Genomic DNA, 126,938 nt, shown 5'->3' on the forward strand with positions numbered 1-126,938 from the left:
GGGATCCTGTAGGACGGTTGGGTAGCCCTTATTGAGAGGTCTGGGGGTGACGGAGGGCAAGGAACCCAGGCTTCCAGCAATCACCTCCCCGAGGCTCCCCGCGCGACTCCGGGGCTGGAAGCAGCCGCCCGCGAGCCGTGGAGGGGCGGGGACAGGGAGATCCGCAGCCTGTGATTGGCCGCCGCTGTGCCGGCAGGTGACGCGCGGCGGGCGGGCCCCTTTGTGACGTCACAATCAGCTGTTTGAACGTTCCAATTTGTGCCGTGAGCCCCGCCGCAGCCGGCCGCACAGACTCGAGGCCCCGCGGGTGAGTGCAGCTGCTCCCGGGGTCCGTTCGCTTCGCCGCTGCCAGCCACCCGCCACGATGCGGGCGAGCCGGTGAGCAGCCGGCCACCCCGGACGCCCGGACGCACAACTACCTCACGCATCCCCGCCCGCCGCGGCGCTCCAGCCCCTAGGTGAGTCCTGACTACAGTGGGTCAGAAGGGCTCCCCGAGCCCCGGGACACGCCCTGCACCCCTCGCCGGCTCTCTGGCCTTTGTTTGTCTCCGCCGGCGGCCGCTGGGGCTGCTTTCGCGGCTTGCGATTGGTTGCTGCACGCCGGTAGGTCTGTGACGTTACCGTATTTGCATATGACATTGAGACGTCACCAAGGCCAGCACCGCCCCCTCCCCCCCCTCCGGGCTTGGGTTGCTTGTCCTCCGGTGACCCGGTGGGCGCTGTGTCGGGCTGGGCCAAGGGTGAGAGACGCAGAAAAGGCAAGCAGGGCCAGAGGCACTCGGCTGTTTCCCGGGTAATCGTGGGGCTGGGGGTTAAGCCTCTGACCTCCTACTTTCTCCTTGCGACCTAAGAGAGGGTCCCACGGTACAGTTGGGTCTAGGTGGGTGTGGGAGTGGGGGCAGGGGATTTCGTCAGGGGATGAAGACAGCCTGGAGATCCAAGTCCTTTGGACCGTGCCAGATGGTAGTGGAATCCCCTCTCCCGCTTAAGACTCCGCCCCAGAAGGACTAACATAATAATCTAATCCGGGACTTGTGTGCAGTGCCTCAGTTGATGTCACTCAGCTTCCAAACGAGATCTTTTCTCTTTTTCTTTTTTGGCAGCACTGGGGATTATCCCTAGAGTTTGGCGTTGTGTGTGTGTGTGTGTGTGTGTGTGTGTGTGTGTGTGTGTGAGAGAGAGAGAGAGAGAGAGAGAGAGAGAGAGAGAGAGAGAGAGAGAGAGAGAGAGAGAGAGAGAGAGAGAGAGAGAGAGAGACAGTTCATTTCATGGAAAGGGAAACTGAGGCCCAGCATTCATTAGTATTTCACTGGGGTCTCATAGCCAGTTAGAGTCATGCTCAGTAAGTGAGTGATGGATACATAGCCATGGACATATATATGATAGGAGATCAGGCAACACGTTACACATTACACATTCTTTTTTCACCGAGGGACTCTATTTTGGGCTCAGTACCTATCCTGATTTAGTAGGGCTCCTCTGCTCCTCAATCCCTGACCCTTTTCCAGGTCATCTCTGGAGATTGTGTTTCATTGGTGGCCCTTATTCCCTTTACCCTCACTATACTTTAGAGCCCAATAGAATTGTTCTCCAGCTGTTTTGACCAGAGAAAGGTGAGTCACTAGCTGTCTGCCTCTGGCTGTTTCCAGAGCTGATGTTAGTTAAGGGTAGAGAGTGAGGTGGGGTTCTCTCTATTGGCTCCTCTTTATTGCCCTAGCCTCCAAGTCTGTCATCTAGGAAGGGACTCAACCTTCCTTAATATTGGCAGTTGTAGAAGTTTAAGCTGTCCTACAGAGGGGTAGACTGGTTGGAGGAGAACTTCTGACCTTCCATAAGGATGGGCATAGAAGCTGTACCTGGAACTCTAGGCCCAAGCTGGGGTTTACTCAAGAATGGGCTAGATTAGAGGTGGCTTTGGATACAGATGTTGTAGTTATTAAAGGGAATAGTTCTTCTTGGAGCAGAGCTGGGAATCTGAGAAGCAGGAAGCTGACAGGCTGAGAAAGAAAATCCAAGAGGCATACCCTAGAGTGGTCAAGGGAGGGGACAAGCACTGGTTGGAGGGTGTGGTTGTCATTCTTGGCTATTACTGACTAGCTATTTGACCTCAGGGAGGGAGTATCTACTTTGAACCTCCCTTTCTTCCGTTGGTCTCTAACTGAAGAAGCTAAGTGCAGGCTCTGGTGCCCAGAGGGTAGTATGGGACGCCACATTTTATGGGGGTGGGCCTAGCAGAGGGGCTGTGGTTTATCAAGGACCTTGTCTCACTTCCCTGTCCTCTGGATCATTATATCCTTGGATGTTTTCTGTTGAGGCTTTCCTACCTGTATCTAATCTGGACTGGATGCACAAGGACTTGAGACTAGATCTGCCCCACTACTGCCTAGTTACATGTTTGGAACTGACTTGTGTTCTCTCAGATTGCAAAATCAGCTGGGGGCAGATTTATAGATACCACTTTGGCATCTTTCTTCCTCATCTTAGCCCAGGAAAGGATTGGCTAATGGCTTGGGTCCTGGACCAATCTTCAGTGTTTATCATTAGGGCAACTGGGGACCAGGCAGATCCTTTCTACCTAATCACCTCTCACTGACCTGCGGTCTTACTGGGGCCAGGCAATCTTCGTCCTGGCCAGGATACTGTCCTGGAGCAGGAACCTGGAAAAACAAAAGGTTAGGGGACGGAGGGACTGTGGGGAATAGGATCTTCATATCTCGTCTGACAGATAGGTATGAAGTTTGCCCCATCTCAGTTGTGAGATCCTAGCAGTTCTGTGGGGCTACTGCTAGTTAGCACTTTCCAAGCCACACAGGCTCCCACAGTGGTTTTCAGTCTCTGGGGTAAAAGACTAGGAAATCATGATGAAATCCAAAGTCTTTCATGTTCCCAGTCACCAAGTTCAGAATGCCTAATGTAGACACATAGCCAGCAAAAACACTGTACTACAGTGGTTGTGGATGCTGCCTCAGATAACACAGGTTCAAATCTCTCACCTTTGTCATTTTTTTTCCAGTCCTGGGGCTTGAACATAGAGCCTAGGCACTGTCCTGTCCTTAGCTTTTTTTGCTCAAGGCCAGCACCCTATCGCTAGAGCCACAGCACCACTTCTGGCTTTTTCCATGTATGTGGTACAGAGGAAATGAACCCAGGGCTTCATGCATACTAGGCAAGCGCTCTACCACTAAGCCACATTCCCAGCCCACCTTTGTCTTATTACCTATGTGACTTTGGGCAAATTATCTTCCTCCCTGAGCTTCCTCTGTTTTCTTCATCTGTAAAAGAGATAGAAGTTATTCCCACTTTCTATATTTATTGTGTGAGGTAATATATGTGAACTTGAGAATAAATATCCTCACATGGATATTTATATTTTTATGATGATAAGAAACAATCATAAGGGGAGGGGGCAGGAGTTTGGCCTAGTAGTAGAGTGCTTGCCAAGCATGCATGAAGACCCGGGTTCGATTCCTCAGTACCACATACATAGGAAAAACTGGAAGTGGTGCTACGACTGAAGTGGAAGAGCTCTCGTCTTGAGAAAGCTCAAGGACATTTGCTCAGGCTCTGAGTTCAAGCCCCAGTACTGGCAAAAAAAAAAAAATCACAAGGGGCCGGGAGTATGGGCTAGTGGTAGGACTTGCCTATCACGCAAGAAGCCCTGGGTTCGTTTCCTCTGTACCACATACACAGAAAAAGCAGAAGTGGTGCTGTGGTTGAAGTGTGGCAGAGCTCTAACCTTGAGCAAAAATGTGTCCAAGGACAGTGCCCAGGCCCTGAGTTCAAGCTCCAGGAGTGATTAAAAAAAAAAGAAAAAGAAAAAAGGAAACAATCACAATATGGACAATTCATTCCCCGCCTGGAGAATTTCTATTTTCAAAGTCCAATTTGAATGTTTCACCTTTTGGAGACTTTTCTGTGACTAGCCAGTCATATATCAAGCCTTCTAAATTCCTACAGAACCTTGTAATGATGTGTTTACTTGTTTATTGAGTGACCATTACACTCTCAGATACTGTTCTAAATAAGTCGTTGTTGTTGTCGTCTTCTTCTCTTTCTTCTTCTTCTTTTTTTTTTTTTTGTCAGTCCTGGGCCTTGAACTTAGAGCCTGAGCACTGTCCTTGGCCTTCTCAAGGCTAGAGCTCAGCATCCCTTCTGACTTTTTCTATGTATGTGGTACCAAGGAATTGAACCCTGGTCTTTGTGCATGCTAAGCAAGCATTCTACCACTAGGCCAAACTCCTGGCCCTAAGTTTTTGTTGTTGCTGTTTGCTAGTCTTGGGACTTGAACTCAGGGCCTAGACACCGTCCTTGAGCTGCTTTTGCTCAAGGCTAGCTCTCTACCACTTGATGCATAGCACCACTCTGGCTTTTTCTGTATATGTGGTACTGAGAAATGGAACCTGGAGTTTCATGCTTGCTAATGCAAGCACTCTGTCACTAAGCCATATTCCCAGCCCGTAGTTCATTTAATTCTTCTTCTTCTTCTTCTTTTTTTTTTTGTGCTAGTCTTAGGGCTTGAACTCAGAGTCTGGGAGCTGTCCCTCTCTCCCTCTTCCCCCCCCTCCTTTTTTTCCCCTTCCTTTTTCTTTCTCTTTTTTCTTTTCTTTCTTTCTCACCATCTGAGGCTTGAACTCAGGGTCTGTATATTTTCCCTGAGCCTCTTTGGGCTCAAAGTTAGTGCGCTACCACTTGAGCCGCATTACCACTTCTGACTTTTTTTAATTTATTAGAGATGAGTCTCACCAAGACTTTTCTGCAGGGGCTGGCTTTGAACCATGACCCTCAGAGCTCAGTCTTATGAGTAGCTAGGATTATGGAGGTGAGCTATGAATGCCTGGCTCATTGAATTCTTATTAGAACCCAGAGAAGGGTACTTATTATGAACACTACTATCATTTGACATGGAAAAAAAACCCCACACAGGTAAATAACTTCCTAAGTTCATACAGAAGAGCCTGGATCTATATGCAGAAAGACATCAAAAGCTTCCCCACACATCCCTGTTCTTTTCACTGCTGGGGGTTGCTGGGGGTGAACCAGTCATCCATGTGCTTTGCTAGGATTCCCAGGATTTTACACTACCCTCGGGCACCCCCTGGAGGCCGCTTGCCCCGCGACCATGTTCCAGCGCCTCACCAGCCTCTTCTTCAGTACTCCTTCGCCTCCTGAAGACTTGGACTGCCCTGGCGCCTTCGTCTCTGAGGAGGATGAAGTGGACGGCTGGCTCATCATTGACCTGCCGGGTGAGCCCTGAGGCCAGGGGCCGCAGCATTCTGACTCCCAGGCCTGTGAAGTGCTCCAAAGGGCACACGGCCATGGAAGGAAAGATTGCTACTTGGGGGTTGGAGTTCTCCAAGTCAATTGGGCAAGCTGAGGTCGAAGCCTCCGGTGACCCTGGGAGTGGGGTACTGTCACCTTCCCCTGCAAGGCTGGACTCCTGTGTACTGGCAGCACATGGTTGGGGCCCACCCCTGGGATCCCTTAGGACATCTGGGAAAGACTCCTGTGGGTGCTACCTGGGCACGACGGCGGGCAGGGCTGTGGGTCTGACTAACGATGCCCTTTCTCTTCCTGTCCCGTGTCCGGTATGTGTGTGTCCTCCCCCGCTCCCCCTCTTCCTCATGGCTCCCCCGCCCTGCACCCCATAGACAGCTACGCTGCTTCCCCCAGCCCCGGGGCCGCCCCCCTCCCCGCCGGCCGCCCCCCTCCCGCGCCCTCCTTGATGGACGAGAGCTGGTTTGTTACCCCTCCCGCCTGTTTTACTGCAGAGGGTCCCGGCCTCGGGCCCGCCCGCCTCCAGAGCAGCCCCCTGGAGGACCTCCTCATTGAGCACCCCAGCATGTCTGTTTACGTCACCGGCAGCACCATAGTGCTGGAGCCCGGGCCTCCTTCCCCGCACCCTGAGGCTGCCCTGCCCGAGGGCGAGCTCAGTGAGGGGTGAGTGGGAAGGAGAGGCGAGGGTGTGGGCAGGGTGTCTGAGGCCTGTTGGGAAAAATGCCTGGGAGAAGGCAAAGGGGGAGACAGATAGGGCCGGGGGCGGGGCTGTAGTGGCGTGGGCGTGGCCTCGAGGCAGGGGCGGGGCTTGGGGCCAGCCTGAGAGATCAGGCCTCAGGGCCTACAGGTTGGAGCTGCCTAAGCCTCCCCTCCCCTCCACTTCGTGGTCCACTTTACCTGTCCCAGGGACTAGAACCGAGGAGGCATTTCCAGTTTGTCTCGCGAGAAGGGTTGTACCCTTCAGTTGGATGTCAGGTGCCCCCTTGACCAGGAGAGAGAGTAGGAGATGCCAGCGCCCCATCCGCCTTCTCGACCCGACAGAGCTCCCGTCTATCCTTGCAGGGAGGTGGTGCCCGCCCGCCGCGAGCCTCGGGTCCTGCACCACGCGGCCGCGGCGGCTCCTCTGCCAGCGCGAGCTGTGCTGCTGGAGAAGGCCGGCCAGACGCGGCGGCTGCAGCGGGCCCGGCAGCGGGCAGAGCGCCAGGCGCTGAGCGCCAAGGTGGTGCAACGGCAGAACCGCGCCCGGGAGAGCCGCCCTCGCCGGCCTAAGCACCAGGGCAGCTTCATCTACCAGCCGTGCCAGCGCCAGTTCAACTACTGAGTGCCCCCACTGCGCCACGAATCCCTCGCAGTCTCCGCATCCTCTCGGTTCCCTCCGCAGCAGCCAGTGTGCTGCTCGAGGGACTGCTGGGGTGGACACCACACCTCCTTAAGTGTGTCAGGTGGGGTGGTGACCCTTCCTTCCTCAATTCCCTTGATTTTTCCCTTCTGAGATTTTTCTAATCCACCTCTGACTCCCCCCACTCCCAATCCCCCTTATCCTTCCCAAACTCAGCATCCAATCCTGCCTCCTCACCCTCTCCCCTGATACTTTCCTGACTCCCATCCTGTCTCTTTACCCTCTTTACCTTTGCCTTTTGGCTACCCTTCCCCCATCGCACCCCCACACTTTTCAGGAGCCTCTTTTGCCCTGATCTGGCTCAGACCCCATCTTCAACACTTACCTTACAGGATTCACTCTTTCCTATGTTTGGCATTACATTCACTCCTGTTCCCCTATTCATTCCTAGCAATCCCCTCAGAAATGGATGAGGAGAGGGGACTCTGAGCTTCACCCTGGTCAAGGACAACCTGCCATGCCTGGGCCATTCAGTCAAGGGTCAGGCTCAGGGTTTTGCTTCTAGTCTCCTCCCAGTTCTGAGGGCTGGGCTTCCAAGAGCTGCTTAGGCCTAGAAAGGTAAAGTATGTAGAAGAAGACAGTGAAATGTGAGTTTAGAGGGAGAAGGTGGAGCGGGGAACTGAGGGAAAGAGCAAGCCTATTGGAGATGCAGACATGACAGAGTGGTTAAGGAGCTGTAAGGGAGCAGGGCACAATGGAAGCTGGCACCATGTATATTCAGAGAAGGCAAGCCCTGCTCTCAGGCCAGAGCCCGGAGTCAGCCCAGACTTCCCTTTTCGATGAACACTTCCCAATATCCCCTTCCTCAGGTCCGAGTCTGAAGGGCTTCCTCACCTTGTCATCCCACCTTTAGATGTCACCCCAGGAGTAGAGGCTGGGTAAGGGCCTGCTATCCTGGCCATTTATTTGTTCACATGCCTAAGGTGCTAGAATTAGCTTAGGGGAGATGCAGAGGGCTTCTGGTCAGAGAAAGGGCACATACCCCCAAGGAAGATCGCAGAATGATGCTCAGAAGGACAAGCTGTGGGGTGAAGCTCTTGCCTCTGGTCTTAATTTTAACTAGTATGGCTGGCTAACACACACTTCTGGTAGGAGGCCAGAGCCCCACCCTCAGTCCCCAGAATTTCCCTGTCTAGGCTCAGGGCCTTCAGGGACCCTCTTTTTTTTCCTACAGGGATCTTCCTTTTCCAGGTTGCTGGGGGAGAATTGGTGCCCTATTATGGTCCCCTCCCCTCCCCTCCAGGTATCCAGAGAAAGGATCTGAACCCCTGGATGAGGCAAATGGGACAGGGGTAATCAGCTTTCCTACTTGTGCTGGGGCTGGATTTTGGACTTCGACACCAGCAACAGCCTCTTGAAATGCCCCGAGTTGTTTCTCATTCTCTTTCTAGTTGTCTTTTTCTAGTGTGTGCTCTTCTTTGAAAATTTTAAGATTTCCTATTATATACTAACATAGGTCTTTCCCTTCACCCCAATTCCAGGTTTTGAGTCTCCAACCCCAAACTTGGGGTTAGAGAAAACACTGCATTCCTGAGGGCAAAAGCAGCTGTCCTCCCTGTCTCTATACCCCTAGGCCTCATGCGGCATGTGGGGGAAGGAGAAAGGAGGAATCCCCATGGATGCTGGGGTAGGGACTGAAGCCCTCTTGTGGTCTTCTATCCCAAAGAAAAAGCCGAAATCATACTCTAGAGCAGATCAAAGCCCCCATACTAGCTACTAGGGTTTGATCAGATGACCTTCTTTCTCTCAAGTTCTTCAGTTACAACGTAGTATTTTTATTCTTCAAGTTACCCTTATGTCACGTCCCAGCCAGCTTAGGATCTTCAGCACTTGCAAGAGCTAGAATTCCCTCTAGCCCTTCTTGCCTACTTTTCACTGCCAGCTGGAGCCTAGGGTCAGTCTTGAGCAGTGCCCATGATCTTGCTTGGAGAGAGAAGAGTCTGAGTGATGGGGCATTTGACTCAATCTCAGAAGGCCTTGCCTCTTACCTGTATTTCTGGAGACTCCTGTAGTTCTAGAACTCTTCAATCTCTTTACCTGGCTGGTTGCAAAGCTCATTTTTTTTGTACTTTCCTATACATTCTGTACCATTGGAGTGTGGCAATATTTTAATTATGTAGAGATTTCTAAGAACCAACACTACTCAGTCTCCTGTTAGTCTGACTCCTGAAGCATCAGACCTTGTCATACTGTATTGACTGTGTATGTGCCTTTCACCTTGAGCATGCTTCAGGACTTTTTTTTGTAAACCACAGAACTTGAATACACAAGGGAACCAGAATTCACAAAGTCCTATGCAACCTTAGACAGGAGGGGGTGAGAGAGTCTGTCTTGACTGATTTCAGAGATCCTTGAGAAATTTATACCAGTTTGTATTAATGTCAGTACTACCAGCACTTTGCCAAAACTAAGGATGTCAGAGGGACCTGTTGCTAGAGTGAGTCCCAGTCACATCAAAGGGTGACTTCCAGCTTTCCCCAATAAGTCTAAGTGGTTCTCTTGAGCTGGATGTCACTTTCTAACCTTTGTCAGTCTGGCCCCAGCAGGCACCATGTGTGTATGAGTGCAGTTTGGTGCTGTTTTGGAGTCTGCCTGCTGCCCAGTCCCCCACCTGAAACCTTCCAATCAACTTGCTATGACCCCTAGTCTTAGGTGCAATGAGAACCCCACCTGGGCTCTTGGATGCCTCCCAGGATTCATAGCTTTATGTGAGGGGACTGAATGCAGACAAACCATAGCCTGCTTCTAATAACTTCCTCCCTACCCTGCCACCTAGTTCCAAATGGAACCAAGTTGCGTGCATCTCTGTTGGGTGTTTTGTGTTGAGACTGGCTGAAATGAAGAGACTTTGGTTGACCATGTTGTGATGTATCGACAGATATAAGGACACAACCACCTCAACCTGGTCATGTGGCATGCCTGTGTATGTGTGTAACAGGATTCTGATTGTTAGATTGCAATGCTATTATTCCTCTATGGGAGAAAAAATTAATATAAAGAAAAACAAATAAAAATCTATTTAAAGCATATTAAGTATTCTTCCTAAGTGGAGCTAAAATATGAGAAGTACTGTGTAATCTCAAGCATAAGGTATTATGATGTTGGGTTTGGCTCTGGTGTATGGGTGTGTCACAGGAGGGAAAGAAGGTAAATAAGATCAGAGAATAGAGTCAAAATGGGGCCTGACTCATAATAGCTATTTTTAGAGGATCCTTATAAGACATATATTAAGACAGCTGAAATAGAGATGGGAATAAGTACTGCCATCATTGACTCATTCTTTTGGTCTCGGGCACTGGGTTAGGTGGCAAGGGTGAGGAGCTACTGGAGAGGAGGTTAAGTATAAATCTAGCTCTAGGAAATACAGCAGAAGGCTAGAGCGGGACTGCCTCAAGCCCTGAAATTCTTTGAAAGCTGGAAGTAGGGTAGGGGTAGAAGCATCTGATCTTAAGAGATGACACTGATTTTGAAGAATTGAACTAGCAAAGAGAGACCTGGATAGGTCAATAACCCACTTCTGGGCCTCAAACAGATAAGAAATAGGGGAGTTGCAGATGGGGGAGTCACAGAGTAGGATATTATGAACATCTCTGAAGATTTGGGAGCTGCACATCTAGCCATAGAATTAGACTGAAGATGGAAACCTGACACAAACTGGGCTAAAACTCCGGGTCGCACACTCTTACTCAGCTGTTTTGCTCACACTGGCGCTCTACCACTTGAACTACATACACCTCCAGGGCCTTTTTGCTGATTAATTGAACATAATCTCACAGATCTTTCTGGGCTGGCTCTTAACTACACACTCAGATTTCAGCCTCCTGAGTTAGGATTCTGTGAGCTACCCATTCCTAGTTTAAAATGGATTACATTTCTGTTTTGTTTTGTTTTTTGGACAGTCCTGGGGCTTGAATTTAGGTGCTGTCTCTTTTGCTTAAGGCTACCAGTCTACCACTTGATTTCAGATGCAGTGTGTTTTGAGTCATTTATGGTCCAAAGGAAGAGTTTACTCTCCCAGTAAACCCCTACCAATAATATACCTTTATGTTCTATAACAATGACATTTATTTAACACATTTAGTATTTCACATTGTACAAACCCCTTAGATTCTCTTTATTCACTGGTCCATTTCTACAACAAATACATCCAAAACACTATATAATAAAATTATTTACAACATTTTCAAATGACAAGATTGTTTTTGCCCTGCTACTGCTATTCACACAGTACTTCCCACAGACATCATTAGAAGATCTAAAAACGCTCACCCTGTACTCTCGGCTGCTGAGGAAATGTAAAAACTATGAACATTTATGATGGCATTAGCTCCTCTCAATACATGGCGACATTTTAGAAACTTTGAATTTCATCTTGTAACACCAAAAGGGCCAAACAACCCTGCTTCCCCCATTGCACTTTAAAAAACAGGTGGCAGGGACTAGGAAAAGGGTCACATTATTAAAATGACTAACTGTACAGAAATAGATTTTAAAAAGTCACAGCTCAAAATTACTCTTTGTAAAATTCACACACATATACAAGTATCAAGTCACTGTCCAGCTCATTTACTTGGATTTTCTTCGCTTCGATTGCACCGCACTGGTTATATCTGTAGGGAAAAGGAAGGACACATTCAACTGAGGCAATTTGCTACACAGTCCATGAGGCCTGGACTGATGTGATTCGGGTGAACAGGCGGTGGGAAATCACATATCTGTCTAGAACAAGTGGCAGGGTAAGAGAGAGCCTCCCCACTTTTTGGTGGTACTAGAGTTTGAACTCATGGCCTCATGCTTGTTACCATGATGGTCTATCACCTGAACTATGTCCCCAGCCCTGCTTTTTGCTGGTTATTCTGAGATGGAGTCTCAAGATTTTTCTGCCTGGCTTTGAGTTGCAGTGCTCTAGATCTCAGCTTCCTAAGTAGCGACGAGGATTATTGGTTGGATCCATAGGACCCCCAGTATCCCCCCTTAAATTGGGCAATTAATCTGACAATTTTCATTAATTCCTTTCAATGAAGCATGGATAGGCTGGCAATGCTATTTGGAAAGAAAATGAGTGATGCTGCAGTGAACAAATTGTGTCAGAAAACTAGCCTTTGGGGATTGGGAGTTGAGCTAGTGGTAGAGTTCTTGCTTAGCATGCACAAAGACTTGGGTTCGATTCTTCGGTACCACATACAAGGAAAGCCAGAAGTGGTGGCTCAGTGGTAGGGTTCTAGCCTTGAGAAAACCGAAGGACATTGCTCAGGCCCTGAGTTCAAGCCCCAGGATTGGCAGAAAAAAAAATTACCTACCCTTTTAGCTGAGTGCTGTGGCTCACACCTGTAATCTTAGCTACTCAGGAGGCTGAAATCTGAGGATCACTATTTAAAGCCAGCGCAGGCACTAAAAGTCACTAAAGTCCCTGAGACTTTTATCTTCAACTACCAGAAAACGAAGTGGCCCTGTGTAGCCTTGAACTGAAGAGCTCAGGGACAGCACCCAGGCCCAGAGTCTAAGCCCCACTACCTACAAAAACAAAAAGAAAACTAGCCTTTGGTTCCTTTTTGGGAGCTAAGTCATTGTTTTATAGAAAGGAATTCTTAAGTCTCTAACATGACCACCAAACCCTGGTTACTAGGTATCTACTTTGTGAAAGATCATACAAACATGGAAGTAGTTCACAACAAGCGATGGTCAAGACTACATGGAAGAAATGGGAACTAAGTGATTTATACACAGTAACAGTGATATGAATGGGATGACTTTTCCTTTCTCTTAAATTCTTTGGAATCATCAGCCATGGTGACCCTCCTTCCCTTTTTGTCCCCCACCTCAACATGAGATGTATGAACGAAGGCTTTTAAAAAATCTCCCTGGGAGTGGGTTGAGGTGAAAGTGGCCAGGACTCCCCTATACACTGACTTGAGACCAGTTCAATAAAAGTGCACATCTTAAAAAACAAAAAAAGAGTACAGGCAAGCTGGCACTGGTGGCTGAAATCCTATTCACCTATAATCCTATTCAGGAGGCTGAAATCTGAAGATTAAGGGTCAAAGTCAGCCCAGGAAGAAATGTCTGTGTGACTCTTATCTCCAATAAACTTCTCAGAAAAAAAAAAGCTGGAAGTGGCACTGTAGCTTAAGTGTTAGAGCACTAGCCTTGCGCACATATATGCTCTAGGACAGTGCCCTGGCCCTGAGTTCAAGCCCCAGGACAAGCATTAAAAAAAAAAAAAAAAAAAAGAGGGCCAGCCAGGAGTTTGGTCTAGTGGTAGAGTGCTTGCCTAGCATGCACGAAGACTTGGGTTTGATTCCTCAGTACCACATATATAGGGGGAAAAAAGCCTGAAGAGGTGCTGTGGCTCAAGTGGTAGAGCTCTAGACTTGAGAAAGCCCAAGGACAGTCCTCAAGCCCTGAGTTCAAAGCCCCAGGACTGGCAAAAAAATAATGCAACAATAACAATAACAAAAGAGTGCAAGGAGCTGGGAGGCTGTACTGTACCCTAGCTGCTAAAGAAGCTGAGACCTGAGATCACGGTTTGAAGACTGGGCAGGAAAGTCTGTAAGACTTACCTTCAATTAACCATCCAAAATCTGGAAATAAAACTGGCTCAAGTGGTAGAGTTCTAGCCTTGAGCATAAAAAGCCCTAATTTCAAGTTCCAGGAATGGTACATACATATAAAATAAAGAGCTGGGAGTTTTGTCTAGTGGTAAGAGTGCTTGCCTAGCATGCATGAAAACCCAGGTTCAATTCCTCAGTACTATATACATAGAAAAAGTCAGAGTGGTGCTGTGGCTCAAGTGGTAGAGCTCTAACATTGAGAAAATCCAAGGACAATGTTCAGGCCCTGAGTTCAAGACCCAGGACTGGCAAAAAAAAAATAAAGAAAGAAAATAGAGTATAGAGATTAAATGTAATGATAAATGTCTGAAAACCTAGCACTTGGGAGGCGAAGGCAGGAGGATCAAGAACATAAGGCTAGTATGAATAACGTAACAAGGTCTGCCTTTTGTCTGTTTGTTTTGCCAGTCCTGGCTTGAACTCAGGGCCTGAGCACTGTTCTTGGGCTTTCTCAAGGCTAGAGCTCTACCACTTGAGCCTCAGCACCACTTCTAGCCTTTTCTATGTATGTGGTACCAAGGGCTTGAACCTGGGTCTTCATGCATGCTAGGCAAGTACTCTACCACTAGGCCAAGACTCTGGCTTTTAAAAAAAACAGAAGAAAAACAACAAAAAGAGAAAAAGAATAGATAGGAAAGAATCCTTTTCATAGAAAAAGAAAGATAGCTAAAACATATTCAGGATGTATTTGAAGTGGGTAATCACGAACTCAAACTGAGATCAAGCTGCCATGTTACTATGCTTTTCTTTTCTTTTCTTTTCTTTTTTTAGCAATATTCAGTCCCTTTCTGTACACACAAAGAAAACATGTAGTTAAGTGAACTGACAAATAACAACAAAAAAATAAATAAATAGCGAAGAATCGAGTGAACAGCCAAATTTAAGGAACAGAGACAAACATGAAGGACAAAGTCCTCTGCTGTGATCATGAAGACTCTGTTCTTCCACTTTACCTGTAAACAGCACCCATATTCTCATTGCTAACCTTTAGAGGAGCTGGAGGCTGAAGCAGGTCGAGAGGATCGTTTCCGATGTCCATTTTCCACATTTTCAGAAGCCGTGGTTGGCTCTTCAGTTCTGGAGTTTCTTCGGCTTGGGGTTTTGGATTTTTCAATTATCTCTTTTGGCTCACTGCTGAAAAAAGGAAACATAAAGTTTCTAAAGAGCCAAGGGAGGGGCCGGGAGTTTGGCCTAGTGGTTAAAGTGCTTGCCTAGCATGCATGAAGACCCGGGTTCAATTCCTCGGTACCACATACATAGAAAAAAGCCGGAAGTGGTGCTGAGGCTCAAGTGGTAGAGCTCTAGCCTTGAGAAAAAAGTCCAAGGACAGTGCTCAGGCCCTGAGCTCAAGCCCAGGACTGGCAAAAAAAAAAAAAAAAAAAAAAGAGCCAAGGGAATTTAGTCACATAAAAAAGTACTTTGAAGAGGCCAGAAGTTGGGCCTAGAAAACTGGAAGTGGTGCTGTAGCTCAAGAGGTAGCCTTGAGCTGAAGAGCTCAGGGACAGTGCCCAGGCCCAGAGTTCAAGCCTCAGGACAGACAAGAAACAAAACAAAACAAAACAACCCAACTGGTGCTGATGGCTCATGACTGTCATCCTAGCTACTCAGGAGGTTGAGATCTGAGAATCACAGTTCAAAGCCAGCCTGGGCAGGAAAGTCTATGAGGCTCTTATCTCCAATTAACCATACACACAATTAAACATACGCTCAAGTGGTAGAGCACTAGCCTTGAGCAAAAAAGCTCAGGGACAGTGCTTAGGTCTTAGAGAAACAGCACAGAGAAAAGAAAATGAAAAAGAAAAAAAAGCCAATGATACCTAAATTATAGGATATCCATGTTCAGCCATAAAACATAATGCTGTAGGGGAAATGTTATCAAAAAAATTTTTTGTATGTGTCAGTACTAGGGGTTTTAATTCAAGGTTTCTTACTTTTTCAGCTTTTTTTTTTTCATACCTCTTTTCTCTCTACCGCTTAAGTCATGTCTCCAGTTCTGGCTTTTAAAAATTAAATTAATAATAATAATAATAATAATAATTCTTTTTGCTGGTCCTAGAGCTTAAACTCAGGGTCTGGGCACTATCCTTGAGGTTTCTCAAGGCTAGCACTCTACTACTGAAGCCTCAGCACCACTTTAAGCTTTTTCTGTGTATGTGGTACCAAGGAATTGAACCCAGGGCTTTGTGCATGTTAGACAAGCACTCTACCACCAGGCCACACTGCTGGCCACTCTGGCTTTGTGTGTGTGTGTGTGTGTGACAGAGCTTGAACACTGCTGGCCACTCTGGCTTTGTGTGTGTGTGTGTGTGTGTGTGTGTGTGTGTGTGAGAGAGAGAGAGACAGAGACAGAGCTTGAACTTGGCCTGGGTGCTGTCCCTAAGCTCTTCAACTCAAGGCTACTGCCCTACCCCTGGGCCTGGGCATTGTCCCTGAGCTCTTTAGCTCAAGGCCACCATCCTACCCTTGAGCCAAGCCCCACTTACTGTTTTCTAGAGGTTAATTGGAAAGAAGACACTCAGGTCCTTTTGTGTCTGGGCTGGCTTTGAACCTCGATCCTTAGATCTCAGTCTCTTGAGTAGCTAGGATTACAGGCATGAGTGACTGTGCCTGGCTCTGGCTTCCCCCCTCCTGATTAAAATGAGTTTCACAGACTTCCCTGGCCAGGTTGGTTGTGAACTTGGATCCTCAAGATCACAGGAATACAGGTGTGAGCCATCAGTGCCTGGCTTAGAAAATTATTTCGTAATTTAAACTGTTCATGATCCAGTACTGAGAAAAAGTTATTAATATTATGAATAGTATAATCTAATTTTCACTATAATATATATAGCTATATATGTAGTCACCAAATCAAAAAGAATGTCACATTTGCCACAGTATCTCTATCTGTACGAATCTTCTAGGAAGAATACTGGAATGTAATAAACTAAAATATATTCAGTAAATATTGCTGAAATGTAAGAGAATATATTTATTTCTTTTTTTGTGTGTGTGGGTCATGGGGCCTTTTATTTGGCCTGGATGCTGTCCCTGAGCTCTTCAGCTCAAGGCTACCACCCTATCCTTGAGCCAAGCCCACTTCCTTTTTCTAGAGGTTAAGAGTCTCAGGTCCTTTTGTGCCAGGGTTGGCTTTGAACCTTGATCCTCAGATCTCAGCCTCCTGAGTAGCTAGGATTGCAGGTGTGAGCCACCATGCCCAGCAAGAGAATATATTTCTTTGATAAACATTGCTTTGATAAACCTTGTATTATTGCTGGGTGCAGTGAGAGGCTAGATCACAGCAGAATTACAAGTCAGGGTATTAGCATCTCCTTTTAGGGGCTGGCTCTTTTGGCTGGGATCCTAGACAATGATAAAAGATTCTGAGGAAGAAAGATTCCTAATGAAGGACCTCTTTTTTTTTTCCCCTTGGCAAAACAAAGCCACATGTGTATTCTGTCAATGTTCATATAGCTCTGGAAACAGGTATCTACATAGAAATTTTAGTTTGACAATCTTATTTCAATACATAAATACTTGATATTTATTTGAGAAGCAAATGAATTCCAACATCAGATCAATTCAAATAAAACCAGATAAGGCAGACTGTTATTGTAGGATTAGCAATGACTTTGGAATAAGATGATCAGGGGTCAAATCTGAATGTATATTTAATAGCAAAAAAATTAATTCTATACATTAAACTTATTAGTTACTATGGTGAGAACTGAACATGTTATCTTATTCAATTTTCAGAACCACAGACAGGATAAACTCAGCCATCAAGTTTATGAAGAGAAACTGCTACTGAAACTCTGACTGAGAGGTTGGAATATGAACAGTAAAACAGATTGGTGTAAGAAAAGGATGAGAAGAGAGATGAGATGAGTACATGAAAAGGAGAGGAGAGGTTTAAAAACTAAGAAAGCTGATGCCCCTCAAAGAAGCCTATGCCATGGTTAAGTGAAATGATCATCTTACCTTTGTCCAGACACTATGGCCACATTTGCCTCAAGTTCTGTAGGGAAAAAAAAATACAAAGGACAAAATGAGACGAGGAAGCTACTGGTGTATATGCCCACAGGAGAAACTGGGTGCCTATGAAAATCCTGAGTACCTCATTTAGGCTAATAGGTCTGTATGCCCAGAAGGATTTTCACCCTAGAAGGTATGGAGATAAAACTGGCATTGGCCCAACTTGGTTTGTTGGGGACATATTTATCTGGTCTATTTTTCTCCTTACTTCACTCTGTGAAATGATCCTGTTTAGAACAACAGAACTAAACACACTACCTGGTTTATATTTTATCCACCTACAACTAGGTTAGTAAAATAAGCCTCTTTGTTTCATGTAGAGAGATTGTTTTCATTCTGAAAATATCTCTACTCTTCTGTATTAAAACAAACAAACAACAATCTGTTTTCTTTTTTCTTTTGTACTAGGGCTTGAACTTAGAGCCTGGGAACTGTTACTTAGCTTTTTCACTCAAGGCTGACATTTTACCACTTGAGCTACAGATTCACTTCTAGTTTTTTGGTGGCTAATTTCTGCTTAGGGTGGCTTCGAACCAGGATTCTCATGTCTCTCAGCTTCCTGAGAAGCTAGTTACTATAGGTATGAAACACCAGTGTCTGGCTTAAAGGCAACAATCTTAAAACTTATATTAAACATCAATTTTTTTTCTTGGTCATGGCATTTGAACTCTGGGCCTGGGTGTTGTCCCTGAGCCTTCAGCTCAAGGCTAGTGATCCATCACTTCCAGTTTTCTAGTGATTAATTGGTGATTAGAGTCTCACAGACTTTTGTGCCCTGGCTGGCTTTAAACCAAGATCCTCAGATCTCAGCCTCCTGAGTATCTAGGATTACAGGCCTGAGCCACCAGTGCCTGGCTTAAATATCTATTAAGGATGCATTTTCCTCTCAACAACTGCACTGAGCTTTAGAAAACTGAGTGCCTTGCTTTGAGATATTGCACAGACATTGATATTGCCTTTATCCTCAATTTCTCAGCCATGTCCTATACTGTAGCATCTCAGGGATTTTTTTTTTTTGGCCAATCTTGGGGCTTGAACTCAGGGCCTGAGCACTGTCCTTGGGCTTTTCCTCAAGGCTAGCACTGTACCATTTGAGCCACAGCACCACTTCCAGCTTTTTTCTATGTATGTGATACTGAGGAATCGAACCCAGGTTTTTGGGTATGCTAGGCAAGCACTTTACCACTAGGCCAAACTCCCAGCTTCATTTTTAGAATTCTAACCCTACTGTTGGTAATTAATGTAAGTGGAGGAGCCTGAGGGCATTTTAAGATTCATTTAAGCTAAATTTTAAAAAGGAACAGAATTCTTTGGCCAATTACTCTGAGGAGAAAAAAATGATCATGGTAAAGATGATACAGTGATAAAGTAAGATAACAGATGAGAAAATGATACTAGTAAGGAGTACAGGAAATGGAATTTCCTATCCCATTCTAGTTGATCATTTTCTTACCAATGAAATTCAGAGTTTTAGGACCGGGAGTTTGGCCTAGTGGTTAAAGTGCTTGCCTAGCATGCATGAAGACCCGGGTTCGATTCCTCGGTACCACATACATAGAAAAAAGCCGGAAGTGGTGCTGAGGCTCAAGTGGTAGAGCTCTAGCCTTGAGAAAGTCCAAGGACAGTGCTCAGGCCCTGAGCTCAAGACCCAGGACTGGCAAAAAAAAAAAAAACAACAACAAAAAAAAAAGAAATTGAGAGTTTTATTATGAGACCACTTCCCAAATAATTTTCTCCATTCTTACGCTCTGGAAATGTCAGTTCTTATGGAGGCAAATGGTAGCAAGGAAAAGAGTCTGGGTGCCTGAAGTATTTTTTGTTCATTCCTTTCCCTCCTCCTTCCAGCCTTATTCTTCCCAGAGTATGCAATAAGAAATAAGTTCTATCCATTATGTAAGGTATAGTACCCTAAAGCAGGTTTTTAAGTCATAAATTACATCATCACTCACAAAATTAAACATGATTGTTACTTTTTTTCTTACAAACTTTGTCAACCTCCTTGTGGAAATCACTTATACTTTTTCTGGTACTCTTCAATGACCTTAGTGACAAAGAACCAGGCAAAACTAAACTGTAACATATCTAATCTGTGAAAGCAGAAAAAGTGCTGTTAACATGTGCTCAGAGCTGAATCAGTGTCCCACAGCAGATATCTGTCAGATTAATATAGACTCCTCCTTCTAGAAACACCGTCCTTGGTGCTATTTATGGTACCTTGGTCATGAGAGAAAACTCAGTATCTTTAGAGATAACTGAAATGGTTCTGCCTCTCTGGAGGAATGGCTATTTTGTAGCAGCAGATACTTGGAACAAACTTCCACTACTGTCATGATAATATAACCATTATCTTGGTGCTTCCTCAGGAAGTCACCATATGCCAACTAGTGAGCTATCAGCTATGGGTATCAGGGGCACGGATCAGGCCAAACTGTAGTGGAAACCATTCATGGCTAGTGCCAGACAGACACCATGGGTATAGAGATGCCCTTTTTGAGTTTCGTGACTGACACTACAAATGTGAAAAAGAACAATCACAAATTCTGCCACTATTCCATACATTTATTGATATGAGGATACCTGATGTTGAGGACAGCAAGCCCCTTAACTTGTAACTCACCCCACTTCAAACAGTTGTTCCAAAGTTGGCCTTACCTGGTCTGGCAACAGACCCTTGCAGTGCTGTAGCTGGAGTTTCCTTTGAGATTAAATTCTGTGAAGGGACTAAAATAAGAAAACACACACACACACACACACACACACACACACACACACACAATATTACAGGCCTTTTACTTCTTTTGCTAAATAAAACAGCATTAACTAAATCAAGAACTTTTTAAACTGCTGAAATACTGTATTATTATTTTTCATTTTTCTTTGTAGGTACTGGAGTTTGAACTCAGGGCCTCACAATTGCTAGGCAGGTGCTCTTTCACTTAAAAGGGCAGTAATTAAAGCTGGCTGCTGGCGGTTCATGCATGTAATCCTGCTACTTAGGAGGCTGAGGCTTGAATATTGTCCTTGAAAGCCAGTCCAGACAGAAAGACCCATGAGATCTATCTGCAAATAACTAAAAACTAAACAAAACAAACAACCAAAAAAAAAACCAAAAGTGGAGCTGTGGCTGAAAATGGAAGAGTACTAGCCTCGAGCAAAAACGTTCTGCCCAAGCCTTGAGTTCAAGCTCCAGGATTGGCACCATAAAAAGGGAAGGGGGAAGTAATTGTTGCCAACTTTGAAATTACATTTTAAAAATCAACTAATCGCACATAGCAGCAAAGGCTATTTTTTTATTTATGTAAAGATCAGGGAAGGAAATGGCTGAGAACAGCAATTTCATTTCCTTGTTTCTTAAGAGTCAATTTCTGATCACTACTCTTTTTTGAAACTGGGTCCCACTATGTAGCCAGGCTGACCTATAGCCAGCCTTGCAACCCTCTTACCTCAACTGTGGTTACTAGAATGTGCCATTACACCAAGCCTGACTACTATTTAAAAACTCCAAAACAAGTTGGGCACTAGTGGCCTACAACTGTAATCCTAGATAGTCAGGAGGCTGAGCTCTGAGCATCTCAGTTTGAAGCCAGCCCAGGCAGGAAAGTCTATGAGATGCTCATCTCCAATTAACCACCAAAAAGCTGGAATTAAAATGTTAGTCTTGAGCATAAAAGCTCAGGGGCAGCACCTACTCTGAGTCCAAGCCCCAAGACGACCCCCTCCACCCCCGCCTCAAATCCCAAACAACCAATAAACTGCAAAACATGAAACCCAAGACATTTTAAGAGGAATGATTGATTATATCATTAACATGGGCATTTTCAAAATCTGTGTTTACTCCTAAAACTATACTATATCAGAACCAAAAAGCATATAGTTTTGTACTTTTTCTATAGCATCTAGCAAGACTGATGGGTAGAAAAAAGATGTGTTCAACAACAGTGAACAAATACATGTTACTATTTACCTTAATAGTTACAAAACAAGACTTTGCACTATGCACTCTTAGAAAACAAATTCCATCCTCTTCTACATTAGAAACACCGCTTAATTTTTTTTTTGGTCATGGGGTTTAAACTTGGGGCCTAGGCACTGTCCCTGAGATCTCTTGCTCAAGGCTAGTGCCCTACCACTTTGAGCCACAGCATCACTTCCAGTTTTCTGGTGGTTAGAGTCTCACGGACTTTCCTGCCTGGACAGGCTTTAAACAGTGATCCTCATATCAGCCTCCTGAATAGCTAAGATCACAGATGTGAGCCACCAGTGTCACATTCAGCTTAATATTAAAGTTCAGATAAACATATGTGGCATGGCTTAGTTGGTAGAGTGCCAGCCAATGAGCAAGGCATCGGATACCAAGTTCAAGTCCTGGTCTCAAAAAAAAGGGGGGGGGGGCAGAAAAAACAAAGGATTAAGAAGATGTGGTATAGTGGAGTATACCAGTAATGTGACATGAAAGAAATCCAAATCTACAAAGTGCCATATGCGTCCCAATCAAAAGATATTAATTCTAGCCAAGTGGGTGGCTCACACCTGTAATCCTAGCTATTCAGGAGGTTGAGATTTGAGGGTTAAGGTTCAAAGCCAGACCAGGCACTAAAAAGTCTGTGAGGTTCTTATCTCCAAGTAATCACCAGAAAAGGAAGTAGCTCTGTGGCTCAAGGGTTAGGATGGTAGCCATGAGCTGAAGAGCTTGGGGACAATGCCCAGGCCCAGAGGTCAAGTCCCACAACTGGCAAAAAAAAAATTCTAGATTGAGAAATCTCATGGCATGATAAAAGGATAAACTTGAGAATTAGTCTTTGAAGGACAGAAAGAACTTAGGTCCTCAGGGAATGGAATAACAATGTGTTCTAATATAAAACCTTTCTGAATTATACCGTGAAAATTAAAGGCACAGACATGTCACACTGAAGGGTGCACTATCTTGAAGCTTCATTCTAAAATCCTCAGTAAACTCTATAACACTAAGTTTTACCCTCCTATAGAGTTTTGTAAATTTTTCTCTTTACTTAAAGGTAGTCAACACGTTTGTAGCAATAATTCACTTTGGATGCTTATGTGACAGAAGTTAAAACTATACCTTAACTTCTAATTTTGACTGTACACTGATTTTTCAAGGTAAAAGCAAAGATGTTCCTCGAAAACCAATAGAAACCATCAACGTGAGCAAGTAGGTGGCCTTAACTAAAGAAAACTTTTTCTGTTGGTTCATGTCCCCTAGTATTATATATGAGCTCAAATAATGAAACATTTTCTAGTATTGGAGGAAAAGTTCCTGAAAGGATACAGATATTTAGTATCAGAGACTATACTTAAGTCACAGTCACTGTAGTTACTTCTTAATTCTTTTGTTTTTCTTTTGTTTTTCTTTTTTTTAAATTTTGGTTGGTGGTGGGACTTGAACTCTGGGCTTGGGTGCTCTCCTTGAGCTTTTTAGCTGAAGGCTACCGCCCTACCCCTTGAGCCACAGCACCACTTCCAGTTTTCTGGTGGTTAACTGGAGGTAAGAGACTCATGGACTTTAGCACCTGGGCTGGCTTTGGACTTCAATCCTCAGATCTCAGCCTCCTGAGTATTGCTCGGCTACTTCTCTCATTTTTCCTTTCCTTTTTTTTTTTTTTTTTGGGTCAATCATGGGGCTGATCTCAGCCTGGGTGCTGTCCCTGAGCCCTAGAGGTCTACCCTTGAGCCAAGCCCCACTTCCTTTTTCTAGAGGTTAATTGGAGTCTCAGGTTCTTTTGTACCAGGGGCTGGCTTTGAACCTTGATCCTCAGATCTCAGCCTCCTGAGTAGCTAGGATTACAGGAGTGAGCCATCATGTTCGGCTAGCCTTATTAGAGCTAGGATGTGTGCCTGCTACCTGATGTTAAATACTCTCACTGATTTCCTGTGCAAATTCTGGAAAGTAGGAATTATAATCTCCATTTTACAGGTATAAGAACTGGTAACCACTGAAACTAAGATTTACTCTTATCATATCCTGAAGTCTATGTTCTCTCTTTTTTGGGGGGTGGGGGTAGGTGGGTGTCGGTATTAGGACTTGAACTCAAGAGTGTCACTCACTTTTGCTCAGCTTATTTATTTATTTTTGGTCAATCCTTATTTTTGGTCCTGCCTTGGCTGGCTTTGAACTGAGAGCTTCAGATCTCAGTAGTTAGGATGACAGATCTGAGCCTACCCAGTTTGCTCAGAGCTGATGCTCAATCACTTGAGTAGCATGCTACGACTGGCCTTTTTACTATTTGAAGTGGGGGTCTAGCAGAATTTTCTACTCAGAATGATTCTGAAATTTAATCCTCAGATGTCAGCCTCTAGAGTAGCCAGGATTACAGGTGTGAACTACCAATGCCCAGCTATCTTTTCTTCCTCTTGAGAATTTTAACTGTATCAGTAAGACAGGTCTGGAACAGTAAAAGAGCCTGACAGGCCTGACAGGCCTCTAGGGAAACGGAACTTCTGCATCGGTTAAACCCTGTAGGAGCAAGGAGGGAAGCATAGGCATGGGAAGGGAGCTAGCTGTAGGGTCACCTATGCTGCAGTCTCACCTTGACAGTGACTGGGTAGAAAATAATCTGAACTAGACATTCATGAATGGAATGGTTCAATTTAAAAAGTGACTACATAAAAAAGAAGCTGGTACTGGGAGTTTGGCTTAGTGGTGGCATGCTTGCCAAGCATGCAGGAAGACCCAGGTTTGATTCCTCGGTACCACATACATAGAAAAAGTCAGAATTAGTGCTATTGGCTCAAGTGGTATAACTCTAGCTTTGAGAAAGCCCAAGGGCAGTGCTTAAGCCCTGAATTCAAGCACAGGGACTGGTATAAAAGAAAAAAAAAGAAAAAGAAAAAAACACTAGTAATGACGTATTGACAAACTGCTGTATTCTAGGACCCTGTGCTAAGTATGTTTTACAACAAGAAATCTTGTCACTATTACCTTTCTCATTTTACAAAGGAAGAGACCAAATTTTGGTGTAGCCAAGCAACATTGCTGGTAAATGCTTTATCTAATCTAAGTAAGAATATTTATCTTGTATGGTATATGATCCCAAAGTCATATTTTGATGAACATTTTAGACCCAAAGTATTAATTATGAATGACATACAATACCAAACCTATCTGACTTTTCAACACTCTAATCCTTCCAGATCTATTTTTATAAAACCTGGTTTTCTGGAAAACTCTTCTCTAGTAATGGCTCAGCCAGAAAGGGAATGGTTCCTGAGAAATAAAGAACACCTAGAAAGAAGATAAGGGAATCTGCTCTGAGATAGCTGCAAGCAGGCCTTTATCATGGTAAGGGGCAATTAAAGAAGCTATTATTCATACTTGAGAGCTTGTTAGGATACAGGCTCACAGTGTAGCTAAATAAATACTGAACTTCTCACCCACAGGACAGGGGAAGACTGCCTATGGTTCATTTGGTTGACATAAAGATGATATGAGATAATGTATGTGGAAGTGCTTCTTTGTGGATCATCCACATGGCAGCTTTGCACTTGAAAGTAACAGCTTTGAGCTGGAATTGAACTGTCTTCCTCATGCTTACCAGAACATTAAGGAGCAGCGGCCAGTCCATGATGATAAATGAGTGGTGAGTAGAGAAAAGGGAATGGTTCCTGCTCAATGTTTCCTTTGTCCTTGAGCCACTCAGCCAACAGTAGGTAATCATTGTTGTCAAGAAACCAGCCCTACTTTGCTAGCCTAGTTCAGAGTTTGTTACATCTCTAGCTGTAAGTTGTTTTGTCTCATCATACCCACAGCAAGGACATTCTCTCTGTAATTACGAAATGTTCTTGTTTTCCATGAACTAAAAGACAATGTCTTTGATCATTAGTTTGTTAGTGTTAGATTGTTTTGACTGTGATGTTCTTAAACTTTTTTTGTTTCATAATATCAAAACAATTCATGTTAGAGACCCTTTCACATGAAAATTTGTAGTTGAAACATATATATCTTTCTGTTTATCATAAAAATAATCTATACAAAAGAAAAATGCTTCCTTGTGAACTGAGAAACTCTTACATATAAATGAAATGTGTCATCATTACTTCAGAAGTAGAGAATCATGTTAACGAATGTAAAATTAACATGGGACTTAAAAGCAAATTTTCTAATGTTTTATTTGGGTAATACTAGGGATTTAATCCAGGGCCTTTCACTTACTAGGTGGATGCTTTATCATTTGAGTAATGTCTCCAGTTCTCTAATTTTTTTTTTTGGTATGTGGAACTGAGGAATTGAACCTAGGGCTTCGTGCATGCTAGGTAAGCACTCTACCATTAGGCCAAGCTCCTGGCCCTTCTGGTTCTCTAATTCACTTTTTTTTTTTTTTGGCCAGGACTGGTGCTTGAGCTCTGGGCCTAAGAGCTGTCTCTGGGCTTTTTTCAAGGCTAGCACTTTACCACTTGAGCCACAGCTCTACTTCTAGCTTTCTGTGGGTGACTGGAAATAAAAGCCTCCTGGACTTTCCTGTCCAGGCTGGTTTTGAACCAAGATTCCTCAGGACCAGCCTCCTGAGTAGCTAGGATTACAGGTGTGAGCCATAAGTACTTGGCTTCTAATTTACTTTTAAGAAGTAGAAGTAATACTCTTGTCATTCCTTTCTCCAAGTAGAAATGAATCATGCTTTCTCTCTTGTGGGACAGGTCAGCAAAACACTCCAACATGAGCAGATGATGCCAAGACCAAGTACATACCTATGCTGGGTAGAAGCTCTGGATGGGATCCCACCTTCTCTTCCACTAGGCCACCTGCAAGGGGTTCAGATGCTATGCCACCATGATTGTTTTTTGTGGTCGGCACCGTGGAGATGAGCTCAGAGGGTACCAGAGTAGTTACTATTGAACGTACGTTGGTGGGAAGAGCACCGCCAGGTAAGACGGGTCCAGTTGGGGTGGAACCTGGGCCCATGGGACTAGAAGTCATTTTTAGCAGAGTGGCTGCTGGGGGTGTTGGGGCTTTACTGTCCAATTCTGTTGAGCACTGTTCAGATCCTAAGAGCGCAGGAGTTGTGGTTTCTAGTCCTTGGCCTTCAGTCTCTCCATCTGCACCATATTGCTCTTCTCCTTTCTCAAGAGAACCCGTAACTTTCTTACATGCTTTGGTCAGCAAAATCTGGCCAATTTTGTCCACTTTTCCCTTGCCCTTACTAGATGAGACTGGGCTTCGTCGGTTGACAGAAGAGCCTGGACTATTGGTCAAAAGAGGAGAAACCATTGTGGTTGGCTGTGAAGAAGGCAGAGTGCTCGGATCTGCTGAGGTGTTCACTTGAGGACTAGCCTCATCTGGATTTAACTCTTTCACTTGCTGGACAGGGGGATGAAGAGCAACAACAGGAGAGGATGTACAAGGTGGGGAAGGAAGCTGAACAGAAGTGGCTCGAGAGTTAAGGACCAAGGGTCGACTCGTCTGGATGTTTGAAGCAGGACTACTGGCGGGGACATTAGGTGGTACAGGAGCTGAAGAAAATTTTATGTTCTGAGGTATATGTAAAGGGCCAACAACTGTCACAGATGGAGGCATCAAGCCAGAGTTGGTAGTCAGTGGAGCTGCAGGAATTGTGCTTGGCTGTGATCCTTTCATAACCTGAATTATTGAAGATGAGTTGATAAAGACAGGTGTAATGAACTGAGGCCGGGCGTTAGACTGGGCAGCTGACTGTCCTTCAGAAACCATAACCTTGTTGCCCACATTGGGCATTGTGACAACCGTTGACATCAATGCAGACTGCAAATGCGTTGGCAAGGCTGCTGACGTGTTAGCTGAAGTGGTTATGGGATTGGAAGTGACAAATACAGTTATTTGATTTGGGGGCAAGGGAGTGGAGATGGAGGAAGAGCAAACAGGTCTTGACATTACTGGAGGGATGCTTGGTGCAACGTTAGAACTGACCTCATTCAATTCTGGATGCACAATGGTTGAACACGGCTCATGACTGTGAGGTAAATTCAGGGCACTAGAGGATTCCTTAGAAGATGGGTCCTGCAGCGTGGGAATGACAGATGCTTTCTTGAGGTCTTCCCCTGAAGTTCCTGGAGGTGTTACTTCCAAATCTGTAAGTCCCGGGGGTTTAATGGTCACATTAGGAGCTCCGGAGTTATCAAGAAGTTGACTTAATGATGTTGGTGCCTCCCTCATGGCAGGAGACATCAAAGTTTTGTTTTCTTCAACACTGGGAAGTTTGTTAGGATCTGAAGATTGCCCATCCTTTTTGGATTGATCTTCAGGGATGACCATTTTAAGTTCATGGGCCGGGGCTGTTTTTAGCTCGACATTTAGCTGCTCCTTTCTACCCTGATAATTCTGGCAATCACTATCCTGAGGTACAATCAAGCTCTCCTTGTTATCATCAAGAACAGCCCCTACTGCAGCTACGGGCATGGAGGGATTCTGAGGATTCAACCCATTGTTGTTAGGAAAACTCCCATGCATGGAAGGATTGCCCAGAGGAGTCGGGTTAACCAATACATTTCTTGGCAACTCCACATTCTGTATCAGGGCTGTGCTTGTTTGAGAGGCCAGAGAAAGTTTAGGGACTTTTGAATTTTGCCTCCCAGGACTTGGGGTAGTTTTCCTACTAGACCCAGGACTAGACCTCCGACTGCTACTGGGACTTGCTCGTTTTGTTGCTCCAGAATTAGCCTGCTTTCCAGAATTTACCACCACAGAATCTACTTTGTGAGTTTGTGGAGCAGTAAAATTGGAAGGATTATTTAAGGTGAGATTTGAAGGTGCTTGCCCAATGGCCTTTAGAGTTGTTGGATTTAGGCCCTGTTGATCAAAACCCCTGTTTAAATTTGGCCTAGGAGGTAAAGGAATATTTATCTGTGGAGGGAAGAGTCCTGCTATGGAGGCATTGAGTCTTTCAGGTGACAGACTGATTTCTGAAGGTTCTGTGCTAGGAGGGCGGTTGTTGGGTGTCTGGGGATAATAAGGTCTGGGGCTGGCTCTGTTTGGTGTTTTAGGCCTTGCTGTTTGGGTTGGAGCAGCCACATTTGGAAAATGGTGGCCATGGGAGCTGGGCAGGGAATTTACAGGGGGCTGTTGAGGAGTTGCACCTTGAGTTGCTGAAAGTGGGGAGGGGCCAGGTTTGGGCCCGGTCATCAGTAACTGATTCTGAGAAACTACTAAATGGGAAGACATGTTGTTTGGGCCTCCTGAGACAGATGGTACTTCACTGCTGCCTGCTTCAGGAAGTGAGGGCATTTCTCCCAATGGTGAACTAGAAGGATTTTGTGGGTTTTCTTGGTATACCATTTTCCTTGAATTACTTCCCAAAGGAGTATTCACAGGTATTGGCATCCTTTGTTTATCGGGTGATGGTGGCACAGAGGCAGGTCCTTGCAAACTGACCATGACAGGCACATTGCCACTCTGTTGCATGGGCATTCTCTGAGAGTCAGTGTTCAGAGGGCCCCTTGGGGGATGGACATTTTGAGAGACTGGAAGCCTAATGGATTTGGGATCTTGCTGCATCATAAGCATCATCATCATTTGTTGTTGCTGCTGCTGAGATTGTGGTTGACTAGGAGGTGGTGGTGGTGGTGGTGGTGGTGGCGGTGGTGGTGGTGGTGGCGGCGGCTGCTGCTGCTGCTGCTGTTGCTGCTGCTGCGACAGTTGTGGCTGTGGCTGCTGCTGTGGTTGCTGTGGTGGGGGTGCCACATGCTGCATGAGTTGAGGAGGCATCTGCTGAAGTGGCCTCTGTTCAACTGGTTGAGTAGGATAACCTAAAACAAGCCCCCAAAATCAAGCAAGTTAGATTTGCTCAAGAAAACTCTGCTACCTTTAGAGTATAGCTGAGTAATACTCATTTGGGCAGCAGATTGTGTACAAACAGCTCAGGTATGCACGCTCCTGGGACAGGTACCTCATTATTCGAAGTGAGCAAAGTGGCATGCTGTTTAAGGAACAAAAAGTAAAGCATTAAGAACCTGGAGTCTCTCAGGGTTCAGGGTCTGAATGGTGTAGTACTGTACCAAAATTTCTTATAGGTACTCTGTGCTATGTACAGCAAATGGTTGAGACTACTAGCCAAGCATGATTACCAAGTAGCTGGCCTCCAAGCATTCAGGTCTCATGTAGATATAATCAGCACTTCACTGTACATGTGAATGAAGTAAAGCATTTAAGTGCTTTTTTGGTAGCAAAGAATTAGTTTCTTTTAAGGCTTGGTTTTGTTGAAAACATCAGCACTGAAGATGGCCTTTTATTCTTTCAACAGAAGTAAAATATAACATTCTTGGATTCAGTTCCTTAAGAGGATTTTAAAATTACTCCAATCCGTTGACTCCATATACTATGCTGCAAGTTTTGGGTTCAATTCTTTAGAGTTGACTGTAAGAATTACACAGCCCCTCGGTTTGTATCAGTTTAATAAATAAAGGGATCAACAAGGGCTGACAATACGTTGAAAATGAAGGTATTCAAGGTTGTTTGTTTGCTTGGCCAGTCCTGGGGCTTGAACTCAGGGCCTGGGTACTGTCCCTGAGCCGCTCTGTGCTCACGGCTAGTGCTCTACCACTTTAGCCACAGCACCATTTCTGGCTTTTTCTGTGTATGTGGTACCAAGGTATTGAACCCAGGGCTTCGTGAATGCTAGGCAAGTACTCTATCACATTCCTGGCCTCAAGGTTTTGCTTTTTTTTTTTTTTTTTGCCAGTCTTGGGGGTTGAACTCAGGGCTTGAACACTGTCCTTGTGCTTTCTCAAGGATAGAGCTCTACTACTTGAGCCAAGCACCACTTCTGACTTTTTTCTATTTATGTGGTAGCAAGGAATCAAACCCAGGTCTTCAAGCATGTAAGACAAGCACTCTACCACTAGGCCAAACTTCAGGCCCTGTCCTCAAGTTTTTATACATATTAATTTCTATTCATCTTTTTACATGTAAAATTCTATTTGGAAAATATTCTCAATAAAGCCACACTTAGAAAATAAATAAGCTAGAAGCATAGCCCTCAGGAATAAACAATGATTTTGTGAAAAGGACTCTGAGGGGTAACGCTGGCCAGACATTTAGAGCAACATTTCAAATGATTTCCTCTTTGGTGAGAATTTTACATGACATTTTAGAACAAAAAGCTTTACACAGTCAGTAGAAAGGATAGGAAGATATTCAATGTAAACCAATTATGAAAATGATTCAATGGGGAAAAATGAGTAAATATCTGGAATCCAATTCCACAAATCTGATTATTCCATGGTTGCATGAAAAAATATATTCAGAAGGTTTTCAGAAGGTGCAGGAATATGAATGGCTGGCTCTGGCAGTTGGACTGTATTTTTAAAATTTTATTTATTTATTTTTTGCCAGTCCTGGGCTTTAGCTCAGGGCCTGAGCATGGGCCTTGGACTTTCTCAAGGCTAGAGCTCTACCACTTGAGCCTCAGCATCACTTCTGGCTTTTTTTTTTTGTATGTATGTGGTACCAAGGAATCGAACCCAGGTCTTCGTGCATGCTAGGCAAGCACTCTACCACTAGGCCAAACTCCCGGCCCCTGTATTTTTTTTGATATTGTTTTATTATTATTTTTTTATAGGCTTAAGATTTTTTTTCTGTAGACTATTAATTTTAATTATACATTAATGCTGTGGTGGTAACAACTTCCACATTATTTGTAGGACTAATTTTCTCAAGTCAAGAGGACAGTAACATTTACATTAAACAAATATGGAAACAGGACCGATTTGAGCTATTAAACAGAAAATATTTGAATATGGATGGACTCAGAACATATTTTTGTAGGCTTAAGATTTCTATAGAGCTGCTATCAAATGTTCTGGGTCAGATTCTGTACTCAGCAGCTAATGAATGTCTTCTATCCAATGATTTCCATGATATCAATGGTATAATGAGCAAAATCTGGTTTTGAAGATAGTTCTGAGAAACCTCTTTTATTTTAAGCTCAAATTAACTTACTTTTTTTTTTTGCCAGTCCTGGAGCTTGAACTCAGGGCCCAGGCACTATCCCTGAGCTTCTTTTGCTCAAGGCTAGTATTCTACCACTTGAGCCACAGTGCCACTTCTGGCCTTTTCTGTTTATGTGGTGCTGAGGAATTAAACCCAGGGCTTCATAAATGCTACACAAGCACTCTGCCACTAGGCCACATTCCCAGCCTTCAAAAGTTAATTTCTTTTTTTTTTTTTTTTTTGCCAGTCCTGGGCTTGCGCTCAGGGCCTGAACACTGTCCTTGGACTTTCTCAAGGCTAGAGCTCTACCACTTGGGCCTCAGCACCATTTCTGGCTTTTTTCTATGTATGTGGTACCGAGGAATTGAACCCGGGTCTTCATGCATGCTAGGCAAGCACTTTAACCACTAGGCCAAACTCCCGGCCCAAAAGTTAATTTCTTGACATGTATTTATTTTTATTTTTTTGTGGGTCATGGGGCCCCAACTATGGGCCCGGGTGCTATCCCTGAGCTCTTCAGCTCAAGGCTATCACCTTACCCCTGGGCCTGGGCATTGTCCCTGGGCTCTTCAGCTCAAGGCTATCGCCTTACTCTTGGGCTTGGGTCTCAGCCTCTTGAGTAGCTAGGATTACAATTTCTTGACATTTATAAAGCCAGTAATATATGGCATTTATACAGGTCAAATGCAGTGTGTTTTTATTTTGTAATCTACTCTGGGGTTCACACATTAAGAAAATCTAATTTCTGCAAAAGTTTGTTTATGTCAGGGTATAAAACTGATGACTTTAATCTCACCTATAAAACTAACTTACCAGATAGTATAGTAAATACCAAGAAGGTAGCACAGACAATATATTGGACACTCAAAACTAACAGCTAAACGTATGACTGTCACAATGAGTCCAGAAGCTAGAGGCCATTATACAAAGGGCAACAGTAATAATACATTAATGTGAGAGAAAGGTGAGAGGAAAAGCCAGGACACACATAGTGCCCATAACACAATAAAGAACCACATGTATTAGCAAAGGTTTAAATTTATAACATTTTAAGGCACCAGGCAAGTAGTAAATAAAATTAGGTTTGTATAGGCTAGCAGAAGTTATATGGACTCTTTCAAACTTGCATTTAAATTTACATCTTTGTTTAAGAAACTACATGGCAAATTCAAACCTATTTAGCCTGCAAAGCTCCTGCAGAAAACAGGCAATAAATGTGTATGAATTCATACAAGAGTTCAGATGTGTCTGAGGAAGGAGAGTACCTTCCTGCTTATAATACCTTCTGGACATATTTATCAAAGACTGGAGATGTCCCAGCCCCAATTGTGGGAAGTGTGCTATGTTAAGCGATTAGTAAAAAAATGACACTAAGTATTGACATCATGATGGATTTACTTCTCTTAAAATTTACTTTAAAAATGTATAAACTAAGGGTAGATTAAGGTTTGTTTATAGTCACAAAGGAGTTGGAACCCCTAGCGAGGAAGAAACAAAGCATAAGGAAGAACGTAGACACATAGTGGCCTAAATGTGAAGGGCTTTGATTATATCTTTAATTCATGAAGAAATAAGCCACTATCTAGGACAAGAATAACCAGGAATATAATAGGTGGGTTGAAATGAATTAGAAGCTTTTTCCTCTTTAAGATACTTCACCAACATTGAAAGGAAAATATTTTATAATTAGAGAAGTTATCAACAATACTTTTCTTTCTTTCTTTCTTTCTTTTTTTTTATGTGTGTGCCCATTGTGGGGCTTGAACTCTGGGCCTGGGTGCTATACCTGAGCTCGTCAGCTCAAAGATAGCACTCTACCACTGGAGACACAGCATTACGTCCAGTTTTCTGGTGGTTAATTGGAGATAAGAGTCTCATGGACTTTCCTGCCCGGGCTGGCTTTGAACCACAATCCTCAGCCTCGTGAGTAGCTAGGATTACAGGAGTGAGCTACTAGCACCTGACCGTCCTCAACAATACTGATATTTAACCTTGATAATAAATTATTAAGCTGGTAGTGGCTACATCTACTTGTCTTTTATTATTCTTTATAAATTGTTTACAGTTTAAGATTAATAAATTAAAAAAAAAGATCATCTTGACTTAAATCCCTGGTAGTTCTCTACTTTAAGAAAGTCCCAGGAGACAGACTGTAGGCAAGGCAGGTAAGCAGGATTAGACTGAAAACATCTTTCCATTTAATCCTATTTCGTTCTGATACAAATTAGAGCTTTAACATCAACAAGATCAGTTTCAGACTGATTTTTTCACATTTCAGCCTGACTTTTTATGAGGACTTAATGAATATAACTTGAGCAGAATGTATGTAAATGTATGTACAAGCATACACGTGTATATGCCTGTAGAAGTTAGCTTTGTAAATTACTTATATTCAAGATAAAACTTTCAAATAATGGGCATATTAAATCACTAAAGCAGACTAGTCAACAGACAAAATATTGTTTCTCACAGAGAAAGTAGCCTTGTAATGTTGCGTACCATAACAAATACAAAATTTTTAGCTAAAATTTTATTACCTGGTGGCCGGTTTGAAAATTCTGGCAGTTTAGGGCCTGTGTTGTCTAAATTAATTCCTTGTTCTCCAGGCAATGGTTGCTGATCAGCGTCTTCCAGACCAGCTGGGCGATTATCTGGGGTGCTAAAAAAATAAACAACAAATACGATAATAGGTTGTATAAGAAATACATGAAACTTGCTCAACCTTTTCCCTATTTCTGAAGAATTACAATGTGTGCTATATCATGCCTATCACTATATATCTTCAGTCTGTGTAATCACTCATATTAACATAAAACCTGGCAATTTCATTAAATGGTAAATTTTTCTTTATCAAATACAACTATATCTAATTGTACCCCAAATTCCTGCTGCAATGTTTACATATTTTTTGGTTGTTTTTTGTCATGGGCTTGAACTCTAGGCCTGGGTGCTGTCCATGAGCTCTTTTGCTCAAGGCTAGAGCTTTGAACTACACTTTGAACTATAGCTCCACTTCAGTTTTCCAGTGGTTAATTGGAGATAAGAGTCTTACAGACTTTCTTACTCGGGTTGACTTGGAACTGAGATCCTTAGACTGCAGCCTTCTAAGTAACTAGGATTACAGGTGTGAGCCACCAGTGCCCTGCTTGTAATGTTCAACCTAAAGATGTTTGGGGCTATCAAAGTTGTAAAGGACTATTCCTGTGAAATCACAATATAATTGGCAAAACAAATTCAACCAAAATCCAATAATTCATAATACCCTATAGCAGGCTGTAAATTGGCAGATGGAAATGGTATTCAGAAAACAAAGGGGAAGAACATTAAAACAAAGATAATCAATTCTGCTGCAGAATGAGTACTTATAGACATAACTGTTGGCTTTGGGATATCTTCATTTTTACATGTAGCTTACACTTAAGTGGGAAAGAAAAAAATGAAGAAACTTATCCACTGATATCCACATATATAAAGAACCAGCATGTTCATATCCTTTTGGTTTGTAATTTCACTCTTAGCTTCATCTTTACTATTCCACTAGTTTCCCTTTGCCCCAATTACAGTCAAGGGCACTTTTAGGCAGTCTCATACTCTGGATATGGTACCATAAGTGATTTTGTGTGTGTGTGTGTGTGCGTGTGTGTGTGTGTGTGTGTGTGTGTGTGTGTGTGTATGTACCAGTCTTGGGGATTGAACTCAAGACTTAGGTGCTATCCTTGAGGCTTTGTTTTGTTTTTGTTTTCCTTCAAAGTGAGCACTCTACTGCTTGAGCCACAGCTTCATTTCAGCATTTTGGTGGTTAAGTGGAGATGAGTCTCACAAGACTTTGCTATTCAGGCTGGCTTTGAACAAAGATCCTCAGATCTCGATCCCCTGAGTAGTTAGAATTACAAGCATGAGCTGTAAGTGTCCGGCCCCTAAGTGCATTGTAGAAGCATTAGTACCTGGGAATTCAGAAATCTGAAGCAAGTCCTTAGCAAATCCAGACACCTATACTAAGCTGTTCTTTATATTACTTCCCACTCATTTCAAATTACAGGCAATGCTTCTGTGTTTATCTTTTACTTATAAAAGACTATGGATGGGCTGGGAGTGTGGCCTAATGGAAGAGTGCTTGCCTAGCATGCACAAAGCCCTGGTTCAATTTCTCAGTACCACATACACAGAAAAAGCTGGAAATGGTGCTGTGGTTCAAGTGGTGGAGCACTAGCCTTGAGAAAGTGCTAGGACAGTCTCCAGGCCCTGAGTTTAAGCTCCAGGACTGGCAAAAAAAAAAAAAAAAACAAAAACAAAAAAACAAAAGCAAAAAAAAAAACAAGCTGGGTGCAGTAGCTCATACCTGTAATCCCTGTAATCCTAGCTACTCAGGAGGCCTGAGATCTGAAGATCATGGTTCAAAGCCAGCCCAGGGCACTAAAGATCAAGAGACTCTTATCTCCAATTAACCACTAAAAAACTGGAAGTGGTGCTGTGGCTCCAAGGGTACGGCAGTAGCCTCAAGCAGAAGAGCTCAGGGACAATGCCGAGGCCCAGGGTCCAAGAGTCCAAGCCCTATGACCGACAGGGGAATAAAAAAAGGACTATGGCTAAGCTGAGTACCAATGGCTTATATCTGTAATCCTTGCTACTCAAGGAAGCTAGGATTGAGGTTTGAAGCTAGCTCAGGCAGAAAAGTCCATGATACTTTTATCTCCAATATACTACTAAAAAAAAAAAAAGAAGTGGAACTATGGCTCAAGTGGTAGAGGGCTAGCCTTGAGTGCCCAGTCCCTGAATTCAAGCCCTAAGACTGGCACAAAAAACTAATTAAAGGACTGGGAGTTTGGCTTAGTGGTAGAATGCTTGCCTACAATGCATGAAGACCTGGGTTCGATTCCTTGGTACCATATACACAGAAAAAGCCGAAATGGTGGTGTGGCTCAAGTGGTAGAGTGCTAGCCTTGAGGAAAAAGCCCAAGAACAGTGCTCAGGCCCTGAGTTCAAGCCCCCGGGCTAGAAAAAATTAATGAAAAAACTCTATAGCTTAAAAAAATTTAGGTAGTTGCTAGAGTTCCATATATACATATATATATATGTATATGTATATGTTTCCTCATGATACAAAGGGAAACTAGAAGTATAGGAGAGAAAGATAAAGTCAAGAGTGAAATTACCAAAACCAAATGAAGGATATGAACATGCTGGTTCTTTGGATGTGTGGATATCAGTGGATATTTTTTAGTTTCCTCATGAGAAAACAAATGCCTTTTTGAGTATAAAATTCCACAGTACGCTAGGAACAGATCCTCAGATTAAACCTATTCCCTCCCTTTCCTAGAAACTTAATATTGGACAAGGTCTTTTTCATAATATATAGGTATAAAAGTAGGCAACCTCTCTCAGGACTAGTTAAGACAGCAGAGATGCATACCAGTTGCAACTGACTAGACTTATAATTTACTCTGAGATAACTGGAGAGAGTAACACAAATATTTTTACAACATGTTATTCCTAGGGCTGGGAATGTAGCTTAGTGGTAGAGTGCTTGTCTAGAATGCATGAAGCCCTGGCTCAATTCCTCAATACCACATAAACAGAAAAAGCTGGAAGTGGAGCTGTGGCTCAAGTGGTAGAGTGCTAGCCTTGAGCAAAAGAAGCTCAGGGACAGTACCCAGACCCAGAATTCAAGCCCCAGCAGGAGAAAAGAGAAAAAACAAAAAACAAAAACGTTATTCCTGTTATGTTGAAATCAGTAAAAGAAATTAACTGAGGGGGAAGGAAAATGGAGACAAAAACATGAGAAGGGGTGTCAATGTGTGAGAATTAATGTACCTACTATCTGGAGAATGTAAATGTAACCCCTCTATCTATACATTACAATAAAAAATAATTTAAAAAAGAAATTAACTGAGGAAGAACTACCAGAAAAAAAATTAGTTAAATAAAGCATGAATGAATTTAAATTCAGGAAAATACAGATTAATATAATAACACGACAGGCTATTGCATAAGACTTAAACAGAAAGTTCAAATGATTTAACAGATTATACCAAAAAGTGTTGTGAAGGCTGAATGAAAGTATCTGGTCTTTCTCTTGAACAACCAATTGAAAATAATAATAAAAAATAACACAATAATAAAAACCAGTAGCTGATTTTAGTTTGAAATTTGAAGATTATTTAAATAAAATTTCCCTGTTGTTTGGGGGCTTAACTCAGAGGCCTCATATTCGCTTAGCTTGTTTGCTCATGGTTGATGATCCACCATTTCAGCCATGCCTCCCGTCTGACTTTCTGCATTGAATGGAGAATCACATGGACTTTTCTGCCTGGGCTTGCTTTGACCATGATCCTCCAAGTCTCAGCCTCCTAGTAGCTGGGATTAGAGGAATGAGCCACCAGTGTCAGGGCCTCTATTTTTTTTTTAAATAGTTCTAGCAATTGTCTTCAATTAATGCTTCATATATGCTAGTTACTATTCCTGTTGATGTCTGAGATTATTTTATAATTAAAAGCTGAAAATTAAGTTCAATCAATATTTTTCTGGAAATATCAAAATCAGAAACCTCTTAAATTAATACTTAGGTTCAGAAAATATAAATTATTACTTGCTCTTGCTGTTGTGCACTAGCAAAAAAAGCTCACCTGGAGGAGCTTTACTGAAAGGATAACTGACTGTAAAAGATCCAATTATCTTAACATCTTGGGCTAGTAATTTAGCCTAGTGGTAGAGTGCTTGCCTAGCATGCACTGAGACCTGAATTACGACTCCCTGGCACCACATACATAGTAAAAAAAAAAAAAAAAAAAAGCTGGAAGTGGTGCTGTGGCTCAAGTGGTAGAGCTCTAGCCTTGATAAAGCCCAAGGACAGTGCTTAGGCCCTGAATTCAAGCCCTGGGACTGGCAAAAAAAAAAAAAAAAAAGTCCAATCATCTTAAGTTTCAAAGTATGATAAAAGGTCTTTAAAGAAAACGCACTTGTACAAAAGGCCATGTTTATTTGAGAGATAGAAGGGTGTCTCCATAGTTTGTTGAGCCCCTCTGGCTCAACAAGCCATGATAAACTGGAAGCTAATGCTTTGTTCAGTTGCCGTGTGCAGCACTGGTTTACATTTTAGGCTTTGAGTGCCACAAGATTAAGATAATCCCACTAAGACTCCAGAATTAAGTGACATCAATAAATTACAAGGTGACAATACTATTTGGATCCTTAGTTGAACAAATACATTGCAAGAAGAGAATAAGAAATTCAGAAATGTGAGCCATGTTTTGGACATATTAAACTCTTAAGGGATTAATTTTTTTCTTTTTTTTTGGTGCCAGTATTTTGGGGTTTGAACTCAGGATCTTGCTGCAATCTCTAGCTTTTTTTTGCTCAAGAATGGCACTCTACCACTTGAGCCACATTTCCATTTCTGTCTTTTTGCTGGAGAGAAAAGAGTCTCAAGGTTTTCTGCCTGGGCTGGTTTCAAACCACAATCCTCAGATCTTAGTCTCCTGTAGCAAGGTTTACAGGCATGAGGCACCAGAGAGTGGCAAGGGGCTAACAAATTTTGTAGGCATGCTAATGATATTGTGTGGTCATATGAAAGAACTATCCTTATCTTTTATAGGTAGCACTGAAGTACTTAACAGTAAATTTGCTTTAAAATAATCAACAATGTACTGGCAGAGAATATAGGTAATATGTGCAATGAACTGATATCTGTTGAAGTAGATCCTGTTATGCTCCTCTAATTTTATATAGGCTTAAAATTTTCCATCAACAAAAGTGTCCACATAAAAACAAATGAGTAAGATTTGAGGCAAAATGACCACAACCTACTTTAGGTCTTGCTGACTATTTTTCTTCTTCCGAGGGGGTTTCTTCTTCTTCGGTTTATTTGCATTGGTATTATTTTGTTTATTGTTTACCCCAAAATGGCCCGCAGAGATGTCACTCTGCAACAAGTTGACCAACAAGGGGCTCGTTAGTGTTACATCCTTATTGACTGGGAAGCCTGGATTCTGACCACAGGGCATTTGATTTCCATTCGGTGCTCCACTGAAAGGTGCATTGAAAGGCATCCCATGGCCTGAGAAGTGGTTTCCCGAGGTACTGTTTCCCTGCATGGCCTGCACATGGGGGGGGACCAAGTTGGTTTGTTGCATGCTAACATCAGGCATCATCTGAGACAAGCTGACATCATTATTTGCTGTAGTGGCAGGATCTCCATGCTGCTGAGCCATGTGTGGGCTAGGGCCTGGTGGCCTCAGGACCTGCCCTTGAATCCCCATAACCTGAGATGGACTGTTGTTCACAGGCCCTTGCTGGGGCAGCAGTTGTCCTGACATCTGTCCTGTAAACTGCACCATGTTTCCTTGCATGTTTGGAGTTGGTCCCCTCATTATCTGGGCTGGTCCCGGCATGACATTGGATTGGTTCTGAGTGTTAAACTGCTGCTTATTCCCCTGCATCTGATTGGTCATGATCTGATCTAGCATTGGGTTTTGTTGAAGCAAAACTTGTCCCTGGGGGCCCATCATCTGGTTATGTGGAGCCATCATTTGTGGGCCCTGCTGGGAAAGCATCTGCTTGGGTGGGGTCATCCTTTGGGGTGAGGGCCCAAGGTTTTGGTTCTGAGGGTTCACCATCATCTGGCCCTGTGGCATAAGCTGGGCCCTTGAAAGGATCATAGGGTTCTGAGGGTTCAAAGTTCCTTGTTGCTGGACCATTTGGCCCTGGGAGGGCACAATCTGCTGGTGCATGCCCATTAGTTGAGATGGTGGGCCCTGCTGAGGCTGGCCTTGCATGTTGCCCAGGTTCACCTGAGGAACCCCAGAACTACCAGCCTGCTGGTTGTTCATGTTGCCATGAATTCCCATGAGGCTCGGTTGCATCATATTTGGTGGCCCGTGAGACACCTGCATCTGGTTTTGAGGAGGACCAGCTCCTGGACCACCTTAAAAATAAAACAAAGACATAGTTTCAGAAAGAAATACTTCTTTTCAGAAATAAATATTATCTTATTAGACACTGACATCTGACTAACATATAGTGCATCTGGTATTTTTTGTGAGGATTTTTTTTTTTTATCATGGCATTTGAAGTCTGGGCCTGGGCGCTGTTCCTGAGCTCTTCAGCTCAAGGCTATTGCCCTATCCCTTGAGCCTCAGCATCACTTCCAGTTTTCCGGTGGTTAATTGGAGATAAAGAGTTTCACTGACTTTTTAGTGCCCAGGCTGGCTTTGAACCACGATCTTCAGATGTCAGCCTCCTGAGTAGCTAAGATTACAGGCATGAGCAACCATGCTCACCTTCTATGAGGTTTTTAAACTATACAGATCCATAAAGGATAATGTATATTTTGCATTACGATATACCAAAGGAGAAAGAATTTCTTTAGTTTTTTTGGTGACTTAAAGATAATATTTAAAAAATCAAGTTCAGCCAGGAGTTTGGCCTAGTAGTAGAGTGCTTACCTAGCATGCACAAAGACCCGGGTTCGATTCCTCAGTACCACATACATTGAAAAGCCAAAAGTGGTGCTGTGGCTCAAGTGGTAGAGTGCTAGCTTTGAGGAGAAGCCCAAGGATAGTGCTCAGGCCCAGAATTCAAGGCCCAGGACTGGCAAAAAAAAAAAAAAATCCATCAAGTTTACTTTCTTCCACATTAAACAAAGAGAAAAACTGTATGGTATTATTCTAATGTGACCGACCTAAAGCTATGTATTGTGAAAATTTAATGAAAGTATTGTAGGCTAGTGAAGTAAAACTCTGCATGAATGATCGGTCAAACAAAGAATTGTGCCAGTATCCTTGTAGAAAAACCTCATTAATTCTGCACATTTATTTTAAAATGCTTCTTTTTTTTGGTCAGCTGTGAGACTTGAATTCTGGGCCTGGGCGTTATCCCTGAGCTCTTCAGCTCAAGGCTACCACCCTACCCTTGAACCAAGCTCCATTTCCCGTTTTCTAGGGGTTAATTGGAGACAAGAGTCTCGGGTCCTTTTGTGCCGGGGCTGGCTTTGAACCTTGATCCTCAGATCTTAGCCTTCTGAGTAGCTAGGATTACAGGCTGAGTCACGGTGCCTAGCCACATTTTTTTTTTTTTTAAAAGACAAGTATTTTCTCAGGAAACAGTAAAAACAAGAGAAATAGCCTAAGAGTAAAATAAATGAGAAGAGAGCTACATTCGATAGGCTTAATTGTGCAAATCAAAACAATAGGTGGAAAATATATTTTAAAAAAAAACTGCTAGAAGTAGAGGAATTAAGAATTTCATCCAGAAAAAAAAAAAAAAGAATTGCATCCAGGAGTGTAGCCTAGTGGTAGAGTGCTTGCCTAGCATGCATGAAGTCCTGGGTTTCATTCCTTGGTATTACATTCAGAGAAAAAGCCAGAAGTGGCACTGTGGCTCAAGTGGAAGAGTGCTAGCCTTGAGCAAAATGTGTCCAAGGATAGTGCCAGTTCAAGCCCCAGGACTGGCATAAAAAAAAAAAATTTTCATCATTGTTTTATAACTTCCTATTTAAAAAACATCATTAATTCATGTAAGTCAGGAATGCAGTTTTGCAATAACAGATAGGAAAAGTCAAATAGTCTGCTCTATCCTTCTCTCCCCCATAAAGGTATTTTTAACTTGTATTTATTTATTATTTTGCTGGTCCTGGAGCTTGAACTCAGGGCCTGGGCACTGTCCCTAAGCTTCTTTTGCTCAAGTTTAGCACTCTACCACTCAAGCCATAACGCCGCTTCTGGCTTTTCCTGTGTATGTGGTACTGAGGAATCTAACCCAGGGCTTCATGTTTATTAGGCAAGCACTCTACCACTAAGCCACATTCTCCCAACCCTAACTTTACAAAGTCAGGATTTTTTTTTTTATTCTTCAGTGATTTATAATTAAAGCTGTAATGACATTACAAATTAACTTCAAGTGAGGATGTGAGTTCAGAAAATATTTGAGTTACCTTAGTTCAAACTGCTTAAATAAGAAAGGGTAAGAGGGGGCCAGGCGCCAGTGGCTCATGCCTGTAATGCTAGTAACTCAGGAGACTGAGACCTGAGGATCCAGGCTCAAAGCCAGCCTGGGCATAAAAGTCCATGAGACTCTTATCTCCAATTAAACATCAGAAAACCTCAAGTGGTGCTGTGGTTCAAGTGGCAGAGCACTAGCCTTAGCTGAAGAACTCAGGGACAGAGCCCAGGCCCAGAGTTCAAGCCCCAGGACTAACCAAAAAAGAAAAAAAGAGTAAGAGGATAAAGTCACATGGTCTCTAAACCACCATAAACTCAAAAGAATGAAGTCAGGGTCTTTATACTGGTGCTTTACTAATATTACCTTTTAGCCATCCTACTATATCTTATTTTCTCTCTAAAATTTCTTGTTCTTAGTCTCAGAGATTTTCCTGCCCAGGCTGGCTCTGAACTGAGATTCTCAGATCTTGACTTCCTAAGCTGCCAGGATTACAGGCATGAGCCATCAGAGTCCAGAAAGATTTTGAAAGTTCTCCAAACATGCCATATGTCTGTATGTCCATCTATTTATAATTTCCCCTCCAACAAATGCCTTTTTACTACTGAGTGAGCTCTAAGAGGTCTACTGCTGCTTTGCACATAAATATTTGGAACATTGCTGTTTTCAATAAGAAGAGCTGAATAGGCAGGGAGTTTGTGCCTAGCATGCACAAAGACCCAGGTTCAATTCCTTGGTACCACATACATAGAAAAAGCTGGAAGTAGTGCTGTGCCTCAGTGTAGAGCTCAAGCCTTGAGAAAGCCCAAGGACAGTGCTCAGGCCCTGAGTTCAAGCACTGGCACTGGCAAAAAAAAAAAAAAGAGCTGAATAGTTGCAACAAAGACAATACTAACTAAAAGATCTAGCCCTTTATAGAAAAAAAAAATTGCTGACTCTTGCTCTAACTGAAATTTCAACTCCCTTAAGTTTTTCCAGGTTTCTGGGACATTTTACCTATTTTTTCATGTATTGCTTACTATTCTGAAAGATTAGTTACATTTTGAAATTAGGGGGAAAGACAAGAACCTGTTAATCTGTATACCCTGATTGCCTATCAAGTATTGAATCATACAATAAATGCTTGCTAAACAAATCACAAAAAACAAACCTGCATGCTGGACGTTTTGATTTGCTTGCAGCTGAGGGGGTCCTGAATTCCCAGGGGTGGTTGCTGTGGTAGAAGGCACCTGACCTTGCATAAAGTTTGGATTGGCCTGTCCTGCTGAGAAGCCAGGTGGGAGGCGTTTAGGCATTCCTTAATAGAAAACAATGAGTAAGGCAGTTACCTAGCAAATTCATACTCTTGCTTAGATATGGAATGAATAAGGAAGGATGAGCTGCATGAAGTCTTCACTGGCTTAGCTCTCTCTGTCACACTGGTAGGATCTTTAATAATAAGGTTGGGAAAGATGGTTAAAAAAATCAACACAATTTCTTATATGAGCATTGTCAAGATGAAAACTACTAAAAAATTTACACTTAGAATATGCCAAGGAAAAATGGCAATCTGCTTCCTAAATATGATTTTTAGACTATGCCACCGCAAGGTTTGAGGGCTCACTTTTCTCTGTAATACAATGGACACCAAAAATTTACATACTTTATTTAACACAGATACCTTCTCATATTTAAACAAATTGATATGGGTCCTGATATTAAAGATAGATGATTTTTTATTTTTGCCTGAAGGGAAATGGATGACAGTCTCCTTTGCAGAGAATTTCCCTCAGTGTTGTGCTTGTCTCTTAGGAAGAGAGAGACAGGACATTAGAAAGAGTTCATAGGAGCTTCAAAGTGAGGATATATTAAACTTATCATTATGCCTTCCACTCATAAGGTTTGTTGTGATTCTGACAGCTACAGCACCAAAACCATGTTCTATTGGAATTTTGAATTCAAGCACTATTTTCTTTCAGGAAGGCCTAATTTCAGAAAATAAATTTGGAATGAGCATAAACTCATTGTTTATGATGCAGATCACATAGGTGAGCTGCCTATCATCTGCTGCATGAAAGCGTCAAGACCTAAATCTCACTTAAATTTTTTTTGTACTTGTCCATTTTTATAAGGGCCAAATTTCCAATGCCCTGACAAACTGTCCTTCCTTTAGTAATGACAAGTTCACATTCGCACGCTTCTATTGCAGAAAGGACTACCCAGGTTCCAATGATCCAGGGCTAGATGCCTGGAACTGAAATATTCTTGCATTTTCTAAAAAAAACTTCATAGGGTTTAAGTATTAGAGCCTGTATGTCAGCAAAATTAATTACAACAAAAGAAAAAGATTGATGAGCAACTGAAGTTCACCAGAAACCATGGGAACATGCCTTTGCTGTGTTGCACTAAAGATGCAAAGTTTTTTCTGGATAGGCAATGGGTGTCTTTTAGTGGAAGATATGCTTATCAGATGACAGCATTACTAATGTTCTCTATACCTTACTGTAAAGCTCCAAGCACATTCATGTGCAGTAGATCAATGATTAATAAGAATAAATAATAAACATGGAGATGGATAAGTTTTACTGTAATCGTTTTACCTCTCACACATTAAGCTCCATTGCTTTTTCTTCATACAAGAGGCACCTTACAAAATAAATAAATAAATCTCCTTTAGGTATAACTAGTGGAATTCCCTCTCTAAGGAGCAGGCATTGGCATTATAAAACTATAAAAGTCAATGATTTCTGTACTTATTCCCCTTTAAATGGTAATCATATTAAACAAATACCATGCTTATAATTTTACTAAGCAGGATCATCAAAACTGATAACTAGAAGGGCATTTCCCCCAACAAGACTTTATACTTATCTTTTTGTTCTATTGTATAATTTTAATTTTTCAACTGATGAGAAATTTGTTAATAAAATGCATGTTTCATCTGGAAATTTAGCTTTACTAGTAAAAGATCAAGCAAAAATAAAAAAACAAATCAACATCTCTATATAGAATTTTACCTGCATTTTTATCCAGACAGCTACCTTATAGTTAAACAGTAAAATATTGCATAATTTATCATGATAATAATGCATCCAGTTAACTAAGTTATATCAAGTGTAACTGCCATATCACAAAACCAAATAATTATGTCCTTATATCATCCCCTCTATTAACTCTATAAACTGACATTCTACTCAGTTCTATCTCCAGCACATTTAGCAACACAGTTTTAGTATTTCTCACCTCCTAGGCCTGGGTGTAAACTCTGTGGCCCCTGGTTTGGTGGCTGCTGCTGCATCACCATGAAGTTAGGTGGCACATTTCCCTGTTGAACCATAGGATTCCGACCTGGAGAGCTGACAGGCTGCTGAAATCCCTGGGGAAGTGGGTTATTTTGAGGTGGCCTTGGTCCCATCTGCTGTTGAGTTTGGTTAACTGTTGGGGAAGATGCAGGGGATCCCTGCTGGAAGGAGGAGGGTGAGGAAGCAGGAGACTTGTTGGTGAGGTGGGGCTGTTGCAGGGGGGTTGGGACCCTGGAGGGCCCTCCCTGCAAGTTTTTCATTTGAGGAGCTGTGAACTGGCCTGGGTTGCTCATCTGAGGAAAGTTTGTGTGGGCTTGTGAGGCTTGCTGGCTGCCAAAGGGATAAGGAGGGGGAGGGTGAGAAGGTGTCTGTACCGTGGCTAAGGATGGTCTTGCCTGGAGCTGCTGTTGCATTGGGCCAGGCAAAGGAGCCTTCTTCCACCCTTGGTTTGCAGTCATTGTGCCCAGAGAACCCTGGGCTGGAGGTGGCTGAAGAGCTCCTGAAGGCAGTTGGTTCCAGCCTGGAGGAACAGGCACCTGAGTTGGGGCAGTAAACTGGGGTCGAATCCCCTGTGGCTGTTGCTGCTGATGTTGCTGTGGGGGTCTTGTCTGCAACTGCTGTTGCTGCTGCTGCTGTTGCTGCTGCTGCTGTTGCTGCTGCTGCTGCTGCAGCTGGGGAAAATTAGCTGGGTTCATTTGTCTGTTCACAGGGACAGGCTGCATTGAATGGTGTGGAGGAGGTAAGGATCCTGAGGGATGACTCTGCTGCTGTACATGAAGTCCAGAGAGGAGTGGATCCATTGCATCTGTTTAAAGAAACAGACGGAAAATAATTAACTTAGATCCTAGAACAGTGGCCTAGAATTCAGGGACCACTCATGTTGCCATATTTGTGGGACCTTCCAGGGGGAAGATGATTCTTACCTTAAAGAGAATTTATGGTTTAACAGTGGATAAAGGGGCCAACATAAAATGCCCGAGTGTTTTCCAAATCATATTAATAACTGTTATAGGAAAACGAGGTAAGCAGGTTTTAGTGGCTCATGGCTAGAATCCTACTGAAGGAGGGTGAGACCTGGGAGACTAAGAAGCCAGCTTTGGCGGAAAGATCTAAGAGATTCCATCTCCAACCATCTCCAATTAAACAGCTAAACACTGGACTGGAGGTGTGGCTCAAGAGTTAGAGCGTCCATCATTAGCAAGCAAGACAAGTGAGTGCAAAAGACCAAGTTAAAGTCCAGGTGCAAGCAAAAAAAAAAAGTCAATCAATTTTGGGAAACACTGTGCCTAAAAACTTTTAAGCTTTCTCTTTAGTATGAGATGTTCAATGCCTCCGATTATTAATTTTTAATCTTGAAGAGGCAAAGTAAGGAATGATATATTTACTGCATGTAAATATATCATATAGAATTCTGTCATGAAGTACCTTGCAGAACTAAGTAATCCAAGGCATGCTTTTTTTTTTTTTAATTTTTTGCCAGTACTGGGGCTTGAACTTGGGGTCTGAGCACTGTCTTTCGCCTTTCTCAAGGCTAGAGCTCTACCACTTTCGCCACTGCACCATTCCCGGCTTTTTCTATGTATGTGGTATTAAGGAATCGAACCCAGGTCTTCGTGCATGCTAGGCAAACACTCTACCACTAGGCCAAACCCCCAGCCCCCAAAAAGTCTTTTATTGCTTTTGTTTTTCTTTTTCGGTTGTACTTGAACTCTGGGCCTGAGAGCTGTCACTGAGCTCTTCAGCGCAAAGCTACCACACTATCCCATGAGTCACAGTGCCAAAGCATGCTTTTTTTTTTTTTTTTTTTTTGCCAGTCCTGGGCTTGAGCTCAGGGCCTGAGCACTGTCCTTGGACTTTCTCAAGGCTAGAGCTCTATACCACTTGAGCCTCAGCACCACTTCCGACTTTTTTCTATGTATGTGGTACCAAGGAATCGAACCCGGGTCTTCATGCATGCTAGGCAAGCACGTTAACCACTAGGCCAAACTCCTGGCCCTCAAAGCATGCTTTTTAAGAATGTTGGGGCACTGGATGCCAGTGACTCATGCTTGTAATCCTAGCTACTCAGGAGGCTGAGATCTGAGGATTGTGGTTCAAAACCAGCCCCACACTGTGTGTGGTGTCTCACGCCTATAATCCTAACTACTCAGGAAGCTGAGGTCGGAGGATAGTGGTTCAGAGCCAGCCCAGGCATTAAAGTCTGTGAGACCCTCATCTTCAAGTAACCACTAGAAAACTGGAAATGACCCTATTGCTCAAGGGTAGGGTGATAACCTTGAGCTGAAGATCTCAGGGACAGTGCCCAAGCCCTGAGTTCATAGCCCCACGACCAGAAAAAAAAAAAAAAAAAAAGCCAGCCTGGCCACAAAAAACTGTGAAACTCTTATCTCCAATTAACCACCAGAAAACAGTAAGCGAGGAAGTGGTGACGCGGCTCAAAGTGGTAGAATGCTAACCTTGAGCTGAATAGCTTAGGGACAGCACCAAGGCCCAGAGTTCAAGCCCCACAAGCCACCATTAAAAAAAAACAAAACAAAATAGGGGCCAGGAGTTTGGCCTAGTGGTAGAGTGCTTGCCTAGCATGCACGAAGACCAGGGTTCGATTTTTTGGTACCATATATGTAGCACATATGTAGCAAAAAGCCAGAAGTGGTGCTGTGGCTCAAGCGGTAGAGCCCTAGCCTTGAGAAAATCCAGGGACAGTGCTCAGGCACTGAACCCAAGCCCAGGACTGGCAAAAATAAATAAATAAATAAATAAAATAATGTTGGGCATAATTGATAAATAGTGAAAAATTCTGAAGGAAATGATAATGACATTTAGCTTAATGAATTAAGTTTTTTTTAAGGTAGCATTCAAGTTGGGCAGTTAGGAGTTCAGCACCAGAGAGGTTAATTTCATAATAATCTCTATAGGAAACAATAGCTTCTGCAATTGCCAAAGATTGGAAGTCATTACCTGACTGAGAAGCAGGGCGAGGATTCCTGGGCTGCAGTTCTGGATTGGGGCCTGGTGCCATCATGGAAGATGACATGCTTCCACCCTGGGGCATCATAACAGGGGCAGGACTAGTCATCCTGATTAACCCTAGAAGAAAAGGTATGAAAATTTTCTATCTTTTGAAAATCTATTTTTTCACTGACTCAGATATACATGTAGCTGTATTAGAACTCTATTCCTTCTCAATGCCATTCCATTTTCTTCTTCTTGCTACATTAGTGTTGACCATTCTTAGATATTACCAAATTAAGTGTAGTTATACCAATTTATGCATCAAGTAGCAGTTTGCGAAATCCTCTTTTCCATATCTTAATGTCTTACACATACTTTTTAGAATGTAACATCTATGCTCATGATAATAGCTTCTCTTCTTTTTCTTTCCTTTGACTTGGGGAATTCAAGATTAAAATATAATTGAAGTAAGTTTGAAAGCATCTTTCTTCTTTTCTATGCTAAGGAAGAATATGTGTATCTGTTCTTTAGACATTTAATAAAATTTACCTATAAACTAGGTTTGGTGGTTTATGTTTGTAATCCTAGTTTCTTGAGAGGCAGAGTGGGAGAATTGTGATTCAAGGCCAGGCCAGACAAAGTTAGTGAGGGAGACTTCACCTCAAAAAACAAAGCTGTTGGGGCTGGGAGTTTGGCCTGGTGGCAGAGTGCTTGCCTAGCATGCACGAAGACCCGAGTTCGATTCCTCGGTACTACATACATAGAAAAAAGCCAGAAATGGTGCTGAGGCTCAAGTGGTAGAGCTCTAATCTTGAGAAAGTCCAAGGACAGTGCTTGGGCCCTGAGCTCAATCCCACCACTGGCACCGACGGTGGTTCACATCTGCAGTCCTAGATACACAATGGTGTAGATGGGAAACTCCTGGTCTGAGGTCAGCTTTGGGCAAAAACCTCACGATTGTATATGAAAAATAACTAAAATACGAGGGAAAGGGTGAAAAAGTGCAGCTGTGGAGCTCACTGAACACTGAAAGTAAACTACAACTCAAGAATGGAAAGAATGAGGAAACAAGACATTGTATGCTGTAAAAAAAGGAAAGACATTGTACAAAAGGAAATACACACATTTCTTGACTCACCCAATTGTAATCTTTCTGTGCATCACCTCTATAATAACAATAAAGCAAATCAATAAAATAAAAAAAAACTAAAGCAAAAAGGGCTATGTGAGCCTCAACTGGTAGAGTGCTTGACTAGCAAGTACAACCCCAGTACTGCCCAAAAAACAAAACAAAACAAAAAACACCAATTCTTTGTAAAACTGTTGGACCTGATTATGCTAACAGATTTTGTTTTATTAATTTCTTACATGGTTATAGATTTTTCTATGTGCTATCAAGTTAGCTATAATTTTGTTGACACACTATATTGTTATCATAAAGTTATTTGTATATCTTTTTAAATTCCTAAAAAATTAATAATAACTCACATACTTAAAAAATTTAGCCTTTAGTTTGAGGTTCTGGAGATTGAAACAAGATCTCACACATGCCTGACAAGCAGCATTCTACCATTTAAGCCACCACCTGCAGCCCTTTTGTTTGTATTTTACTTATTTATTTTTGTTGGTCATGGGGCTTGAACTCTAGGTCTGGACGCTGTCCTGGAGCTCTTCAGCTCTAGGCTACTGCTCTACCCCTGAGCCTGGGCCTGTTCTTGAGCTCTTCAGCTCAAGGCTATCATCCCACCCTTTGAGCACCAGCCCCACTCTCCATTCTCTAGTGGTTAATTGGAGTCTTACAGTCTTTACAGCCTGGGGAGGCTTAGAACAGTGATACTCAGATCTCAGCTTCCTAAGTAGCTAGGATTACAGGTGTGAGCCACCATGCCTGGCCTCACTAACTTTGCTTGGGCTGGCTTTTGACTAATGGTCCTCTTACCTATGCCTCTTGGGTAGCTTGGATACAGGTATGCACAAAGATATGTGGCTTTTATTATTTTCTAACATATTACTCTCTGCTGTTTTGTTTTGTTTTCAGTTCTTAGGTTAAACATTTAACTTGTTAATTTTCAGTTGATATTTTTCATACATATATCTGACGACTTAAATTTCTTTCTATACACTGTAATGGCTACTACATTTCACTTTTTTTTTTTGGTATGTATGCCAGTCCTAGAGCTTGAACTCAGGGCCTGAGCATTGTCCTTGAGTTTTTTTGCTCAAAGCTAGTGCTTTACCATTTGGGCCACAGCTCCACTTCCAGCTTTTCTTTGATGATCAACTGGAGACAAGAGTCATACATTTTCTTGCCTGGGCTGGATTTGAACCATAACTCTCATATCTCAATCTCCTGAGTAGCTAAGAGGAAAAGCATGAGCCCCCAGAACACAGCTGGAATTATATATTTTTTTCATCATATCCTTCTTCTCTATCCTTCACCTCCTAGTTTAGAAGTTGTATGTTCTACTATTCTACTGACATTGTTAAAATGCCAAGAGATGAGCTCAGTGTGATGGTATACATCTGTTATCACAGCTACTTGAGAGACAAGTAGAAAGGTCAAGCTCCAAGGCTAGGGTGGGCAAAAGCTTGAAACCCTAGCTGAAGACAAACTAAAAGCAAAGGACTGGGGCATAGTTCAAGTAGAGTACCTGCCTAGCAAGTACGAGGCCATGAGTCCCATTTCCAGTACCACACACACACAAAAAAGTCAACAGATAAAGTCTAATGACAACATATGATTACCACTATTACTAAATAAGTCAACACTTATTTAGGTTTACCCCATGTTTACCAATTCTTTAGCTCACCATTCCTTCTTAGATCTTATATCTTCCATCTTAGGTTCACCTTTCTTCTTCCTGAAGTACATCCTTGAGTAGTTCAATTAGCAAGGGTCTGTTAATAGTAAATTCTCTTAGTCTCTGTGAAAGATCTCCATTTCTTTCTACTCATGATAGTAAAGCTAGATTTAAAATTCTAGGCTGCTATTTCCTCACGTCTTGAAAATACTATCATGTTTTCTGATTTCAAAAGCTCTGGTTAAGAAATTAGGAGAAATCAGCTGTGAATCAGAGAGCCTCTCCTTTGTAAATAATATATTTTCTTTTGGATTGCCTTTAACATTCTTGGTTTTTTGTTTTGTTTTGAGACAAGGTCTCACTATATGTAGCCTAGTCCTAAACTTCTAAACCTCTTGCCTCAGAATGTTGAGTGCAGGCATTACACAAGAGTGTACCACCATTCCTGACTTTAATGTATTTTTTTGTTTTTCATGTTCTGAAGCTTTACAATATTGTGTTTCAGTTTTCATTTGCAGGACTTCTGCAAATGCAGGATTAGTGGTCATCTGATACTCAGGACTTATATCGTTTTTATCCATTCTGGAAAACTGTAACATATTCCCTTCTTGTCCCTTCTCTAAATTTCTTTATCTTCTTTTGGAGGTTTTTGTTTTGGATCATATTAGGGTGTGAACTCAGAGTTAAACTTATAGGCAGGAGCTCTACCATTTGAGTTGTATTACCTGAGGTATATCACCAGTTTTTTTTGTTGTTGTTTTTGTTTTGCTTTAGTCTTGCTTTTTGCCTGGACTGTGAATCTCCTATTTATATCACCTGCATAGTTGGGATGACAGAGTTGTACCACTATATTTACCTTTTTACTCATAGAGATGAGGTCTTGTGAATGTTTTGACAGGGCTGATCTCAAACTGCTATCCTTCTGATGTCAACCTCCTAAGTACCTAAGATTACAGGTATGAGCCATTACAGACAGGTGGAGGGGTGTGTGTGTGTGTGTGTGTGTGTGTGTGTGTGTGTGTGTGTGCACGCTCACACATGTGTAAGCACAGTTGCATGCATATTCGTAGTGGGACTCAAATTCAGAACTTTGTACTCTCCTTTGGCTTTTTCACTCAAGCCCGGCACTCCACTACTTGAACTACATCTCTGCTTCCTGAGCTTTTTCTCTTTTTTTTGTTATTGTTGTTGATTGTGGTATTTGAACTCTGGGTCTGGGTGTTGTCCCTGAGCTCTTAAGCTCAAGGTTACTGCACAACCCCTTGAGCCACAGTGCCATTTCCTCTTTTTATTATTATTATTGGTCATTGGACTTGAACTCAGGGCCTGTACACTGTCCTTGAGCTTGTTTGCTCAAGGCTAGCACTCTACCACAGTGCCACTTCCAGGTTTTGAGTGGTTAATTGAAGGTAAGAGTCTCATAGGACTGGGAGCATGGCCTAGTAGTAAAGTGCTTTCCTAGCATGCACGAAGCCCTGAACCCAGAACCACATAAATAGAAAATGCCAGAACTGGGGCTCAGGTGGTAGAGCACTAGCCTTGAGGAAAGCCCAAGGGCAGTGCTCAGTCCCTGAGTTCAAGCCCCAGGACTGGCAAAAAGAAGAAAAAAGTCTCACAGGGACTTTTCTGCACAGGCTGGCCTTGAATATTGATCCTCAGATCTCAGCCTCCTGAGTAGCTAGTATTACAGATGTGAGACACCACCACCAAGCAAACACATGTTAAATTTTATCATTTTATCATTTCATCCGTCATATCTCCTGATCTCTTTTTTTGGTGCCAATACTAGTCTTAAACTGGACTTTACAATCTTGTTTAGCATTTTCCATTCAAATTGGTATTCTGCCACTTGTACTACATACCCCCACTGTGGTTTTCTGCTAGCTAACTGGAGATAAAAGTCTCATGGACTTTTCTTTTTTCTTTTGCCAGTTCTGAGACTTGAATTCAGGGCTAGGCACTGTCCTTGGACACTTTTGGTACCAAGAATCAAACCTAGGGCTTCGTGCATGCTAGGCCAGCACTCTACCACTAGGCTACGCTCCCGACCCCACTTCCAGCTTTCTCTATGTATGTGGTACCAAGGAATTGAACCTGGGTCTTCATGCATGCCAGGCAAACAATCTGATCACTAGGACCGAGCTAGCTTCAGTCCTCAGATCTCAGAGTCCTAAGTAATTAGGATTACAGGCAACCAGCCCTGGTAGTTATCTTTAACATTGTTTTCATGAAATAATTAAAGATGTTTACATGTAACCAAGGCCAGAAAATATTAGGTGTCTTAAACTAGAAGTTAACACCAGAACCCAGATTTTGGACTCACATGCCAACTCTATTCCTTTCTTCACCAGCCATGGATCAGGTGGCTAGGCTCCTTTTGCTCTGGCTCTCAATCTCCTAACAGTGACAGCAATATCCTTTACATAGCAAGCACCTATCTGCCTTATTCACAGTTTTAATAAACAGAAGTTTTACCCAGCATACTTAAAAAATACTGCCTTTTTTTTTTCTTTGTGGTTCATGTGACTTGTACTTGACCTGGGCGCTGTTCCTGAGCTCCTCCCTACCCTTGAGTCAAGCTCCACTTTCAATTTTCTAGAGGTTAATTAGAGATAAGAGTCTCAGGTCCTTTTGTGCGCACTGGCTTTGAACCTTGATCCTCAGATCTTAGCCTCCTGAATAGCTCGGATTACAGGTGTGAACTATCACACCCGGCAAAATACTGACATTTTTAAAAAGCAAAGGGAATTTCAAAACAAATTTTAAGTTCTTACATGTCCATTAAACAGTTTAGTGGACACAGAGAAGTTCTCAGTTAGTCTTCTATCATTGTCCATTGTGTTTAAATTATGTAATTGTTTTTTTGTGTGTGTGCTTGAACTCAGGGTCTGGGCACTGTCCCTAAGCTTCTTGCTTCTTTTGCTCAAGGGTAGCAGTCTACTACTTGAGCCACAGTGCCACTTCTGGCATTTTCTGTTTCTTTTCTTCTTTCTTTCTTTTTTTTTTTTTTTGATCAGCTATGGGGCTTGAACTCTGAGCCTGGGTGCTGTCCCTGAGCTTTTAAGCTCAAGGCTATAGCACTACCACTTGAGCCACAGTGCCACTTCTGGTTTTCTGGTAGTTAATTGGAGATAAGAGTCTCATGGACTGTAGTGTCCAGGCTGGCTCTGAACCACGATCCTCAGAGCTCAAGCTCTGAGTAGCTGGGATTAGTGAGCCATCAATGCCCGGCACTTCTGACCTTTTCTGTTTATATGGTGCTGAGGAATAGAACCCAGAGCTAAGTCACACTCTCAGCCTCAGCAATTGAGTGTTTTAATTTTGTGAAAATATGCTAATGGTGTCCAAAAGCAAGTGTCCAAAAAACAAGGCAAAAGTTATGATAACTCATATTTCCAACTCAGTACAGGTAGTCCCTCAACAAGAATATATGATATGCTTAATTGAAGTGATAAAGTAGAAATTTTAAGATAAAGTAGAAATTTTAAGATTTGTTGACAGGTGGCATGTGTTTCTTAGTAGAAATTGGGTGGTGTTTATGGAAAAAATGAATTAAGTACCTGCAGTATTCAAGATATCAGAGCATGAAATAGATCTAGCTTTTGGTGAGCAGTTATCAACGCATACAACAGCAATTCTTGTGGCAATAATGTAGCCTATTCCATGTGGTTCCAAGTTGCATATACTCAGACCTACTGTTTTGGTATAGGTAAATCTGAGTGGTTTTAGAATACTAGCTCTGAGCATCCTGAGCATTCACAGCTTTTCATTAACAGTAGTCTCACTGGTATCATACACTTGTAGATACCAAAGAGTCTACTGTAACTTCTCACTGAGCTGCCTTAACACTTTCTCAGACTTCTGTGGGGAATTATATCCACGTGTAAAGCACAGGTTGGGTATTTTCCAGCTACTATGTGGTATTCCACGAGCTCAACAGGAACTCAAGAAATGTCTGCTGCATAGGAGAGCTCATCTATGTTCAAGCTTGAGTTCAACAGACTGTAGGTATAACTTTAACTCAGATATATTAAGTAGCTTAAGATAACAGGTAAACACAGATTCAGGATACCAACTGAGTTCTAATTCTCCAGCCAAAGTCCTCCGCTGCAGTTTAGCAAAGTAGTTTATAAACTGAATTACTCTGCTGTATTTCTTCAAGAGCTACTGTGGTAGGCAGGAGTGGAATGACAGTACTGTTTCAGGCTTTTACTCGGCTTCAAATAGCAGCTGTGCTTTTCTGTTTTATTTGAATGAAAGGCTGTAGGGCTAAACAGCTTTGAAAGCTCTAGATATAATGAAAAGAGCACTGAACTCGGGGTGAGGATATCTGTGAGGATATACTAGCACACTGCTCTCAGAGTCTGGACAATTGCTTTTTTGTCTAAGTTCTACAGCTCTCTCAGCTTTAAATGAGAGCACCATCCTGATTCTAATATCCCATGAATGATGGAATACTGAGTTCAACCCCTGAAGAAAAAATTTCAGGATTAGTTAAAAAAAGGAAGGAAATAATTTATAATGTTCTCAAAAATACTTCTTTGAGACAGTCTCACTATGTAGCCCAGTCTTATCTCAAATTTGTAATCCTTTTGCTTCTGCCTCCTATGTGCTGGGATTACAGGCACATACCACCACGGCTGCTCTCAAATTCTAAACACATTCTCCTGTATAAATATACAAATTCTATGTGAGCACACAAGAACGTGACTTTCAGACTCAGAGAAAGTGGGATTTGGAGAGCTATATTCTCCATTACACTATAAAAATCTTGAGGGTTTCATTCTGTTTAGGGGTTCATTTTTATTTCCAGTTCAGCATAGGTAGTCACTCAACAGTACCTCAATAAATGTTTACTGCCGGGCTGAGAATTTGGCCTAGTGGTAGAGTGCTTACCTAGCATGCATGAAGACCTACCCAGGTTCGATTCCTTGGTACCACATACACAGAAAAGCTGGAAATGGTGCTATGGCTCAAGTGGTAAAGCGCTAGCCTTGAGGAAAGCCCAAGGACAATGCTCAGGCCCTGAGACAAAGCCCAGGACTGGCAAAAAAAAAAAAATGTTTACTGCATGGCTCAATGTTCATTAATCTTTAAGGAAAATAATTCAAAGATCTATGCTTTATGCTTAGTGACCCAATACTTCATGTCTCATTTTCCAGGTTTAGTTGACAGAAATATGAGTGTGTCCTGACACCCTTCACCCCACACACCTTGCAGGACTTGGATGATCAGACCTTAACAAATAGAGTAAAAAAAGGAAATTAGTTAAAATACCATACAACTGAGACTGTCTCACCTGGGCCTCCTGCCATAGGAAATCCTGCCTCCATTCTAATAGAATTTCCAGCTGCCATGGGTCCATTCATTCTCACATCTTGACTTCGGTTCTGAGCCAAAGCCAGGTTGATAGCACCTTCCCCTGAAAATGATAGTCAAATTATAAAATAGAAATAATCGGAAGATGTGAATTTTGTTTAAAGCACGTACACTTGAGGTTTACTTTTCCATTTTTAAAGGATTATATTAAATTTATCACCACAAAAAAGATGAGGCAATTCTACCTGGATTTTGAAGGCACTGACATAGCAGTTATATTGTTCAGGATGGCCTTGAACTCAAGGTCCTTCTGCCTCTATCTCCTGAGTGCTGGGATTACAAGCATCTGTCACTGTGTCTCTATACTCAGCTTAAGACTCAGTGAGTCTTTGGTCAACACTTCTGAACAGGTTTATTTATTTAAGGAGGTCACAAGAAGATCATAACCATTTCTCACTTATAATGGGGCAAATGGTCAATCATTAGTGATGCTTAGTATCACAGAGACCTTGAATATGTATTTTCAACCAGTTCACCAATTTATTTAAGGAGGTCTCAAGAAGATCATAACCATTTCTCACTTATAATGGGGCAAATGGTCAATCATTAGTGATGCTTAGTATCACAGAGACCTTGAATATGTATTTTCAACCAGTTCACCAATTACATTATGTCACATATGTGCAAGAGAATTGTAAAGAAACATACTCACAAGTTTTCAAGGTCCCAGATTTTGGAATTTATATGATAGCATGGCATTGCAACACGGTTAATACTTGTGAGCAAAATACCAATTTCCTTTCAATAGATTCAACATTAAATGATTTCCAGCAAAGAAGGTCATATAAAAAAAAAGAGTACATTGGTTGCTACTAATCCATCTTTGTGATGCTTGATAAGTATAGTATTTGTATAGCTTCTAGTGCTAGGAGTCTTGCTTGTTCTAAGCATGAACTGTGTAAATGAGCTATATTCTTCTATGTAAGGTTTTATTTATTTTGCTTCATTGATGCATTGTTTTCAGAATTGAAAGCCAACATATTGAGTTTCAGAGAGAATTCATTGGCCATTTACAACACAGGTTACATTTGCCTTCTTTTCCTTTAACATCCATTATAAAGTTTTTAATGTTTACAAAGACTTTCTCATTTAAATTTCTTAAAACCCTAGTAGGTAATCACTGTAAGTGTTCCAATTAACCAGACCCAAAATGTATAGGTAACTTAAATTTTACTTGGTCCAATGATAAAACCGTCACTGAAATAAGTTTTAGAATGTTTCTTGCATTTACTCCATATTTTGATATTGTTGCTATGGAAGACATCCCACCACTTTGTGGACAGTTCAATACAGTTGCCTTTTCCTGAGTAGTGAAAAGTTTGCATACACCAACCTAGTCTTCATTTTCAGTCCAAAAATAAAGCAGAAAGCTAAGAGAGGCACAGGACAGTCTCCATTGTGTAATCAGCTTTTGGTGCGTACTTTAACAAGGGAAATTCATAAGAAACAATGTCTTAATATTAAGGAACAATCACTAAAGTCTACAATATTCTCTGACTTGCTTACAGGAGGAGTCAAGATTACAAGACTATAGCCAATCATGATACTAAGGCATGCTGGCTTACCCTTATAATCCTAGCTACTCAGGAGGCTGAGATATGAGGATCAAGGTTCAAAGTCAACCCAGGCACTAAAGACTGTGAGCCTCTTCATATCCAATTAACCACCAGAAAACTGAAAGAGGTGCTGTGGCTCTAGGGGTAGAGTGGTAGCCTTAATCTGAAGAGCTCAGGGACAGAGCCCAGACCCAGAGTTCAAGCCCCACAACTGACCAAAAAAAAAAAAAAGAAAAAAGTACAAGACTCTAAATAATCTGAGTTGTTATTGTCTGTCTTGGGGCACAGCAATCTATAGTCTACTGTACAAAATATATATCACTCCTGATAGTGATCATTTCAGCTGCTGAGGTTTCATCGAACATTTTTGTTCTAGACCGAGTCAGTAGAGTTTGGTCTGTAAGTAGAAGGGAGGGCTGGAATCTCTGGTTGCCAACTTGTTTGCATCAGTACAGAAGGGAAAAAGATAATTCTAGTATATTGTGCCATCAAAAGAGAAAAAAATCCTGCGGGCTCCCCTACACTTGGTATTTACATCTATCATATAGTAAATATATAACAGCAAGGGCTACATTTTACTTATAATTACATTTCAAATGCCAGAGCAAAGTGATGCTGAAAATAGCATTTCCTTGCTTCCATTCAACATGTTTACTAAGACAACTCAAGTGCATAAGGTGAGCCAGAAATAAAAAAGTGAACAAAATCAGACATGCGGCTGCCTGTCCTATTGAGGCTTCCAATCTATGAGGGAATAACACAATGATCCTAATTATTCTGGGTATGGTAATGCACACCTATACTACATAATGAGACCCTATCTCAACAAACAAAAGTGAGTAAAATAGAATTATTATTGTAACAAAAGTATCTTGCCATATTTTCTTTAAAAACAAAATGATCTAGGAGAAAGAAACAGACTTTTGTTAGAACCAGAAAGTTCAGAAAATACAACCCCAAGATTAAAGCTGATATTTGAAGGCTGAGTAGACATTAACTAAAAGGAAAATGGAAGAGGACAGTACACCTTACACAGAAGGCATCAAAACAAAGGACCTACAGCAGAAGTAAGAATCATGTGTTTATTCAACAAACCTAAAGAAAGATCCAAAGGTTGGAAAACTTGGTAAGAAAGGAAAGTGGAAGTCTGAACACAAAGGCCTGATGATGATCTTGATTCTTTCAAGAGCAGTAAACAGTAAGTAGGCTTTTATTCTTTCAAGAGTTACTAAACAGCTAAAAAGTCATTCACATGAAAATATGTGAAAGTAAATACTGCTATAAAATAGTTGTTCAGGCTCTCTCAATTTGATACATAAATAAAATATTAAAAGTTTATTCAACAACGAGAAGCTATTGAAGTCAGATATCCTTTGAAAGACAAATGAGTTCCTGGCTATGTTACCAATGAATTCAAAGTCTGAGAATAATTACCAAAATTAGGCAAAGAATTGGATGGACTCTGAAGCTATGAAAGCTGAAGAACATCAGGACCCAGCTATGTAACAATCTGCCCTGGATTTTTGTTTTGTTTTTAGGAGCTAGGGTTACAGGTATGAGCCACAGACACCCAGCTCAGTCCCTCTTTATCTCAATGAATTGCAATGTGAACCACAGGTTACATAAACTATTGGCATTCTGAAACTTAACAGTAAAGGAATAGCTGGGCATTGGTGACTCACATATAAATCTAGCTACCAGAAGAATGAAATCTAAGCATTGCAATTCAAAGCCAGTCAAGGAAGGAAAGACTGTGAGACTCTTATCTCTAATTAACCACAGAAAACCCAAAGTAGAGCTGTGGCTCATAGTGGTAGCATTGAACAAAAAGAGCTCAGGGATAGCACCTAAACCCCAAGTTTAATTCCCATGAGTGACAAAAATTAAAAAAAGAGTAAAGGACTAAGACAAAGCAGTGTTGGAAACCATGCTATATTCCACTATTGTTACATTTTTGTCTACAAATGCAAAGACAAAGTTAAAAGACCTTCAATCTGAACGGAGAGAATCCCCAGATCCCGCAGCTGCTGGTTGTTGCTCTGAGCCAGGATCCGTAATCGCTCCGCTGCTTCCCGGGGGATGTTGAATGTCACACGCACGCTGTTCCAAGGCTCCACCTTCTGTACCTTTAGCTTGCTGGATTCTTGGGAAAGAAAATATTAGAAATTGTGTACCAATCAGAATGTGTACAACTAACATGCAAATGAAAGAGTAAAAGACAATACCCGTTGTCTGAATTTAGGCTCTGGCATTAAGACAGACTTCAAATCTAATCCCTGAATTGCCACTTAGGTATACAGGTGACCATGAATAACTGAGTTCTTTCTGCAGCTTACATTTCTCTTCTCTAAATCTATGCAAAACAAAATAAAACTGAACTATTTCAACTTGGCACAGTGGTCCACACCTGTAATCCCAGCACTCCAGAAGCTAACGCAAAAGGGTTTTTTTGCCTGTCCTGGGGCTTGAACTCAGGGCCTAGGCACTGTCCTGCAGCTTCTTTTTCTGGTTGGTCATGGAACCTGAACTCTGGGCCTGGGCATTGTCCCTGAGGTCTTTAACTCAAGGCCACCATCCTATCCCTTGAGGCACAGCGTACCACTCCCAGTTTTCTGGTGATTAATTGCAGATAAGAGTCTCAAAGACTATTTAGTGCTCGGCTGGCTTCGAACCTCGATCCTCAGATCTCAGCCTCCTGAATAGGACTACAGGTGTGAGCCACCAGGCCTGGCTCCGGAGCCTCTTTTGCTCAAGCCTAGAACTCTACCACTTGAGCCACAGCACCACTTCTAGCTTTTTCCATTTACATGGTACTGAGAAATCCAACCCATATTCCTAGCCCATGGCAGAAGAATCTTGAGTTCAAGGCTGAGCTATATAGTGAAGATTCTGTCTCAAAAACCCAATCAAGGGGCTGGGAATAAGGCTTAGTAGTAGAGCACTTGCCTAGCATGCATGAAGCCCAGGGTTTGATTCTTCAGTAACACATAAACAAAAAAAGCCAGAAGTGGCTCAAGTGGTAGAGTGCTAGCCTTGAGCACAGAGAAAGAAGCTCAGGGACAGTGCCTAGGCTCTGCATTCAAGCCCCACCACTGGCAAAACAAAACAAAAAACAATCAAAACAAAAGTACTTCATAAGTTTGTGAGTACATGAGATAATACATGCAAAAAAATTAAAAATGGGGGGCAGGCAAGATTTTGAACTCAGACAATGACAGATGCTGGCAGGGTTGTGGAGAAAAAGGAACCCTACTGCACTGCTGGTGGGATTGTAAGCAAGTTCAGCCACTCTGGAAAGCAGTGTGGAGGTTTCTTAAAGAACTGAAAATAGACTTCCCTATGATTCCACCATACCACTCCTGGGCATCTATTCTGAACATCATAACCCAGGATATGATAAGGGCACTTGCTCAGCTATGTTCACTCTGGACTATTCACAATAGCCAGGCGATGGAAACAATCCAGATGCCCTACTGCAGATGAATAGATACAAAAAATGTGGTATGTATATACAATGGAATTCTACATAGCCAACAGACAAGGTAAAATAATGGCATTTGCAGGGAAGTGGATGAATCTAGAGTGAATCATGTTGAATGAGACAAGTCAAGACCAAAGGAACAAAAGGTGCATGGTATCCTTAATATGTGACTATTAGATCCAAACAGTACAAGAGCGAGGACTCAATATTTGCGCACCCAATGCTATGGACATGGTATTGGAAATATAAACACAACTACATAGACATAAAAATCTATGACTCTATAGACATAATGTTTTATGACATAGATTAATATGTATCTATGACATACAAACCCTCAGCCTAATTTTAATTATGTTCTAAAATCTAAGTGCCAGTGATTGTATATATTCCCTTCTTGAATACTTGTTTGTTAAATACGTCATTTGAGGTATGATGTAAAAATCAATGTTAATAAATTCTTTAACAAAACAAAAACAAAAATAAAAACAAAAACAGGGGGCCAGGAGTTCGGCCTAGTGGTAGAGTGCTTGCCTAGCATGCATAAAGACTGGTGTTCCATTTCTCAGTACCATGTACATATAAAAAGCCGGAAGTGGTGCTGTGGCTCAAGTGGCAGAGCTCAAGCCTTGAGAAAGCCAAAGGACAGTGCTCAGGCCCTGAGTTCAAGCCCGGAACCGGCAAAAAAAAAAAAAATTAAAAACAGTCAAGTTTACATGACACACTTTTGTGTGTCATGTAAAATGGTGTGAGGTACAGATAAAGGTTGAGTTTAAATGAACTAAATAAGGTTTACCTTTTTTTGGGGGGGTCATGGGGCTTGAACTCTGGGCCTAGGTATTGTCCCTGAGCTCTTCAGCTCAAGGCTACCCTGCTACCCCTGAGCCATGGTCCCACTTCCTGTTTACTAGTGATTAATTAGAAATAAGTCTCAGGTTCTTTAGTGCCTGCGCTGGCTTTGAACCTGGCTGGCTTTGAACCTGGATCTACAGATCTCAGCCTCCTGAGTAGCTAGGATTACAGGCTTGAGCCACCACGCACAGCTTAAGGTTTACTTTTGGACTCAGTTAAATGTACACAAATTGAGAAGCTGAGAACATATTAGTCACAAATTTCAAATGAAATTATATAGAAATACTGGGTGCCAATATACATATATATGCAAACACGCACACATACTGAACACTGAGTCAGGTACTGATGGCTCATGTCTATCATCCTAGCTACTCAGGAGGCTAAGATCTGAGGATAGTAGTTCAAGGCCATCCCAGACAGAAAAGTCCCCATGAAATTCTTACTTCCAATTAATCACTCAAAAACTGGAAGTGGTACTGTGGCTCAATTATACCATGTACTTAAAAATTATAATTATAAATCCCAATGCTGCCCTTCGATATAGTGTTGACTTTGCACAACTGAAGGTAACCACACAGGAGCATATATTTTTAAAACAGTAACAGAAAGGAAACAATAGTTAAAGCAAATTACCCATGTGTAACAAATTGGGCACATTCTTCAATATTGCATCCAATTTCCATTTGAAGTCCTTATCATCTATATTTCCTTTGAAGGCTACAAAAATTGTGGAATCTTCCAAAATACTGTCACTTTTTGTGTCATCTTCTAGTCCAGAATCAAAATCCATCTCTGAGTCTTCTGCTGTTGATGAACACAAGGAAGTATAGATGTCTTCTAAGTTTGGAAGGTCATCTAAAACCATGGTGAATATTATTCCAGAAGCATATGCAAAGTAGAAAATGAAAGAACCTTTGAAGAGAGAGGATTCAAAAAGAATATTAAAATTTAGTATTATATATTTAACAATGTATAACCCATAGTTATGTGGAAACTCTACGTTATTTGCTAAATAAGGCCATGTTAAAAATATAAGAAATAACAAAGAAACAAACTGTTTTCATCAAGATATTCTATATAAGGGCCAACTGCTCTTCATGTGTGTACAATACCCATCTGAATACAACACTAAACACTATGGTAGGAACCACAATAGGCTCAGCTACAACCAAAGAACACAGTCCCTAGAACTTGGCAGACACCAAGATCAGAATTCACAAAGAATTCTCCCCAATTCTGTCTTGTTTTTTGTTTTAGTATTGCTTGGGTGCTACTCCTCAGTTTCTTTTGCTCAAGGCTAGACTTTACCACTTGAGCCACAGCTCCACTTCTGGCTTTTCCCATAGTTTATTAGAGATAAGTCTTATGGACTTTCCTTCCTGGGTTAGCTATGAATTTTGATCCTCAGATCTCCTGAGTAGCTAGAATTACAGGCATGACATGCCACTGATGCCCAGCCAGTACTGCTAACTCTCCCCTCAAAAAAACTTATGAACACTGAGAATGGTGGTGTATATCTACAATCCCAGAATTTGGGAGGCTGAAGGAAGAAAATCTTGAGTTCAAGGACAGCCTAGGCTCCATAGTAAGTTTAGTTTCTTCACCCTCCTTCTCTCTTCCTCTCTTCCCCTCACTCTCTCTCTTTCCCCCTTTCATCCTCATTTTTCCTTTCCCTGTCATATCCCATTTATTGATTGATTGATTGATTGTCAATCGCGGGCCTTGAACTCTGGGCCTGGGTGCTGTTCCTGAGCTCCTCAGCTCAAGGCTACTACTTGAGCCACAGGGCTATTTCCAGTTTTCTGGTAGTTATTGGAGATAAGAGTTTCATGGACTTTTATGCCTGGGCTGGCTTTGAACTGTGATTCTCAAATCTCAGCCTCTTAAGTAGTTAGGATTACAGGCATGAGTCACTGGCACCCAGCTTCCTCTTTTTTATGTATTTTTTTGGTATGGTTGTCTTTTTTGAGCATATGTTGATTTTAACTTTCTTGTTAAATTTTTTAAGGTGTGTTCCATTATCAACTTTTTAATGAACTTCATATTGTACCTGTTCATATTCTTCTCCTTCCCCCAAATATGAAACATTCTACAAATTTACATTTCATCCTTGTATAAGAGCCATTCACATCTTCTCTATATTATTCCAATATAAGTATATATACTAAACTAGCACAGTAGTCGTCTTTTATTAGTTTATTATATATCTATATCTGATGTTGTATCTGTTTTATTTTCTCCTTTCTAAACAATATTGGGGACTGGATCTTCAAAAGAAGCCTAATCAGGGGATGGGAACATGGCTTACTCAGAGAGTGCTTGCCTAGCGTGGGTTTGATTCCTCAGTATAACATACACAAAAAAAGCCAGAAGTGGTGCTGTAGCTCAAGTGGTAGAGCACTAACTTTGAGTAAAGGAAACTCTCGGGAAGCTGGGAGTGTAACCTAGTGGTAGCATGCACCAGGTACATCCTCGCCTAGCATGCACAAAGCTCTGGATTCGATTCCTCGGTACCACATACTCAGAAAAAGCCAGAAGTGGTGCTGTGGCTCAAGTGGCAGGGTGCTAGCCTTAAGCAAAAAGTGCCCAAGGACAGTGACCAGGCCCTGAGTTCAAACCCCAGGAGAAGGAGGAAGAGGAAGAGGAGGAGGAGAAGGAGGAAGAGGAGGAAGAAGAGGAGGAGGAGGAGGAGGAAGAAGAGGAGGAGGAGGAAGAGAAGCACAAGGAGGAGGAGAAGCAGAAGCAGCAGCTGCTCAGAGACAGTGACCAGGCCCTGAGTTCAAGCCCTAAGAATGGGGAAAATTAAAAAAAAAAAAAGATGTCTAGTCAATAAGAAGGCCCACATATAAAAATATGAACAAGCCGGGTGTGGTGGCTCACTCGTGTAATCCTAGCTACTCAGGAAGCTGAGATCTGAGGATCACGGTTCAAAGCCAGCCTGGGCACTAAAGATCCTGAGACTCTTATCTTCAATTAATCACTAGAAAAGGGGAGTGGGGCTATGGCTCTAGGAGTAGGGTGGTACCCTTGAGCTGAAGAGCTCAAGAACAGTGCCCGTGCACAGAGTTCAAGCCCCATAACCCACACACACAAAGGGACAGGAGTGTAACCTAGTGGTAGAGTACTTGCCTCGCATGCATGAAGCCCTGGGTTTGATTCCCCATATTATATACACAGAAAAAGCCAAAAGTGGTACTATGGCTCAAGTGGCAGAGCACTACCCTTGAGAAAGCCCAAGGACAATGCTCAGAGACAGTTCAAGCGCCAAAAGTGGCAAAACAAACAACAACAACAACAAAAATGGAACACAAAATCATAAATATATGAAAGAAAGGCAAGGTGACTACTCTAAAGTTCATAGCTCTTCCAATAACTGGCTCCAAAGATTATGAAATGATTGAAATGATGGACATAGAATCCAATCAATAAATGGGCAATCAACTAATTCTCAAAAGACTATAACAGATGAATGGATAAAGAAATGTTGGTATAAAGAAAAACAAAATCATAGTGTTTACAGGAAAAACAAACTGGAGGGTATCATGTTAAACGAATCAACCAGACCCAGAAAAACAAACACTAAATGTTTCCCCACATATGCAGATTCTAGATTATTAAGACAAAAACAAGATGACATGAAAGTAGAGGCTGGGAAGGACTACTTGGCAAGAGGGAGTCAGGAGGGGGATGATGAGAAAAAAAGGAAAAGAGAGGATAATGGCAGGACAGGGGCAGTAAATAAAGTATGTTATATACATGCATGAAAATATAATGATGTTTATTTTTGTATAATTAGACTATATCAGTTAAAATTATATGAAAAGCCCTGTTCTACTTTAAAGGAGATTTATGAGTTGGGTCTGGTGGTTCACAGCTACAGCACTAGCACGCAGAAGGCTAGATCTGAGAATCATAGTTTGAAGCCCTCTCAGGAAAGACTATGAGACTTTTATCTCTAAATAACTGCCAGAAGTGGAGCCATAGCTCAATGGTAGAATACTAGGCTTGAGTAAGAAAAGGTTAAGGAAGTTGGGTGTGGTGGCTCACGCCTGTAATCCTAGCTACTCAGGAGGCTGAGATCTGAGGATCGTGGTTCAAAGCCAGCCTGGGCACTAAAATCCATGAGACTTTTATCTCCAATTAACTACTTGAAAACCTGAAGTGGTGCTGTGACTAAAGAGGTAGGGCGGTAGCCTTGAGCTAAAGAGCTCAGGGACAGTGCCCAGGCCCAGAGTTCAAGCCCCAGGACCCATCAAAAAAAAAAAAAAAAGGTTAAGGAACATCCCTGAGGCCCTGAGTTCAAGCCTGAGAAAAAATAACAACAACAAAAGATTTACAAGACTTATTTTCAGGCCGGGAGTGTGGCCTAGTGGTAGAACACTTACCTAACATGCACAAAGCCCTGGGTTTAAATCCTTGGTACCATATACACAGAAAAAGCAGGAAGGGGTGCTGTGGCTCAAATGCCAGAGCACTAGCCTTGAGAAGGCACGAGGACAGTACCCAGGCTCTGAAGTTCAAGTCCCAGGACTGGCAAAAAAAGAAAAAAGCTAAAGATAAATAATATATTGTATTTGATGGCTCAAAAAAGAACGTGGCCAGTACTGAGGTTTAAACTGAGGACTTCCTGCCTGCTAGGGAGTCACTCTATCACTTGAGTTACACTTCGTGCATTTTAGCAGCTCCACCAAAAGAAAGGTAGTACCAGAAAAACCTAAATGATAGACATTATTTTGGGCCTTATCTACTCTCTTAAGTTTTCACTCACCAAAATGTGTTTATTTTTTTTTTTTTATCACTTATCCAGGTCATCTTCTAAGTCCAAAGAAGCTGGCATTTTGGGAGCTTGTATCTCAAAGTAGCAGCCAAATCAGAAATCTAGAAAAAGAAAGTGATAGAAAGAGAGGGGAGGGAGGGAGGGAGGCAAGAAAGGAGAAAAGGAAGGAAACAGTATTATAAAGAAATTAAAAGATGACTTATCTTTGCAACAAGTCAATGCAAATCCCACATATTAGCAAGTCAATTCTGTATGTAGAGAATGTTAAACAATTGTCGTAAAGTTTTTTCCTCAAGAACTTATGCCAACTTCATGTTAAGAATCATGAAACTAGGTTGTGAGTTTGGCCTAGTGGTAGAGTGTTAGCCTAGCATGCATGAAGACCCTGGTTTGATTCTTCGGTACCACACACATAGAAAAGGCTGAAAGTGGTTCTGTGGCTCAAGTGGTAGAGCTCTAGCTTCAAGAAACCCAAGGACAGTGCTCTAGGTCTGCCAAAAAAACCAAAACCAAAAACAAAAAAACTAGCTGGGCATTGATGGCTTACACCTGTAATCCTGGGCAGGAAAATCTGTGACACTCTCATCTCCAATTTACCACCAGAAGTGGTAGCTACAGTGGTAGCCTCAAGCAGAAAAACTCCGGGACAGTCTCAACCCCCTGAGTTTAAGCCCCAGGACCAACAAAAAAGAAGAAGAAGAAGAAGAAAAAGAACATGAAACCATGGCCTCAAGCCTTAACAGCACTCACTATACTCCACTCCTAATCTGTCAAATGCAAAGAAATTATCATAATGCAACTGCCAGATATTTTTAGTTTAAGTTATATAACAGTCCTCATGGTAGGATAGATATAGAAGTTATAGACAGCTGAGCACCTGGTGGCTCACGCCTGTAATCCTAGCTACTCGGGAGGCTGAGATCTAAAGATCGCAGTTCAAAGCCAGCCTGGGAACAAAAGTCTGTGACTCTTATCTCCAATTAACCACCAGGAAACAAGAAATGGTGCTGTGACTCAAGTGGTATTGCACTAACCTTGAGCTGAAGAGCTCAGGGGCATTGCCTAAGCCCAGAGTTCAAGCCCCAGGACCTAAATAAAAATAAAACTAAGACAAACAAACAGTTATGGACAAAAAATTCATTATTTTTTGCCGGGAGTTTGGCCTAGTGGTTAAAGTGCTTGCCTAGCATGCATGAAGACCCGGGTTCGATTCCTCGGTACCACATACATAGAAAAAAAAAAGCCGGAAGTGGTGCTGAGGCTCAAGTGGTAGAGCTCTAGCCTTGAGAAAGTCCAAGGACAGTGCTCAGGCCCTGAGCTCAAGCCCAGGACTGGCAAAAAAAAAAAAAAAAAAAAAAAAATTCATTATTTTTGCTTCAAAAAAGAATCAATTACTTTAACAAGATTAGATTACAACATCTTTAAGCTGGGTGTTACAATTTTACATTGATGTCAAGTTTTTGTTTTTGTCAGTGCTGGGGCTAGAACTCAGCACCTGGGCACTGTCCTTGGGTTTTCTCAAGGCTAGCACTATACCACTTGAGCCACAGCACCATTTCCAGGGTTTTTGTTTTTTTTTTTTTAAAATGTATGTGGTACCAAGGAATCAAACCCAGGCCTTCATGCATGCTACACAAGCACTCTACCACTAGGCCATGCTCCTGGAACCTCGCCCCCCCACAAGTACTGGTATTATACTGTTGAAATTATAACTATATATTAGTAGTTAATAATAGGGGAAAATGATTACTTATTTTTAATTAAAAATGGAGAATACTAAAGAAAGTTAAATAGAAAATCTTAATCTTAAAAACCTAGGACATGCTCAGGCTCAAGTGGTAGAGCTCTAGCCTTGAGAAAGTCCAAGGACAGTGCTCAGGCCCTGAGCTCAAGCCCAGGACTGGCAAAAAAAAAAAAAAAAAAAAACCTAGGACAGGGCCAGAAGTTTGGCCTAGTGGTAGAGTGCTTGCTAAGCATGCACAAAGACCCAGAGTCGATTCCTTGGTACCACATACATAGAAAAGCTGTGGTTCAAGTGGTGGAGCACTAGTCCTGATGAAAGCTTGAAGTTAGTGCTCAGGCCCTGAGATCAGTCCCCAAGACTGGCAAAAAACAAACAAACAAAAACCCCACCAAGGACAATGAATTGATGACAATACACAAATTAAAATTCAAAACAAAGTCAAGAAACAAAGACTTTTTCCTCTTGAAGTAACAGCAGAACCTCTGGACTCAGGTTAAAGCAGAAATACAAAGCAGAATTGTAAATTTCTAAAAAGCAATAAGAAAATAGTACGTTTATGAATCTAGGAATATAGCCACACTAGAGAATAAGAAAATTCAGTCATAAAATACTTATGTGAAGGTGTAGGGGGAAATGACTTAAATATCTGATTCAAACAATAATCAATAAGCCAGTTATGGTGGCTTACCACTCTAATTCTAGCTATTTGGGAGGCTGAAGTTAGGAAGCTGAGCTGGGAAAAAATTCAAGGGATTCCATTCCAACCAATAAAAAAAACTAGGTACAGTGGTTTGCATGGTCATCCCAGCTGCATGGTACGCATAAATAGGAGGATTGCAGTCTAGGCTGTCCTGGGAATGAGATGCTATTCAAGTAATAATAAAAAGGGCTTGGAAGGCATGGTTCAAATTGTAAAATGCCTGCATAATGAGTGGGAGGATCAGTACTAGTTCAATCAGTAGTACTGCCAAAAACAAAAAGGAAAAGAAAAAAAAGATAAAATTAGCGGGGAGAGAAAAGGGGACAAAAACATGAGGAGTATCAATGTTCGAGAAGTAATGCACCAATACCTGACCAATGTAACTGTAACCCCTCTATATATCATTCCATTATTCCTTTCATTAACTGAAAGGAAAATGAAAGCTGGGTACTGGTAGCTCATACCTATAGTCGTACTCAGTGGTTGAGATCCAGAATATTGTGGTTTAAAGCCAATGTAGGCAGAACAGTTGGAGAGATTCCATCTCCAAAATAATAACCAGCAAAAAGATGAGCTGGAGGCCTAGCTCAAGAGGTAGAGTGCCAGTCAATCAAATAAGGTGACAAGCGCGAGACCCTGAGATTCAAATCCCAGTACCAGGCCCCTCTCCAAAAAAAAGATGAAACAGACTTTTTTTTTCAAGCTTTTGTTCCTCTATTGTAAATATGCTAAGACTTGCAAGCACCATACACAAATTCAGTGAATACAATTAGTCTTTTAAAGAGTATATTGGCGGGGCACAGTGGCTCATACCTGAAATCCTAGCTATTCAGGAGGCTGAGATCTGAGGATCAAGGTTCAAAGCCAGCCCAGGCACAAAAGGACCTGAGACTCTTATCTCTAATTAACATCTAGAAAATGGGAAGTGGGGCTTGGTTCAAGGGTTGGGTGGTAGCCAGGAGATGAAGAGCTCACGGACAATGCCCAAACCCAGGGGTAGGGTGGTAGCCTTGAGCACCCAGGCCAAGTTCAAGTCCTATGACCCACCAAAAAAAAAAAAAAAAAAAAAAAAAGAGTATATAAATCTACCAGTCTGAAAAAATAAAAATAGAATGAAACTGATCCATGATTACACACACACACACACACACACACATACAGAGGCATGTGCATTGTGCATGTGTGCACATGTGTGAATATGTGTATGTAATATTTATACAAGTAAATATCTAAATTTATACAAGTAAAATACCTAAATGGCAGAGAATCTCATATGATGTCACTGAAGAAAGAGCAAATCCTGGGGCTGAAATGATAGCTCAGTGGTAGATTGCATGCTTACCACATGCAAGGCTCTGTACATCTCCCCCCAAAAGCCAATACCCAAATCTCCCTACATATAGACATTATAGAAAGAAAAACATGTACATGTGTGGTTTTATTTTTGATTGATTGATTTATTTATTTTTATCTGTCATGGAGCTTGAACTCTGGGCCTGGGTATTATCCCTGAGCTCTTCAGCTCAAGGCTACTGCCCTATCCCTTGAGCCACAGTGCCACTTCTGGTTTTCTAATGGTTAACTGCTGATAAGAATCTCATGTTCTTTAGTGCCTAGGCTGGCTTTGAACTGCTATCCTCAGATCTCAGCCTCCTAAGTAGTTATGTGTGTTCTTATACAGATACATAAAATAAAAAGAGCAACAATTGGGCCAGGAGTTTGGCCTAGTGGTAGAGTGCTTGCCTAGCATGCACGAAGACCCTGGAAGTGGTGCTGAGGCTCAAGTGGTAGAGCTCTAGCCTTGAGAAAGTCCAAGGACAGTGCTCAGGCCTTGAGCTCAAACCCAGGCCTGGCCAAAAAAAAAAAAGAGAGCAACAATTTGGACATGGACATGAACAGAAAATTCAAAGTAAAATTTATATAAATAAGACCTAAACATATAGTGCAACCTCACAAGTAATAAGTAAAAGCAAACATTTCACTTATCAGATTAGCTTGGTAATAGATTGTCTAGGTAAGGTTACAGGGGAAACAACACTCTCATTCATTGTTGGCAGTAGTGTAAATTGGTGAAACACCAGCAATTAAATTACCCAAAATAGCTGTATTTATTCAGCTATTCTACTTCTGAATAGTGATTCTATAGATATACTTGCCACCAAACAAGATTATTAAACACAATAAAAAGATAGGAAATTACACAGATGTACATCACCAGAGACTTTAAATTACAATACATCCTAGGGCAGTTAAATCCCCAAAGGCGGAGGGGGGTGGAGGGCACAAAGATATCAGCAGTTTTCTAAGAACTATCGAGAGAACTTCAGGAAATCATATGCTAGAGTTTTTATCTGAACAATGGTAAAGTTCACTGTAGATAACAGAGAAGAAACTGTTGATGGCTACACCTGCCCTTCTAAGAGCTGAAATGTACCTTTTTTTTCTTTGCCAATGTTTTTATTTATTTATTTTATTTTAATTTTTGGCTAGTCCTGGGGCTTGAACTCAGGGCCTGGGCACTGTCCTTGAGCTTTCTCAAAGCTAGTGCTCTGCCACTTGAGCCATAGTACCACTTCTGGCTTTTTTCTGTTTATGTGGTACCAAAGAATTGAACCCAGGGTTTCATGCATGCTAGGTAAGCATTCTACTACGAGGCCACACTCCCCACCCCCAACTTATAAATTCTGAGAACAGAAAGGGCCAAATCATTACTTCCTTTTTTAAGGATTTATCCATGTCTCCATTCCCTTCCAAAATCACGGGTGACTCAAATTCATCAGTTTTTCCTATTTTTTCCCCCCATGTAGCCAGTGGAGTTCAGCTATGTCATGCATATTTAACCTAATAAATACATGGTTCAAATGTTTTTCTCTTCTCTCTCATCCCCAAACCCCTCTTTTCAAGACTCAGTCTCTATGTGTAGTCAGGCTGGTCATGAACTCACTATGTAATCCAGGCTGATCGCAAGCTGATTCTCCTACTTCAGCTTCCCCAGTGCTAAGATTATTATAGTCATGTAATACCAAGCCTGTATACTTTTTTATTAAGCAGATCTTGCTTAGTTAGTTTAGATCCAACTCATATGACAAATGCAGCTGACCCAAGTAAAATACACTAACATTGAGATCAAAATAACTTTTTTTTTTTTTTTTTGGTGCTGGTTCTGGGTGTTTTAACTCAGGGCCTCTCTGTGCTCAAGGTTAGTGCTCTACCACTTGAGCCACAGCACCACTTCCATTTCTTATTTTTATTCTTTCTGTTTATGAGGAACTGAATCCAGGGATTCATGCATGCTAGGCAAGCACTCTACTACTAAGCCACATTCCCAGACCTCAAAATAACTTCTTAAAAAGTAAAGTTTATTTCTAACTCAGTCCTTTAAGTTCAAGCTAAGTCTTTTATAAATCAAACTTTAATTTGTATTCTATAAAATCAACAGACCTGTTTAAGACCTCTGACCATTCTCAGAAAAGATAGTCAGTAGAACCCCTCTCCATTCCTCCCAGGACCTAGACAAAAAGAAAAAGGCAAAGAAGAAGAACAAAGACATCAGAGATAAGTAATTATAAACCAAGTAGATCCATTCAATGTGAATTTTTGAGACTGACTAGATCACTTTTATCATTTCTTTTATCAATTCTAGAAAGAATTGTAAAGGATTAGAAATCATTTATAATACAGTGCAGTTTTGTTGTTTTTGTTTGTTTGTTTTTGTCCACCATGGAGCTTGATAACTTTGGGCCTGGGTACTCTCCCTGAGCCCTTCAGCTCAAAGGCTATTGCTCTACCCCTTGAGCCACAGTGCCACTTCCAGTTTTCTGGTGATTAATTGGAGATAAGAGTCTCACCGACTTTTTAGTGCCAGGGCTGGCTTTGAACTGCGATCCTCAGATCTCAGCCTCTGACTAGCTCAGATTGAAGGTGTGAGCCTCATTATGATTATCAAAGAAGTTCAGAGGATTTTCAAAATACCTCTGTAATGGTTACCTTCACAAGTATGTTTACCCTATTTATTTTTTTTGGTGGGTCATGGGGCTTGAACTCTGGGTCTGGGTGCTGTCCCTGAGCTCTTCAACTCAAGTGAATTCCCACGCCCCTCCCCCCCAATCCCTTTGCCTGGGCATTGTCCCTAAGCTCTTCAGCTCAAGGCTACCCCCTACCTCTTGAGCTACCACCCCACTTCCCATTTTCTAGTGGTTAATTAAAGATAAGAGTCTCTAGGTCTTTAGTGCCTGGGGAGGCTTTGAACCCTGATCCTCAGATCTCAGCCTCCTGAGTAGCTATGATTACGGGTGTGAGCCACCAGTGCCCAGCTGTCTATAACTTCTATATCTATCCTACCATGAGGACTGTTTTATAATTTAAATTAAAACATGCGGCAGTTCCATGGTGATAATTTCTTTGCATTTGACAGACTAGAAGTGGATGTTCACACTATTTTTGTATCTGTCACAGTACAAGAGCTTGAGCTCAAGAACTTGCACGCTTAGCTTTGTTGCTCAATCACTTTCTTGCTCCATCTATCACTTCAGTTTGACATTTTGCTAGAAAATTGGAATAAAATCTCAGAGGCTTTTCTGTCCTGGCTGGCTTTGAACCTTTGGGTCTCAGCCTCCTAAGTACCTAAGATTACAAGCATGAGTGACCAGTACCTGGCAGAACATTCCTTTCTTTTTGTCTTTTTATTTATTTATTTTTTTGCCAGTACTAGGGCTAAAAAACTCAGGGCCTGGGCACTGTCCTTGGACTTTCTCAAGGCTAGAGCTCTACCCCTTGAGCCACAGCACCACTTCCAGCCTTACTGTGTAAGCAGTACCAGGGAATTGAACTCAGGGCTTTGTGTATGTTAGGTGAGCACTCTACCATTAGGCCAAACTCCTGCCCTGAGTTCAAGCCCCAGGACTGGCAAAAAGCAAAGCAAAACAAAACAAAACAAACTAGATCCAAAAAGTATAAATTATAAAGGTGAACATAGATTAATTCTGACATCAAAATCAAAGAAGCGCTTTAACAAAAGATACATCATTGCCAGATAGGTTATAAACTGACACAGGATATTTGAGTCAGCCACACGCAAAGAATTAATGAGAAATTTCTACAAACTGGCAAAAGAAAAACAGGTTAAGGATGTGATTAGGAATTTTAATATCCAGGAAACCCAAATGCCTTAGAGAAATATGAAAAGATGATTTCACTATTAATTAGACAAATGCCAAACTTTATACAAGTAAGACAAAAACAGAAAGCTGTATAACATCAAATTTTAACATCTCCCCCGAAATGAGTCTCACAGATACAGACAGAGTTATACCCAAGTTCAGATAACATGAGAAATATTTGACCTTATTCACTCCTGGATGGATACCCTAAAGAAATTCACACACAGGACTATGTATGCAAAGATAGTTTATCATAACATTACTTGAGAAAACAACATTCTTCTCTAGAAGAACAGATTTGTGAATGTGACAAGTACATGTGATGAAATTCTATGAAAATCATGTTAACAGTCAGGAACAATAAACCATATTTATCAAGATCATATAAATAGTTCTTCAAAACATTTTTTGGTGCTTTTTTATTATTGTATTTTATTATCAGGTGATGTAATGAGGGGTTACAGTTACATTTATCAGGTAATGGGTTCTATGTTCTTACAAATACAAATATACATACTGAGCTATAGTTTCTCTACATTTTACTATTCAAGTCTTTTGTTGTGTGCATACATGTGTGTATGCATGTGTGTGTGTGTGTGTGCGCGCGTGCATGCTTGCATGCATGTATGCTTGCATGTGTGTATGCGTTACTACCAGGACTTAAAGTCAGGGACTTATGCTCTACCTGACTTCCTCTCTTTAGTGTTGGTGCTCTACTATTTGAGCCACCCTTCCTGTCAAGCATTTTGCTGGTCCATTACAGATGAAGCTCAAGGACCACCTCTCTGGGCTGGGAGGACTGGCTCTGAACTGGGATCCTCAGTTAAAGAGAATGTGAAGCTCTAAGTTCAAGCTCAAATACTGGCACACAAAAAAAAAAAAAAAATTGCCTGTACCTGACAAAGAAAAATTCTGACTCAAGAGCTTACAGTTTTAAGGTTTGCTATTCAAAATGTCTTCATTAAAAAACAGACATAAGGGGCCGGGAGTTTGGCCTAGTGGTTAAAGTGCTTGCCTAGCATACATGAAGACCCGGGTTCGATTCCTCGGTACCACATACATAGAAAAAAAAGCCGGAAGTGGTGCTGAGGCTCAAGTGGTAGACCTCTAGCCTTGAGAAAGTCCAAGGACAGTGCTCAGGCCCTGAGCTCAAGCCCACGACTGGCAAAAAAAAAAAAAAAAACAAAAAACAGACATAAGGGGCCGGGAGTTCGGCCTAATGGTTAAAGTGCTTGCCTAGCATGCACGAAGACCCGGGTTCGATTCCTTGGTACCACATATATAGAAAAAAGCTGGAAGTGGTGCTGAGGTTCAAGTGGTAGAGCTCTAGCCTTGAGAAAGTCCAAGGACAGTGCTCAGGCCCTGAGCTCAAGCCCAGGACTGGCAAAACAAAAACAAAAAACAGACATAAGGGCCAGGAGTTTGGCCTACTGATAAGAGTGCTTGCCTAACATGCATGAAGACCCCGGTTCAATTCCTTGGTACCACATACATAAAAAAAGCCAGAAGTAGTGCTGTGGCTAAAGTGGTAGAGCTCTAGCCTTGAGAAAGCTTAAGGACACTGTTCAGGCCCTAAGTTCAAGCCCCAGGACTAGCACCAAAAAAACCTCCAAAAAACAAAAAACAGACATAAACCAGGCACCAGTGGCTCACGCCTATAAGCCTAGATACTCAGGAAGCTAAGATCTGAGGATCGTGGTTCCAAGCCAACCTGAGCAGAATGTCCTTGAGATTCTTATTCCCAATTAAGCACAGAAAAAGCTGAAGTAGAGGTGTAGCTCCAAGACAGAACTCAGGCCCAGAGTTCAAGCCCCAAGATGGGCAATAAATGAAAAAAGACAGACAGCAAACAAGTAAGCAAGCAAACATAATTAAGCCAAGCACTGGTGGCTCATACCTATAATCCTAGCTACTCAGGAGGACTGCAATTTGAAGCCTGCCCCAGCAGGAAAGTCCTTGAGACTCTTATCTCCAATTAAGCACCAAAAAAGCCAGAAATGGAGCTGTGGCTTAAGTAATAGAGCATTAGCCTTGAGCAAAAAAGCTCAGGGATAGTGCCCAGATGCCAAGCTCAATCCCCAGTATATGCACATACATACAGTCATATGGGAAAGGGCACCGATATATTAACCCAAAATTTTAAGATGATATAGAGGCCCTGGGTTAGATTCCCAGCGCTACAAAAAAAGACTAACTATATGAATTAAACTTGTACAAATGCATAAATAATGACTATGAGCTAGCAGCTGGTGGCTTATGCCTATAATCTTAGTTACTCAGAAAGCTGAGAGTGAAGTATAGCAGTTTGAAGCTAACCTGGGGAGAAGACTCCATCTCTAATTAATAAGCATAATGTTGGACTGGAAGTGTGATTCTGCTGTGAGCAATAAAGCTGAGCAAGAAATCCAAGCAAGAGGGGCCAGGAGTTTGATCTAGTGATAGAGTGCTTACCTAGTATGCACGTAGACCTGGTTTTGATTCCTTAGTACCATATACACAGAAATGGTGCTGGCAGAAAGTAAAATGTCCAGGCAGGAAGCAAAAACCTATCTCAAAAGTAATCTGCACAAAACAGGACTGGAGGCTCAGAAGTAGAGCACCTGCCTACCAAACACAAGGCCCTGAATTTAAATAGTACTATCACTGAAAAGAAAGTATGCACAATGCAAATAGAGAACCAAGAACTGTCTAGACACAAATAAGGAAAAGCCCTTAGGGATAATTATTGACCACAGTCTGAATAAGTATTCACCGTTTGCATTCAGTCTTATTGTGGACAGAGCCAATATAACTACTACTAAAAGACACAAAAAAAGAACATATCATTAGCCTCAGCAGTAACTAGTCTTTCTCAATTCCTTCCATTAATCAGATGTTTTAAGAGATATGGAAAGCAGGCTAGGTGTCGGTGCTCCTGCCTCTACTCCTAGGAGGCTGATATGAAGGTTTCTGTTCAAAGCAAGCTCAGGAAGGAAAGTCCCCAATTCTTATAAAATAGTAAGGCACTAGCCTTGAACAAAAGAAGCTCAGGGACAGCACCCAGGCCCTAAGTTCATGCTGCAGGATCAGCATGAACATATGTATGTATATGAATGTATGTGTATACACACACACACACACACACACACACACACACACACACACACACACACACACACACACACACACACACACACACACACACACACACACACTATGGAAAGCTGAACCAAGCTCAGGAAAAAGACAAGAGAATAAGCCGATGCAGTAGCTCACGCCTGTAATCCTAGCTACTCAGGAGGCTGAGATCTGAAGATTGCAATTCAAAGCCAGCCTGGGCAGGAAGGTCTTTGAGACTCTGATCTCCAATTAAGCAACAAAAAGCTGTATGTAGAGTTGTGGATCAAGTGGTAGACTCCAGCCTTTAATGGAAAAGACAGCAACTTGTCTCTTGAGCTCAAGCCTTGATACTGTACAAAAAAGGAAGAATGCCAAGCGCAGTGGCTCTGCCTGAAATCCTACTACTCAGGAGGCTGAGATCTGAGGATCAAGGTTCAAAGCCAGCCCAGAACTAAAGACTGTGAGATTCTTTTTTCTTTTCTTTTCTTTTTTGGTGGGTTATTGGGCTTGAACTCCACCTGGGCTCTGTTCCTGAGCTCTTCAGCTCAAGGCTAACACTACCCTTGAGCCAAGTCCCACTTTCCATTTTCTAGAGTTTAATTGGAGATGAGTCTCAGGTCTTTTTGTGCTGGGGCTGGCTTTGAACCTTGATCCACAGATCTCAACCTCCTGAGTAGCTAGGATTACAGGTGTGAGCCACCAGCTCTGGTCGTGGCAGTGCCTAGGCCCAGAGTTCAAGCCTCAAGACTGACAAAAAAAAGAAATTTCTTCTTGATTATCATGATGAAAAGTTACTGCATAGGTAAATGGTGATGTTAAATCATGGACCATTTAGTTGTTTTTTTTTTCTCCAGAGTGTTTATCCATGATCACCTAATCATAAAACCTTCCTAAAGCTTGAATCAGCTATTCAAAATTTCAGTTATCTACCACTTCAAAATTCTGCAGTAAATTGAGCTTCTTTTGTGCAAGGCTACACTTCAAAATTCTGTACTCATTCAGGAACATTCACTTATCCCCAACAATCTACTCTGAACTCATCTCTTAATAACTTCTCATTGCACCAGCAAATCAGACTCTTATTTTATTACCTAAATACTCTTTATTCTTTGCTCTGCCCATTATTCCCTTGGCTCATCTCTCCTTAACCCCACTTGTAATCTTATTCTACCATTTACTTAGTAAACTTTAATGCCTCTCTAACATCTCAAATGCCGCTTGTTATAGACTAAATTATATCCCTCTAAAAGGTATATTTGCACCCTAAACTTTAATACCTCCAAATGTAACTTGATCACTGCAAATGTATTTGGTTAGGATAAGGTCATACTGGAGAAAAGAAGTGAGATCTTAATCCTCATGAGAAAAAATGGGGGGAATGATACATGGTGACACATACTTCTAATCTCAGATATTGGAGGGACAGAGTTTGAGGGAACTGAGGTTTAAGGCCAGCCTAGACCAAAGAAGTTACCAAGATCCCATTTCAGCCAAAAAGCTAGATATTGTGGTACACACCTGCAGTCCCAGCTATGTGGGAGTCATAAGTTGGAGGTTCACCACCTGACCTTGGGCAAAAAATTAAACGAAAAATTAAAAATAAGGGCTGAGAGTGTGGCCTAGTGGTAGTAGAGTGCTTGCCTAACATGCATGAAGCCCTAGGTTTGATTCCTCTGTACCACATACACAGAAAGTCAGAAGTGGTGTTGTGGCCAAAAAAATGACTTAATAGATTATGGTTATCTAGAATATACAATTCTCCATAAGCAAAAGAGGTGCTGGTCTTTTGCTTTATATGATTTGTATATAAAATACAACTGTAGGGCTGTCATTACATCTCCCACCAAACAGTCATTGCGTCCATCTATAATATATCCTTTAGTCATTTATTAACTTAGCAAAGGTATACTGAACTCCTAGGCAGCCACTGTGGTCTTTTTTAAGAATAGGATGGAGTGCCAAGAAGCACTGGACACTTAGATGGATATGTTAAATAGTAACTCCCTTGTACAATCTTTTGAAGTTCAGAAAAAAAGATGAGGTGAGAAAGACTGAAAACAATTGGCAGTACCTGGATTTGAACTCTTGGATTCACGTTTGCTAGGCAGATGCTCTACCATTTGAGTCATGATTTTAGCCTTATTGCTCTGATTAGTTTGTGTGTGTGCCAGCCCTGGGGCTTGAAGTCAGTGTCTAGGCACCATCCTTGAGCATTTTTTTGCTTTTTTTTTTTGCCAGTCCTGGGCTTGAGCTCAGGGCCTGAGCACTGTCCTTGGACTTTCTCAAGGCTAGAGCTCTACCACTTGAGCCTCAGCACCACTTCTGGCTTTTTTCTACGTATGTGGTACCGAGGAATCAAACCCGGGTCTTCACGCATGCTAGGCAAGCACTTTAACCACTAGGCCAAACTCCCGGCCCCCATCCTTGAGCTTTTGTGCTCAAAACCAGCACTCTATCATTTGAGCCACAGCTTCAATTCTGGCTTTTTTTTTTTTTTTTTTTTTGGCCAGTCCTGGGCTTGAGCTCAGGGCCTAAGCACTGTCCTTGGACTTTCTCAAGGCTAGAGCTCTACCACTTGAGCCTCAACACCACTTCTGGCTCTTTTTCTATGTATGTGGTACCAAGGAATGGAAGCCGGGTCTCCATGCATGCTAGGCAAGCACTTTAACCACTAGGCCAAACTCCCGGCCAATTCTGGCTTTTTATTAGTTAAATGGAGATGAGAGTTTCACAGACTTTCCTGCTCCAGCTGTCTTCAAACACAGATCCTCACATCTCAGACTCTTGAGAACCTAGGATCACAGGCATGAACTATGTGGGCCCAGTTTTCTCTGGTTATTTTTGAGATGGGTATATGCTCCCCCGCTCCCCAATCTGGGATATTCTGGCAATTATATTTACACTTTTTGATGACTTCCCTTTATTTAGCCAACCAAGTCCAAACTTTCCAGCTTGAAACAGAAAGGAGTATTCAAAGCTTTCTACCATATGGTAGCATAATATGCAAAAACTGGGCAGATAGGCTTTACAATTAGACTAGTTGGACACAAATTATCCATCTTCAGCTCTACATCTCAGTTTGGAAATAGGGATTAAAAAAAACAGTATACAGAGGCCAGGAGCATAGCCTAATGGTAGAGTGCTTGCCTAGTATGCATGAAGCCCTGGGTTCCATCCCTTGATACCACATACATAGAAAAAGCCAGAAATGGTGCTGTAGCTCAAGTGGTAGAGCTCTAGCCTTGAGAAAGCCCCAAGAACAGTGCCCAGGCCCTGAGTTCAAGCTCCAGAAGTAGCAAAAAAAAAAAAAGCAGTATATAGGTTGCTGTGAAGATTAAATAAAATACCACTTTTGAAACGTGCAGCACATTATCTAGGTAAGGTAAGCACACAAAAACAAGCCATTAACTTTTACTTAACTACTATAATGTTGTTATTGTTCAATCTCAATTTCCAGCCTTAACTCCAACAACACCCTTGTGCCAACTTTATTCTCCAGGAAAAAAATGGGACTCTCTACTCTCTCCTGAGCACCCACCATTATATTCATGCTTTCAACCTCCTGGAAAATACTGTCTCACCTCCAAGTATTAAGATCCTAACCATTCTTAGGGGCTTTGCCCATAGGTCATTTTTTTCTTGTACTACACTCTGGCATTATAGCTCCACAACACGTTACTGACACTTGTCCCATAAACCTTGGCTAGAGTCATCTTTCCCACTGAGCTCTAGCCACCTTACTGTTGTATACATGGTAACTGACATTGCAGATATTCTCTGCAAAGGGAGGCAGGAGGGGTTCCATTCCAGGAGACAATCTAAGACAGCCCTTGTAACCACCTAGTACAACACTCTGCCTAGCTTTCAACCATTCAGATTTAGCTGGGACAATTTTGTTAACTATTGTGGGCCCCTAACCTATCAGGTGCTAGGGAATCAGAAATGAACATTAGTGTTAAATAGCAGATCACACTTACTGAGCATTTTGTAGATACTACAATTGCTCTACAGGTACATGCATTAACTAATTTTATCCTGTCAGCAGCTTTATCTAATTTGTGATGTTGGGATGCAAACTCAGGGCCTCCTGAACAATACTAAGCCAGCAGCCTGAGCCACTCCCTAACATTATTACCCTTATTTTATTTTATTTATTTTTTTTTTTGGGCCAGTCCTGGGCTTGAGCTCAGGGCTTGAGCACTGTCCTTGGACTTTCTCAAGGCTAGAGCTCTACCACTTGAGCCCCAGCACCACTTCCGGCTTTTTTCTATGTATGTGGTACCAAGGAATCGAACCCGGGTCTTTGTGCATGCTAGGCAAGCACTTTAACCACTAGGCCAAACTCCTGGCCCTATTACCCTTATTTTAAAGATGAGGAAAGCGAGGTAAAGAGAGGCCAAGTAGGCCAGGAGTTTGGCCTCGTGGTAGAGTGCTTGCCTAACATGCACAAAGACCTGGGCTCGATTCCTCAGTACCATATACACAGAAAAAGCAGGAAGTGGTGCTGTGGCTCAAGTGGTACAGCACTAGCCTTAAGAAAGCCCAAGGACAGAGCTCGGCCCCTGAGTTCAAGCCCCAGGACTGGCAAACAATAACTTAAAAAAAAAAAAAAAGAGGCCAAGTAAAGTGTTCCAACATCATATAACAAGCATTAGAGATTAGAGCCTTAGATAAACTTCATGCATGCATGAAGACCCAGGTTCGATTCCTCAGTACTACATACATAGAAAATGCCAGATAGGGTGATGTGGCTCAAGTGGTAGAGCTCAAGCCTTGAGAAAGCCCAAGGACAGTGCTCAGGCCCAGAGTTAAAGCCCCAGGACTGTCAAAAAATACATTCAAGGGGGCCGAGAGTTTGGCCTAGTGGTAGAGTGCTTGCCTAGCATGTATGAAGACCAGGGTTCGATTCCTCGGTACCACATACATAGAAAAAAGCCAGAAGTGGTGCTGAGGCTCAAGTGGTAGAGCTCTAGCCTTGAGAAAGTCCAAGGACAGTGCTCAGCCCCTGAGCTCAAGCCCAGGACTGGCAAAAAAAAAAAAAACAAAAAACTTTGTAATTCTAGTGGTGCTGTGGCTCAAGGGGTAGAGCAGTAGCCTTAAGCTGAAGCCATGCTTCCAGCCCATTTTGCTCTGGCTTATTTATTTATTGGCAGTACTTAGATTTGAACTCAGGGCCTTGTGTTCGTTAAGCAGGCACTTTACCACTTAACATCATTCCACCAGACCCCCCCCTTCTTTTTGTAGGTCATGGGACTTGAACTCTGGGCCTGGGCATTGTCCCTGAGCTTTTCAGCTCAATGCTACCACCCTACCCCTTGAGCTACAGCACCACTTCCAAGTTTTCTGGTGATTAATTGGAGATAAGAATCTCACAGACTTTTTAGTTCCCCTGGCTGGCTTTGAACCGCAATCTCAGCCTCTTGAATAGCTAGAATTACAGGCGTGAGCCACCGTACCGGCTCAGCCCCCTTTTTTGTGTGTGGGTTATTTTGAAGACAGGATCTCATGTTATATCCACGGCCTGCCTGGACTGTAATCACAAATGAGCACCACTGTGCCCAGCTATGTTAAGATGGAGGCTGATGAACATCTTTTTTGTTTTGTTTTGGCCAGTCCTGGGGCTTGAATTTGGTGTCTGCTCGCTGTCCTTGAGCTTTCTCAAGCCTAGAGCTCTACCCTTTTGAGCCACAGCACCACTTCTGGCTTTGTCTATGTATGTGGTATGGAGGAATTGAACCAGGGTCTTTGTACATGCTAGGCAAGCACTATACCACTATGCCAAACTCCTGACTCCTCATGAACATTTTTGCATAAGATGGCAATCCCCCACTTGATTCCCAAGTGGCTAGTATCACATGTTAGAGCCATGACACAGGGTCTGTGTGTGTGTGTGTGTGTGTGTGTGTGTGTGTGTGTGCCAGTCCTGGGCCTGAACTCAGGTCTAGCTCTCTATTACTTGCGCCACAGCACTACTTTTGGCTTTTTCTGTGATACTTACGAATCAAACCCAGGGCTTCATGCATACTAGGCATCTATACCACTAAGCCACATTCTTAAGTGTATTCTCTCTCTCTCTTTTATTAGACAGGGTCTCACTTTTTAAATTTCTGCCCAAGTTAGCCTGGACCTTGATCCTTCTATTTACACTTCTGGCTGTAACTGGAAGGAAAGGTGCATAGCACCATGCCCAACATTTTCTATTGAGATGTGTTCAGGCTGACCTAAAACTATGACCTTCCTGATTTTTAGCTTCCTGAATAGCTATGATAAAAGGTACATACTATTGCATCCTTCTAGCCCCAACTTTTAAAATATACAATGAACTAGGAAATGATACCTGTAGACATAAACAATAAAGGATTAACAAAATATGTATAGAATTTTTTTTGCCAGACCTGGGCTTGAACTCAGGACCTGAGCACTGCCCTTGGACTTTCTCAAGGCTAAAGCTCTACCACTTGAGCCTCAGCACTACTTCTGGCTTTTTTCTATGTATGTAGTACTGAGGAATTGAACCTGAGTCTTTGTACATGGTAGGCAAACACTCTACCACTAGGCCAAAATCCCGGGCCTAGAAATATTTTTTGTCATATATAAGTATTTTTAAAAATATAGTCCATGGGCTAGTATTATGGCTTAGTAGTAGAGTGCTTACCTGGCACTCATGAAAGCCTGGGTTCTATTCCTCAGTACCACATTAAAAAAAAAAAAAAAAAAGCCAGAAGTGGTGCTATGGCTCAAATGGTAGAGTGCTAATCTTAGGAAAAGAAGCTCAGAGACAGTGCCCAGGTTCTGAATTCAAGCCCCAGGACTAGAAAAAAAAAAAAAAATACAGTCCAGCAGAAAAATGACAAAGCAAGCCCCAGCTTGGTCTAAGCAGTGTAAACTTGGCACTATCACAATTGTTACACAATAAACTTCACAACAGCAGATTCTGCTCTCATTGACAAACAGAAAATATCACAGGATCTATGCCATGCTGCAGGTACAGAGAACATGAAGGACCTAGTCCAATAGTGAAGCCAAGATGGTTATTTGCCACAGTACAGAAAATGGATGGCAAAGTCTAACATGCAGATTTGTAGATGAAGGATTAGAACTGTTCTGTAAAGTGTTGTATTTTCAGCTTTGTGAGCAAACACAACTCTGCCACAACTTTCTACTTCTACCAATGATATCATAAAAGCACCCACACAACATGCAAATAAATGAGTTGGCTGTGTGCCAATGAAACTTTATTTACAAAAACAGATGGCAGTCCAGATTTGACCTATTGAGCCAGTCTACTGAACATAAACAAAGGTAGCTATAATTTCCCTACATTCTATATCCTCCATTACCTTTAATATCTCTTGACCTTTTATGAGCAACCTCTTATTTTCCTAAGGAAAAAGTATACATTTAAATCTTTCTAATGGTTTCTAAAGGCCTACTCCCCCCAAAATTTCTTATTGTGATAATTTTTCCCTTCATCTTTTTTTTTTTTTTTTTTTTTTTTTGTCAATTGTGGGGCTTGAAATCAGGGCCTGGGCATTGTCCTTAAGCTTTTGTGCTCAAGACTAGCACTCTACCATTTTGGGGAGTCACAGCTCCACTACCAGTTTCCTGGTGATTAAGTGGAGATAAGAGTCTCAAAGACTTTCCTTCCTACCTTGGCTGGCTTCAAACTGTAACCCTCAGATCTCAGCCTCCTAAGTTGCTAGGATTACAGGGTGAGCCACTAGTGCCTGGTTCCCTTCACCTTTTAAAAATATACTGAACTACATCGAGTGCTTGTGGCACATACCTATAATCCTAGTTGCTCAAGAGGTGGAGATCTGAAGATTGCAGTTTAATGCCAGACCAGTCAGGAAAGTCTGTGTGACCCTTATTTGCAATAAACTACGTCCCCTCCCCCCCGCAAAAAAAAAAAAGCTGGAAGTGGAATTGTAGCTTAAGTCATAGACTGTTAACCTTGAATAAAAGAAGCTCAGGACAGCACCCAGGCTCCAAGTTCAAGTTCAGGTCTGGCAAAAAGGCGGCGGGGGGGGGGGGGGGGGGGGGGGGGAGTCTGGCCTAGTGGTAGAGTGCTTGCCTGGCATGCACGAAGACCCAGGTTCGATTCCTTGGTACCATGTACTAGAAAAAAGCCGGGAGTGGTGCTGAGGCTCAATTGGTAGAGCTCTAACCTTGAGAAAGTCCAAGGACAGTGCTCAGGCCCTGAGCTTAAGCCCAGGACTGGCAAAAAAAAAAAAAAAAAAAAAAAAAAAAGGCAGGGGGGAAATCCTGAATTAGAATTATTTTTTTTAAATGCCTCCTTGCTTATCACACACAATCTCAATGATTACCTCCTGGAAATTTGATTTCCATTCAGTGCCCACAATCTCTCTGCCTGAGTTCAGGCCCTCATTATTTCTTTCCTACTCTACAGTCTATCCTTTCAAAAGGACACTTGTTCATCTCTTGCTTTTCTGTTTTCTTTTTTTTTGGCGGATTATGGAATTTGAACTCTGGACCTAGGCACTATCCCTGAACTCTTCAGCTCAAGGCCACCACACTACACCTTACAGTGCCACTTCCAGTTTTCTAGTGGTTGATTGGAGATAAGAATCTCCTGGTCTTTAGTGCCTGGGCCGGCTTTGAACTGTGATCCTCAGCTCTCAGCCTCCTGAGTAGTTAGGATTACAGGCATGAGCCACTGCCCGAGGCTTGTTCATCTCTTAAAAACTAATACATCCCAGACTGGAAGTTTGGCCTAGCGGTAGAGTGCTTGCCTAGCATGCACAAAGACATGGGTTCTATTCCTTGGTACCACATACGTAGAAAAGCTGGAAAGCTCTGGCTCAAGTGGTAGAGCTCTATCTAACCTTGAGGAAAGGTCCATGGACAGTGCCCAGGTCCTGAGTTTAGTCCCCAGGACTGGCAAAAACAACAAAAAACAAACAAAAAAAACCTCTCATGCATCCCTTCTCAAAAGTCTTGCCTCCTACTCATCTGAGGATTCACGCTCAACTCCTTAGCAAGGTCCTTTACAAACAGAGTCCATACTAGCTTCCCAGTTTCATCTGTCTCACTTTCACACAAACTGTACGTTCCATACTCCAGCCCATTCAACAACACTGCCTGAAAAAACTATCCAACTCAAAAGTCACTCATTCACAACATCTTCCCTGATTAACAGAACAAAGACACACCTATCTCTGCGTCCTTACAATTACCACCCTGAACTACCACTATTTACCTGTCTATTTCTCTCTTGGGACTGAATACACAAACTGAAATGACTCTTCTTTAGACCTTTGAGTCCTGAGAACTTGGTTAATGCTTCATATGCACCTGACTGCCTGTTTTTTTGTTTTGTTTTTGTTTTTGGTGGTACTGAGGTTTTAATTCAGGGCCTCACACTATCACTTAAGCCATGCCCACAGTCAACTTTAGTTAAGTCTGGGTCTATATGAAATGCCTGTCATCCATGACTAGTGGCATGAATAGAAAATCAAGGGGTTCACAGAGGTAAATCTATACATGGATTTCAGGAGGAAATCTATGAATCTGAACAGGAAAAACAAGCCTTTTTGTTTTCATGAACATTATCTAGAAAGTAGTATTTTATTGGAATATGAATATATAGAACAAATCATTCTAGTAGCAACATCTGTAACAACAAAATCATTAATATCCTTACATTATACCACAGTTATTACAGAAATCTTGTAAGTATTTCTGCTAATTGCCTTATGAAAACAGAACCATTGCTGGGCATGGTGGCTCACACTTGTAATCCTAACTACTCAGGGAGGCTGAGATCTGAGGATTTCGGTTCAAAGCCAGCACTGGAACTAAAGTCCATGAGGCTCATCTCCAATTAACCACCAGAAACCGGAAGCGGCCCTGTGGTTCAAGAGGTAGGGCGATAGCCTTGAGCTGAAGAGCTCAGGGGCTCGGCCCAGGCCCAGAGTTCAAGCCCCACAAAGGGGCGGGAGGGGGGGGCACCGTGGACAATGATGACAGAACCATCACTAAATCTGACTTCTCATATATACAGGGCTTGGTTTATAGCTTATCTATAAACCAAGCCCTGTGTATATGAGTGGTACAGTCAGATATGAGTGGTACAGTGTAACACACTTGCTATTATGTTCAAGGTCCTAGTTTGATCCCTAGCACCACAAAAATTAAAATTTTAATAAAAATACACTTGTTTTGTAAATGTATTTTGGTATAATTGAATTCTTTTGCAATCCAATGTACTTTATTTTATACAACAAAAATTCTGAGGGGTATAACAACCTTCAATAGATACTAAAGGGCACATTAGCATAGATAAGGTCAGGCTTCCCTGCTGAAGGCTCATGCTTTGTAATCCTAGCTACTCAGGAGGCTGAGGCAGAAAAGTCAATAAGACTCTTATGTCCAATTAACAAAAAAATCAGCAATGGAGCTGTGGTTCAAATGGCAGAGCACTAGCCTGGAGTGAAAAAAGCTAAGAGGCTGCATGTAGGTTCTGAGTTTACATACTGGCAGATGTGCAGGTACACACAACAGTTGTGTACACACATGCGCAAATGTGTGCACATGCACACAGGTACTGGAGCATGCACACACACACACTACAGACCCAGAACATTATCGCCTGGAACTTTCATGTCCACCTGCCTCCCTTTTTTTCTGTGCTAGAAGTCAAATCCAGGGCCTTATTTATGTTAAGCAGACACTGAGCTACACCTCCAATTCCTGATTCCTGAATGTCCTTTCTGAGGGTTAGATGTACCAGGATTTTGAACTCAGGGCCTCATGCTTACCTCATGCAGGAACTCTCCTACTTGAGCTATGTGTCCCCAGCCCTTTTTACTTCTAGTAGTTTTTTTTTTTTAACTTTTTTCCCCTTTCTTTTTTTCTTTCTTTCTTTTTTTTTTTTTGCCAGCTTTGGGGCTTGAACTCAGGGCCTGAGCACTGTCCTTGGGCTTTCTCAAGGCTAGGGCTCTACCATTTGAGACACAGAATCACTTCTAGCTTTTTTTATGTATATGGTACCAAGGACTCAAACCCAGGTCTTCATGTGTGCTAGGCAAGCACTCAACCCTGACCCTCTAGTTATTTTTTGAATAGGTGTTTATGCCTGGGCTAGCCAGGACCATGATTTCCTGCATAGTTGGGATGACAGGTGCATGCCACCATATCCAGCTTTCATGTTAAAATGGGGTTTCATGAACTTTTTTTTTTTTTTTGGCCAGGGCTGACATCAAGCTATGATCCTGAGTAGTTAGGATTACAGGTGTGAGCCATCTCACCCAGCCTGGAAGTCATTTTTGATTCCATCGTGTTTGGATATATTACAGTCATTATTCCTAGAAATCTGATTCCAGAACTCCTAGGATAACAAAATCTGCAGATGCTCAAGTCTCCTATGTAAAATGGTATAATATTAGTGTATCCCCAGACACTTCAAATCTTGCCAGATTAGTTATAATACCTAAGATGATGTAAATATTATGTAAGTAGTTGTTATAATGCCTGGTTTAGGTAATAATAACAAGAAAACAAAAGTGACACTTACAGTACAAATGCTTTTAAAAGAATGTTTTCAATCTGGCAAATGATTGAACCCTCAGCAGTAAAACCAAGGATATGAAGAATGGAACATGGATATGAAGAATATAGCAATGACTGATTTGCATGGTTTCCCTCAGAACTCACTCATAGCCCATGTGAACTTTGAACTCTCCTCTATCAGGATGGAACTTCAACTAAACAGAATATGAGAGGGATCTTGAGTTTCTATCATTGTTCATGCTTCTGTCTTCTTCCTCCCTTCCACCCTTGGTCACCTGGCTTGAACCTCAGGGCCTGGGTGCTGTCCCTGGGCTTTTCTGTTTACCTAAGGCTAGTGCTCTACCACTCTGAGTCACAGCTCCACTTCCAATGTTCTAGTGTTAACTGGAGATAAGTCTTATCCACTTTCCTGCCCGGAATGGCTTAGAACCACTATCCTCAGATCTCAGCCTCCTGAGTAGCCAGGATGGGCAGAAGCCATCAGCACTTGGCTTTTCTTTTACATTTTTGTAACCTTCTGCTGAACAGTAAATGTTTAGAAGAGCATCTCTTAAAACTCAAAGGAAGAGGTTCTTGAAGGCTAACTTTTTTTTGCACCAATTCAGGTAAGCCAAAACATACCCAACAGCTAATTACCTATACTGCTCTCTATCTTCCTCAGCTTTTGTACTGGCAAACTTCTCACAAAAACTAATAGATGCTGTCGTGCTTGATTTCTTAACAGTTCTCTCAGCTAGCAAATCCCTTTAAGGAGATAGGTTGAACAAGGAGGTAGCAGACCATTTCCAAAGGGTATGATTTTACCTTTCTACATCTCCACTAAAATTACTCTCCAGCTTGGAACCTGGCATGATTTCTAAGGCCTTTGTAGTTTGTACACATTCATAGGTCTTAGTTGCTTCAAAGAGGCCTTTCGGATGACCTCCCCAGGTGACCCTGCTCTCCGGCAGTGGGCTGTTCCTTTCGTAGGAAGACACCTCGGGTTACCGCCCCCAAACAGCCGGGTCCCTCCTTTTAAAGTCACACAGAGCTCCCTAAATCGATAAGAGTTTCTCTCTCTTCTTGTCAACCAGTTCCATTCTCTGTACCCCGTTCGATGGCCAGCTTCTAATGCCAAACCTCAGCCCCTTCCCCTTTCTCTCCCCACCGAGCTCTTTCTTCCCTTTTCTCGTTGCTCTCCCTAGCAGGGAGTGGAGGCTCTGGGGGCTGGCTCCTCTTCAGCTCCCAGGGAGCCCCAAGGACTTGGAATTCAGCCTCAGAACCTCACAACTATCCTAATCCCACCTCGGCCTCTGGACCCCCCACCCCCATTTCTAAGCAACAGCCTCCTCCTTCCCGCAATGAGCTGCACCCAGCCCTGACACCCAGCGCTGGGTCCCCGGGCCTCCTCCCCCACCCCCGGGACCCATCTGCCCCGGGGTTCAGAACACTGCCCGCGGGCTAACCCAGCTGTGCGGCCGGCTACCCTCTCAGCCCACGGACCCCGACCCCGGTTCCATTCGAACCCAGCGTCTTTCCTCCGCGACCCGGGCCGCGACCCGCGTCTGGCTGCGGCCAGGTCCTCGGGCCTGGAGGGCCACCCCGCGCAGCCCCCGGCCGGGCCTGCACTCCCTCCGCGCCCCGAACCCCGAGTCCCGCACCCTCCCCGGCCCCGGGCCCCGCCGCCGCTCCCTCCCGCGCCCCCGCCCGCAGGCCCGGGGCCCGCTCCCCAACATGGCGACGGGGACACGAGCACGGCGGGCGGGCGGCCGGGCGGGGCGGCTTCGGGCTGGGCCCGCACTCGGGCCGAGCTGCACGGCCGCCCGGCGCCATTTTCCCGCGCCGGGCCCGGGCGGCGCCGGCTCCCGGCGAAGCCAGCCAGGCCGGGCCCGAGAACGCCCCGCAGGCCCACCCCTTACGGGCCCGCGTCGCCGTCGCCTCACCTGAGCGCGGCCCCGGCCCTCCCGGGCGGGCCTCGCAGCGCCGGCCCGGGCCGTGCGTGCCCCGCCGCCCTCCGTGCGTCCGTCCGCCCGTCCTCGCGTGCGCCCGGCTGTCCGCCCGTCGGCGCCCGGCCGCCCGCAGCCCGACCCGGCAGGGCCTCAGGGAGCCGGTGGGGAGGGGGATGGGCCGGACCGGGCCGGGGAGGGAGGGGGAGGGAGGGAAAGAGAGGGAGGGAGCGCGGGCGGGGGCGGGGCAGGACCGAGGGGCGGGGCCCTGCCCACGTGACCCTGCGTCCCCGTGAGCGGGCCGAGGAGTGCGCGCCGGCTCCCTGGGTGCTGAGTGCTTAGTGCTGCTCCGCGGACGGCTGCCCGAGGTTGCTTCTCGCCCCCCGCCGGGGTCGCGGCCCTAGAATTCCCGCCGGGTGTCCCTGGACTTGTCCAGACCTTACGACGCCCGTCCTGGGGAGAGGACTGAAGGGAGGACATGCAAAGCGTTTGGCTGGGTGCTTGTCACATAGCGTGTGGTGATGTGCTTCGTTTTGCATCTGATGGTCACCATGGAGATAAAGACAGCAGTCGCCTTTGGTATTCGTTATGCATCTTCGGATTTTTCCCCCTATCACCAGCGCCCTATGGGACTCAGAACCGTAGTTGTTGAGTGAGAGCCAGTGAAGCGGAGGAACCATGACGCCAGGCCTGAATTCTGACCGCTCTCCTGGACAACTTCCTCATTTTCTTTTCCTTTCTGAATCTGTGAAGTGGGTGTTGAGGGTGAGCATCACGGAAGATAGAAGATGAGCCGATGGAATGTTCGCTGAACAGCGCAGTTCTGTCAGTCCCATGTCAGAAAGGGAGTCAAGGACTCTCATTCCCCCAAACAGAGCATACGCTATGCAGCTTTCTCATGTCTGCACCTACAATCTGATCATGTCACTCCTCTACTAAAAGTGATTTGATGGCTCCTCATTGCTCTTTCAAAAAAGGAAGAGAAGCCAAAAAGCCAGGCAGAGGTGTTAACCAGGAAAAGGAAGGAAAGTTCCTATGGCTCTTATCTCCCTGAGCAAAAATGTTGAAAGTACAAGGTCCCAAGTTCAAGCCTCAGTTCTAGGTATCTAGCTGATACCTTTTGAAATTCTTTTTTTTTTTTGTCAGTTAAGGCTTGAACTCGGGGCCTGGGAAACATCTTTGAGCTTTCTCAAGGCTAGCACTCTACCATTTGGGCACCACGCCTGGCTTTTTCTGTGTATATGGTACCGAGGAATCAAAGCCAGAGCTTTGTGCATGCTAGGAAAGCACTCTACCACTAGGCCAAACTCCTGCCCTCCGTCCTTCTTTTCTTTTTGCCAATCTGAGACTTGAACTCAGGGCCTAGGTGCTATCTCTGAGTGTCTTTGCTAGGCTAATGCTTTATGATTTGAGCCACAGATCCATTTCCAGCTGTTTTGATGCTTAATTGGAGGTAAGAGTTTCATGGACTTCCGTGCTTGGGCTGGTTCTGAACCTCAATTCTTAGATCTCAGCCTCCTCAGTACCTTTGATTACACGTGTTAGCCTGTGTCACATAGGTTAAAATAATTTTTTAATCAGCTCGTATTAATCATACAAAACATGGGTTTTTTTGTACTATTTTCATCTAATTATTTTTTTCAGATGGAGCTGGATCTTGAGGCCTAGGTGCTGTCCCTGGGCTTTTTCATTCAGGGCTACTGTTCTATCACTTTCAGCCATAGTTTCACTCCTATTTTTTCTGATGGATAATTTGGGATAAGAGTCCCACAGACTTTCCTGCCCAATTTGGCTTTGAGCTGAGATTATCAAATCTCAGCCTCCTGTGTGGCTAGGATTTCAGGTGAGAGCCATAAGCGCCCAACTTTGACATTTTATTTTACAGTCCATTTTTTTCTTTATTTAAATGCACAATATAGGGCTGGGAGTGTGGCCTAGTGGTAGAGTTCTCGCCTAGCATGCATGAAGCCCAGGGTATGATTCCCTGGAACCACATCCACAGAAAATGCCAGAAGTGGCGCTGTGGCTCAAGTGGCAGAGTGCTAGCCTTGAGCAAAAAGTGTCCAAGGACAATGCCCAGACCCTGAGTTCAAACTCCAGGACTGGCAAAAAAAAAAAAAAAAACACAATATAGTTTCAGCTCACATGGTAATTTGAAATCATCGTGTCTTCTCGAAGTAATTACCATTATTATTGTTATTATTATTTTGCCTGTCCTGGAGCTTGAACTCAGGGCCTGGGCTAAACTTTTACTTAAGACTAGCACTACTGGAGCCACAGCACCACTTCCAGCTTTTTCTATTTGTGTGGTACTGGATTCCTGAATTCTAGGCAAGCACTCTACCACTAAGCCACATTCCCAGCCCACTTCCAGCTTTTTGATGGTTAATTAGGGATGAGAATCTCACAGACTTTCTTGCCTAAGCTGACTTCCATCTGTGATCCTTAGATCTTAGATCTCAGCCCCCTGAGTAGCTAGGGTTATAGGCATGAGCCACTGACATTGAACACCAATTACCTGTAAATGTATCTTCTTTAAGCAGTAAAACCAAAGGAACATATTCCATGATAGACGTAGACTTTATTCTGTCACTTCGTGTCAAATTGAGTTATGTAAGTAGTTAGCGTGCTCCCCCTCTCTCTCTCTCTCCCCTCTCCCTCTCTCTCTCTCTCTCTCTCTCTCTCTCTCTCTCTCTCTCTCTCTCTCTCTCTCTCTCTCTCTCTCTTTTGGTCAGTCATGGGACTTGAACTCTGGGCCTGGGTGCTCTCACTGAGCTCTTCAGCTCAAGGCTATTGCTCTACCCCTTGAGCCATAGCACCAATTCCATTTTTCTGTGGTTAATTGGAGATTAAAGTCTCATGGACTTTAGTGCATGAACTGGCTTTGAACCATGATCCTCAGATCTCAGCCTCCTGAGTAGCTAAAATTACAAATTATAGTTGTGAACCACTATGCCCGGCTTTTTTTTTTTACCAGTCCTGGGGCTTGAACTCAGAGCTCTAGCACTGTTCTTGGGCTTTCTTAAGAGGGACCAGGGGCATGGCCTAATGGTAGAGTGCTTACCTGGCATGCATGAAGCCCTAGGTTCGACTACCCTGTACCACAAACATAGAAAAAGCCAGAAGTGGTGCTGTGGCTCAAGTGGTAGAGTTCTAGCCTTGAGAAAACTCTCAGACCCTGAGTTCAAGCCCCGAGACTGGCCTCCCCGCAAAAAAAATAGTGAGGGCTGGGAGTTTGGCCTAGTGGTAGAGTGCTTGCCTAGCATGTACAACCACTGGGGTTTGATTGCTCAGTATCATATACATAGAAAAAGCCAGAAGTGGTGCTGTGACTCAAGTGGTAGAACACTAACCTGAGAAAGCCCAAGGACAGTGCTCAGGCCCTGAGTTCAAGCGCCAGGACTGGTAAAAAAAAAAAAGCCAGAAAAAATAGTGAATGCTTACATAATGTCTTTAAAAAAAACACAAACAGAAGCTGGGCGCCGTGGCTCATGCCTGTAATCCTAGCTACTCAGGAGGCTGAGTTCTGAGGGTCAAGGTTCAAAGCCAGCCCTGGCACTAAAGAATGAGAGACTCTTGTCTCCAATTTATCACTAGAAAACAGGAAGTGGGGCTGTGGCTCCAAGGGTGGGGCAGTTCAGGGACAGCACCCAGGCCCAAAGTTCAAGCCCTGTGACCAACAACAACAACAAAAAAACCAGAGGGGCCAGGAGTTTGGTCTAGTGGTAGAGTGCTTGCCTAGCATGTTTGAAACTTGGGTTCGATTCCTCGGTACCACATACATAGAAAAAGACTGAAATGGTGCTGTGGCTTAAGTGATAGAGCTCTACCCTTGAGAAAGCCCAAGGACAGTGCTCAGGCCTTGAGTCCAAGCCCCAAGACTGGCAAAAAAAACCAACCAAACAAAAAAACCGCCCACAAATTGGGGGTGGAGGGAAAGAGAAGGGAGAAAGAACAAAGCCACCTACATAGGATGAGTTTTGTTTTGTTTTGTTTTCTTCAGCCCTGGGGCTTGAACTCAGGGTCTAGATGTTGTCCCTAAGCTGCTTTTGCTCAATGCCAGCATTCTACCACTTGAGCCACAGTGTCGCTTCTGCCTTTTCCTTCGTAGTTTATTGGATAAAAGTCTCACAGCCTTTCCTGCCTGGGCTGGCTTCCAACCACAATCCTCAGATCTCAGCCTCCTGAGTAGCTTGGATTATAGGCATGAGCCACACATGCCTGGCTCAGATCAGTCTTTTAATGTTTGCAGGATTCCTCACAACAGGGCCAGATGTTCCTCACAATAGGTCACCTCATTTAGTTGGGTGAGTTGTGCCTTACAGTCTGTACTACTTCTTAGTAGGTACCTCTCATGTAGTGAACCTGGTAATCTATAGATACTGTGACAGTTTATCAATAGGTGGCAGTAAAGTACCTTGTTAATACAGTGTCACCTAGTAATTTTCCAACAAATGGAAGGGATCTCCATTGAAAAAGGAGCCTCTTCTCTGTATTAATGATTAATTTGGATGAACAATGGCTTTTTCTGTACAAAGAAATTGGAAAATGAAAATAGGTGATACGTGGTTTAAAACAAATCAAAAGTAACCCTCCCCCCCTAAAAAAAAATTCAAGGGGGCTGGGAGTTTGGCCTAGTGGTAGAGTGCTTACATGGCATGTAGGAAGACCAGGGTTCAATTCCTTGGTATCACATACATAGAAAAAGCCAGAAGCGGTGCTGAGGTTCAAGTGGTAGAGCTCTAGCCTTGAGAAAGCCCAAGGACAGTGCTCAGGCCCTGAATTTAAGCCCTAAGAGTGGCAAGAAAGAAAGAAAGAAAGAAAGAAAGAAAGAAAGAAAGAAAGAAAGAAAGAAAGAAAAAAAAAAAAAAAAACAGTTTGGAGAAGTGACAAAACAACAACAACCAAAAGGTGAAGTGGTCTCTTTAATACTTTAAACTTTTTTTCTAAAAATGTCTCAAGATTTCAAAATGTTTTAATAATATATAACACCAAAGACGTAAAAATACACAAGGGGCTGAGGGCAGGGAGTTGGCCTAGTAGTAGAGTGCTTGCCTAACATGCATGAAGCCTCGGGTTCAATTCCTAGTTCCACATACATAGAAAAAGTCAGAAGTGGTGCTGTGGCTCAAGTGGTAGAGCCCTAGCTTTGAGAAAGCCCAAGGACAGTGCTCAGGCCCTGAGTTCATGGCCCAGGACTAGCAAAAAAAAAAAAAAAGTACACAAATGGGGGTGCGAAAACCCTGATATCTGATGAATTTCCACCAAGTGAACACAGATGTCTGATCAGCATCCAAATCAAAAAATAGACAAGGTAAGTGGTGTAGCTTAGAGACAGAATGGCCCTGGACTGCATCCCTAGTGCCACAGAAAAAGAGAGGGGGGTGGAAGAGGGATGAGTCACTAGTACCCAGCTTCATTTTACTTTTAAAATATGTCAGTATTCAGAAGAAAATAGTGGGATTTGTCAACTATTGACACAATTTTAGGAGTGTTGGGACCTTGAGACATGGATTGCTCATTATATACTTATGAGACATTTGGATAATTGTTTCATATGCAATCTTCACTTTATTCCCTATATGAGGGATACTATGGAGCTATTGTGATGACAACTAATTAATTATCTGTGTCCTGATTGCTTGTTATCAGTTGCAGGGCTTGAACTCAGGGCCTGGGTGCTGCCCCTGAGCTTTTCTGCTCAAGGCTAGTACTCTACCACTTGAGCCATACCCGGTTTTCTGGTGGTTAATTAGAGATAAGAGTCTCACAGACTTTTTTTCCTGGGCCGCCTTCAAACTGGGATCCTCAGATTCTAGCCTCCTGAGTAATAGGATTACTAGCTGGGAATCCAACCCAAAGTCTGGCTTGCTAGCAAAGTGCTCTAGCACTAAGATACATGCCCACCCATGTGTCTCCTAATATCTTAATGTTTGGCTCCCCCCCATAGATTGCAAACATGATCAGGGCTGAATTCCAGTGCCTGGAATATAATGGATGAGTGCATGCACACATGAATAATAAAAGGTATAAAAAGTCTGTCTAGTGATGCTATGCAAAATATACTTTATAGCAGTGTAATTAGCAGAATTGGTTAAGAGAATAGATGATGGAGTTGGACATCCTGAGACTGAACCCCAGTTCTTCTACTTAATGGATGAGGAATCTTGCACATCACTTAACTACTTTTTGCCTTTTCCCGTCTGTAAAGTGAAGGTGGCTCAAGTCTGTAATCCTTGCTACTCAGGAGGCTGAGATCTGAGGATCAGAGTTTAAAGACAGCCCAGGAAGGCAATCTAGGGGACTATTATCTCTAATTAAACAGCAAAAAGCCAGAAGTGGAGGTATTGTTCAAGTAATAGCATGCCATACTTGAGCAAAAAAGCTAAAAGACAGTGCCCAGGCCCTGAGTTCAAGCCTGAATATCAACATACATGTGCATGCACACAGACACACAGACATACAGACACACTAAATAATTTATAAAACTAAAGATTAAACAGGTAAGTGCTTAAATTAGAGCCTAACATATTTTATGCTATCTACAATAATAGCTATTATTCTCAGTGCAAGTTTTGTATATATAAACCCTACAAATTTAGCTATCCCTAGAGTCAAGGCCTTTGGGTACAGACTGAGCCAAGGTTTCCTCTCCCACTCCCACTCCCACTGCAATGAAATATAAATCAAGCCAGAGCCATGGTTAAGCAACATTCTTTCTTTAATTCCCCTTTGCAAATGGAAGCCCCTGAGCTGGCCCCACCCCCACCCCAACCCTGGGACCCCTTAGATGCAAGATCCCTGCCTTAACCTGATGGTAAGAGAGGGTTACCACCTCCCTGTGATGGGCCATTAAAAAAAATCCTAGTCACTTAAGAAATGAGGCTGGGGACAGGAAAAGGGATCTGGAAGACAAAGGCCCAGGTCAGACCAGTCTGGAGGTGTTGGGGGTGATGAGACCCTTGAGAGGGTTTGCAAGCACATCCCTAAGCTCAGGGCCAGCATGGCTGAGAGAAGAGAAGAGAACAGACAGACAAGCAGGCAGGCAGTCTGACTCCCCAAGGTCCTGCCTGCATGGTCATGGACACTGACGTTCACCGCCATTTCCACCATCGCCTCCTGAGGGTGAACTTTCCGGATACTCTGGGATTGGGGTTTGCTAAGCATCCCCTCTAGCCCCTGATCTGGGGCATCCATGGGGTCCCCCTGAGACCAAACCTAGGAGATAGAGGGACTCTGGGAACATGCAAAGGGGGGGAGCAGAGACCCCACCCCACCCTGCTGCTCTACAGGATGGTGGCTCCAGCTGCGTCTGGGCTTCGAGGGTCCTTCACACCAATGATGAAGTTGTTGGTTCTTCGGCTGCCATGGACCCAAGATAGGACATCTACCTTCTCCACGCGGTGACCTCTGGCTTCCAGGAACTCAATCTCTTCCTCTGTGAACTCACCTGAAAACCAACCCCCAACGTACACACATTTACAGTGTGCAGAGCACTGGCTCAGGAGTCCTATAATTAAACTTGAGTCCTAATCCTGGCTGCTCCACCAAGAGAGCAGTATGACCTGGGGCAAACTGCTTTTCTTCTCTGGGGCCTCAGATATTCATGTTTAAAATGGGGATTATAAGAAAATCTGATACTTGAAGTTATCACAAGGATTAGAGGTAGTACCCAGAAAGTACTGAGTTTGGAGCCTTGCACATGGAGGTAAATAATACACAGTTATTCTGTGTGTGTGTGTATGTATGTATGTATGTATGTATGTATGCACACTGCTACTGGGGCTTGAACTCGGTCTTACACTCTCATTTAGCTTTTTCATTCAAGCTGGTGCTCTACCACTTGAGCCACTTATAGCTTTTTGCCAGCTAATGGGAGATAAGTTTCCAATTGTCAGCTTAGGTTGGCTTAGAATTTCAGGCCCCAGATCTTAGCCCCCTGAATAGCTAGAATTACAGGCATGAACCACTGGTACCGGGTTATAGTCATTCTTAATCTTAAAAAAAAAAAAAAAAGAAGTACTTGTGGTCTTTATCTCTACCCACCGAGAACTGCCATCATTATTTGCTAGGATTACTGCATTGCCCATGGACTGATCTCCCTGCTTCCAGTCTTGCCAAGACAATCCTTTAAAACCACTTGTCAGATTTCATCTCCTCCCACTCCAAATTCTCCAGCAGCTTTGATGAGTTTTAGAACAAAATTCAGTCTTACCTGCCTCTCAACATCATCTGGGTCCTAATTCCCCCTCTAAATTCTCCTCAGTTTCTTCTCTTCTCCACTCTGTTTAACTCAGTTCCAGTGCTAGCCCTCAAGTAGGCCAAACATATTTCTACTTCAGATCCTTTCCACTTGCTGTCTTTCCTCCTCCTCCTTCTCTGCATCCTCCCCTTTCTTCTTCTTTTGTGGTTCTGGGGTTTGAACTGCCCTTGCTCTTGCTAAGCAGGTACTCTACCATTTGAGTTACTCTACCAATCCCAGTGCTCCCCTTGAAAGACACAAAGCTAGCTCCCTTCTTTCATTCTACTCTTTCATCAAGTAACCTCTCGCATCTAGAATAGCAACCCATGCCATCGTTACTTTGCTTTGTGTTTTGTTGTTGTTTGTCAGTCATGAGGCTTGAGCTCAAGACCTTTGTGCTATCCCTGAGCTTTTTTCTCTCAAAGCTAGCACTCTACCACTTTGAGACACAGTGCCACTTCCAGTTTTCTGGTGGTTAGTTGAAGATAAGAGCCTCATGGACGGTCTAGCCCAGGATGACATTGAACTATGATGCTCAAATCTCAGTCTCCTGAGTTGCTAGGATTACAGGCATGAGCCACCAGCACGCAGCAGCTCTATTTTCTAGTACCTGTTTATTGATTGTATCTTTCTTCCTGTATTATAAGGGTTTGTAAATGCAGATGTGTGCCAGACCTAGGCTTGAACTAAGGGCGTGGGCATGGTCCCTGATTATTTTTTGATCAAGGCTAGCACTCTACCACTTGCACCACAGCTCCACTTCTAGCTTTTTGTTGGTTAATAGGAAATAAGGGTCTCATTGACTTGTCTGCTAGGGTTGGCTTTGAACCATGATCCTCAAATCGCAGCTTCCTATGTACAAACATGAGCCATCAGTGCCTAGCCTAGTAGAAGTTTTTTTTTGAAGGCAGAATGGTCTTGTTTGCTATTGTTCCTATTGCCTAATTCAGTTCACAGTAAAAAAAAAAATCAAGCAGATATTTGCTAAATGGTCAAACCCCTGTTTCTTGCATAAGTTCAGGTTTTCATTATCTCTTGCCTGGGCCAGATTCCTGCTGCTTCTCATTTCCTGGACTTGAATTTTACATCCTCTACGTAAAGCATAAATAGGTCATACATTTCCCCTGCGCAACTGGTTGAAGTTCATGCTTCTTAACATTGGTTTCCATAAAAATCCTTGTTAACTTAGCTGCCCATTGCTTTTCATAGATCTGATCTTTCTATTGCTAAACAGGATGATTTTAGGCAGTCAATGAGATAAAGACACATTATTGAACAACATTAAACCATCAAGTTAGAAATCGATTCCCTTCATGGTTCACATAGTTCACTTTTCTTTTTTCTTTCTTTCTTTCTTTTTTTTTTTCCCCAGTCCTGGGGCTTGAACTCAGGGCCTGGGCACTGTCACTGAGCTTCTTTTGCTCAAAGCTTGCACTCTACCACTTGAACCACAGTGTCACTTCAGCCTTTTCTGTTTATGTGGTACTGAGGAATCAAAGCCAGGGCTTCATGCATCCTAGGCAAACACTGTACCACTAAGCCACATTCCCAACCCTCGTGGTTCACTTTCAATCCTTTAGATTATTATCTGTTAGTAGAAAAAGCAGGCCTCGGGCTGGGAGTTTAGCCTAGTAGTAGAGTGCTTACCTAGCATGGATGAAGACACGGGTTCAATTCCTGGGTACCACATATGTAGAAAAATCCAGAAGTGGTGCTGTGGCTCAAGGTGTAGAGCTCTAGCCTTGAGAAAGCCCAAGACAGTGCTCATGCCCTGAATTCAAGCCAGGACTGGCAAAAAAAATCAGTTTCATCTAGAAAAGGAAATACAATCATCTCTGTTGATGTCCTGAGCATCAATTAGGTCCACTGGTGCCTAGCTTATGTTCTTAAATATATATTCCGTGAGAGACACTGTGATCACTTACCTTCAATGTTTACCCTTTCAGTAACAACAATAGGATAAGCCAAAAGCAAGAATGTAAGAAACATTTGTCTACTGTAAGAATTTGTGCTAGAGTTCTTCTTCAAACTTATGAAAAGAAAATCTACAGGTTGATTTCAGAAAATTAAAAAAGAAAAGAAAAAGCAGGCCTTGGAGCCTTTTGAAGGCAACAATAGCTAACTAAAACCTAAACATGGGGGCTAGGAGTTTGGCCTAGTGGTTAAAGTGCTTACCTAGCATGCACGAAGACCCGGGTTCGATTCCTTGGTACCACATACATAGAAAAAAAGCCAGAAGTGGTACTGAGGCTCAAGTGGTAGAGCTCTAACCTTGAGAAAGTCCAAGGACAGTGCTCAGGCCCTGAGCTTAAGCCCAGGACTGGCAAAAAAACCCAAAACAAAACAAAACAAAAACCTAAACATGGCTGATTTAAAAAAATATATCTATTTGTCATCTACTTGTGTAAAAGGATGCTAGTGGCTCACATCTATAATGCTAGCTTCTCAGTAAACTGAGATCTGAGAATTGAGGTTCAGAGCTAGCCCAGGCAGACAAATCCATGAGACTCTTACCTCCAAATAACCAGCAAAAATCTGAAAGTGGAGACATAGCTCAAGTGGGAGAGCACTAGCTATGAGAAGACAAATCAAGAGGAAAAACAAAAAAAGCAAACAACCCCACAAAGCCTGGAGTTCAAGCCCCAGGGCCAACAACAGAAACAACAAAAGTAGGTTTAAAAAAAAAAAAAAAAAAAAGAGGGCCAGGAGTTTGGCCTAGTGGTAGAGTGCTTGCCTAGCATGCACGAAGACCCGGTTCAATTCCTTGGTACCACATACATAGAAAAAAAGTCAGAAGTGGTGCTGAGGCTCAGGTGGTAGAGCTCTAGCCTTGAGAAAGTCCAAGGACAGTGCTCAGGCCCTGAGCTCAAGCCCAGGACTGGCAAAAAAAAAAAAAAAGAATCCATCATGAGCCAGGCATGCTGGCTCACGCCTATAATCCTAGCCACTCATGAGGCTGAGATCTGAGGATCAAGGCTCAAAGCCAGCCCAGGCACACAAAAGAACGTGAGACTCATCTCCTCTAGAAAACGAGTAGAGCAGTAGCCTTGAGCTGAACAGCTCAGGGACAGTGCCCAGGCTGAGTTCAAGCCCTATGACCCCCCCCCCCACACACACACACAAAAAGAAAAGAATCCATCATCTGGGCATTGGTAGCTCACATCTATAATCCTAGCTTCCCAGGAAGCTGAGATCTGAGGATTGAAGTACGAAGCCAGCCAAAGCAGGAAAACCCCATGAGACTTTTTTCTACATGTAAGCATCAAAAAGCTAGAAGAAGAGCTGTGGCTCAGGTGGTAGAGTGCTAGTCTTCCGCAAAAAAAAAAAAAAAAATGCTCAGAGGGCCAGGAGTTTGGCCTAGTGGTAGAGTCCTTGCCTAGCATGCATGAAGACCCAGGTTTGATTCCTCGGTACCACATATATAAAAAAAAAAAAAGCTGGAAGTGATACTGAGGCTCAAGTGGTAGAGCTTTAGCCTTGAGAAAGGCCAAAGACAGTGCTCAGGCCTTGAGCTCACGCCCAGAACTGGAAAAAAAAACAAAAAACAAAAAACAAAAGCTTAGAGATAGTGCCCAGGCCTTGAGTTCAAGCCCCAGTTCTAATACACACACACACACACACACACACACACACACACACACACACACACCTATTTCTAGAGATATATTATATAAGTGACACTGTAGATGGTATGTGAATGTGACACTAACATGCTCTCTAAGGGCTGAAGTTTGGGAGACAAACTTCATGGCTGCTCTCTGGGTATTTCCCAAAGCTGTTCCTTCTCTCCAGGATGCCATTTAGTGCTACATATCAAATTTCTGTTCATACTTCAAAGCCCAGCCAGTTAGTGCCTGTTAACATGAACCTTCTCAAGAACTCAGCTGGATGAACTTTCTCTTCATCAGGTCCTCATTCTTCATATCACCTAACTGTGAGCCTTTCAAGAGAGGACTAAGAGCAACCTCAGTGACAGCATGGTACCTCATATACAACAGATGCCAGCAGATATGTGTTGAGCATAATTTCATTTTAGACAGCTGTCAGGTGTGACTGTGGTCTGTGCTTCTAATAGATTCAGTTCATCCAAGGGACATCAAGCACCATGCAGGAAAACATTGAGTCTTTGCTGTCAACCAAAAGTATATTCTCATCTCAATCTATCACTTTCTGATTGACCTTTGACAAGTTTATAAGCTCAATGAGACATTTTATTTTGTATGTATTTGTGTGTGTGTGCGTGTGCGTGTGTGTGTGTGTGTGTCTATGCATGTGTTTATGTATCCCAGTAATAGGGCTTGAACCCAGAACCTGGTCTCTGTCCCTGAGCTTTTCCCCAAAAAGCTGGTGTTTTACCATTTGAGCCACACCTCCACTCTGGCTTTTGGCTGGTTCACTGGAGATAAGAGTCGCATGGACTTTCCTGGCAAGGCTGGCTTTGAATTTGGATCCTCAGATCTCAGCCTCCTGAGTAGAAGACTCAATTTTTCTTTTCCTTTCTTTTTTGCCGGTCCTGGGGCTTGAACTCAGGGAATGAGTGCTGTTCCTGAGCCTTTTTATGTTCAAGGCTAGTGTTCTGCTGCTTAAGCCTCAGTGCCACTTCTGGCTCTTTTTTGAGGAGTATATTGTGGATAAAAGTCTCATGGACTTTCCTGCCTGGGCTGGCTTCAAACTGTGATCCTCAGATCTCAGATTCCTGAGTAGCTAGGATTATAGGTGTGAGCCACTGGTACCCAGCCACACAATTTCTTTACAAGCAAAATGGCAGTAATACTGATCAGCAAAGACTGTCTCAATTAATTCTGTATCCCCTTCAGACTAAATAGAAATTGTAATAAAAACTCCTTACAGGTACATTCATGCTTTCTTATTTACAAAATGAAGCTATGTCCAAAATTAAACTCCTATTCCCAGAAGGGCCATGATCTGGCCCATGTTTGTCTTTCTAATCTCATCTCATCCTCCTTTCCCTTTATTCCTCAAAAACATCAAGCCCCACCCTGTGAGTTCTTTGCACTTGTTCCTGTAGTTTACAAAGCTCTGCCCCAGTTCTCTGCATGGTGGGTACTTTCTGACTCTTCAGATCTCTTCTTAGAAGCTACCAAAGCGAAGCCTTCCCTAATCATAGTCCATTCTATTGCATCATTCCGCTTTAAAGCTCAAACAAGCATTTCTTTTGCTAGCTCATATTTCTTTGATTATTTTCCTGCCTGCCTGTACATGCAGTATTCCCAGTTTTTAGGATATGGCTGGCACACAGTACATGTTCAATACAAACTTGAATGGACAAAGGTTTGTAGAGTGAACAACGGTATCTTATTTTACAAATGAGAAAACTGAGGCTCAGAGTTGAGATGTGGATTTCTCAAGGCCACAAAGCTAGGAAATAACAAGATGGCTCCAATTTTCCACATCTTTCATTGCTACAGATCTTTCATAGTTTGTGAGGAAAAATCGAGCTTAGACCTGTGATCTCATCTGTGCAGGAAGCATAGGTAGGATTGGGGTCTGAGAGTGGTATAGGCAAAAAGCACAGGACTCTGAAAAAATAACTGAAGCAGAAAGGCTGAAGGATATGGCTCAAATAGTAAGAATGTCTACCTAAGGCCCTGGAGTCCAAGCCATAGTACTGTTTAAATCTCCCATTTTCTCTCCCCAAACCTAAACTTTGACAAGAAGGAATCTTGTGCTGATTAAGAACAGAGGGAACCCTTGGAAGAAGCTCTTTATCTCCACCAGTCCCTGTGCTCCTCCCCCCTTCCCACATGGGAGTCTGCTCTGTACTCACTGTCCACCTGCAGGAGGTTGGACTGTAGGTCTGGGTGTAGGCGGCCTCGAGCCAGGCTGTCACTCAGGTTCCGGTTCAAGGTCAGGATATTCAGCAGAACCTGTGTGTCACCATAGGGCAGAAAAATCAAGGGTGATGGTTCAGGACTCCTCTGCATCCACTCTTGGTTCACAGAGGACAAGAGCTATGAAGGAAGCTATTCCCTATAGGAAGGACTCATCCCTCTCCGTCTCTGGGATGGAAGGAAGGGGAAAGTCTTCATGATAGCACAAGTAATGATGCAAGCACAATGCCCAAGTACAGCCCTTTTAGCCAAGATAGCCAGCCCTTCCTGGGCAGAGAGCAAACATGAGCTGTGCTATAAAGATTTGTATTTCAAATCCCCACATCATCTGTGTCATCTGAGCCTCTCAACAGTCCTGGACAAGAAGTAGGACTACGATGACTGTCTTCATTTCACAGAGGAGGAAACTAACTCACTCCACGGTTTAGAAGAAGTCAGGTAAGAGGCATCACTAGCACTCGTCTTCTTTGATCCTAGCCCAGGACTCCCCTGGCCCTCTTTTCTGGGCAGAATGAATGAGTTTAATAAGTAGGGGTGGTTTAGGGAACAATGGTTTAGGGACTTTTAGCTCAACTGTCTGTCCTGTCCGCTCTTACTACCTAAAGAACTTGACTTATTCTGTCGCTGGTGGTAGTCAAGGGGCTTGACCTTGGCCTGGAGACTGTCCCTATACTTTTCTGCTCAAGGCTACTGTTCTGTCACTTTGAGCCGTAGCACCATTTCCAGTTTTCTGGATGTTCATTAGAGATAAGATTTTCCTGCCTTGGCTAGCTTTGAACCGCAATCCTCAGATATCAGCCAGGATTATAGGTGTGATTTGACTTCTTAACCTCTCAGAACTTTAGTTTCATCATCTAGCAAATAGAAATAAGCCTTCTTCCTTGTGTTGGAGGTGGAAAGGGGTTAATATGCATAACACCTGTTCCTGTGCCACACATATCGAGAACGCTATAAATATAATTAGCTGCTATGGTGACTTCTATTTTGCAGATGAAGTACTAAAATTGTGAGAAGTCTAGTAAATTCTCCAGCATCACACAGTTGGCAATTAGCAGCACTTGGGTTGAAACCCAGGGAGTCTTAATTATAAAATTACTGTATCACCTGCCAAAATAAGTGTGCTGTAGGTCATGTGGTAGAGTGCTAGTCTTGAGCAAAAAAAGGTCAGGGATAGTACCCAGGCCCGAGTTCAAGCTCCAGGACTGGCAAAAAAAAAAAAAAAAATGATGGGGCTTGATGTGGACAGAAAAGGCAACCAGATGCTATAATACTTTTCAGTTTTACTTGTAATTTCCTCTGAATCCTGGAGGAAAAGGCTAAGAAGCTCCAGCCCATTTGTGCTGAGAACTGGCATAGCCCAAAGCATCACAGCTTATGTGTTCCCATGTTTCCATGTAAAGGATGCAAAAACAAGTAAGATATGAATGACTCCTGAAACACAGGACACAGCTTGGCTCCTGACTGCAAAAGGCCCATGATGGAAGAAAGCTCACCTGGGTCAGGCCGCTGAGACCCCGGGCAGCTCCGCTGGCTCCCAAAGCGAGGTAGGTTCCACAGAGCCCTTCTGCTGGTCGGACCACAGTGGGAAGCAGGAAAGACAATGGCCGCTTTCCTGGCTGCACTGAGTTCTCCTTTTGCCAGAGAGCAGAGATAGCAAAGAGGGTATGGAGTAGGGAGAGACAGGCAAAGAACCATCTCACTACCCTTCCCTACATCATCCTTACAGGACCACTTCAGGGGGTGGAGGTGGTGACAGTCACTTTCTGGGCAACTCTGTGGTGATGTGAAATGGAGAAGGTCCTTGGAAGGGTGGATAAGAGGGCACAGTGGTGAGTGGACACACTGAGTTATGAGGCTACTAGGGATGGTGGGGGAAGAACAGTAGAATCCCCAGTGGATTGTCTCTGTGAGTTCTTAATTTACAAGGACTTCAGATACAAGGTATAAGAGTGCTAGTCTCCTACAAAATAATTCCTAATAGCTGGCTGGCTACTGGTTGCTCACACTTGTAATTCTAGCTACTCAGAAGGCTAGGATCTAAGGATAGTAATTTGATACTAGCCTGGGTAGGAAAGTCTATGAGACTCTTATCTCCAATTAATTACCTAAAAAGCCAGAAGTAGAGCTGTGGCTCAAGTGATAGAGCATTAGCCTTGAGCACAAAAGCTAAGGGGCAGTGTCCAGAGTTCAAGCCCTAGGACCAGAGAAAAAAGAAATCCCGAAGTCTCTCCTCCCTGCTCCCTCTTGTGTGCCCAACCCATCAGTTCAACATCATGCACTCAGACCACTAGGGCTAGAAAGGACCCAGAGCATCAGTGAGGACAATTCCCTCATTGAAACTATGAAGCAACTGAGGTCCAAAGAGGGGCAAGACTCTCCCTGGGTCAGGGAGTGAGATAATGACAATGTGACAAAGGCTTTTCACACCCACCAGGCTGCATGTTCCACATCTGTCAGGGCTAGGGGTAAAACAGACATCTTATTTCCTCATGACAGAAGTTCCTCGAGCCAGTGGGGAAAGGGCAGCCATACAGCCTTACCTCCAACTTAGCCTCAGGGTTCCCTGAGGGAAAAGGGAAGCAAGATCTTACCAGGCTGGGTGCAGAGTGGTTAGCAGTCCTGTTGGGCCAAGAGAAATCCAGCATTTGGCTGTTGAGCAAGATCCCAGAGCGGGTAATGAGGCCACTGCCAAAGGGCCTGTTCAGGGAGCTGAGGGAGGAAGTGGAATCCGGTAAGCACTATGGCTTTCTTCACCTCCACTCACCCCCTCCCTCTACCTTTCTCCTGGTCCCAAGAATCTCTTGTTCCAAGTTCTAAGCCTGAGCTGACATACCTGACCATGGCCACAATAAAGTCATCAGGACCCATAATCAGCACCTGGGCTGCTGTGGGCGCCCCATCCAGCTCATAGACAGGCAGGAGAGGGGCAGGGGCTGCTTGGGAGTCATTGATGTGGCCCCGGAGGTAGGCGGCTTCTACTTTGCTGCGAAGACGAGGTGGGGGAGAACACATCAAACTCTCATTACACTCCTACCTGTAATGTTGGTCTGTGTAATTATTTGATGAAATCTGCCTTCCCCCCACTGCTAGCAGGCCTGTGAAGGGAGAAGCTCACTTACTGCTAGCACATAGGAAACACCCAGGAAATAACTGTTGAACTAAGTCAATTTATTTAGATGTGATTCAGGTTTCTGTTTTTTATCTAGAAGCAGTTTTTAATTTAACATTTAAATCATGAGTCATTTAGTTACTTGGCTTGATTCAATCGTTTCTATGAAAGTGTCTGATGCACTTCGGATGCTCTGAGAACTTATTTTGAATAAATGAGCTGGATTCATTTAACTTAATGTTTACAGTCTAAAACTAACATTTATTAAGAATTTAGTTGGAGGGGCCGGGAGTTTGGCCTAGTGGTAGAGTGCTTGCCTAGGATGCACGAAGACCTGGGTTCGATTCCTCGGTACCACATACATAGAAAAAAACCAGAAGTGGTGCTGAGGCTCAAGTGGTAGAGCCCTAGCCTTGAGAAAGTCCAAGGACAGTGCTCAGGCCCTGAGCTCAAGCCTAGGACTGGCAAAAAAAAAAAAAAAAAGAATTTAGTTGGGGCCAGGTGCTGGTGGCTCATGCCTGTAATCTTAGCTACTCAGGAGGCTGATTTGAGGATAGCAGTTCAAAGCCACCTGGGAGCCGGGCGCGATGGCTCACCCCTGTAATCCTAGCTACTCAGGAGGCTGAGATCTGAGGATCAAGGTTCAAAGCCAGCCCAGGCACAAAAGGACCTGAGTCTCTTATCTCCAATTAACCTCTAGAAAATGGGAGATGGGGCTTGGCTCAAGGGTAGGGTGGTAGCCCTGAGCTAAAGAACTCAGAGACAGTGCCAAGGCCCAGAGTTCAAGCCCCATGACCCACCAAAAAAAAAAAAAAAAAAAAAAAAGCCAACCTGGGCACTAAAGTCTGTGAGACTCTGATCTCCAATTAACCACCAGAAGACGGGAAGTGGTGCTGTAGCCCAAGTCGTAGAGTACTAGCCTTGAGCTGAAGAACTCAGACAGCACCCAGGCTCAGAATTCAAGACCCACAACCAACAAAAAAGAAAAAAAATATTTGGAGGTGGGTGCTAGTAGCTCACACTTGTAATCCTAGCTACTCAGAAGGCTATATCTAAGGATCATAGTTCAGGGCCAGTCATTCAGGAAAGTTCACCAGATTCTTATTGCCAATTAACCAGCAAAAAGCTGAAAGTAGATCTGTGGCTCAAGTGGCAGAGCGCTAGCCTTGAGCAAAAGAAAGCTCAGGAAAAAAAAAATAAGAAAGCAAGCTCAGGAGAGGAAGCCAGATCATGAAAAAGAGTTTAGTTGGGGGCCAGATGCCTGTGTCTCATACCTGTAATCCTAGCTACTTGGGAGGCCAAGACCTGAGGATAGAAAAGTCTATGAAACTATCTCCAAAACAGTGTATCTAGCAAAACAGTGTAATAGAAGTATGGTACTGGAAGTGCCGGCACTCTATCACTTGAACCACTCCATCATTTACAGCTTTTTGCTGGTTAGGTGGAGATAAGAGTCTTTCAAGCTGGGTGAGGTGGCTCATCCCTGTAATCCTAGTTTATCAGGAGGCTGAGATCTGAGGATTAGGGTTCATAGCCAGCCCAGGGAACTAAACACTAAAGTCCATGAGACTCTTATCTCCAATTAACTACCAGAAGTGGCACTATGGCTCAAGGCGTAGTCTTGAGCTAAAGAGCTCAGGGACAGCTCCCAGGCCTAGAGTTTAAGCCCTATGACCAACAGAAAAGAAAAATAAAAAAAGAAAGCAAGAAAGAAAGAGAAGAGACTAGGTTTATTGCTCTTTGATTTTTTTAACCACTCAAAAGGTAGGAATAGATATAGCCATATCAACTCATAGTGTAGGCTAAGAAGGTGACCTGTTGGCAGAGGGTCTCAGGCTTATATTGTGATTTAGGATTCAGTTGAAATAGACCTGGGATTCGCCAGATTTTCACATGATCCTTTCTTCCCCCCACCCCACCATACATACCCCATTATATCCAAGATACTTCCTCCCCAGCTCCACCTCCCCAAGACTTTCCCAGGACCCACCTGAGCATGTCATCCATGCTCTCCGTGATTGTAGAATCATAGACAGGATCTCCCAATCTGCTGGCCAGGGCTAATGCGATCTTCAGGGTCTGTAAATAGAGGAGGGGTATGGAAGAGGGTGCTAAGCTGATCCTAGCCACCGCATTTAAGAGGATCTTGGATCTTGGTGTGGCAAAAAAAGAAAACAACAACAATGAAAACCCAAACCCACACCCACAGAGGTGTTTTAGTACTGCCCTAAGATAGTACCCCATTCCTAATATCCCTAAATCTTGAAGATGGTGAGGGGTTAGCCTTACCTCTGCCACCCAGTGAAGCGCCTGCTCTCGGGGTACCAGGCTGGTGAGATTGAAGCCCTCAAGGATGTTGAGAGCACTGATGAGAGCAGGGCCTGTGTGCGGGGGTGGGGGACTGAGAACCAGGTGGCCTGAAAGGACAGAAAATGACCAGATGGCAGGGAAGGGGTCAAGTCGTCTTCACACCCCTCATCCCATCTGCACCACTCACCATCACACACAGAGACCACTGCACTGAACCCCCTCATCAGATGGAAAAATGGAAACACTGTCATGCAAAGGGACACGTTTACATGCCAAGTCAAAGGTGACTCAGACTCAGAGATCTGGTCTTCAATTTCCTCTGTCATAGGAGAAAACTAAGGATTAGGAGACTGTGGCTTGTTGAGAGTCACATTTTAGGCCACTGGCAGAGTAGAGACAGGAGACCAAATACCCAGATTCCTCAGACCCTCTATCCAGAGCCTCTAAAGGTACCATTCAATGTGACACTTCTTAGAAGTTATTAGATGTGTGGACATCAAGGAATAATAATGTCTAACACATACCACCAATATGAACTCCTTGACTAATTAAATCCACCTACAATTATAACTTTCTTCTATACATATAGAAACTCTCACAGAGAGACAACTGGTCCAAAGTTATAGGGGACCAGAGGGGCCCAGAGCACTCAAAATACTGGCATTGTTGAAGAGGCCAGGCTGGGGAGGAAAAAAGGGAAATCAAGTACACATTTGGTGCCCACAGTGGCCCATGGGTGCTCTGAGATGAGGACACTTCTCTCCCCATTTTAAGGAGAGAACCAAGGTTTAGAGTGAGAATTGACTTGTTCAAGGAGTTTGGTCTTACAATTCTTTTTGTTTTTTTTTTTTTTTTTTTTTTTGCCAGTCCTGGGACATGAAATCAGGGCCTGAACACTGTTCTTGGGCTTTCTCAAGGCTAGAGCTCTACCACTTGAGCCACAGCCACAGCACCATTCCAGATTTTTTCTATGTATATGGTACTGAGGAATCGAACCCGGGTCTTCATGCATGCTAGGCAAGCACTCTACTGCTAGGCAAGTACTCTACCACTAGGCCAAACTCCCAGCCGCTCTTATAATTCTTTTTTTTTTTTTTTTTTTGGCTAGTCGTGGGCTTGAGCTCAGGGCCTGAGCACTGTCCTTGGACTTTCCCAAGGTTAGAGCTCTACCACTTGAGCCTCAACACCATTTCTGGCTTTTTTTCTATGTATGTGGTACCGAGGAATCGAACCCGGGTCTTCGTGCATGCTAGGCAAGCACTCTACCACTAGGCCAAACTCCCGGCCCCACTCTTATAATTCTTTATAGGAATTATAGAATGGTAAGGAGGGGAGCTGGGGTACACAGACTCCAAGTCAAAACCTATGAGGATTAGATTAGCTATATAGACTCTAGATTCAATCCCTGGTGGGCGTGCACACGCGCATGCACACACACACAAATGCACACAAAACCTGGGATGGGAGGGGAGCAGGAGAAGAAAAATAAAACCTATGACAAGGACCTCTACTTGTAAAGTCTGAGCCTTTGGCTCAACCTGCTCATCACCTATATTCTAAATATTTAGGGCTACTTCACAAAGTAGGCTGGATCTATCTTGCTTCAACAGTTGGCTGCTTAGCAGCTCACTGTCTTGGTTTCTCTTCTATGAAATCAAGAGGAGTCTGCAGGTCAAAAAGATGTGGCCATGGGCTGGGAAGCTTCTTCTGAGTGGGGCCCCTGGGAGCTGGGAGAGAGGTCACCTCTGTACACGCCACACACAGGCTTCTCCACAAGAACACTGTAGTTGCTGAAGTCCTCTTCAGTTAGGACACCCCCTGCGTGCTGAGCCTAGAAGTAAAAAAGTGACCACCCATTACTATGAGCGCACGGGCTTGTCCTGTGATACATATCTGGATGACAGACATATGAGCTGTTAAAGAAACGTGTGCCTTCTGCAACAACCAACTGTCTTGGCCTTTAGGGAGCCTGCCAACCTTATGTACCACAAGAGAAAGAAAGGGAAAACAGCATTTGTCTTGAAAATATCAAAACTGACTTCTGCCTCTCATCATAATGAAGAAAGCCACTAAAATGGTGATGTTGCTCAATGGTAGAAAATTTGTCTAGCCTAAGTTCTATGAGTTTCTGAGTTCCATTCACAGCACTGCAAAAATAAGAAAGGAAGGAAGAAAGAGGGAGGGAGGGAGGGAGGGAGAGAGGAAGGGACAGGGAGGGAAGGAAGAAGGGCTCTGGTGGGGTAGCTCATGCAACCTGTAATCCTAGCTACTTGGGAGTCTGAGATCAGAGGATCATGGCTCAAAGCCAGCATATGCAGACTATGGGACTTTTACCTCCATTTAACCACCACAAAAGCCAGAAGTAAAGCTGTGGCTCAAGAGGCGGAGTACTAGCCTTCAGCAAAAAAGCTCAGGGGCAGTGCCCAGGCCCTGAGTTCAAGCATCAGAACTGGCCAAAAAAAAAAAATACCACTTTAAATGACTCTTAATGGACATAACTGAACAGTTGTTTTTGCTGGTCCTGTTTTTGTTTTTTCTGTACCTTTTAGTACTTGAGACCTTTGACTTCTTTACCCTTATAGAATTACACATTGAGCTGGGCACTGGTAGCTCATGCCTATAATCCTAGCTACTCAGGAGGCTGAGATATGAGGATTTCAGTTTGAAGCCAGTTCGGGCAGAAAGTTCATGAAAATTCTTTTTTTTTTTTTTTTTTTTTTTTTGCCAGTCCTGGGCTTGAGCTCAGGGCCTGAGCACTGTCCTTGGACTTTCTCAAGGCTAGAGCTCTACCACTTGAACCTCAGCACCACTTCTGGCTTTTATCTATGTATGTGGTACCGAGGAATCGAACCCGGGTCTTCATGCATGCTAGGCAAGCACTTTAACCACTAGGCCAAACTCCCGGCCCCGTTCATGAAAATTCTTATCTCTAATAAACTACTTGGAAAAAATTGCCAGAAGTGGCACTGTGGCTCAAGTGGCAGAGTACTAATTTTGGACAAAAGAAGCTTAGGGATAGCTCCCAAGCTCTGAGCTCAAGCCCCAAGACCAACACAAGAAAAACAACTACCACTACACATTGAATTTCTTGGCTAGTAAATGGCCTTTTTTTTCTGGCAAATTAATCCACTCACTTTTTTTTTCCCTTTTAAAATTCTGATGGTCTTTCCTATTCCAAGTGGCAGCACATGATCCAGGCCTGGCTAATCAGAACTTTTCTTTCTGTGCTGTGATGACTGGCTTACTAATAGTCATGAGACCTTTGACAACCCAGTAAGACACAACCTTAAAGCTTTTGCTAGAATCCTAACAATGACCATTGCTCTTTCTTTGGAATAGCTTGTTGGAAGAATGGCCTGCAACAGTCTGGTAGAGCAGATACAGCAGGGATCTAAGAGTGAATCGGAAGGGTAGTAGGAGTAGAAGTAGGGAGGGGGAGAGAGAAAAAGAAACTTAATGATGTGGTTCCAGCAGAACCTAAACGAGCAGAGTGGACTTTCTGGGTAAGCCTATTTGGGATGAGATTCTATCACAACATCCTAATTTCCAGTATGCAGTATGGGATCTGCACAGAATAGGCTCTCCATGAATGAATGATGAATGACACACCGAGGTTAAATAAACATCTATTTAAATAAACACCTCTACTGCATAATTGAGAGAACCACTGAGTTGTACCTAGCCTTTTCTTTTTTTTAATTTTTAAATTGTTATTATAAAGGTGATATACAGAGAGGTTACAGTGACAGAAGTCAGGTGAAAAGTACATTTCTTTTTGGACAATGTCCTCCCTTCCTTTGCTCTCTCCCAGTTTTTCTCTCCCACCCCACCCATTTTCAACACAGTGTCTAGTGAGTACCACTTGCTGCATTTGTTCATCCTCTGTCCCTCCATTTCTGTGCCCCACCCCTTTTCTTGAACATACACACTAAGAGTTTGAAGTTACTGACAAGAATTCTCAAAATTCATCACTAGCTCAGCCTAAGTCTCTTGGGGATTGGGTAATGACCTCCCTGTCAATCTCTTCAGTCCTGACTGTTCATTACTGAGGAAGTTTTTGTCCCTCCTCTGTCCTTAGGAAACTGTCTGTAACACTTACTAGTCTCACTTCTACCACCTGAGGTTAATTTTAGGTTTTCTACAATTTCAAACATATCTGATCAGAAAACTATATAAAGAAAGGCAGGGAAGGAAGGGGGAAGAAGGCATCCTGGCAGCAGGATTTTAGGGGCATACCCTCACACACACACCCCACCTTCATACTTACCTCAACCACCATCTCCAGGGTGAGGTTGCCACCATTGTAGAAAGCAGCGGGGCCAGAAGTGCCAAGTGCCTTCAGCACCTCAGCCAGGTCAGGCCTCCGCAGCAAGGAGCCAGGCAGTGGTGGGTGTCCCAATGGTAGAAATGTCTCCAAGAAGCGCTCAGATGCATTGGGCGGCAGCTGTTCAGCCAAGGCGCGAGCTGGGGGCAGGGACGGCAAGCTGGGTGGTATGGTACATGGGACGAGCCCAGATGACCAAGATGTCCAATAGATGGGATGGACGAAGGATGAAGGACCAGTCCTAAGTGTTCTGCCCCCCACCAGAGGCCTATTACAGGGGAGGCAGGGATGCCTCCCTCATTTGAGGCTGCCTCCAAGTAAAGGTGGAACAGGGAAGAGAAGTCTGAGGAGCAATCTGGTAGGAAAGTCCTTTCTGGCTTGGGTCCAAATCTCAAAGGATTCCCCCTTCCATCAACCTTAGGCCTTCACCCCCAAGCCCACACCCCACTGACCTAGATCATGGGTCACGTTGAAGCCTTCTTGGGCCACAGCTGCTGCGAAGGCCAGGACTTGAGACCATGGCAGCCTGAGGGGGCCGGAGAGCAGGGGGTGGAGAAGGTCCTGGGGGGAGGAGGAGGGGTCCTGGGGGAAGGGGGGTTCCTAGGAAGGAGAGTCCTGGCAAGGGAAGGGGATATTAGGAGGGGAAGTTGGGAAGGAAATATCGAGGAGGGTAGGAGAAGGCCACCCAAGGAGAGATGCAGGCAAGGGGCCCGTGGTCCCCAAGGGGAAGTCTTTACCTGCCATAGAGCTGATGAGCTTCATGTAGCCCTTTCACCACTCCGGGTACCCCCACCAAGAGCCCAGGCTGGGCGAGGCGGGCAGGCGAGGGAGAGAGGAGACCAGGTCACTGGAAGGGGGGGGCTGGGCTGAACTCCGCAGAGCCCCAAGCCAGGGATGGCTGGCACAGGGGAGAGACACAGGCCAAGTATCCCAGGGGATGGACAAGTTTTCCTGGGCAGGTATCCCCCCATTTCTCTCACTTCCTCCATACAAACGAGAAAGGCCTTTGTCTACCATACTTGAGAGACAGAATGAATCAAGCAAATCCTTTCAAGAGCTAGTTTAAAAAGAAATCTGTCACACTGAATAATAGGTAGCCTTGCTTTCTGAAATGGCAGACAAGGGACCTTCCTTTAACCAATTCAGTTTTATACCACCACCATCACTCTGAGCTGTGAGAACTCAGAATGTGTGGGCTCTTGCTCCTGCACTTAACTATCTCATTTTCTGTTATTTTAGTTCCTTTTTGGCTTTCAGCCAATTGTGGATTTTCCTCTAGCAGTTTTCTCTACTCATAAGCTGCTAAGGTTAGAGTCATCAGGCGCAGATGACTGCAGCAAGTATATGGCATCTCGAGGACTCAGTGAGCTTTCACTTCCTTCCTTTGTTCCACATAGGGAAAACTATCAGAAAAGTAAGATGTCACAGTATTATCTTTTTATCCATTGTCTGGTTTTTTTATCATTATTATTATGATGATGCCAGTACTAGAACTTGGATTCATGGCTCGGGTATTGTTCCTTAGCTTTTTTGCTCAAGGCTAGTGCTCTACATTTGAGCCATAGCTCCACTTCTGGCTTTCAGGTACCAAGAGTCCTGCCTGGGCTGGCTTCAAACTTCAATTCTCAGATCTCAACTTTCTGACTAGCTAGGATTGTAAGTGTGAGCCACAGGTGCTGGTGTTCTTCATGTTTTTACTTTGGAGCAGAGAGGAGCTGTCTTCCTATAGCCTCAGAACATTCTGTTCTCTCTTCCCCATAGCCCCATAATAGATATTCAGTGAATTCACACTTTGATTAACAAAAAGGCAGAGAAAGAGGGTGCCTCTTGCCATTCTGCTCCCCCCTGAGCCCACTCCTCTCACCAGGGTCCCCACCTTGGTCTCCCAGGATCTCTGCAGGGCCTCTTCTCTGAGGGACCCTGGTGCAGTCTCCCGGAAATCAATTAGGTGGCTCTCATTTCGTCGGATGTCATGTACCAGCATCACACCTCCACTGGAAGAGACACAGATAATAACATGCCAACCCCCTGAATGATTAAGCTGCCTCCTCTCAGTCCCCTGTAGTGAGGGTTGGAGGCTGGAACCCCCCTCCCACATCTTCCTACCATGGGTGAAATCAAGGAGGTAAGGTACAGGACCCAGGTTACTGGAGACTTTAATCCCTGAATAGGGAAAGCCCAGGGACTGGAAGAGCAGGATGTTCTGCCTTCCCACCCCACACCCCCATGCCAGACCAGATCAGTATCCTTGCCAGCTTCCTGCACCTGACTACTTGGTATGCCTCCTACCCCTCCCCCAGGACTGGATTATGTAAGGATAGATTGGGTAAAGCCAAAATGGGAATTTTTTTGGTAGAGCCTGGAGGGCTGGTTTTGCAGGAATCAAGATATGGATTTTAACTTGTTCTTTTTCTGAGTCTTACGTATGTCCTGAGATGAGAGTTGCAAATGTAAATGTCTACAGCCAAGCAGCAAACTCGACAAAGGCTGATCGCTGAATGGTAGAGTAGTGGGAAATATGGACAAATGGACAACACCTGCCTCAGCTTTGGGAAGAAGCTTCATAATTGTAATCAGGAAAGAATGTGCGATCTGTGTTACCAGAACTCCTGATTTCTCAAGAGATGGAAATCTGGGATTTTATGAAAACTCCTCAGTCTTTTAACAATAGCAAACAATTAAAAAATATTTTTTAGGTGTGCCAAACAAACCAGTCTGTGTGCTGGAGATATGGATCATGAACAAGCAGTTTGTAAACTCAGTTTTAAGAGTGCTTAGGCTGGAGTGTATTTTTGGAGGACAAAGTCTCCATAGCTGTCATTAGATTTATATAGATCTACGAACTTAAACGTTGAAGCCTCACTGCCCCATATGCCGACAGTATACTTCACTGTCTACTTCACTTCATAGTCTACACATTTCCTTGGCGTGGGGAAGAAAAAGTTTGTGAAGACAGCTCCATATTTTCCACATGGTAGCTTTGCTTTCTGAAATCATCCAAGGGGAAAAGAAGTAAAATTAGGTAGAGATAGAGAAAATTCAAGAGGTTGGGGGCACAGTTTCTCCTCTACCTGGGAGGCCTCTCCATCCTCACACAGGAGGCCTTACAGACTAGGAGACCCTGCGGAAACCCGACCTCCACTGGGTTCTTACCCAGCTCCTTACCCGCCCAGGCCAGAACTGTGTGGAGCCACAATCCCCAAACACAAGGCTGCTGCCACAGCGGCATCCACAGAAGAACCCTGTTTACTGAGCACCTCCAAGCCCAGCGCTGTGCAGCGGGTGGCATCAGTCACCACAGCTCCCTGCTGGAAGATCTGAAAGGCGAGAGGGGACTCTTAGGGACAGGAGGGGGCCCCTGGCCTCTTTAAAGCTGCCGCCACTATCCCTAGAACCTCCAGGGGACGGGACGCAAGCCTTTCCCTCTTGTCCCCTTGGCTCTCCCCCTGGAGCTGGCCTCCTTTACCTACCTGATGGACCCTCTCGTCTCTCACCTGCCCCAGAGCCCTTCCCTTCAGGACTTAGCTGTCCCAGGCCAATCACCCCTTCCCATTTCTTCCCAACCATTGCCCAGTGGCCACGACGCCCCCAGGCCTTTCTTCATCCACTCCTCCCCAGTTCCTGCCCATCTGCCCCCCCCCGCACCTGGGGGTCCCCGAAGTAGATCTGCATGACCAGCGCCACGGTGACCCCCGTGGCGAAGGTGAGGCAGGCCGTGACGATGACCGTGAGCCCGTCCTGGCGGCAGGAGCACTCGGACGCGGCGGCGGAGAACGGGTCCTTGCGCGTCTCTCGCAGCGGTGACCCGTCCTGGCTGCCCATTTCCGACGAGGAGGACGGCAGCCGCTGCAGCCTCGCCGACTTCAGGAAGGAGTCCGGGTCTGCAGGGGGGAGGGGGGGCCGGAGTGGGCGCCTCCTACCTGGTCCTGGGGCGGAGCGCCGGCTCGACCACGCCCCGCCGCCCGCCCCTGCCACACCAGCCCCACCCGCCAGCCCGGCTCACTGGGCACACACCCCACCCACCGGCCCAGGCTGGAAAGAAACAGGGACACCCCGTCCCCGCCCCCCCAAGTGAGCAACCGAAAGGCTGGATTCCAGTCTGTGGCTGATACCAAGCCCACATTTCCTGGGATCAGGCCACGGGGCTGAGGAAAGCGGAGCGAGGTGTAGCTCTTCTTGGTAACCAGATCCTGTGGAGACTCAACTTTCTGTGCCAGGACGCAGCTTCCAAACAGGACTCTGGCCTCCAACCTTGCTCCATTCATCCATTCATCCAACAAAATAGAAAAGCCTATTGTGTCTAGACCTGTGCTAGATGGGTAGTTCCTGCCCTCGTGCAGTTCATGAAAGCAAATGAAGAAAGGAGTATATAATTACAAGTTGTGGCAGGTGATAAGACAAAAAAAAAAAAAAGAAAGAAAAGAAAAGAGGGTAGTATAGTGCCACACAGTGGCGATTCACATCTCTAGTCCTAGCTACTTGAGGGTGAGATCTTGAGGATCCTGGTTCTAAGCCAAGTCTGGCTTAGAAAAGTTTACAAGACTCTTACCTCCAGTTAATCAGCAAAAAGCCAGAAGGGAAGCTGAGTCTTATGTGACAGAGTCTAGCCTTGGGTAAAGTAGCCAAGCAAGCAAGCATGCATACGCGCACACACACACACAAAGAGAGGATAAAATGAATAGAGAATGGCTGCTTGCAGGGAGAAATTAGGAAGGCCTCATTGAGGAAGTGACATTTGAGCTGCAAACTGAAGCCGAAGGACCTAGCCACAGATTAAGTAAGGAGTGTAGATGTGGAAAGTATATGCAAAATGTTCCAGGGAGAGGGAGGAAACAGTAGAAAGGCCCTAATGTGGGAATAAGTTTGGCACATTAGAAAGAAATAATCAGCCAGGCTCCAGGTAGCTTGTGCCTGTCATCCTAGTTACTCAAGAAACTGAAAGCTGAGGATCACAGTTCAAAGCCAGCCTGGGCAGATAAGTCTGTAAGATCATTGGCAATAAATGGCTAAGAAAGTTTGGAAGTGGAGCTGAGCTTTTGCTCAAGTGGTAGAGTGCTAGCCTTGAGCAAAAGAAGCTCAGGGACAGTGCCCAGGGTCTGAGTTCAAGCCCCAGGACCAGCATACACACACACACACACACACACACACACACACACACACACACACAGCTCTAGGCACTGGTGGCTCACACCTATAATCCTAGCTATTCAGGAGGCTGAAATCTGAGGATCATGTTTCAAAGCAGGCCATGCAGGAAAGTACATGAAATTCTTATCTCTAATTAAGCACTCTTCCAAAAAAAAAATTCCAGAAGTAGAGCTGTGGCCCAAGTGGTAGAGCATTAGCATCGAACAAAAATTACTCAGGTAAAGTGTCTAGGCCCTAAGTTCAACCACAGGACCAGCACAAAAAAAAAAAAAAGAAAAAAAAGAAAAGAAAAAAGAAAGAAAGAAAAAAAGAAATAAAATCAAGATTGGTGGCTCTGATATAGCAGGAAAGGAAAAAGATGGAGGCTAGACTTCATTCCCTGGACCCTAGGAGCCTTCTGAAAAGCTTGGCTTTTACCAAGACATCACTCCCACCACAGCTTTAAGCAAGATCATAAAGCCATCTGTTTTGTGTTTCTCTCACTGCTGTCTAGAGAAGACATTGGAAGAATTCTTTTTTTTTTGGTGGGTCATGGGGCTTGAACTCTGGGCCTGGGTGCTGTCCCTGAGCTCTTCAGCTCAAGACTGCCACCCTACCCCTAAGCCACAGCTTAATCTAGTGATTAATTGGAGATAAGAGTTTCATGTTCTTTAGTACCTGGGGTGGCTTTGAACCACAATCCTCAGATCTCAGCCTCCTGAGTAGCTAGGATTACAGGCGTGAACCACTATGCCCGGCTCACTTTTTAAAAATTTTTTTTCTTGCCAGTCCTGGGGTTTGAATTCAGGGCCTGAGCACTGTCCTTGGACTTTCTCAAGGCTAGAACTCTATCACTTGAACCATAGCACCACTTCCAGCTTTTTCTATGTATGTGGTACCCAGGAAATTGAAGCCGGGTCTTTGTGCATGCTAGGCAAGCACTCTACCACTAGGCCAAACTCCCAGCCCCTGCATTTGCTTGTTTAAAAAGCTTATATTCTGTGAATCTCCCTCATTTAGCCATGCTTGCCTATAACCCTTACTACCAGAGTCTATAAACGAAATTAGAATTCAGTCAACCAAGATATATTAAATACCCATGAAAATAGAACTCTTCTTGGCCCTTAGAAGTACCAAAAGATGTTCAAGAAAAAGTTGTGAACTTTGATTTATTAGCGTTGATCATAAACAAGTCCTTTTGAATATAGTCCTTCGCTGAAGGGTTCCTATGACATTATGATAGGCCCCACCTTTTCTACTTTACAGATGAGTATACGGAGCCTGGGAAATGCAATGTGCCTGTCTGAAGTACAACAAGGACAAGTGGGAATCTCAAGAGTCAGTTGAAGTAATTGAAAGCCCCTTTTCCTTGTTCCGGGTGACACTAGGAGCTATTTCTATCTTCAAAAATGAACCTTGCAAGTTAACTTTAGTTATTTCTAGGCACTTCTTCATTTAGATCCAAGGACTCAGGAGAAGATGATATGACCCTATCACAACTGGTTCTATTTAAGGCTATCTTGGATAGTGGTAGAGTGCTTGCCTATCACCCATGAGGCCCTGGGTTTGATTCCTCAATCCCACATAATTTTTTAAAAAAAGATTCTATACAACCAGTCCATCATTGAGTTATTCATTTATTCAGCAAAAGTATTTACAGGGGAAAAATACTGAATGCTTATTATTTACAGTATAATAATACTACCATTGATTTCACTGACATATAAGAATAACAACAGGCTAGGTGCCAGTGGCTCACACCTGTAATCCTAACTATTCAGGCAGCTGAGACTTGAGGATTTTGGTTTGAAGCCAGCCCAGGCAGGAAAGCCTTTGAGACTCTATAATTTTTTGCCAGTCCTGGGGCTTGAACTCAGGGCCTGACAACTGTCCTTGGGCTTTCCTCAAGGTAAGTGCTCTACTACTTGAGCCAAGCTCCACTTCAGGCTTTTTTCTATGTACGTGGTATGGAGGAATTGAACCCTGGTCTTCGTGCATGCTAAGCAAGCACTCTAGCACTAGGCCAAACTCCCAACCCTCATTGAGATTCTTATCTGCAATTAATCACAGAAAAAGCAGGAAGTGGTACTGTGGCTCAAGAGTACTAACCTTGAGCAAAAGCTGCTCAAAGACAGTGCCCAGATCCAGAATTTAAGCCAAGGACCAGTAGTAGTAGAAGTAGTAGTAATACACTGGGAAAAAGTTAGTTTGCAGCTGGAAGAAACAAGTCTTTTGACAGAAAAATGATGAGTCTAATTTTGACTATTCTGAATTGGTGGGGCCCTAGGAATAGCTGCAGGGAGGCAGCTGGCACTAAAGGTCCTTACTAAGAATATAGGGCAGTACCACTAGGTGGCACTGTTAGCTTGAGAATCTAGAAGGCCTCTCAGCCATCAGGCTAGACTAAGGGGGCTTGGACCAGAAGGGCCTTGGAACATAGAAGCAGAGGTAGGTGACATGGCACTGAAACATATACCAATAGGATGGAAAGGTCGTTGGAACGCTTGCCTTGGAACAAAGTAAATCCCTGAGAATCTTGGAGTTCTGTATTAAGTTCCAAGATGCTCAGGTGACCAGGGTCTCTGCTGGATTTCTATACACTTGAGGGCAGAGTCTGGTGAATCCCTTAAGGTATTTCCTGAGGGTTTGGAACTCCTTTCCCTGCCATTCTTTTTTTTTTTTTTTAATTACTCAAGAACGATTTCACCAAGTGTCCAACTCTGTGCTGGAGGCTACAGAAATGATAATAAAATAGTCATTGTTCCTGCCCTTCTGGGGCTAATCACATCACTGTGTAAATACATCAAACCAAGTTTTTATAGGTGCTGTGACATTTATAGGCGAGCTGGGGGAAAAAAAAACATATTAAGGGAACCCAATTTCTAGGTTAGGAGAGAAAAGCAATCTTCCACGCTGGAAGAGAAAATGAAGGCCCAGTGTAGGTCCTACTGTAGCACAGTGAGTCAGGAAATGCTAGAACCAGAAGCATCATTCCTGACCTTTGAATAAAAGTCCTGGCTTCAGGCTGGTATCCAACAAGGACACTTCATCCTCTCCCTGCTACCTCCTGACTCCAAGTCCACTCCCCCTAGAAAAGAATCTTTGATCTGCCACCCTGACATTTGTGACCCCAAAGCATCCATTCTCCATACTCATCATTCCCTCATCTTCATCCCAGGTAAAGTCTAGCCAGCTTAGACTTAGGATACTAGCCAGGGCCAGTGAGCCAGAAAGTTGTAAATGGGAAGGAAAATTGGGAGCTGTCAGTCTGGAAGCAACTATGGAAGAGCCAGGCCAGAGAGAGTTGGGCCAGAGAAGCAGCATCTGCCAGGCTGGTAAGCGATGGGGCTCCAGTGCAAGCACTGGGAGGAAGAGTCAGGCAGAAGGATGCTCTAATGCCAGGAAGTGACGTTTAGAGAAAGCTTGGGGATGGAGGATGAAGCATGGAGGTGAACAGACAGCTGAGCCATATGGAGAGAAAAGAGCACTTAGGGAAGGAATGCTCTTGGCCCCAGCCCTTTCCCAAACCTGTCTCTCCCCCATGCGCTCCCCCTTTTCAGGGCCTGCACAGAAGGCAGAGAACACAGTAAAAATTGGAGACTGCTTCCTGGGATCCAGGTTATCTTACTAAAATTCCAGCCAGTTCCATGGCTCCGGGAGGACCGACTAATTCCCAGGACAGCAGAGGCACTCTGGTCCCCAAGGACTTTGAGAGGTCATACCGTCCATCCCCCTGTTCCCCGGCACCCAGCACTCCCGGCAGATGGGGAATCATCCTGTCTCTCCTCATCCCGGCGTTCTCAGCTTCTCCTCAGAGGCTGTTTTCGCACCCCGTCCCTGACTGTGAAGAAGTTCTTGTTTAAGACCTACCCGCTCTCCTTCCTGCTGCAGTCTCTGACTGGGTTTTCTCCCGACCCTGTCCTCTGTGGCTAGGGAAGAGCCTTTCCCGGGTGACCACGAAGACCCCTCGGGATCTCCCGACGGCATTCCTTCCTAAGGAGGAATCCCAGGTCCCCCTACCGCAGTGCCTGGCATGCCTCCCGTGTCGCATCCGACCCTCCCGGGTGGGCAGGCGCCCCCTTCCCCTCCAGGTAATTCACAGGCGAGGGAGGGGGGGGCGGAATGAATGGAGGAGGTGGAGGCCGAGGGAGGATGCAGGGCGGCACGGGGCCCGGAGGACCGGGGAGCCTCCGGGCGGGGCAGGGACGGCGCCGGAGGGCCTCACCGGTGTCGGGGTCTCCCAGGAAGGCGTCCTCGTCCTTGCGGCCCCGCAGCGGGGCGGCGGGCGCCGGCTCATCCTCCGGCAGTCGCGGGAAGCTGGTGATGCTCATGTAATCCACCGGCGAGTAGGCGCCCAGGGCACTCTCCTGGCTGGCTTCGTTCTCCGCCGCCATCCTCGCCCGCACCCCCCCCTCCAGCAGCGCAGCGCCTGCCGGAAGTGGCAGCGGCGGCGGGGGTGGGGGTGCGAGGGTGGAGGGCGGGGACTGAGCTCCCGGGCAGCCGGGAGGGGGCGCCCCCATCCTCGGCTGTGTCCGGGTCTGACGCGACCCCGCCGGCTCCCCGCCGCCAGCCCGCAGCGGGCGCGCAGGTGCGGGAGGATGCGAGCCGGGAGGGGGGCGCGGGAGGGGGCGGGCGGGGGCGGGCGCGCGGCTCCCGGCTCCGGGCTCCGCTCGCAAGCCGGTCACGTCTCCCTACAGATCCAGACTGCTTCTTGGGACCACCGACCCTCTCGCTGACTCCAGATCCTCGGCGTCACCCCAAACTCTCAGACCCCAGGCCTCTTGGATTCCAAGATCTTCTTCCTTCTCTCTCAGAGTCCGCCTCCCACTCCAGTCCTCTTTTCGATTTCAGACTCTTCAAGGTTGTCGGTGGCTCACACCTGTAATCCTGGCAACGCAGGAAACTTGAGTTCCACGTTTGAAGCCAGCCTGGGCAGAAAAAAGTCTGTAAGCCTTTTACCTCCACTTAACCAGGAAAAAAAAAGCCAGAAGTGGAAGTATGGCTCAAGTGGCAGAGTGCCAGCCTTGAGTGCAAAAGCTAAGGGACCACCTTTACCCAACCCCTAGACCCCTTTTAAAACTCCAGCCGCTGGGGCTGAGAACATGGCTTGGTGATAGAGGGCTTGCCTAGCATGCATGAAGCCCCTGGTTTGAGTCCTCAGTGCCACGCACACAGAAAAAAAAAAAGCCAGAAGTGACCTGTGGCTTGAGCAAAAGAAGTGCAGGGACAGTGCTCAGGTCCTGAATTCAAGCCCTAGGACTGACAAAAAAAAAAAAAAAAAAACCCAACAATAACAAAACTCCAGCCACTACTTCAATGGTCTGCATTTTTTTCACCCACAGATCCCCTCCTTAAACAGCAAACTGCTCTTCTGACCTCAGATCCTTTCCTGTATGTCTCAGACTCCTCTTCCAACTTCAATCCCTTCTGGAGCCCAGCCACTCCCCAATCCACCAGCAAGGAGAATGATCCCTAAACTTAAGCATATTTTAAGGATTATTGAAAACAAATTCTCAGATTCCACTCCAGATAGTATGACTTTGTAGTCTGGAATGAAGTCTCTGGAATATGAATATTTACATAATTTTAAGAGATGCTGTTGTGATTCTGAAAAGAAAAAACAATGATGGTGTGTTAGGGCAGAAGAATAAACGGGTAAGAATGGGAGCTAGAGATGCAACTTTTACCTAGTATGTGTGAGGCCCTAGGTTTGCCCTTAACAGGAGCAAGGAAAATGAGACTGCATCCGTAATCTAGGTGTCTTGGCGTCATTCCTAGTACTACTGTTCAGAAACTATGATCTTGGGTAAGACTCTTAAATACATTAAAGATCTGTTTCCTCCTCCATAAAGTGCAAAAATAACAGGATCCGCCTTAGAGGAAAGTGAAATACGGTATAGATAACGTTTCATGCAGGATTTGACAGCTACTAATTAAATGACATCATTGTCATTGTCGTCGTCGTTGTCATCATCATCATCATCATCATCATCTTAATCTTGAGGGTTTTCATCTCTTCCAAACCCATCCATCCTCTCAGGAATTCAAACCACACTACAGCTTGCATGGCTTCCCCATCTCTGAGTATGGGACAGGTTCCTTCCTTTACTCAGTTTCAGGTAGAAATTTCAATTACACAGCCAACAGGCAGAGGGAAGGTTAATAAAGCCTTTAAACAGCATTCCATTTTTTTCCCCAATCCCAAATTCACAGAGGTCTTCTTTCCCCAATCCCAGGCTCAGAGAAAACCCAAATAGCTTCAGCATTACCTATGGGCAAAACAGTTGCAATGCCATATGTAAACAGGAGAGGGCAGCAATAGGTGGAGAACAGTTGTAGGCAGAAAGCTTGGGAGAGAAGACAGAAGGCTTCTCAGGACTATGGTGAAGATGAGAGGGGATAATGATTATCTTTGCATTAATAGTTAAAATTCTCACAAAGAGTTCCTTATCTTCTAATGGGATTTGTATTATGGGCCTATTATGTTTCCCTAAATGAAGTTTCTACTCCTTCAGTGATGTTTATGTACTCAGTGTAAGTGATGTTTGAGTTCTTTCACAATCTAGAAAATCCACATCCTTTCTATAGGTC

General features: G+C 43.6%; 3 protein-coding genes and 1 non-coding gene across 7 annotated transcripts; 1 reads left to right on the top strand and 3 right to left on the bottom strand.

The window, feature by feature from the left end:
• The first annotated feature begins 246 nt into the window (after positions 1 to 246).
• Tp53inp2 (tumor protein p53 inducible nuclear protein 2) lies at positions 247 to 9,700 on the top strand. 3 transcript variants are annotated; one of them, XM_090352205.1, is made up of 4 exons: positions 247 to 458; positions 5,061 to 5,243; positions 5,649 to 5,937; positions 6,337 to 9,700. In XM_090352205.1, the coding sequence occupies exons 2-4, from the start codon at positions 5,120 to 5,122 to the stop codon at positions 6,593 to 6,595; spliced, it is 672 nt and encodes a 223-aa protein (XP_090208331.1). In that variant the 5' UTR covers positions 247 to 458; positions 5,061 to 5,119; the 3' UTR covers positions 6,596 to 9,700. The 3 variants fall into 3 exon arrangements, with proteins under 3 accessions (XP_090208331.1, XP_090208333.1, XP_090208332.1); XM_090352207.1 differs by having other exon boundaries at positions 5,769 to 5,937; XM_090352206.1 differs by lacking the exon at positions 247 to 458 and adding an exon at positions 710 to 793.
• Positions 9,701 to 10,749: 1,049 nt separating this feature from the next.
• Positions 10,750 to 74,576, bottom strand: Ncoa6 (nuclear receptor coactivator 6). The gene is made up of 14 exons (XM_090352208.1): positions 73,110 to 74,576; positions 63,081 to 63,359; positions 60,099 to 60,254; positions 56,476 to 56,598; positions 48,382 to 48,510; positions 45,365 to 46,228; positions 43,293 to 43,439; positions 39,014 to 40,130; positions 33,748 to 33,869; positions 25,999 to 29,028; positions 19,951 to 20,019; positions 17,245 to 17,281; positions 14,270 to 14,418; positions 10,750 to 11,283 (listed from the first exon to the last, which is right to left on the bottom strand). Exons 2-14 carry the CDS (start codon positions 63,310 to 63,312, stop codon positions 11,240 to 11,242), a joined length of 6,219 nt encoding a protein of 2,072 aa, XP_090208334.1. The 5' UTR covers positions 63,313 to 63,359; positions 73,110 to 74,576; the 3' UTR covers positions 10,750 to 11,239.
• Positions 64,521 to 64,623, bottom strand: LOC150050400 (U6 spliceosomal RNA). The gene has a single exon (XR_016538781.1). It is a non-coding gene; the product is annotated as a U6 spliceosomal RNA (small nuclear RNA).
• A 23,557-nt stretch (positions 74,577 to 98,133) lies between the features above and the next one.
• Ggt7 (gamma-glutamyltransferase 7) lies at positions 98,134 to 124,780 on the bottom strand. 2 transcript variants are annotated; one of them, XM_090352209.1, is made up of 15 exons: positions 124,573 to 124,780; positions 118,866 to 119,101; positions 118,386 to 118,537; positions 117,097 to 117,214; positions 115,958 to 116,025; positions 115,673 to 115,746; positions 115,164 to 115,360; positions 112,640 to 112,727; positions 110,876 to 111,003; positions 110,577 to 110,665; positions 108,311 to 108,460; positions 108,069 to 108,186; positions 106,971 to 107,108; positions 105,414 to 105,513; positions 98,134 to 98,833 (listed from the first exon to the last, which is right to left on the bottom strand). In XM_090352209.1, the coding sequence occupies exons 1-15, from the start codon at positions 124,739 to 124,741 to the stop codon at positions 98,670 to 98,672; spliced, it is 1,989 nt and encodes a 662-aa protein (XP_090208335.1). In that variant the 5' UTR covers positions 124,742 to 124,780; the 3' UTR covers positions 98,134 to 98,669. The 2 variants fall into 2 exon arrangements, with proteins under 2 accessions (XP_090208335.1, XP_090208336.1); XM_090352210.1 differs by having other exon boundaries at positions 98,689 to 98,833; positions 105,421 to 105,513.
• Between the last annotated feature and the right edge of the window lie 2,158 nt (positions 124,781 to 126,938).

The sequence above is a fragment of the Megascapheus bottae genome, chromosome 18 (genome assembly GCF_031878675.1).
Source record: "Megascapheus bottae isolate mThoBot1 chromosome 18, mThoBot2.hap1, whole genome shotgun sequence".
Classification (NCBI taxonomy): Eukaryota; Metazoa; Chordata; class Mammalia; order Rodentia; family Geomyidae; genus Megascapheus; species Megascapheus bottae.

Excerpts from the sequence above, each read along its gene's own strand:
- Tp53inp2 (XM_090352205.1), top strand. The coding sequence starts at position 5,120 with ATGTTCCAGCGCCTCACCAGCCTCTTCTTCAGTACTCCTTCGCCTCCT. Across the intron at positions 5,244-5,648 it reads GCTCATCATTGACCTGCCGG|ACAGCTACGCTGCTTCCCCC; the intron begins GTGAGCCCTGAG and ends TGCACCCCATAG. Across the intron at positions 5,938-6,336 it reads GAGGGCGAGCTCAGTGAGGG|GGAGGTGGTGCCCGCCCGCC; the intron begins GTGAGTGGGAAG and ends CTATCCTTGCAG.
- Ncoa6 (XM_090352208.1), bottom strand. The coding sequence starts at position 63,312 with ATGGTTTTAGATGACCTTCCAAACTTAGAAGACATCTATACTTCCTTG. Across the intron at positions 56,599-60,098 it reads TCTCTCCGTTCAGATTGAAG|GGGAAGGTGCTATCAACCTG; the intron begins GTCTTTTAACTT and ends TATCATTTTCAG. Across the intron at positions 43,440-45,364 it reads TTTACACCCAGGCCTAGGAG|GAATGCCTAAACGCCTCCCA; the intron begins GTGAGAAATACT and ends TTTTCTATTAAG.
- Ggt7 (XM_090352209.1), bottom strand. The coding sequence starts at position 124,741 with ATGGCGGCGGAGAACGAAGCCAGCCAGGAGAGTGCCCTGGGCGCCTAC. Across the intron at positions 117,215-118,385 it reads CACAGTTCTGGCCTGGGCGG|TGGAGGTGTGATGCTGGTAC; the intron begins GTAAGGAGCTGG and ends TGTCTCTTCCAG. Across the intron at positions 115,361-115,672 it reads CAACGTGACCCATGATCTAG|CTCGCGCCTTGGCTGAACAG; the intron begins GTCAGTGGGGTG and ends CCCTGCCCCCAG.